Source organism: Ixodes scapularis, unplaced genomic scaffold (genome assembly GCF_016920785.2).
Source record: "Ixodes scapularis isolate PalLabHiFi unplaced genomic scaffold, ASM1692078v2 PGA_scaffold6__148_contigs__length_123643588, whole genome shotgun sequence".
Taxonomy (NCBI): Eukaryota; Metazoa; Arthropoda; class Arachnida; order Ixodida; family Ixodidae; genus Ixodes; species Ixodes scapularis.
The window spans coordinates 89,561,707-89,705,885 of NW_024609881.1; the positions used below are offsets into that span (position 1 = coordinate 89,561,707).

The 144,179-nt window shown below is 47.8% G+C and overlaps 5 protein-coding genes across 5 annotated transcripts in view; 1 reads left to right on the top strand and 4 right to left on the bottom strand.

The window, feature by feature from the left end:
- Positions 1 to 33,054: 33,054 nt before the first annotated feature.
- LOC120837327 lies at positions 33,055 to 33,633 on the bottom strand. The gene has a single exon (XM_040206580.1). It carries the CDS (start codon positions 33,631 to 33,633, stop codon positions 33,055 to 33,057), a length of 579 nt encoding a protein of 192 aa, XP_040062514.1.
- A 22,119-nt stretch (positions 33,634 to 55,752) lies between these two features.
- LOC8041146 (ubiquitin-conjugating enzyme E2 S) lies at positions 55,753 to 63,068 on the bottom strand. Its single transcript, XM_002414436.4, has 4 exons — positions 62,923 to 63,068; positions 59,697 to 59,885; positions 58,835 to 59,064; positions 55,753 to 57,105 (listed from the first exon to the last, which is right to left on the bottom strand). Exons 1-4 carry the CDS (start codon positions 62,929 to 62,931, stop codon positions 56,949 to 56,951), a joined length of 585 nt encoding a protein of 194 aa, XP_002414481.1. The 5' UTR covers positions 62,932 to 63,068; the 3' UTR covers positions 55,753 to 56,948.
- Positions 63,069 to 67,001: 3,933 nt separating this feature from the next.
- LOC8041145 (axin-1) lies at positions 67,002 to 100,936 on the bottom strand. Its single transcript, XM_040206578.2, has 13 exons — positions 100,683 to 100,936; positions 93,935 to 94,157; positions 88,502 to 88,738; positions 85,655 to 85,957; positions 83,647 to 83,924; positions 82,791 to 82,934; positions 81,795 to 81,909; positions 80,602 to 81,024; positions 77,778 to 78,025; positions 76,762 to 76,896; positions 75,214 to 75,411; positions 69,300 to 69,560; positions 67,002 to 69,040 (listed from the first exon to the last, which is right to left on the bottom strand). The coding sequence occupies exons 2-13, from the start codon at positions 94,037 to 94,039 to the stop codon at positions 68,914 to 68,916; spliced, it is 2,574 nt and encodes an 857-aa protein (XP_040062512.1). The 5' UTR covers positions 94,040 to 94,157; positions 100,683 to 100,936; the 3' UTR covers positions 67,002 to 68,913.
- Positions 100,937 to 128,271: 27,335 nt separating this feature from the next.
- Positions 128,272 to 130,314, top strand: LOC8032302 (membrane metallo-endopeptidase-like 1). The gene has a single exon (XM_029981096.2). It carries the CDS (start codon positions 128,272 to 128,274, stop codon positions 130,312 to 130,314), a length of 2,043 nt encoding a protein of 680 aa, XP_029836956.2.
- A 10,652-nt stretch (positions 130,315 to 140,966) lies between these two features.
- LOC121045988 overlaps positions 140,967 to 144,179 on the bottom strand; it is a 15,489-nt gene continuing 12,276 nt past the window's right edge. The window contains exons 5-6 of the mRNA XM_040499525.2: positions 143,772 to 143,885; positions 140,967 to 141,128 (exon numbers count right to left, since the gene is read on the bottom strand). Coding sequence (XP_040355459.1) covers positions 140,967 to 141,128; positions 143,772 to 143,885 — 276 coding nt within the window. The remainder of the gene's footprint in view (positions 141,129 to 143,771; positions 143,886 to 144,179) is intronic.

Here is a 144,179-nt window from a genome sequence, read left to right on the forward strand (position 1 = left end):
TATTCACACATGTCCGCAAGCCTCCGATAGTTTTGCCCGAGTGACTTGGAGCCTGTGCTCGACACAGGGGGGCTATGTTGCACGTTTTGGACTCCCAGAAGGCTAGGGAGAAGGAAGTGACGTAGGTCTGAATGAACGTGTCTTGGCAACTTCTGCAGATACTGTCATCAGCGACTACACCAATCAACATCCAGCGAGCGTTGTTGACGTCACTTCCTTCTCCCTAGTCTCCTGGGAGTCCAAAACGTGCAACATAGCCCCCCTGTGCGAGGGCTGGCTTTGCCTGCCTGACCTCCATCTTTCTTTGCGACTACAAAAAGCTGGCCAAACTGGCACCTCACTGGTGAATAGGTAGTCTAGACATAAAGGGAAACCGAGCTCGGCTAGCGTGAACTTTGCTTCAGCAACAGGGTTTCAAAATGCAGCCGCAAAAAGATGAACTACATGTTGGGCACATTGCCATTGACGTTTCTGTTTCCAGCAGCTACAAAAATAAGCACTCTCATCTCAGTTTGTCCTCTTTTCCAAACTTGGTGATGTTAACCACTTGCGAGGTTCCATCAACCCAAATTTCCACTACAGAATACTGACACTTCTGGCTGCATGACCTCCACTGGGCCATGTGCAGTCAAATCATGGAATGCCTAATTTTTCTGAGACCAGTAGGGAAAATATACGAGGCAAGACATTCTCAGATGATCAGCATGGTCGACTATATATGCAGCAGACCCGACAACAAAACTCCCTGCACACAACTTTAGAAATCCATCCATTTATTTCAGGCACATTGCACTTGCAAGCAGGCAAGCACGAAAGCAAGTATACATCACGAGCACTGGCAGTGCAACACAAGGCGCGCAAATACACCCAACAAAAAATATGAAGCATAACGAAGAACTGTGGGCTAGTACTGTAGAAAGTTGTTAAAGATTGGTACACAACCTGTCTGCGAGGGAAGCTTGAGAAGTAGTGAGCCTATTTTTGATGGGACTGTCACATGCAAATGGCCCTTTATTATTTCTCTGCAAAGTCTCCTTTGAGTGTTATGCGCTTCTAGTGGAGCCCACCCACTGAGAAAAAAGTCATTTCTCTTGGTCCTCACACCACTCACGTGCAGCGTCTATAAAGGCTTCCTTGCTGGAGCGGCTGTCTTTACAGATCTTGTTTGAGCGCAGGGAATAGATGAAAGTCTCATGGTGCCAGATCCAGTGAGTAGGGTGCCAAGGCATAAGAGTTCTAAGTCACATTCATGGAACTGCGGGGCAGGCAACGAGACAAGGTAAAATGTCTTGGAGGAAAGTCGCATCGTCCAAGTTTTCTGTGATGTTTCTCGACAATGGTGGCTCACAATTTGACAACATGCCAAGCTCGATGGATTGCTGTTAAAATGATGTGGGAAAAGTAAAACTACACACTGGCATGGTTCTTTTCTAATGTGCTTGCTTATTTTTAAGCAGGCTCACTACTTGTCAAACATTGCACATATGAATCCAATGAGAGGGGTAATCATTTTTAAGTAGCCATCAAAAAAAGTGTACACTGATAGTGGTCCCAGTAAACAGGAATAAAGAGGAAGGAGTAGTAAACCTTAGTTGATAGACAGCGGTCAGAGCCCCATTCCTTCCTTTGTGTGTTTGTGTATTTTGTACAAGCCAACGCATATAGCAGACACGTACCAACTAGTTTAACCCATACCTATTAGTGTAAAATAACATTGAAAGTTTAAACCATGTGTACTTGGGGTCAAGAATGATGATCGTGGTCGCTGTTCTAGTGCTTAGAGCGTCTGCCCACTCCAAGCGCCCAACCCCAAATTTTATAACATTTGAAAGAAAAAAAAAATGTGCACAGTACAGATATATACATGTTAATATGATGACGCTAACAAGCACCCATCCCCCAATGGTTTGTGATTATCTCCAAATTTTGAGTGGGCACTTGCTCGGTATTTTAAGGTAGTCTGCCACATGAAATCGAGTACTTCTAGCCTCTGAATTTGGGACGAAGACCATCTATATGCTATATAGAAGCTGCCCACCAGGAAAAAGATAGCCAGGGCTAGTCAGATATACTCGAAAACCTATTCTGGAGCACAAATACTGCAATACATGTACTGCGAGGATAAAATACAAAAACAGATACAATTGTCTTCACAAGTGCAGCAAGAAAGCATTCTACAGGGTGATACAAGGAGACGCAAGGCTCTTTAAATCGACCGGAAAATTAGCTTTCTTAACCTATCGCACTACGACTTTGTGCAGCGTTGCCCACGGATGGTGCATTTTTTTTTTTTTTTTTTTGTAAAATTTGCAAAAGAGTGAATTAAACTGAGGAAAAAGTAAAGAAAGGAAAAGGCTTAGCTCCTTTGGAAACGCAGCGACGCCACCGGTCTGCAAACAACAAGGCGCCGTTTCGCATGGAGGTAGGAAGCTTCTGGAGGAGACACGACGCCCCCAACAATGAGCAAAAACCAAGAGACGCTTGTGGACGAAAAGGAGAGCTGGCTCAACAGCTGTCCAATAGCATCTCTTGGTTTTTGGTTATCATTGGGGGCATGTCCCTTCACGCTTCTGGCTTCACCCCTGGTAACCTCATGTTGCCTCCAGAAGCTTCCTACTTCCATAGACAAAAAAGGACGCCTTTAGAGGCTGTTGTAAAATAAAAAGAAGAAAACTTGGAGATGCCCGAGCAGGGAAGAAAGAGCGGCAAACGACTTCGAGGACAAGCCGAGACCGAGGCACCGGCCCCTTTCTAGGAAACTGCGAAGAGGGACGGGGAGCCGCAAGGAGAGCGCGCCCCACCGTGGGGTCATAAATGACGAGCCCCCCTTTTGGACCTTGCTTTGTGCGGGCCACTTCTCCCTTCTTGTTTGACCGACGGTCGAAGGTGGACGTGCCTTCGCTCGCTTTACTTGAATCAGTTTTCACTAGAAATAAACCAAGTTCTCTTACACTAAAAAACAATGAGTCCTTTCCCTAATTCCACACTGTTAAAAAGTTGGTGCTGAAACCTGAGAATGAAGGAAATTAGGACGTGACTTCAGCGCAGAACATCCAACGACAGAAAAGGGAAGAAGACGAACGAGAAGAAGGCAGGAGCCATCTTGGATTCGCCAACGGCTGAGGCAACGAGCTCCGGACCATGGAACAACTCAAGGGGAAACGAACTGCCCTGCAAACACAGGTGACCAAACTCCTTTCTGAAATTGATTCATACATCAAAAGCAATGAGAAAAACGAAAAGAACCTCAGCATCTTTTCCGCAAGGCTTGGCGCCCTCCAAGCCCAACTGAACGAGGTGGACGCCGCCATCGAGCCACTGGTGCCGGAAGAAGTCGAGCAAAACTTTGTGCGAACAATTGAATACAATGATCAGGTCGTCACCTATATTGCAACACTTCAGGAAGAGTTGAAGGAAGTCCGAGCAAGGGCACCACAAAATTCGGATTCATCGGTGATGCACAACAACGAAAACGCGACAACGACTGCCTGTCGAGTGAAGCTCCTGAAGCTCGAGCTGCACAAGCATGACGGCAAAAGCTTCTCCTAGCAAGAGTTCTGGGAGCAGTTCGAGCAAGTAATACCTTCGACAAGTTCGGGTACCTCAGGGCTGCGGTGACCGGCGAGGCGTCAGGTGCCATCAGGGGTTTGCCTCCCACATCACGGTGCTACGAGGATGCGGTGCTTCTGCTGAAGAAACGCTTCAAAAATGAGGACATCCTCTGTCAGACACACATGCAGAAGCTCCTAGATCTACAGCCAGTGTGAAACGCCGACGAAGTCCAGGGTCTCCGTTGACTCTACGACACCATCATCTCCCATCTCCGAGGGCTGGAGGCACTCGGACAGAAGCGTCAGACCTTTGGTGCTCCTCTGTTTCCAATGGTTTACCGTGCACTGACTAAAGAAATCCTGCTGGATTTTAACAGAACGATCATGAACGAGCAGGCATCAGACGTGTCGACGCTGGACGCTTCAGCTGGTGGGATGTCCACGAGATTTGAGGACTCTCGGGAACGGCCAATGGAGACAAGCACCATTGAACGAGGTATCGTGCCACTAATCTCACGACTGCTTGCCTTTTTGAGAGTCGAAGTCCAGAACCGCGGGAACCTAGCTACACAACAAGCTATAGGCACGAGGCAACAGCCACGTGGATTAAGGACAGAGAAGAAAAACGAGAAGGGAAGTCCTGAAGAACGCTATCAATCCTCCGCAGCATTACTGCATCAATGAACGAAACCTGATAGCTGTTTCTTCTGCAAAGAAAAAACCGTGCAACAGCTGCCTGCCCTGCTGAACCCGGAGTTAACGGGCAGACGACTGACGACGCTGCCAAGCATAGGGAGGAAAGATGTCTAAGGTGTTCACACCAACCTTCGCAGGTTTTGGACCCACCGACAGATGACAACGGAAGCCTTCTGGCGCCGATGGCACCAAGAGTACATGGCGGAACTGAGGAATGTGCAAAGCCAGAAACAACGCGAAGAAAAACTGCTGGAATGGGGTGATCTGGTTCTTCTTTGCAACGGCCTGCGATCCCGACAGCAGTGGGGACTCACTAGGATCCAGCCGGTGTTTCCGGGAAGAGACGGCAAAGTATGATCATGCCTGCTCAAGATGTCCAGAGGGTCAACGCTCAAAAGACCTATACAGTTATTGCACCCTCTTGAGATCGCATAACGGGACAAAAAAAAATGACGCTGTCATTTTGGGGGGAACGTGTTGTAAAATAGAAAGAAGAGAACTTGGAGATGCCCGAGCAGGGAAGAAAGGGCGGCAAACGACTTCGAGGACGAGCCGAGACCGAGGCACCGGCCCCTTTCCAGGAAACTGCGAAGAGGGACGGGGAGCCGCAGGGAGAGCGCGCCCCACCGCGGGGTCATAAATGACGAGCCCCCCTCTTAGACCCACGCTTGGGGGCCACTTCTCCCTTCTTGTTCAAACGACGGTCGAAGGTGGACGTGCCTTCGCTTGCTTTACTCAAATCAGTTTTCACTAGAAATAAACCATGTTCTGTTACACTAAAAAACAATGAGTCCTTTCCCTAATTCCACAGGGGCGTTCCCACCGACCGCGAGCTCTACTTTTGGCTTCACTTGGGATTTTCTTTTTTGGCTGGCTTGAGTTGGTATGTCGCCTCCTATTTCTTGCTATTTTCATAGTTGTTACCATTACTGATATCGATGAGTATGCATTATTTAACCAGATTCTAGAGCAGATTCTGTTCCCGCAAGTGTGGGAAGCATTGTTTCATAATTTATGATAATGCACCAGTAAAGCATATCATACAACACCAAAGCAAGTCTGAAAATGTTGTTCAACTTGTATTTCTAAGTGATTGCGCAGCAAGGTCTTACATGCTACAGCCAGCACGCCCCGCCATTTATAAAAAGCAGACGCCCCTCAGTAGAACTTCTCAATTAAAGAAAACAGATTATACAATCAGAGTTCTAGCACAATTTGCAGTTCAGCCTTTACAACTAATAAGCTCACATGCATTTTTATTTTTGCAAATTTAAACATGCGCGCTACAAGCAGCGAACACACTCGTGCCGACCGACACGAGGGCGTGAAAATTGCAAGGTTTTGAATTGCAGCAGCTGGATTCCGTTATTCATTCTACCTGTGATGATGATGGACTTTGAGATTTTTTACGTGCGAGGTGGACAGATATGAGACACCGAGAACTGCATTGACAACATCGACGTGCTTCGCGTCACTCTCACTAGTGACCGAGATACTTACCAGTGGCTGGAAAGCTACCTCCAAGCTACGAATATGTCATGGATCATGGACTGGGAACTTCCTAACCCAACAAGGTAATGGAAAAACTTTGCCTACTTTCCCTGCTCATATGTCACAGACCACACTTTGTGTTAATATCGTACGAATGTTAATGGGTTACACGGCCACCATTAGGAACTTCTAATTGGTTCCGTTGACACATGCTGGTCGTGATGAGGCCCCTCCAGGCTCGTCTGCGGTTGCTGCACCCCCTCAAAACGGCCCTCGGATCATATGAAAGTGTGGCATAGTCATGGGATGATATTCTCTGTACATACTAAAACTTGCACAATGTTTTTGTTCTGCAGCACCTTGGCAACTGTCAATTATCTATCTACATATCTGTTACAGTCTCTTAAACAGGCAGTAGTTGAAAAAGAGGATGGAACTTTGCAAGGAGAGGAAAGTAGCGACACATGAGGAACAAAGAAAGGATGAATATTAGCTGGTCCTGAACGGGTTGTTAGTAAAAGATACACCATGATACTTTCTTTCAAAGGATGCTGCTGACGTACTGCAGCAGATTCAATAAGAACAGTGGCCTGGAGCCACTGTTCTTGCTCCTGCTCCTGCTCCATTGCCTGGAGCAGGTGCTGTTAGAAATGAAGCGCAAAAGGAGCTGCAGGCGATTCCTTTGCACCTGGCCACGAAGGCGGCCTACAGCAGTGCCAGGAAGCACGGGCGATGCATCAAGGTGCAGCCCACAGAGATTGCCAGGTGCCGACTGGACATCAATAGAGGTGCAGGTCCAGTGTCCGCTGGCCGCCCTTCCAAAGGCTCAGGCACCAAGAGGAGCAAGCAGGTACATGCCCTGCACCTCCGCACCAAGAGTGGGGTGCCTCACGTCAAGTACCACGGAACCGGACACTAAACAGGAGATTGGCAAGAACACTGTTGTCACCTCCGGCCATAGCTGCCTCAACTTCTCACAGACACTTTTTTTTGTCTCTTTACTTACCGTAAAATATTAAGAATCTGCCCATGCAACAATAACCCCCCACCCCCATTTTTTGCAACATTTGCAAAATAGGCTAAGGATATTTTTGTACAAAGTTAGAGGGGCCCTGCAAGGACTTTTTTACTGGTTTTTAATTTGCACCAAACCTGAGCACACTGAACGTAGTAACTTAGTTAAACTTTATTTTTATCAAAATTCACTTTATTTTAATAGTTATAGGAAAATTAAAATTACAAAAAACAAGCAAACAATAACGTTCCTCATGATGTCCTTGGTTGCTTGAGTGGCCATAAACTAGAGGAGAGGTCGTGAGCTCGGCGAGCGCTCACGGCTGCCGCACTCTGTGTCGACAGCGGGAGGGCACCACTAAAGCATGTTCTGATTAGGCTGTACGCAGCAGGCAGCCAGAGCGGCTGTCATTGCATTTGCTGCGTGATTAAACACTAATTCGGCATGACACTTTATTGGCTACAAACGACAGCAACATGGGGTAAGGATCAGTTCAGAATGGGAGCCACTTCGCGCTGCAATACCGCCGAACCGCAAGACAGAGCTTCTCACCGAAGGCCTTCGAAACGCTCAGAGCCGGTCGGATCCTCCTGTCCATACGACCGCAGCGCCGCCTCGTACATCCGGGACCTTTCCGTGTCGGTGCCACCGCTTGGTGGCGGGTATGTCAACAGGTCATTTCTTGTTTCCGTACTTTATAAACTGCATTCGTTTCTTTTCTGACCTAAAATACTGAACAAAAACTATTTTTATAAATAATTGAAACGGTTCACGCCACTTATGTTTTGTATTTCGACTAAAAAGAAGCTTTTAGCGGCTCTGACCAGTAGTAAGCCCAGGACCAAAGACGTCACATTTTGCGCGCTTTCGGTACTGTGGGTCGCCCCCGTCGGCGAAGGAGGTTTCCGCGTCGTCCGGTTAAAATATGGCACACTGATATTTAGTTGCTCTCCCCGTGCCCGCTGGCTTGCCCGAACCCCAAGAGACTTAGAAACCGCAAAAAAGGTAGACGCTTAAATATGACTGCAGGGCCCCTTTAAGTACAAAATAAGCGATTTGATAACAGTATCCAACATGAGGAAGGTAACACAGAGAAGGGGACAGACAACAACAATGACTTCTAACTTGCAACAACATTTATTGACCTGAAGTTACCATATATAGGAGAAGGAAAAAGAGGTGAGGGTGAAACATGACTTTTTTTTTCTCTTATCACTGTGGCAGCTTTCACTTTCCCCTTTTCCCTCCTTCACCTATATATGTGAACTTCGGGTCAGTAAATGCATTTGCCAATAGACAATATGCGAAATGCATAGTGACATCTAGTGAGGCGCCGAAGAGCATGCTCTGTCTCACTAGTTGGTTTCGGCGCTGGCAAAGGCCAGGGTGCAAAAGCGTAGTTCTGAAAAATCCTTTACTCGCACAAACATTCGTGCAGAGAAAGTGCTTTCAAAAACCAGAAGCCCAAGCCCGTGCCCGCGCCTTTGCCGGCACTCAAAGCCAAATTTCAAGCTGAAGTGTACGTCCGCCATGTTGGTTGCGGCGAGAAACCAGCGACCGGTGTGGCAACAAGCATGTACATGCGCAAGAAAGGCGTAAAACAATACTAACCCTTAGCTCGCAGGTGTGAATGAGGAGTGATGACAATGAGCAGTAGGCCTCGATTGCTACCGACAACGCTATGAAAGTGACAAACAGCAGAGAAATCTCGACGCAACAAAGATGGCAGCGCACAGAGTGTTCCCAGGCGTTTAAGCAATTTCGCATAGTGTCTATTGGAAGTCATTGTTGTCCATCCCCTTCTTTAAGTAACCTTCCATATGTTGGACACATATTTTTTGCATATTGATGACCTATGAAGCACCCATCCCTAAATTTTGAGCAAATGTCTAGAAATTTTGAGTGGGTGCTTGCTCAGGATTTTACGGTACACGGGTTTATGTTGGCAAGTCATGCCTATATGTGATTTTGTTTGCTGTAGTTTCTTATCAGTGTTTTACGGTAGTGTCGTAGCTGGTATTGGAAGACACTTCACTCTCTGCTTCTCTACAAGCCCCTGCCTCAAGTTACGCAGCAAAGTCATAACGCTATCTGCTTTCCTTCGCAGGGGTTTGTGTGGGGTGACAGAAGAGGTTGTCGCTCTTACCATCCAAAATGGTACGCCCCCTCCCCCCACCTCAGCCAATGTCATGAAACAGACAATGCACAGGGACATCTCTATGAAATAATTTTTGCACCAGCGACTTTAAGCCTGTGCATAACACTTGTGGCAGAGGCATCTAATGAATTCTTCACCTATTATAAGAGTTTGTGGTTTGTTAAAGAGGCCCTGCAATCATATTTAAGCATCTACCTTTTTTGCAGTTTCCACATCTTGGCTACTGTTTCAATCACTTATGAAAGTAGCTTTTGTTCAGTATTTTAGATCAGAAAAGAAACAAATGCAGTTTATAAAGTACGGAAACAAGAAATGACCCGTCGACATACCTGCCACCAAGCAGTTGAAAAGGCTGCACATACTAGAAAAGGGTAGTGGGATGAGGCACGAACGAGCAGTGAGTTAGAAAGGTCCCGGATGTATGTGGCGGCGCTGTGGTTGTATACCGGCTCGAGGATACAACCGGTTCCGAGCGTTCTGAAGGCCTTCGAAGCAGGTTTCACTTGCGGTTTGGCCGTTGCGCGGTATGGCAGCGCGAAGTAGCTCTTGTTCTGAACTGATCTTTATCGTGTGTTTGCTGTCGTTTGTGGCCAATGAAGTGTCATGCCGAATTAGTGTTTAATTGCGCAGAACATGTATTGCGAGCCACCCTGGCTGCCCGCTTCATATCCAGAACATGCTTTAGTGGCGTCCTCTTGAGCCGTCAAAACGGAGTGCGGCAGCCGTGAGCGCTCGCTGAGCTCACTACCCCTTCTCTAGTTCACGGCCACTCAAGAGACCAAGGACGTCATGAAGGAGGTTATTTTTTGCTTGTTTTTGTAATTTTAATTTGCCTATAACTTTTAAAATAAAGCGAAATTTGAGTTACTACGTTCAATGCGCTCAGGTTCAGTGCAAATTAAAAACCAGTAAAAAAAGTCCTTGCAGGGCCCCTTTAAAGGGACCATGAAGGCAATTTAATTATTTTTAAAAAAGAAGTTGTTTTCAGAAGCATTGGGGTCCTGGCATGCCACACAATTGTTTCTAGAACGTTGTGACTCTTATTTCTGTACCTGCAAATAAATTTGCGAAACCGAAACAAACTTTCAGATTTCTTCCCTTTTTCGCCTCTGGAAAGAGAAGTGACGTCAGGGAGCACTGTCGGCATCGGTAGGATTTAGTGCACACTAAGTGTGGTTCCCGTGGTTCGCTCTAGTGCACGGTGGTCTGTGAAGAAAACCTGAAAGAAATGGACGACAACGCCGCGCTCGCAAACGAGTTTGAGCTCCCGTTCAGCGACCTCACGCCGACTGAACGGGAGATGCTGCTAAGGACGCAGAACTCTGGAAAGGCAACCGATGCAGCAATGCGCAGCATTGCTGCATCGGTCGGCAGTTTATGCAAACTAACGTCGCCCGATCGACCGCACGTCTTAAGCCGACCTTTCGCGCAACCTACTACTGCACATAAACGCGGCATGATTGGTGAGACACCAGTTCGCAAAGCGAAGACGAGACGACGCACGAAACCAAAGCCAAAAGTCCACCGCCCCCCGGCGCTCGTACCTCTTTTTCTTTTTTTCTTTTTTTTTTGTCCATTATCCACGCGCCTAAGGTAACAGTGCGGGATGCGTTCAACCAGTGACAAACGGAGGGATCGCTTCAGATTATGCTTTTATACACGGTATGAAACCTATTAATTCCCAACTACAACTTCAAAATATTATCCAACGTTCAAATAAACTTTTTTCATCACATCTCACCACCGAAATCGAAACCAAGAGCGCGTCTATCGTTTGAACCAATCGCCAGACGAGGTGCCCGTTGTCGTCACGCTTCGGCGCACTTTAGTTCACCTTTCTGCCGCCGCCTCGGTGGGGTCTCAGGCATCGTTCCCGGCGCTATTATTACCGCGCCTGTTTGCTCGATTGGTGCGGCACCCAAACTTCTGTTCGGGCTAGAACTTGGTCAACAGTATCTGAGACGTGCCTGACATCCATTTCAATCGTCGAATAAATTTTCGAAACTGCCTTCATGGTCCCTTTAACGCTTAAAACTGCAGAGGTGCTCAGTATACTCAGTGTACTATCAACTCTTGCCTCCCAGTTTGAAGCCCTTAATGTCAACAAAATTATGTCGCACTCTTCTTTGCTGACTCATTTGTTCAACTGTTCAGATGTCTTCTCTCTCTTTTTTTCTTAGTAGGCAGAACGCTAAAATTTTAAATTAAATTCGTAGAAGCCTCAAAAAGGGATATACGGTTTCGCTAAGAGACTTCTTCCTTTTGCGTTGCTCACGCTAGCTACCATGATCCCCCACCCCTTGGCGCGAGTTCAAAGCTTTTTAGAAATTCAAACAAAATATTGTGTGCGTCCGTGCGCGCGAGCTTTATTGGGGAAGGTTTCATACGTACGTACTGTACATGAAGCTACGTCCACCGCTTTCGTTGCGCGAGCACTCGAGAAGCGGAGACACCTGCCTGGACAATGGGCACCCACTCTTACCTTCCCCAGAGCAAACTTTACGACTAGGCGATTAAACCGTTTATGTAGAAGACACACTCCAAACCTTAAAGTGCAGAAGAGGAGCGCAGCTATGGTGCCTGAAACGCGTCTCCGACTGGTGTGTTTACCGCGGCCAAAAAAGTGGTCCCTCGATTTCTGCCTGATGACGTCATAAAAGTGTCATGCTGTCGCCGGTCGCGACCCTGGCGGCGTTCCAACAGATGTGGTGTATGTAGCAGATGCCTGTTTTGCTGCAGGTCGCTTTCCACTGTGACAGTTCACGGAAGCTAGAGCAGCCGGAGTTGGGACGCCTAAAGGGACTCCGTGACGACAGCGACACTCGCGTTCGCTCGTGCTTTTCGCCAGCATTTCTACGGCCAACCACCAGGATCGCGACAGGCAACAGCATGACATTCGCGTCATTTGTTGCCACATCGGGACCACTTTTGATGTATGGGCGGGATAGGGCGGTAAACACACCAGTCGAAGACGCAATCGAGGCACCATAGCGCAGCTGCAGCTTAACAACCGTCGACGGCCGCCATTGATAATGTCGATGTGCGTGCAGTTTTCTGTGGATTGGAAGGCGCCTAAGGAGATTTCAAAATGAAATAAAAACTCGTAAACAGAGTTATTAATTAAATTTAAATGTTTTAGTTTTTTTCTAAATAATTAATTACGCTATGGTTACGAAACAACGAAACCAAGGCCGTGTTCCAAATGAATTCGAGTTACTCCGGCTACTCTGGAGGGTTGTGTCACGTGACATCACAAATTGACAAAAAAAAAAAACAATTAAAAACGTTGGACGCGGGTCTAGTAACGGTGGGACGTGGTCAGGTTTTAGAACGCCTAAGTAAAAAAAAAAACCCTCACACTAGAGTAAGATCGAGTGCATTTTGGAACACGCGAATACGACGCTAACGACACATACGACCACCACCACCACTATCATCATCATCATCATCACCATCACCATATGGACAAAATGGCGCCGTTATCTTCGGTCTTGGCTCGGAGAATCCTCCTTGGCTCGGAGTCGGTGCTCTTCGAAGTCTTCGGGTTCGTTCTCGCGTTGTCCGTCTCTTTTAACTTCTACATGCTCTACACACAAAAAAAGAGGTACTGGTCCTGTTTTTTGTCCTTCTGGAGTTTTGGTACAGTCTGATTGCTATTTCATTGTGGTGGATATCGCGGTGATGTTTTTATTAAGGTTATTCACTGTTATTCTCCTTGATAGTCTTACGTTCTGCTCAGGAATTATACATGTTAATTAGCTGCAAACCAAAAGTCAGTATGTTCTTGGTCGTTTCTAATTGTGTCGTACTACTGGAACGCCCAACAGCGATTTTTTCCCGGACACCTCAGACATTGATGTATCACCACAAACTCCGATCAACGGTTGACGACGAACAAGTCCTTGTTTGTCGTGTTGTATTAATTAAAACCTCATAGCGCCGTGCTGTCACAAGAGAGAGAGGCAACATAAAAAGGACGTCAATTGCCTGACAGGCACAAAATAGGCCCATCTGACTTTTATTGTCGCAATCGCAGAGCCGCAGTCCCACCAAAGAACGCCGACAGCGAGGTTCGGGCACAATATTTTCGCACTCAGAACTGTGGCTGGCTCATATATGACGATAAGTTTATCTTCCCTTAACTTGTACTGAGGACCACGATGAGACTATCTATACTCTATTAAACTTTTTTTTTGAATATTAAATATTTAAACAATGAAACGTGAGATGAATTACTTATTGTGCTGACAATGACTCCAGTCAGCTTCCATTTGTAGATACTCCAGTGTCCAGTTATGTCACAAGCCACACAAAATGACTAGCCTCTCAACCCTTCCACAACCAGGCCTGCAACGTTACTAAAACACTCAGTTGGGAAACTGCCATAGAGACTAATCTGAAAAAGTGGCCCCGATCTGTCCTCAAGAACCGAGCTAATGACGAACACAACGCCGCCATTTCTCCCGCAGCGGCCACTGGAGGAACTGCACGTTACTTCTATTTTGGCTTTAATCGGCCGTTGCTGAGCCAAAACAGATACAGCGGAAGAGGTTACAGGGGTGCCACCCCTGTCTCCCCAGCGGACGCACCGCGACTTACTACCGAAGTTAAAATGCACCTAGGTCGGGATGCGCTACCTGAAAGCACCGGTGAGGCATGGTTGTATAAAAACAATATTAATTGTGCCGCAAAACCCTGCAACCTAAAAATTTTAAAAACATCACGCGCCCATCATTTGGTACTAAACTCCAATAAATTTCATACAAAAAGAGTCTTTTCTGTTTGTTTTTACGCAAAAACATGCTTTCTAAAAGCTCAAGGTGACCACAGTACAGACAAATGATAAAGAGTGGCGCTGTTGTCGTATTTAGCTCGGTCTCGGTGGACGCCAGCGGCCAAAGTTTCGACGGCGAGTTTCCCAACTGAGTGTTCTAGTAACATTGCAGACCTGTAAGTGACAATGATCCCATTTGCAATGGTTTATCCTCTTCATCTTTCATACCATTATGTCTGCAAACACTGGCGGTAGAGATACCTTGGGGTGCAAGTAAAATGGCGTTGTGAATACACTGGTAACGCGAAGAGTCAACAACACATAAAGAAGTGGTTGATTTAAAATCCTTACTCAAGAAAACCAACTCCCTCTACAGATACTGCGTTTGTCAGTGTGCATTTCGCCCAGGGAGTTAAACACAAAAGCCGTGTCATCCGACACTGCTTGTTTGTCTATTTCATAGTCTTGTTGCCAGCTTAGGTCCCTCTAGAGAAACAAATATGCATTCAGTGTGCTCGACGTCGTGTGCGCCAGATGGGTCGGTGAGCTCCGACAAACAGGTAATCTATCCAGTGTACTCTTTTGCTTGTTTTCGTTGGTTGCTGTTTGTTGCACTAGTGGAACAATTGTTTATTGCCCTAGTGAAATGAGGCTATACTACTTTTGGTGCACAAACCCAGTGCAGATGATGATTAGATGCGCTCAGTAGCGGCTCCGGGAGTCAACGAGCTCGCGCTCTTTTCACTAGACAGCAAAAAGCGACTTTCTGTGCACGCTGCTCCAGAGTAAAAGAGTCACACTCTCATTTACAGAGTCCTGAGATGGTGCGCAAGGACTGAAAGGAGCGCAGCCTTACGTTTTTCCGGATCGCTGACGAGCAGTACAAGAAAGAAGGGACACACAAGAAGCAGAACGCAAAACGAGCGCTAACTTGCAACTAAAAGGTTTACTGAAAAATTCTACCGAGCAAACATATCTAGTGCACACACACGTGGCACAATGCCATAGCTATCTTGATGAATAACGACAACACAGCCCATTCGGGAAAAAAAACAAAAAAAAACAACAAAGTTATCTTCATGATTCAAGGTGGCAATAGAAACAATTGTCGTGATCCATGTATGTGCACTAAATACAGCGTCATGATGTAACAGGAAGGGCGCAAAATGAGCATTAAAAAGACCAGAATAAGGAAACTGCCTGTACTCTACGCAACCAAAACAGAAAAAAGCCTAATCCCTCTTGATAAAATCACACTCTTTTCATTAAATGAACAAATGCGGCGCTAATACACGAGACTTAGTCACAGTCGTGTATCAGAGCCGCTTCTAGCGTCTCCCTTTCCAACCTTCCGTTTCTACGCCTCACCACCTGCACGCCGTAAGATCCCTACAAGGTGAGGTATTTGGACCGCCTGGTAAAATTACTGGGAGTAGGCCTTCCCAGAGCCACCAATGCCTTCTCTGTTGACATAAAGGGACTTTTACTCGGTACCACATAACCAACTCTTGGTACCAGAACATGAGCTGATTGAAGCGACAAGCCCTATTTTCTTTCAGAACACCTGCGGAGTCAAAGTTGAGGCTTTTCTAGAGGTTTTATATTGCTGTTTGATTTCCATGCTACTTTGCTTTCATGACAAAGTTTATGTTTAGAAGCGTGGCATTTGTATTGAATCCTGTACTGTGTAAAATATTTCTTACAAAGTTTGAACACTTGATTTTAGTTGCCTTAGTGGACATTAAAATTGTAAAGGTATGTTGATGATTTTATCGTTTTCGTTCGTACTCAGTGAAAGCGACGCCTGGACTCGCTAGCCCAGTATATTTAAATGTTTTAGCAGCTGCTCCAACCATTTGAAGGTCACCCTGGAGCTTCCGGTGGAAAGTTTTCAGTTTTTAGACATCCAGTTGTCGGTCAACTTTGCTGAACATGTGTGCTGGATGTACAGTCGGGAGCAAAAGTTTGCGGGGCACGGGAGCGCGTGCCGAAATGCATCGCCGCGCCGTCCGACGGCGCGCCGCCGCATTAAGGAGACACGGTTTGGGCATGCGCACCTTTTGTGCTCGCAATCATGTTTCGTTCGCTCGTTTCTTTTCGACGCGCCCCTGATAGCAGGAGTCGGCGCCAGGGGCGTGAGTTATCGCTTTGCTGGCTGTGTGCTGCGCGTCTGGTTCAGCCGTCTCAGCCACCGCACTTTGTCACGGAGCTCGCGTGTGTGTGTATGGAAAGGAGGGGGGGGGGGGGGGGGGGGGGGGGGTAGCCAGGCACTTTGCTACCCAGCGCAGCTGCTGAGTCAGCTGAAGACAACGCGGGGCATGACAGCTAGCGAAACGGCAACTTGCGCCCCTAGCGCCGACTCCGGTTATCAGGAGTGAGTCGGACAGAAACGAGCGAAAGAGACATGACTGCCAACACGAAGGGCGCGCATGCGCAAAGCGCTACTTTTCAATGCGGTGGCGCGCCGTTGCACGGCGCGGCGATGCATTTCGGCACGCGCTCCCGCGCCCCGCAAACTTTTGCTCCCGACTGTACATGCCACGGAAAAAAAGTCCCTATAGCCTTATGACTCGGCCCACTCGAAGTTGATTAAGAGGAGCATCGTTTCATTATGCCTACAGTCGGCACTTATGAAATCCTGCCTGCATATCCTTCACAAGAGTTTCGACCTTCAGGTATTACACCTGAGACAGTCAGGGTTCCCACCATCTGTTTTGGAGGAAGAAGTGGAATCCCTTAAAGGGATACTTCAACGAAATTTGAAATATTCCCGTCGTGTTAAAAAATAGGTTGAATATGATCCACGATATCCGTAAATTACAAACGCACGTTTGTATTTTGAGCCTGGTGGCTGTATTTTTCGTTATAAACGGCCCACTTTGGCAAGCGCTCAGAGAAGGCCCAGCGGAGACCACGTGACATCCAACGCAGTCGTGACGTAGGTCGTCTCGGGACGAGCAAAAGTATGGCGAGGCTGACGTCGAGAGGATGGCCTAGTCGTTCCAGCCACCGATGCGGCTGCTTTTGTTCGAATTTTGAGTGACGGATTAATCTTCTGTAATCTTGTAGGGAGACAATAGCGACTTCTGCTACACACAAAAGGCATTCTCGGGAAGAGGGGAGTTCCTCCTGCCCCTCTTCTCTCGTCGTGGCCGCAGGCGAGACAACCTCCGTCACTAGCTGTCAAGGTTCCTAGACGGGCACTACAAGCAAGGCGTTAGCAACATCCACCAGGTGCTCTTTGGTAATCGTTTAATTCGCTTTAAAATTCCTTTTCGCGACTTTTTTAACATATTGGTATGTTCGATGTGATGCTGCTCCTTTGAACACAGACTATAAAATGAGCACCGAAATTTCGTTGTAGTATCCCTTTAAAGGAACACTGACAGGGTATTTACGCTTGCCAAGGTTTTTATTTGTATATGATACATGAGAGCCCAGCTACACAACACAATTTGCGGCTCGAATATCGTTTTCTTTCCGCTCGAAAACTGGACGGTTTGAGTCGCACTCACCCTCTTCTCCATGGTCGCGTGCCGATTTCTATGGTTGAGACACAACCACCAAAGATAATCAAAGTCGTGGGTAATCGAAGGCACACACCCGATGCTAAATATAGACAAAAAATATGATGCCCATTTTTCGTGGCTTGTAAAAAGCTGCAACTATGTTGAATGAAAAAAAAAAAAGTTGCGAAACCATGCGATTTTTGGTAACTTTCTCTATATTTCTTCTTCCCCAGTCCAGTTTCGGTTTCAAGCAGTTGCATTTTTTTACTTTATAAAAAATATATGTGACGCTGTAGCAAAATATTGATAGGGTAGTCTTCTGGCACCATAATGTATTGCCTGGCAAAAAATAAAAGCAATTTTTGGGGGGTGTCACTGTCCCTTTCAGCAGTTAAAAGCCATATTACTGTACTCAGGAAACATCACAAAAAAATTGAAGTCATGCCTTATGTACATAAAATATTGCACAGCTTGAAAAGAGTAGCAGCCAAATTCTGTGTGGTTGTCATCGTTACGACCCTTTGCAAGTTCTCCAATATCTGCAATGCTCAGGGGACCCAAGGTTAAGTTGCTGGTTTGTGGTAAGAGGCATGGTAATCAGTGCGGCCTCACTTATCAATGGTTATGGTTCACACCTGCCAATGCACTGCAAAGCTTATGGATGTTCATCTGCATTGAACGGTGTGCAAGTGGCAAAGCGTAGGAAAGGAAGTGGAAAGGGAGATGCTAGAAGCGGCTCCGACACATGACTGACCAAGACTCGTGTATTCGCATCGCATCTGTTCTTTCGTTAGAAAATAGTATTTTATTTTATTTTAAAATAGTATGATTCCATTGGTAGGGATTAGGCTTTCTTTTTTTTTTTTTTTGGTTGCATAGAGTGCAAGGTTTCCTTATTGCGATTTGTTTTTAATGCACTTTTTGTGCCCTTCCTGTTGTCACGACGCTGTCTATTGTGTAGTGCACATACATGAATCACGACAACTTTGTTTCTATTGCCCTCTTCAATAATGAGGTAACCATTATTTTTTCGTTATGCTTCATATTTTTTGTTGGGTGTATTTGCGCGCCTTGTGTTGCACTGCCAGTGCTCGTGATGTATACTTGCTTTCGTGCTTGCCTGCTTGCAAGTGCAATGTGCCTGAAATAAATGGATGGATTTCTAAAGTTGTGTGCAGGGAGTTTTGTTGTCGGGTCTGCTGCATATATAGTCGACCATGCTGATCATCTGAGAATGTCTTGCCTCGTATATTTTCCCTACTGGTCTCAGAAAAATTAGGCATTCCATGATTTGACTGCACATGGCCCAGTGGAGGTCATGCAGCCAGAAGTGTCAGTATTCTGTAGTGGAAATTTGGGTTGATGGAACCTCGCAAGTGGTTAACATCACCAAGTTTGGAAAAGAGGACAAACTGAGATGAGAGTGCTTATTTTTGTAGCTGCTGGAAACAGAAACGTCAATGGCAATGTGCCCAACATGTAGTTCATCTTTTTGCGGCTGCATTTTGAAACCCTGTTGCTGAAGCAAAGTTCACGCTAGCCGAGCTCGGTTTCCCTTTATGTCTAGACTACCTATTCACCAGTGAGGTGCCAGTTTGGCCAGCTTTTTGTAGTCGCAAAGAAAGATGGAGGTCAGGCAGGCAAAGCCAGCCCTCGCACAGGGGGGCTATGTTGCACGTTTTGGACTCCCAGGAGACTAGGGAGAAGGAAGTGACGTCAACAACGCTCGCTGGATGTTGATTGGTGTAGTCGCTGATGACAGTATCTGCAGAAGTTGCCCAGACACGTTCATTCAGACCTACGTCACTTCCTTCTCCCTAGTCTTCTGGGAGTCCAAAACGTGCAACATAGCCCCCCTGTGTCGAGCACAGGCTCCAAGTCACTCGGGCAAAACTATCGGAGGCTTGCGGACATGTGTGAATACAATCCTATGAAGATATTCTGAGGTAAGCATAGCTAGGTCAAATGTGACACCTGCTGTCTGCAGCATGCGTACACATAACAGTGGGCATATCACATTGCAGAGGCTAATTGGTAAGCACAGCGAGGACGACCCTTGACATCAACCAATTCATTCACACACGTGCCCAGTCGTCGCTGCAGGTGAGGACGATGACAGTAGATGGCCAGTCGGCTTGTGGAATATTTTCTTACTGCCCGCTTCCTTCGCTAAATTTGTAACAATCACTACGTCACTTCGCGTCACTCCACTGTGGGTGTACGAGTGCGTGCACGCTGCCCGCGGACATGCTTCAGTCCCTCGAGTGATCGCGCAAAAAAAAAAGCACTGGTCGAAGCAGCTGCGTTTACGCTTTAGTACCTTTTCCAGTGGAGCACAAAAAAGCTGACATCGGGTATAGATCAATTTCGCCGCAGGCTTACAGGCTTGACAATGCACTTCTCCATTTCGACTAGCTGCGGGGAGCGCGATTGATTCTTGCAGAGGCGTGACAGTGTATATGCAAAGCACAATTCAGACGTGCACTCGCGGGCCAGATCACCGCTTGTGCTCCGTTGGCGTCTCGTACGTACCTGGCGCGATTCCTGTTGAGGCCAGCAACGGGCGAATGATGTTAAACCCGTGAATAATGCTGCCAAGGGGCGAGTTGGGCATCGCTGTAGGGCAGACTACACAACACCACAGCGGCGCGTCGTTCGAATGAAATAAAACAATAGCTACACTGGACGTTTTAGCGAAAGCCAAACGAGCTGGGTTTATTTTCAGGCCGTAAATGACTTCGGAACGCTGGCAGCGGTCACGGGTCCTTAGGCCTAAACACACCCTTCCGCCCTGGCGTACGTGAACGTTACGGCAGAAAGCATAAAACGGCCGTAGCGTAGCTGCCCAGTCAGCATTGACACCTGTGCGCGTATGTTATCCAGTTTCACACCAACGATACCTTCCAATATCTAGGACTGCACCAATGCACTTTTTCGACTGGGGCGCGGAGTACTCCAAAACAAAACAGTACGGCGTCTGCTCAACGGCGGTGGCGGGGGGGAGGGGGGCTGCACGCAGCTTAGAACAGCCCGTAGCGCAGGCGTACCACGTGACTGCGCCAGCCAATCGCGGTATTCTTCCCTCCTCCCTTTCCTCCTCTCTCTCCTTCTTTTCTCTCTCGCGGGGCTCTGCCGGGGGGGGGTCTCATAATACGCAGCCGGGAACGGGCCCCTAAGAGCTGCGCTCTAAAAGTGAAAGCCGTTTACCACTACCTGTAACGCCGAATTCGAGCGCAGCTCTTGAGGAGGAGGAGGGAAGTGTACTGAGGGCCACGGTTTCTCGGGGGTCACGTGACATAGTGGGAAAGGGTCACACATGACCCCCCCCGAGGGCACGTGACCTTGTTGGGGTCACGTGACCTCAGGGGAGGGGGTCCACGTGGAGGGGGAGTCACGTGCCCCCCCCCCCCGAGGTCACGTGACCTCGGGGAGAAGTCACGTGACCCCCCCGGTCACGTGACCAATATTTCCCCGCTAGATTTAGCGGGGAAATTTTTCCACTAGGTTTAGCGGGGAAATTTTTCCGATAGATTTAGCGGGGAAATTTTTTCCGCTAGATTTAGCGGGGAAATTTTTCCGCTAGATCTAGCGGGGAAATTTTTCCGCTAGATTCAGCGGGGAAGTTTTTCCGCTAGATTTAGCGGGGAAATTTTTCCGCTAGATTTAGCGGGAAAGTTTTTCCGCTAGATTTAGCGGGGAAATTTTTCCGCTAGATTTAGCGGGGAAATTTTTCCGCTAGATTTAGCGGGTAAATTTTTCCGCTAAATTAAGCGGGGAAATTTTTCCGCTAGATTTAGCGGGGAAAATTTTCCGCTAGATTTAGCGGGGAAGTTTTTCCGCTAGATTTAGCGGGGAAATTTTTCCGCTAGATTTAGCGGGGAAATTTTTTCCGCTAGATTTCGAGGGGAAAATTTTCCGCTAGATCTAGCGGGGAAGTTTTTCCGCTAGATTTAGCGGGGAAATTTTTTCGCTAGATTTAGCGGGGAAATTTACCCATAATGCACCGCGCGGTTACGCCGACGCCGACGGCGACGCCGCTCAAGCCGGGAACGGGCGCCTAAGAGCTGCGCTCTAAAAGATCAAGTGGGTCAAGGCCGGATAACTACCTTCAAGAAGCGGGACCCTGAAATCTGCCCAAACGCAAGTATACCGGATGTAGGTCTCACAGCCAGTTGGTTTTAGTGGCTAAACCAGCAGCAACCATAGAAAAACCCCATTTTCAGGAGAGTCGTGTTCTAAAGTTTGCCTATGCCATATTTCGAATGGTGTGCGTGCCTACGCCGCCCATGTGCATTCGTCGCATTTTCATAGGATTCACTTCTGTCTCGTGTGAACAACGCTAGATTCGCTCATATCGAACACCTGTTCCAGTCCTTTACAGCTTTATAGATCCATCCTCCTAAAATTATTATAATAAAATAATCGGTAGATAAAGTACTGGATCTGTTTTATTATTGATGGGGCCCGAAATTCCCCCCACAAACACGCAGTAGATATTGGAGGTATTTTGCGTGTCTCTTCGGAGTAACGCAAAAGTAATTGAGTAAAGTAACGAAGTAATTAATCCGTTACTTTTTACGAGGAGTAATTTGTAACGGTAATCCACTACTTTTTAAGCCAAATAATTGTTATTGTAATTAATTACTTTTTTGGAGTAACCGGCACAAGTCTGCGGTCATGTAGGGTCATCCCAAGGTGTGTGTCAGAAATAAAAACGAATATTCGGTAGGTGGTGCCGCTGAGGCGCATGTCTCTTCTTCTCTGTAAGGACTATTGCACTTTTTAGGCTTACCAATCTTTGTCAGCATGACCAAGTTTGCATAAGTTTTTTGTCAAGTGCACTGTGTGGCATTTACGTATCATGCTCCATATTAACTATAGTCAGTTACAGGTTAAGAAAAGTTTTCGAGGGAAAGGAAAGCTGAGGAGGAGGAAGCAAACGAAACGCTGGGGAGAGAAGGATGCTTCCTTCTCTGCTCTCCAGCATCCCGTTTGCTTCCTCCCCCCCAGCCCTCCTTTCCCTCGAATACTTTTCTTAACCTGTAACCAGGGCCGGCGCTACATAACGCGGGGCCCAGGGCAAGAAAGTAAAAAAAAAAAAATGTCAACAAAAGTTTAAAAAGCAAAATATGAAATTTAAAAATAACTTCGCTTATACTAAACACGAAGAAAAACGAGACGGGCACATTATCACGCGGGATATCTCTGGTGTGCATTTGTTCAGTAGTGCTATGTGCAGATTGGCTTGGTTTTTTATATATGCAATAAATGAACAGAACAGAGAACTGAGCAATCACAAAGGTGTCCGGGTGGAACAGTCCGGGTGGCATTGTGGCAACACAGGCATTTTTCTGTCCGGGTGGAACAGTCTGCAAATTGGCGAAGGGCCCCGCGCCCGTCGGCCAGCTATTTTTTCCTTTGGAAAACTCCACGAGGAGAGCTTAGTTTTGCAACACAGGAATTTTTCTGTCCGGGTGGAGCAATCCGCAAATTGGCGAAGGGCCCCGCGCCCGTCGGTCAGCTAACAATTTTTTTTTCCTTTGGAAAATTCAGCAATGAAAGTTATCTGTAGTGGCGATGTTGAAATTTTACAAAAAGTTCAACCGGCGAGTGACCGCGGGGCCCCTCTGTCACTCGCGGGGCCCTTTCGTAAGCGCGGGGTCCGGAGCGCCCGCCCCGCTCGCCCATGCCTAACGCCGGCCCTGCCTGTAACTGACTATGCGACTATATACTCGAGACTATCGTGACACTAATACAGAGGCGCCTGGAGCACGTCTCTGACCGGTGTGTTTAGCGTCCTATACGCGCTGCCAACATCAAAAGGAGTCCCGAAGTGGCAACAAATGACGACACAGAAGCCGGAATGTCATGCTGTCGGATGTCGCGATCTCATGGAGGTCGATCGTAGGAATGCTGGCGAAAAGCACGAGCGAACGCGTTGTATTGCTCTCGTCACGGCGTCCCAACTTCTGGCTGCCGAAACTTACGTGGACTGCCACACTGGAGAGAAACGTGCAGCAGAACATGCGTCTGCCACATACACCACCGCTGCCTGGACACAGCCAGGATCGCCAAAGGCGACAGCGTGAACCCTTCCATCACGTCACAAGGCAGAAATCAAGGCACTACTTTTTTTCTGGACGCGGCGAACACACCTGCCGGAGGCGCGCGCTCCAGGCACGATACTATAGCATCGGCTATCATACGAGCAATGGCGCAATAATATCTAGAAGAAAAGGCCTGCTCAAGACACCATTGCCTAGTGGACACCCGACCCGGCTCTAGTGGAAACTACGTTGCGGCTCAGCGAAAGTACGCCTTAAAGCGGCAGACGCGTAAGTCTTGTCGCCGCACGCTAACATCGTACTCGGTGAAAGACGCTGCAAGGCGCGTTGGCAGCGACGCTGACGTGAGCTAGGCGGCGCTCAGTGAATCGATCCACTTGAGATTACGTTTGAGGGGGGGGAAGCGCTGGCCTTTTTTTCCGGGTGGCATGCGGAGCGCAAGCTTCTTGCACAGGGATTGCGACGATGTCAGAACGCCGAGCTCTTATTGGCTGATAGAAAGAAATAGTGAGTAGACTTCTAGGCATCTAGCATTGAGGTCTACCAGCTATCCCTTCAATTAAAGCCAATCGGAGCTCGGCGTCGTTCTGACGTCACCGTAACTCTTGCACAAAGAGCAGACGACTTGCTCTCCGCTTTGGATGGCCTCAGTGTCAAGATTATTAATCGTATTATATGTACTCACTGAGGGGAGACGTCCAATCCACACTTCGTCCAATGTAGCGTTTTACAGAAATCTCTGAAACGCTTGAGACTATCTGGACGGAGTAGCCACGACGACCCCCGAACGAGGAAGATATAGTCGCAGAGCCCGTCTTTGATGAAGGCCACCGGCGTCTCGGCGGAACAAAGAAGTTTCTTCGGTGCCGATGACCTGGCTGGAAGCGACGGAACGTGAATCAACCGGGGTCTACAGGGTTGTTACGCAGACTACAGCATTCGCCAGGAAGGAATACATTTAAATCTTCACGTTATGCGTTCTAGAAGGACGCTGCTGCATTTTTGTCTTACATTATGTAACACTAACAAAAAGGTGCAAATCTCCAAGTAATATATGCTACCGACATGTACCAGTACAGTATTACCGATATGTACTGGATGCGGCAATTCAAGCTGGTCCAACGGCATTTGGGCCTAGGCCGCATACCAAGCCGTGCGGGCAGCCGCGGGTACGTTAAGCCGTCAGAGAGGAGGTAGTAACCGACTGCCATATTTTCTATAGTCGCCATGTGGCAGTCTGTTTCATAGCTTGGCACGCCGCAGCAGGGGGGTCTCGGGGGATCTCAGACCCCCCACAGATTTCGAAGGGGGGTCCAGACCCCTTTGAGGAGTAGATCCAACACCGTCGCTGTCCTAGCGACGAAGTTGAGAACTGAACCCAAGGGTACAACATGCATTATTTAGGCGTGTTCCTGACGCAGCGCTCGTTTGACGAAGCCGAACGCTGTGTCAGCGTTTAGATGCATGTTCATGTCCTAAGTTTAAAGGCAAGCTGCTTGTCAAAGTATGCACCCCCCCCCTCACCCCCAGCAGGTTACCACAACAGAACCCCCTGCCACCGGTGGAAGACTTTAAAGAGGCCCTGGCGATCATATTCAAGCGTCTACCTTTCTTGCCGTTTCCACGTCTCTTGGGATTCGGGCAAGCCAGCGGGCACGGAGAGAGTAACTAAATAACAGTGCGTCATATTTTAACAGGACGACGCGAAAACCTCCTCCACCTCCGGGGACGACCCGCGGTGCCGAAAGCGCGCAATATGTGACGACATCTTGACGTTTTAGGTCCTGGCCTTTCTACAGGTCAGAGCCGCTAAAAGCTTCTTTTTAGTCAAAATACAAAATATAAGTGGCGCGAGCCGTTTCAGTTATTCATAAAAGTAGTTTGTGTTCACTATTTTAGATCAGAAAAGAAACAAATGCAGTTTATTAAGTATGGAAACAAAAAAATGACCCGTCGACATACCCGCCACCAAGCGGTGGAAAAGGAGGCGCATACTAGAAAGGTGTAGTGGGATCAGGCACCGACGAGCGGCGAGCGTAGAAAGGTCCCGGATGTACGCGGCGGCGCTCAGTCGAGGATCCGACCGGTTCCGAGCGTTCCGAAGACCTTCGGCGAGAAGCTTTGGCTGGCGGTTCGGCCCTATGCCGGTATGGCAGCGCGAAGTGGCTCCCGTTCTGAACTGATCTTTAACCCGTGTTTGCTGTCGTTTTTGACCAATGAAGTGTCATGCCGAATTAGTGTTTAATCGCGCAGCAAATTCAATGCGAGCCGCCCTGACTGCCCGCTTCATACAGCCTATCCAGAACATGCTTTATGGCGCCCTCTTGAGCCGTCGACACGGAGTGCGGCAGCCGTGAGCGCTCGCTGCGCCCACTACCCCTCTTCTAGTTCACGGCCACTCAAGCAACCAAGGACGTCATTAGAGAGGTGATTTTTTGCTTGTTTTTGTAATTTTAATTTGCCTATAACTTTTAAAATAAACCGAAGTTCGAGAAAACAAACGTTTCATTATGTTACTACGTTCAGTGCGCTCAGGTTCGGTGCAAATTTAAAACCACTAAAAAAGTCCTTGCAGGGCCCCTTTAAAGGGATACTTCGAAACGAAATTTCAAATATACCCGCCGTGTTCAATAAAAGGTTGAATATGATCCACAATATCCCTAAATGGCAATAGCACGTTTGTATTTTGAGCCTGGTGGCTGTATTTTTTGTTATAAATGGCACATTCTGGCAAGCGCTCGGAGAGCAGCCAGAAGAGCACGTGACCTCTGACGCAATCGTGACGTAGTTCGTCTCGAGGCGAGCAAAGCTGCGCCGAGGCTGACGTTGAGAAGATGGCCTAGTCGTTCCAGCCACCGAAGCGGCTGCCTCTGTACGAATTTTGAGTGACGGGTTATTCTTCTATAATCTTGTAGGGGGACAATAGCGACTTTTGCGACACACAAAAGGCATTCTCGGGAAGAGGGGAGTTCCTCCTGCCCCTTTTCTCTCGTCGTGGCCGGAGGCGAGACAACCTCCGTCACTAGCTGTCAAGGTTCCTAGACGGGCATTACAAGCAAGGCGTTAGCGACATCCACCAGGTGCCCTTTGCTAACCCCTTAATTCGTTTTAAAATTCCTTTTCGTGCCTTTTTCAACAAGATATTGGTGTGTATTGCAGGGCCCCTTTTAAGCTTTGGCATGCTGTACGCACCCCGTGCTTCATTTTACACCATTTATCTAGCACTAAACAGGGCCAGCTCATATTGCCGCTGATTGGATCAATACTTCACTGTTCCATTATTGACAAGCACACAGTCACGCGTACTTTCTTTCCAGTTGAGCACACATGTCTTCGTCGCTTTTGAATGTACTGCAACGCACAAAGCACCGAAAACGGCATTGGCTTGCACCCCTTTAACGGAACGGTCCTCGTACTTTACAGATCATATCACAAAACTTAACAGTTAAGCATGTCGATAAGAACAGTCTAAATGTTAAGAGGACTGGGGTGACCCGCTAGAAGACTGTTTTGTCAGAAAACAACATCGAAGCAGATCTTAAAATTTTCGTTTTCTCCGTGGTGACTTTTTCTTGTTCGTTACGATTTTTACGAAACTCTATTGTCCCTCAAAGATGTACTCACGTGGCAGAATATCGGTCGTGTTCACCGCGGCCATTCTCCTCTTCGTTTTGTTAGATTCTGCGCCGTCTGCGGAACAAAATTAGGCATGTATTCGGCACTCACTACAAGTAATGCCATTACTTTTAATCGATTGCTTTTGCAATAATTTTCAAACCATTTGATGACATTTATTAGGAAGTAATTATAAAAGTAATCTATTTACTTTTAGAGGCATCGAAATTACTTGAAAACTTTACTTTTTTTACCTCCCGTTTCTAACGGCGCCCTTTGTTCGATCGTACAAGTTTTTTTACCACGGAATCATCGAACAAAATCCCTGACAGGAGTATCCTTTATTAAAATTGGTGGATCAAGAAGATAAGTAGTTTATAATCCGGTGATTCTAATCCAATAATGAACAGTACAAAAAGCCCGTTTTCAAACTGGCAGAAAACTCAGTCGTTTTGAAAATCTGAAGTAATCGGAGAAGTAACGGTTATTTCTCAAGTAACGGGCCGATTACATTTTTGTCACGAGTAAGTAAGTAATTGAATTTAATTCTTTCTAAGCGAGAGTAATTGTAATTGTACTCGATTTCTTTCTTCGAGTAGCGTTTACTAGACTGAACAGAAGTAGAGTTCCGAGGTGGTGCTCAAACGGTCTACATACCAGCAAAGCGACATACGTTACTTAGATAGAATTCCGTGTTATCGTAGTTTATGGTTTACAAAATTCAAGAAATGTTTTCCAAAAAGATTTTCTTCTTAATTAGGGGTTCATCGGAGTTTATTATTTTCAGATTTCGTTCTCCGAAATTCGGAGTTTAATTTTACTCTGTTCTCATTTTGTTCAAAATAAAAATAAGTAATATCCGGATAAGCGCGTACCCCTATTTCATTAAAAAGAACCCCCATATCGAAAGAAATTTCTGGAGTTGCATTTGGCATTGACGCCCTTGCGATTATCAGTACTACCCGTCTCACGACAAATCTTGAAAACAAGTGTTACTTCAATAAACGTCGGTACTTTGGCATAGCCAATATTTTGGACGCATAAAACCTTCAGCTGATCTTCCCATCCTATGAAATCTACAGGTGCACATCTTTCTCTGTTACAAAAACACAACCCGACATCCCGCTAAGAAGCTTAGAGAGTATATGGTTCAGACTGGAAGCCACAACAGTGAATTTTGTCGCGGTACAGAAATGCATTGGCCCTTTGTTCTGAAAGAACCTTGACCAGATAGACGGGAAACTCCCTTTTGTCAATAATCCAAGATTTAAAAAAAAAACAGAAAACAAAGTTGTTGTTTTTTTATTTTGCTATGTGACCTTAAAATTCTATTCTTTTTTATTTTATTTCTTTTTTTTTTTTTTTTTTTTTTTTGTTACAGGTTTAGATTGTCGGAAAAAAATTTACTGGCGGGTGCTTTTCGTAGTTTATCAGATTTATCCGAAAACACGGAACTTTAGTTTTAGACCAACTCAACTGTCTGACGACACGGCACTGCGGTAGCGCGCATGCGCAGATGCTTCGCCTCGGGCGAATCTGGTTTCTGCGCAGTGTCACACCCGGTGTGGGTAAGCCCATGCTTTGTTGTAAACAGTGCGTTATTTGATAGTTATTTTAAGAAACGCAGGGCGCGTGGCCGATCCTGAGCATCTCATTGTCGCTCCGCGGCCAATGGTGTAGCGGCACTGGCCGATCGAAAAAATATATTCTAAAAATAAAAAAAGCCCGTGCGTCTATTTGCGCGCGCAACACTCGGAGAGCCAATCACCGCAACTTACGGAGGCAGCTCAGCGAATGACGATGCAAAACCATATGCTTGGGCCAAAAAACGCAGTCTGAGTTGTGACATTAACCAATGCAAAACGTCACGCTTGCATTGCTTAATGTCACAACTCAGACTGCGTTTTTTTTTTTTGGTCTAGACATATGTTTCGGATCGTCATTCTCTGAGCTGCAACCGTAAGTTGCGGTGATTGGCTCTCCGAGTGTTGCGCGCGCAAATAGACGCGCGGGCTTTTTTCTAGAGTGTAGGCAGGAACATAAGCGTGAATAAGCGTAAAAAGTGTTGACAAACGTTGGCGGGACGCGACGAGCTGGGTCTCTCGTGGAACCTGTCGTCAGAGGATACGAACTTGACCCACTTCGGCCTCTGTGCTGAGCAGGTGCCGGTCGCATGCACGGTGCATGCTGCATTGTTCAGGCAGGTCAGAGTGCCTACAAAAGAGCCCCTCCTCGGACTATGGAGAACACGAGCACCAGCCGAACGTTGACGAAGAGTTCGCGGCTACAGCAGCCGAGCGCTGCGTCATCGTTGTTGCTGTCCCCAGGAGTGTAGTTCTAAAGTTCGCCGCTTGGGGCGCTGCGGTTGAATCGCCTACCTAGTAGTACGACCAATCTCTCTCCCTTTTTTTTTTAATCCCGTTCAGAATGTTGTGATTCTAATGCAATTAATGCAAAGGTGCAATCGAGCTGGACAAGGATGACGATAATAATCTCTGGAGAAGGGGAACAAAGGGGACAAAGGACAAATACAACTCTAGGTGACTGGTGCGCGGCAGCTTGGCAAAAAAGAGGATGATGGTAACGATTCCGTCCTGTGCTTCATCGTATCCTTCTTGCATCGTTATTTGTGCCCCTGCGCCACACCTTTTGTGACAACAAAGCCGTGTATGTGGCGATTTTTTTTTTTTTTTGCGTCACGTAAGGAAGGTCGATTTCGGGTGCGGATTGGATACGAGCGCCACGTCAGCGTTCGGCTGACGCTCGCGTCCAATCAGCGAGGGCACGAGTACGAGCCGAAGGTTGGCGCACTGCTCGTGTCCAACCCGTTCCCGACATTGGCCTAGCTAGATGACGCTCAAAATTCGGAGCTGTGTCTTTGTTATCACGACACGCGTTGCTCTGTGTTTTCATCAGCTAATACTGCCATCCTATTGATTACGGAACAATGATAAGATAGCCAAAAAATGGCCCCACTCAAAAGAAAAAAAAATTTCAAACGAAATTTACCTTTTTTTATTGTATCCATAGTACTCGGTGTGGATGACGTGACGCTCGAGATGGCCCCCGCATTTGTAGTGCTGTCTTCGTCCGACAATGTAGTGCGTGCGCCCTTTACGTAGTGGACGTAGGCTGGAGCAGGGCAGATGTGGACGCGCGTCACAACCAATCAGAAGACTCGACTCCGTTCGCGCAACTGGTCGGCGTTTTTCTTTCCGACGCCATGTTTTATATCAAATGTGTTAGCATTCACTGCCCTGGTGCATGCAGTCGTCTTTCGTTTAGACGGTCGTGGTTTGGACTATAGGCTGGTTTGGTAATGCCGCCGCGGTGCGGTTCCCCCCGTGCTCTTTCGCACTGTTCGGTAGCTCGTCACGTACACTCAACTTCTCTCGTAACAAAGAAAGTGTCTTCTGGCACGCTTCCAATGACGCACCGAATGAACGGGAGAGAAGGGGATCGAGCGGCCGTGCAGGTGGTTCAACGTACGTGACAAGGTAAAACCAAGGCGCAGCGACGGCGCCGTTTGCGCGAAACCGCCCACGCCCGGGAGGAAAGATTGGCTCTTCGAAGACAACAGTAGGCGCACCGTGAGCGGCGATTAACGTTACTAAAACCACTCAGTTGGAAAACTGCCATAGAGCCTGCTCTGAAAAAGTGGCGCCGATCCTTATCCCAGGACCGAGCGAATGGCGCTCGCAACGCTGCCATATCTCCTGCAGCGGCCACTCCGTGAACTGCACGACTGCACTCACTGGTTCCGTCGAGTTACGGAAGGGCCGGTGGCGCCATCTCGCAGAGCCATCTTGCAGTAGCCATATAAAGCAACTTTCATGTTTCAACTCGTCGCTAAGGGGTGGCGCTGTTATCGTATTTAGCTCGGTCTCGGTGGACGCCAGAGGCCCAGGTTTCAAGGGCGAGTTTCCCAACTGAGGGTTTTAGTAACTTTGGCGGCATTCGGGGAAAGCCGTGGTGGTTGCATCCGAAACCGCCGACGACCGGGAGAACAGACTGGCTCTCTGAAGACAGCAGTATGCGTACCGTTGCGAGGGGGGGGGTTCCCATCCATGGCTGAGTCGCAGCTTCTGCGCTAAGTGCTAACGTATTCTGTCGAGAACAAGCCCAACAAAAACAAAGATTTCGGTTTTTTTTTTTTTTTTTTTTTTTGATGGGGTATCCTTTTAAAAGGATACTTCAACAAAATTTGAAATATTCCCGTCGTATTCAAAAATAGGTTGAATGTGATCCACAATATCCGTAAATGACAATCGCACGTTTGTATTCTGAGCCTGGTGGCTGTATTTTTCGTTATAAACGGCCCACTCTGGCAAGCGCTCGGAGAAGGCCCAGCGGAGACCACGTGACATCCAACGCATTCGTGACGTAGGTCGTCTCAAGACGAGCGAAGCTACGGCGAGGCTGACGTCGAGAGGATGGCCTAGTCGTTCCAGCCACCGAAGCGGCTGCTTTTGTACGAATATAGAGTGACGGGTTAAACTTCTGTAATCTTGTAGGCAGACAGTAGCGACTTCTGCGACACACAAAAGGCATTCTTGGGAAGAGGGGAGTTCCTCCTGCCCTTCTTCTCTCGTCATGACCGGAGACGAGACAGCCTCCGTCACAAGCTGTAAAGGTTCCTAGACGGGCATTACAAGTGAGGCGTTAGCGACATACACTATACTCGTTTTCACCTTAAGAACCGAAGTAAAACAAGTCCGGCTGGTGGCGGAGTGTTCTGGGTTTCCACCAATGAAATGCCGCGATATCGCGTAAACTTCACCATCCTCCGTCGGGAGGTGGTGGGATCTACAACTAGAGACCGAAACCAAAACGAATTTAGCACTGCAGCATCCTCTAGTGGCAAAAAGCTAGAACATACCTCGTTAAATAGCGTTTGTTTCAGATTAACATGCCTATGCTCTGCACAATTTTGCATCGCCTCTTTAAACTGTCTTTAATAAACATATCTTTGTATACCTAACATTGTTTATACCGTCGGCTTTCTAAAAACACCATGAGAAAAAAAATCAATGTGTGCCAGTTTTCGCGTATTTACAGTTTTTAACGGCAACCATGGAGCGCTAAAGCAAAAAGATCAGCTGACATCATCGACATCGCCGCAAACTTAATGAACTGGGATTGATCAGACCTGCTACCAGCCACAAACCTATGTTTGCATAGTTTATTCTGTCTAATATACCTCTGTTTACGTTATTGCGTTGACGTTCATGTGTATACATTGAGTGGGCAGTCGGTTTCCTTGTGTGTCGTGGTGATTTTCAATTTTTATTCTTTAATTCTGTTTTCTTATAGTTCCGTGGTGTGGGGATGGTGGTACAAATCCTGATTATAAGCAGAAACAGCGTGGTCGATGTGAGATACGTTCTTCCAGGATCCCATCAAAGCTTCTGCTTATTGCCCGAGTGGCCCTGTGTGAGGATGGCGATAAGAATCCCGATTATAATCTGAAACAGCATGGTGAATGAGAGATACGTTTATTGCCAGGGCGACCCCAAGGCATGTGGATGGCAGTTTGTGAATTTACTTTCCCACAAACCGCCTGGGGAACTCCTCACTGCAGTAACGGAGCTATCTCATTCTCAATGAAAGACTGGGCTGAACATGATGTTTAGACCTCAAAATGAGGTGTAAGCAACACTGAATTCGCATGAGGTGAGCAAGTGAAATGTTACGCTCAGGGTCACATTCCAGAACAATGGTGCCCTTTCGGCATGCCGCCCAACACTACGTCTTCTTTATTGAATGAAAACGACCCTTAAAGTGTTATTGTGTGCATATATGTTTAGCAAGCAAAAAGGCAAAATGGCGCCTGGCACCTCTGCTGTAGATGAGCAAATTAGCGAGTGCAGTACAACTGCAAACTTTTTTTTTTTTTTTATGGTGAGTCTTTGTAATGGTTATCCACGGTGCAGTGGGATACATACAACTGATTTCAAAGACCTCGAGAAGCCACGAACAAGGCTATTACGTAATGAAAGGTAGAATCACGACAACAACATGACACTGGAGGTTAGGCCTGTATGAAGTCAGGAATCCGATTTTGCAGTATGTGAATGGTCCTCAAAAGAACCGCTCTGTGTTCTGGGGTATGACAAACAAAGTCCAAAGTTCTAGCCACTTTCAGAAGAGAACATATCCTAGGAGAATATTAGTTCACGGTCAATTCCATTTTAAAGGCTGAACACCAAAGACCTCTTCATTCTCATCCTCGTCGTAAGCTTCGTCGTCGTCTGCACTCTCCTCCTCCGTGTCGCTTGCATCGAGGGGTATGATCACTGGCTCGAGGTTCGACTCTGGGACATCACATTCTCGAAACTTCGCCTCCATTCTTTTCCCATGCTCTACAAAGTCATGCCAATGGACAGCTGTTACGTTGTCTACTGCTTCCCTCAAGAGCCGCTCGGCGTCATTGGGCTTGAATGTGATGTTCTTGGAGGCGACCTCCTGCTTGACTCGTGCCCATATCAACTCTATGGGATTTAGTTCGCAATGGTATGGTGGGAGCCTCAACACTGTGTGTCCGGCGTCCGCAGCCATGACGTCAACTTTGTGCTTTGTGCAGCGATCCTTCACCGTTGCCACGATGCTCAGAAGGTCTTTTTTCTTCATTGTGGCAGTCCAGTCTAGATTCTTGGAAGAGAGCCACTGCTGGATCTCGCCCTTCTTTGTTGCACTTGTGGGAACTGCTTCAGCCTTTCTGCTGTGGTATGGTGCGTTGTCTATAAATGAAGAAACCATGCTTCAAACCTGTTCGAGTCCATTTCATCGTGGTAGTCCCCCTTTTTCTTCCAAAGGAACACGTCCAGGCAGCCGGACACGAAGCCAGTGTCACTACCTCCGTGGGTGACAATCACTCTTTCACCTTTTCCAGAAGGAAACTTTAACCCGGTCGTCAGTTCAGACATGAAGGCTTGCCTTGCTGACTTTATGGTGCTGTGGGTTCACAGCTTGTCAACTGTAAGGCCGGCGTTCACCCAAGTCTCATCTTGCGGTTCTCTGTGCTTTCCGATTGCCCTCAAATACCGCCGCCTCCACTCAACGATGTCCTCTCTCTCAATTAGGAAGGAGTTGCGATTCCGTTTCTGTTTCTCGAAACCCATGTCCTTCAGCAGGCGATACAGGGTAGACCCGGAACAGGACGGCAGCACGTCGTCTTCTTGGAGACGAGCGGCGATTTTCTTCAACGTTGGAATCTCCCCCCGACGGAACAAATTGTGCAGGCAGCTTCTCACGGCCGTCAAAGTGCACGCGTCGTGATTTGAAATCCTCTTCCTTTTCTCAGCGAATTTCGGGCGCTTCTTTGAAGGAGATTTCGCAGCTCCGTTGGCACGTTTAAAGCCACGCTTGATCTCGTAGATCGAGCTAACACTGATCCCCGTTGCGGCGGCAATCAGGTTGACGACTTCCACCTCATTTTTTTCTTGGTACTGCCGCCGCATTCAAGAATAAACGTTCAAAACACACTGCCTTGTCTGGCTCTACAGGACATTTCCACTTGCGTGACGTTTGTAGTACAGCCGAGGGAAAACGTCTTCAGGAAAGAGTGCTGACTTCACGGACCGATCAGCCAGAGTTGTTGGAGTCGCCATTTTGGAAGGCGAGCAACAGCGGCTGGCCGGCTGGCTACGAACATCGATCCTCAGATCTTGTGAGGCGTTGAATTACGTGAATACACGCGTACTAAGGAGGTGTTTTATTTATCCTACTGAGATTAACAAATTCATTTAAGCTTAAATGACGCTAGCTTCCAGAGAGCAAACGTTTATCGGAACTACTTCGCAGAACGGAATAACATGTGCGACGGCATGCGACCAATAAGCATGCGACGAGAGGGACACACCCACTTTTTTCTTAAGGTGAAAACGAGTATAGGTGCTCTTTGCTAATCGTCTAATTCGTTTTAAAATTCCTTTTCGTGACTTTTTAAACAATATATTGGTGTTTTCGATGTGATACCGCTCCTTTGAACACATATAGACCAAAAAATGAGCGCCGAAATTTCGTTGTAGTATCCCTTTAAAGTATAGCCACTGATTTTTAGAGCGCAGCTCTTAGGCGCCCGTTTCCAGCTTGAGTGGCGTCGCCGTCGGCTTCGGCGTAACCGCGCGTTGCATGCATTGCGCATGCAAAGCTTGCATGCAACGCGTCGCAAGCAAGCGGCGTAACCGCGCGTTGCATGCGATTAGAGCGCAGCTTTTAGGCGCCCGTTTCCAGCTTGAGCGGTGTCGGCGTAACCGAACGTTCCATGCAACGCGCATGCAACGCACGTTGACCTTTCCTGAGGTCAACGCGTTGCGTGCAAAGCTTGCATGCAACGCGTTGCATAGAAGCGGCGTAGCCGCGCGGTGCATTACGGGTAGTTTCCCATAATGACGTCACAAGGGTTACCCTCGTGAGGGTTGCGAGGGTTACTCTCACGAGGGTCACGAGCGTTACCCTCACGAGGGTTGCCAGGGTTAGTTACCCTCAAAAGGGTTACCCTCACGACGGTCACGAGGGTTATGAGTTAACCTCACGTAACCTCCTCTGAGGTCACGTGACCCCCCTGCGGTCACGTGACCCCATCTTGAGGTCACGTGACCTCAGGGAGTCACCTATCCCTCAGTACCCTTCCATCCTCCTCAAGAGCTGCGCTCTAATCCGGCGTTACATAAAGATGTAAACGGCTTTATTTTTTTTAATCAGCCAATAAGAGCTTGGCGTTCCGACAGAATCGCAACCCGTGTGCAAGAAGCAGACGAACTTGCGCTCCGCAGTAAACGGCGGACGCCTGCTGAATAAACGGGTCTCGAGTGCGCACGCGTGCGTTTCCGCGCGTGGAAACGTACGGAAACGCGTTTCTACGCGCTTTCCACGCGCGATAGCGGACGGAGAGGCTGAGCAAAGGTTCGAGACGGTCGACGCTATCCTTTCCTCCTGGCACCCCTTGTACTGCAAACGCCGTCTATAAACCACGAGATCCTGATCGAGCAGTTCGGAACAGTCTGAAATCTAGGCACACCACTATAACGCTCCCTCGGGTTGTCCACGTGACATATTTTGCTGCATTTTGTCGGATCCTCCATTCCGTGGGTGGATGTCAAACACATCAGTCGGGGGGGCACGCTTTATGCACCGTACAACTTCTACAACATCAATATGTCACGATGATGCGCTCACTCAGGAGTGCCATTCCAAAAGATGCCACTAGCACCACGGTCAGCACACAAAGCCCTGTGAAGTGCGTCTCTCCGATTCCTCCAACGGATCTGACGAAAGAAACACACAAAGAAAAAAGATATCAGTCCGGTGCTGATAATTTGATCTCCTGCTATTTCTCCTTTTTTTTAACGATTTTTATGCCTAAAGGGCCTTAGGGAAGGTATAGGCCCAAAACCAGTCAACAAAAACAACGATATATACATTACCGGAAATAAACAGTTGGCAGGACTGATGATGGAAAGAGGGCGACAAAACAGTATAGTTCTCAGGCAGAACATTTCATCTATCGTGTGTATCGCAGCCGACGGACAGTGAGCAATACGTTAGTCATAGTTTCTGATCCCTGTCAGCTTACCGGAACATCGCGCTATACAATATCGGCGGAGCCACCAATCGGCGCTAATATGTATATATATATATATATATATATATATATATATATATATATATATATATATATATATATATATATATATATATATATATATATATATGTTTTTTTTTAGACCTAACAGAATTGTTAAAACAAAGTCGTGAAAGTTACACTTATCCGGTTTGTGCAGGTAAATTACATGTCCAGGGGGACATAGTGTAGGGGGCTAATCGTAACGATCAGTCGGCTAATTAATTAAAATTCGTTAATTAACTTTTTAATTAATGAAGATAGATATATGGTTCAAATTAGAAACTTGCTGAGCGTCGTCGAAAACCACTAAATCAGTAATTTTCAGAAAGGCTTTAAGCGCGTGAGAAGCGTACTAGTGCACTAAAGTTACTTCTCGTGGAGCAGGTACAAGGCTAGCGGCTGCGGTAAGGCGCCCTTCCATCGAATATTTGGCGACAATGTACGGAAGTATGCAGACGACGTTTATAGGCGCCCGTGGTCTCTTGCACCTTAAGCCGGGGTCACGCTGCTTATGCCCGTGTCCCACTAGAGCGACAGACAGAAACAAAAGACAGCGACAAGCCTCAAACCCATGCAGCCTGCTCGCAATGGTACCTCTGGCAGGCGTTTAGTCATTCAGTGCTTGTCAAGTAAGCACGAGCGGTTACAAGCCTGCCGAAGACATCCTCGCGTGCATGATGCTCGTGTTTGAACATATAGCCTTCTTTATTCTACAAAGCCTCTCAAATCACGAAAGACTGGTTTGAGGCATGTCGCTGTCGTTTGTTTCTGTCTGTTGCTCAAGTGGGACACGGGCATTGGACATCATACAAAAGACAGCCTGCATATAGATTTGAAGGCAAGACACCGCGCGAGATTCGTGCTTCCAATGCCGCATGGTAACGAGTTCAAGGAGAGAGACTTGCGCACGCGGCACTCGAACCACGGATATCGCGGTGGCTCTTGTTTACACACCGTCTTTTGTATGATGTATCATCAATGAGACCCCGGCTTTAAGCGTCGATCAAAGCTATGCACGCTCAAGCTTCCCTTCAGGGTGGAGAATAAAAATCAAGATGATACAAATCATGATTGAAAGCGGGATTTATATTTTACTGAATAATTTAAATCGAAGCTGCGCAGAACAAATATATAATTATGTTCACCGCTTGACTAGGCAATTTTACGACATAATTACACATAAAGGCCAAAACGCGGACATAGCACGTCTTTGGCGGAAGATCTGCTGCCTGTGTTCTGTCCTTGATATGTAATTTTTTCGTAAAATTTCCTCCAATACCAAAGCACTCCCTAAAAAAACAATGCGTTTGCCATAATTTGAGCCTTTTCATGTGTATGGGATTGTTTTTGACAAAAACACAAGATCATCAAGCAAGCAAGATTAGAACTACACTGAAAATTAGCAGAAAGTGGCATTCATTTGAGTGAATCGGAGCGCTCGGCGGTAGTTCATCTTTGTCCCTCACTCCCTTGATGTCACATCGCAAGCAGTGCAGAACACGAAATGAAGAATGGAAAATTAGAAAATTATGCGTTCATGCCCTTACACAAAAATTCGACCGGCAGGGACAGACAGTCTGACAGAGACAACAGAGACATACGTCAGCTTGATCTTCATCGGTTAGTATATAGCCGTTGTGTCCTACATATTCATCTCACCTGTTATACGAAACCACTGTCTTGCGCACTTTAAAATAATATATATATATATATATTGCCTGGCGCACATATACACGCACAATGGCCACGCTGGCGCAATGTACGGGAAACTGGCAGAAAACATTTCGGTTCGTAGCTTTTAACAGAAGGGGAAAAACATTTTTGGAGGCTGTTTGGCTTAGGTTTCAATTTTTAGATATATTAAGGAGTTATTACGAAGTAAACACAAATCAATCTACTTCAACCCCTACATAACGTATGGCGGGGTTTACATTAAGAATAAAAAATCCTGAATTAAACTCACACTCTACCGGAGAATATTATTTGCAGAAAACTTATTTTTCCACGTGTTTTCAGTGATTCCAAACTTTAAACCATTCATCTTCTACGTTTAAAAAACACCAACAAGAAAATCCATTATTTTTTTTAGATCGAGTAATTAAAATCACATAAATCTGACTTGAAACAAGTAAAATATGTTTGTATTATTAGGTATTTGATTTTGATTATCTTACAGCTTGCACTCCTTGCAGCACCGTGCATCCCCAGCTTTATGGTCCATGAGCACCTTGCGCCCTCTCTCGTCCGTTCTCTGTAAAACGCTGTGAAAGATTAATTCCCGTCGAAAAACTGCGCATATTAATATTCCCCGGGATATTAATATAGTCAGAAATAATACAAAAAGAATCAATATAAACTCGAATCATAAGGAGATGTACTCCCTGTTCCCAGGCCAGGCATTGAGTTCGATGGACTTAGTCAAAATCTTGAATATATTTCCACCACAATGAAGAAACGTAATATTCCCGGGGATTATAATAGCACAAGACCCACAACCGCTCTAGATAATGCACATCGTATCGTGGGCGTACCAACCGGGGGGCAAAGGGGCCGCTTGCCCCCCCCCCCCTCCCAGTTCTCAGTGTGTGTGTGTGTGGGGGGGGGGGCAAGGAATGTGTTTTGCCCCTCCCCCCCCCCCCCCCCCGAAACAACCGACACTGGGCAGGGCAAATACTGGCCGGCGGCGCCCAAGGGATACCAAGGGCACCACCCTCCGGTCGTGGGGGGGGGGGGGGGGGCGCTGGTTTGCCCCCCCCCCTCCCCCACTTAAAAAGAAGTTGGTACACCACTGCATCATATAATATAACAGAACTGCAGCGCCGCACGCAGTGAATTCTTTGCGGCGGAGTAACACAGTACCTCACGAGCTCATTGATCACTGTCGCATGAAGTTTAGCGAGCACGGTCACGGGATGGCGCCACTACATAGAGCCGAAAAAATGTTGTTTCACAGACGAATTTTTTTAATTTACCGGATCGCAAAGTTTCTCATTTTATTTCATAACGACAATTCATCGAGGAATTCTACAATGCACTGCAATGTGGTGCGGTGAATTTTACACTGCAACGCGGTGCTACCCCCCAATTTGTATTTAACCTTTAACTTAATTTCTGGGACGCTTAAAAGTAAAAGCTAAAATATTTGGCTTTTTTTTTTCAAATTCAAAGCTCCGGAATACAATTATAAACGCGAAATCTAAAAATATAATTCGACGATGCTGTTAACGTTTTTTATTGTTATCTTTCGAATAAAATCACTCCTACTCCAATTGGGGCAGTATAGTTACTGAGAATAAGGACAAAAACGTTGCCTTATGAAATACACGGGCTCTTAACAGCAACGAACTTACACGTGAATGATCAAACATCTTTGCCTTTCTTATATCCTGTTTTTGTAACATGTACATTGTTAACGCTTTTTTTTTTTTTTTTGCATTCTTCCCTTTTACATTTTTTTGTTCTGCCTCTTTCACTCCTATTTTTTACTGAACTGGTCTGCTCAGCCCCATAACTACGGTCCGTTGCAACCTAAGAACGAAGGGCGAGGGTAAGACGGGCCGGGGAGGAGGATGCAGACGGAACGCTAAAGAGAGAAGGAGGTTTCCCCCTCTCTTCTCCAGCGTTTCGTCTGCTTCCTCCTCCCCGGCCCGTCTTACCCTCGCCCTTCGTTCTTATGTTGCAACGGACTATAGTGTGCAGGTATATAAATGTCAACTTTCGGGTTCGGTTCGTTCATTTTGTGTTTAAACTTTTTATGTATAAATTCTTGACACTTTCCGTGCCCACCGGGCAACATACATTTCAGTTAACCTGTTTTTCAGATTGCGATTTATTGATTTATCATTATTTACTGATTGCCTCTCTGCTCTCAAAGCACGACCAGCCCATGTAACTTTACACTCCCTCGTTTGGTGCGTTCCCATGCACCCAGTGATTAGAGTGCCTTCATGTGCCTGCCCAAGCTGCTTTGTCGAATTTCCAATCCTGGTTGAACCTCCAATCTCATTCACAGGTACCCCATTGCCAAAGACAGTCCTGGCACCAATACTTCCTTCCTTACGCCCTTGACCACTTCTTACCCATTATAATTTAATAATGCCTTGTGTTTCATAATACCTTATTTACTTCTCTTTCTTAATCATATATTCTTCCTGTTCTTCTAGGCATTTCCTTCCCTCATTGAGCCATACTCCTCGATATTTGTATTTGTCTACGTAGCGTATTTCACTGTCTTGTATATTCAGGGGTTCCCTGTCTTCGCCCTTTAAAACCAAGTCGTGCCCCCGGTGGCCAGACTGGTTACACGACAAAGCGTTTTCCACTTACAGCGTCTAGATTAGCTTTCGAAGCGTGGCTGGTAGCAAACGTATATAAATACATCGGCAATGATTGACGACTGGGAGATGTATGCCTCTTTAGTCTTCAAATCAAGCGGCGGCTTTCGCCACCTAGAGGGTGTTTCTCATTTCGACGAAAAAAGTATATCACAACTAATTGCTTGATCCCGCCTTTCAATGTCGTTATCTCGTGTCAGATGCAAACTATATTCTCTTTTTACAGCGGAGCTGTTAAGGGCTAGGTTTCCCAGGATCGTGTCCACCAGCAAACAAATGATGACACCGAACTCTGGACAGCTACCGCCATCAATGAGCGACGGTGGCAACCAGAAAATTGGTTACCACCGTCGCTCATTGATGGCGGCAACCTTTCTTCGGAGGAAGAAGAACGGGAGCGGAACGAGCGGTGATGTGCGCAGCACCGCGAATGGTTCCGCAACCGCCGCGAAGCCGCTATCGGCTTAAGTTCCACTGCGTCGACCGCTTCAGATTCTCTTGCGAAGGAAGAGCTTATCGCTTGCCTGGAAAGCCACCGTCGAGAACAGAAGCTACAGCTCCGCTGCTTTTCCTTCTTCACCAAAGTGGAGAGGCTGAAAGTTTTAATATTTCATGCTCTTCGCTAATTCGGACCCCAACAGGGTAAACCGCATACTAATGACGCGTTTCCCTTCGTCCTTTGCGCATCTCATCAATAATCCATCAGAAACTGAAAAGGATTACTGTCAGACCTTAATCCTTTTCTACTATTGAGGTTGACAGATCATAGGAGCCAATACTGAACAGCGTTACATTGTACACTTCATGTCTTCTTACTTACTATTCTGCGTGGTAAATAGAGAGGAATGTGATTTTGCTCTACAGGATGCCCACCCCCCCCCCCCCCCAAAAAAAAAAAAAAACAACATTTACAAGACCTAGAGGATTAAAAAGCGCACAAAACACAGACGAAGAGGAGACACATACAACACGGACTGGTACTAACTTTCAACTGATTTAATCGAGGCAAACCACCCAGCACGCATGCGTGAACACTCTTTTCCATCGCGCCAACCACATCTGATAAAAGCAACCCACATACACAAACAACACGTGACAATGTTTCAAACATTCGTATCAGTGCAACGTGACGACACAAAACCATCTAGAAAAGTAACTTCTTTCTCGTTTAGTAAAATCGAAGGCGTGCTGACGCAGTTCTCACCCGAGGACTTTATAAAATGAGCTTCAACTATTTCCCTCTCAGTCTTTTTGTTTGCTCTTTTAATAAATTTTGTTCATTCTAACAGAGTATCACACCCGCACCACATGCCATGTGTACATCAAGATGTCCCACCCCTTTGTTACGAACCGCTAGACGATGTTCACGCGGCCTTTCGTTCAAACACCGCCCTGCAGTCTGTCCAATATAGACGCGCTCGCACGTTAGCGGCATCTCGTAAACAACGTTAGAGGCACAAGCTGTGTACTGAGTGGCGTGCTTCTTTGAGCGTTCAACACGTTTCTGCCACGCCATCACGCTTTGACGATAGCTTTGAACTGCAGGTAGAACGCTTGCCTGATTACCCAGCGGGTGTGAAAACCTCCTACAAAAGATCAAAAGTAAAGGCAACACAGGGCTCGATAATCGAGAAACAGTTAAAAAATCAAGAGTTCAAGTGATACGTTATTTACACAAGGTGTCGCATAACCTTGAAAAAATAGGAATGAAGTACGATGTCAATGTTGTTTTCTCCGCTCCATGCAAGCTGGCAAAAATTTATCCTATGATGACAAGACAGAAACGTGTTCAATGCTCAAAGAAGCACGTCACTCACTACACAGCTTGTGCCTTTAATGTTGTTTACGAGATGCTGCTAAAGTGCGAGCGCGTGTATATTGGACAGATTGGGCGGTGTTTTAACGAAAGGGCGCGTGAACATCGTCTGGCGGTTCGTAACAAAGCGGGGTGGGGGGACACCTTTCAGTACACTGCATGCGATGCGGGTGTGATCCCCTGTTAAAATTAGCCAAATTTATTAAAAGAGCAAATAACAAGACTGAGAGGGAAATAGTTGAAGGTCATCTTACAAAGTCCTCGGGTGACAACTGGCACGCCTTCGATTTTACTAAACAACAAAGAAGTTTCTTTTCTAGATGGTTTTTGTGTAGTCACGTTGCACTATTACGAATGTTTAAAACATTGTCACGTGTTGTTTGTGTATATGTGTTGCTTTTATCAGTTGTGGTTGGCGTGATGGGAAAGTGTGTTCACGCATGTGTGCTCAGGGGTTTGCCTTGATTAAATCAGTTGAAAGTTAGCGTCGGTCCGTGTTGTATGTGTCTCCTCTTCGTCCTTGTTTTTCCGCTCTTTAATCCTCTAGATCACAACGAACCAACTAGCCCAATCTAAAGTATTAATTCAACACTTACATGTTTTTTTTTTGTTCCTCAAAAATTAACTACGCATCGCCGACCACTCTTTTGTTGAACTCAAAGGTAGCACTAGAGGTCCCAACCAGATGCCAAAGTTTCGGCTCTAACCATTATCTTATTCAAAAGGTATGAGTGATTTTTCTGAAACTTTCAATGGGGAAAATGGACGCCGACAGAGCTCTCGAATACATAAAGTTTTATGGCCCCAGAAACCGAAAACGGGCCGAAGTAGGGCTCATTTTTCCCATTGAAATTTTCAGAAAATCACTTCTAACCATTGAATAAGATACCGGTACGTGCTGAAACTTTGGCATCTGATTCGGAACTTCATAGTGCTAACCTTGGGGCGGAAAATGAGCGTTCGAAAATATACATTTCATTTTTACTGTTTAAAGACACCGTAACTTCCTTTTTGGGACACCCTATATATGTCCGTTGCGGTTCGTTTGAAGTCCGTGTTGCTATATGAGCGTAGAACATTAGAAAATGAAGCGCCCACAGAAGAACAAATCTAGTTTGTCATATGAATTCCCCTTGAACGGAAACAAACCTAGGGAGAAAGAAAGGCGTTTGCGGGTGTTTATCATACAACGAACGTGAGGGGTGATTACGCAAGTCAACAGTTTGAGCAATCGAAGCCCGTTTGATAATTTCATTCGCCAGTCAGGATATTTTTCTGCGATGTGCCAAATTGGCCAACTAAGGCCAAATCAATTAGCTCGTTCTTTAAATATAAATTTGTGCGCAAACCCTCCGACACAACGGGCGTAGCTCGTAGAACGTGCTGGGAAACATCACATTGTGTCGATTCAATCAAGGCAGCTTTCGTGCGTCTAATGTTTTTTGTTCGTTTTTTTTTTAGTTTTAGGAAAGAACTCAAAATAAGAGAAACATCACGTGACTACCTGCTACAGTAAGTTACAGGTCAAGAAGGTAGCGGCAAATGCCCCTCAAAGGGATTCATATATCCCTCCGCCACCTCCGCATCCAATAGCGTCCCATCGTTTGCATGGTGTCACGGCCAACGCGCGAGGAGGGTCTTGCCTTCGTGTACATATTTGCTTTATCTTTCGACTTTGACTTAGCATTGTGGAAGCCACGAGAAGGAGATCAGAGTTTTTCCCCCTCCGATGGAAACAAATACGACCTTCGGGGATCAGGTTCCCCCTCCGATGGATACAAAGGCTGCTTTCAGGGGCTCGGTTCCGCCTCCGATGAATACAAGGGTCGCTTTCTTAAAAAGTGGGATCGGAGACAAGTTGGCGTCACTCTGTAGCTAATATCTGTCCATTGAAGCGAAACAAGGAGCGTTTCCAGTGAACTCTTCTTTCGACTGCGAAGGGATTTGAAACGGGCGCATCATACTTGTGGAAGGAGCTTCTCCTCCATTCTTGACTTGTAACCGACAATAACCCCCCCCCCCCCCCCCCCCGAGAAAAAAAAAACACTTTTTTTTACGTCGCAAGTTTAATTTACATGTCGCCGACCATTCAGTTTCTATTGAAATCTAGCGCTAGTGGTTCGGACCTGATCTCAAAGTTTCAAAGCTCACCGTGATCTGATTCAAAGAAATCGTTCAGCCTTTCCACTCTCGTGAAGGAAGACCAGCGGAGCTGTATCGATACACTGTGTCCTTCTTCTTCGTCGTCGTCTGTTTTTCGCGCTGTTTCCTACGATGAATTCCCACCAACGGGCTGGCGCCATCTACGACCGACGGCGGAAACCATACTGGTTGTGTGCTTGCCGCCGTCGCTTATAGATGGTGGTATCTGTCCATTTAGGTTTGTGTCGACATACCGGACACGATCCTGGGGAGCCTAGCCCTTAACAGCTCCGCTGTAATAATATATATTGTACCCAGACGCCGTTCGTCTTCATATACATCCGACATTTTGCCAGTGAAAATTTCTAAGCACAGGGCTCTGAAACCTCGGCATCTGGGTCGGACCTCTAGTGCAACGTCGAGGCAGAAACTGAGCAACCGCGGACGATGCGCCAATTCTTTTTCCTTTTTTTTTCATCGCGGAGGGGGGGGGGGAGGGTTGACCCGCATAAATGAAACACATGCAGTATTGCAGAAAGCTGAAACTCCGCTAGGATGTGACGCTAGCGGTGGGGACAGGACGCGAATGTTTGAGAACAGGGAGTTACCTGGATGAAATGGTCGAAATCTCAACTTCCCCGGGTGGTCGAAATGAATCATCAGTCTTTCGCTGGGATGTGCCAGATGCTTTTTGTTGGTTTCGGCACGCAAACCCCCCCCCCCCCCCCCCCCCCCCCCCCCCCCCCCCAGATTTGGTTCGCAAGACCAAACGGCCGAATCCTCGTACGACGCGTTTGGACGAAATTACGAGGGACATAATTACGTGATAATTACGAACTGCGTTTTCGACGTGCGTGTGCCTTACCTTTAATTCGGGCGCTTGGTATTGTTTTCGGAAGTTCCTGAGGCTTATCGATCGCAGTGGTTCCTTCCGTCGTCCACCTCTTCTTTGTCCTCCAAACGGGGAAGCCGAGAAACATCGAAAGAACAAATTGCAGCTGCGTTTCGATCACGTGGTTTCGATGTATCGATCATTCCGTCATATGCAGAGTTACGTTTTACCAGGTACACAGGGGGCGCCGACGTCCAGTCCCGGGTAAAGCCCCTCGATGTGTTTGCGCTTGTCTTGCAAGTAGCGTCAAATGCGCAAGTGCACGAGGCCCATGTCTCGAGCGGCCTTTGGAAGCAAATGGCGGCGCAGCACTGAAATGAGCGGTCCTTGGAAGCGAATGGCGGCGAAGCACCCGCTCAAGGCTCGTGTCTCGCGCGCTTCCACAACAATGGTTGGCGGTACTTGTAAAAAACGCTTTTATCAAGGGGTTTTTAGTCCCGGGGGATTGCCGCGCGCCGCTGGCCGCCGCGGGCTGCCGGCCACAACCAGTTTTCGGCCTCAGTGGCTCCCCGTTCGGCGCCGTCCAGGCAACCGCCCCACACGCGGTTCAAGGGTCGCCGTTTCTTACCGCAGAAGAAAGAAGCCAATGGGAGGTGGCGCAGGTAGTGACGTTGCGATACCATGGCAAAGCGCAAGCCGCTTCTCCGTCCGTGCATCTTTCACGTTGCAAAGGAGCGTAGCGTTGTTTCTTGTCGTCTGCTATCCCCATGTCCCCCAATGCCTTTCCCAACGGAGCGGTTCCTCGAAACTAGCCGACTTTTATCATTTGTGCATGACTAAACGTAGCCAGACCACGACCAACTCTATAAGAGTTGGTCGTGGCCAGAATACATAGGTAAGGGCGCTACGAAAAACCGCTGAGAAACTATTAGAGATTAATTCGGAATAACAGGTGAGTTCCTCCGTGGCACTTGTTGCATGTCGCCTGCGTTGTGGCGGATGTCGTGTTGATTCGGTGACACTTTCGAAAGTAGCCTTCATCGCTGGCGCGCAGCTGGGGCAGCGAAGCACTGACCCGCCCCTCGGTGTTTCGGTAGCGCCGATTGGCGACGTGAGCGATCGAAAGTGTCGCTGTGGTCGGCCCACCACAATTGGCCGAATGCTGACTCTGACGTCAGCAAAGGATGTCTCATCGACGGAAATAAGAGGAATGTAAGAACTTCAATTTTGACGGTGTTGGCAATGTTGCTTTGAGACCGCTATGATTTCAGGCTTCCAGAATGCTCATTACAAACACCATCGATCTTGTTGTTCACAAGGCAATGACGAAAGGTAACCGAACGAGGGCGCCACCGAAACATCTCGCCGCTAATATGGGTAGCGCCAACTCGGCCGGACTCAAAACCTGCGCCTCCTTCCCTTCAGAGCGCGGAAACGTCGCAAGATCAACGAGCAGGCTAGGATGATCATGTTCACGCTGATCACCAGGTCATCATCGGCCCCTGCCGCGTAGGCAGCGATTGACAATGATGCACAGTGAAGCGAACGGAATAAGAGGGAACAAAAACTGAAGGTCAGTTATGGCGGCGCCCATGAACAGCTGCCTGAAAGCGTGTATAAACGCGTCTTTGAAAAACGGAGACCAATGTGGTCCCCTCGCGTTGGGACGCCTAAAGCACTGGGTGGATTTTACAAATTAGGGACGCCAAGCTGGTGCATGCTGGGACGCACTTAAACCAAAAATGGCGGAGTATCGCCGTCAATTTATCGGGTGTCTCAAATAGCGGCTGCAGGCTCCACTCTATTGCAGTGGATCGCGGATCGGGAGCCCGTCGGTGTCGCCACCGGCGGCCATTGCTTGACACCAGGCAATGCACGCAAGTCTATGAGAGAAACGCAGAAAAGTACGAATATTGAAGCACGTACGCTGTGCTCGGAGGCGAGTATTTTATGGTGTGTTGCGATCCTTATGTCGGGTGTTTGGAGATAGAATCGGTATTTGTCAAACGTTCGAACGCCGATTAAAAAAATCAAACGTGCCCGAGCACCTACGGTTGAGCTGGCAAACTTGCTCTCGTAATGGAGTAAACAAAGGAGCTTGCCGTCAATGCGACCGTCCTTGGGGAAGCCCAGAAGTTGATGAATGACAAAGAAGTTCCATCTCGAAAGCAGCTTTCCGGGAGTGAGCGAATTCCGCGTGGCAAAGCCTTCGAGCTTGTCGTCTGCTAAACCCACCTCAACGAAACCGCCACCGACTCCGCGGTAACTTTAGCGGTAACTCTCGCCTCTTTGAGCTGCACTACAGCGGAGTCACTCTCGACCACAAAATATTTATTTATAAGAACTGCGACGGCTGTCAGTTTTAATATTTGTACGCAAGCTATTTGACGGGCTTATCGAAAAGCATCCAAAAACGTTTCAGTGCCGACAAGAGCTTAGAAACGGGGGAAACGGCACTTTTTCTCGTTCTTCCCATAGAGTCCCATGCATTGGCTGGTGTCAATCAATGGCCGCCGGTGGCGACTCTCGGCCCCAGCTGCCGAGGCCGCGGTCCGCGATCCAGCCTCAATAGAGATCAAGGCAGTCGAGCCCTATGGGCTCGACTGCCTTTACCTTGTTTATACTAGAATATTAACAGTATAGCATTAGTATTAGGTAATAGTATTATTGTATATAAAATAAGTTATACTTTGTTCTAAGGCAGCTTGAGCCCATAGGGAGAAGTAAAGTAGTTGACTGTAAATAGTAAGTTTAGTACCTCTGCCACCCTGAAAAGTTAATATATCTTCATAAAATGATATGGGATTTAATCACCTCGCGGTCTTGAGTGATTATACAAGCGTCGTGGCCTGACTTATCGACCCCAGAATGCATTCGATCGAAATTACATTAATTTTGCCATCTGGCCGGAATATGATGCAAGAATTCATTGACTGCACGCGATAACATCGCTTACAAGATCGTAAGTGACACTTGTCTGGCCGTGTCTGCGTTGACTACATCTACCTAATGTTTAACTGTGATCAGTTTTGCTGTGTTCAATCACTGCGTGTCTGGCCATTTTGTCGAAGTATTTCTGAATAAAATATGCATTCCTACAGCAATAATTGCGTGACTCAATATTTTCGACTTAAAACAATCGCATTTTTCTATCGACGTCTTATACGCATATCTCGTGCCAGTTCGTACCGATTATTTAGCGGTGTAATATTTTGCTTGTGTAATAAAATGTTTTCTAGACCCGTTGCTATGTGCAATTTTCATTTTAGCTAATAAGACACGCGTATATGACTGAAAGCGCGTTACGACGCTTGACCCACGCGCGTTGCCTTCGCTTCGACGCGCGCCTCCGATGGCCTTCTGTTGCCAAGTCACGAGAACAGCACTACGGCCTTATCTTCTAGAAGGTGTTGCTGAGCCCCCGTGCGTTTGCCTCAAGGAGTCAAGGCCTACTGAACAATGCCTGCACCCCCGTCCCTCCGTGATCCCGTTGTTGCTCAGCTGCGCTAAGCCACGTGTTTGCTTTAGGGTAAGCACGTGGCTCTGTTTTTTTTACGGCTGGTTAACCACCAAATCACGGCACAACCTTCTCCTACGAAATTTTAGAAAACAGATTTACGAAGTATAGCAAAGTGCCAATAAACCGCGGACGACGCGACAGCTCCGAGAAAATGGGAAACAAAAGGCCGGCTCCTGCGGCCTGCATAGCAGTCAGGGAGATCTCATCGCTTCCCTGCTTGGTCGTTTTCCTGGGGCCCTTCCATGCTGCACTCGCGGGTTGGCCAGCGCACTGGGTTTGTTTAATGCCCCTGAATAAAAAAAGGTAGAAACATCCCCCTCCTCCTCTGACGCGCACACCTTTTATCTTTGTTTTGCTTTTTTACACCCTCGCCCTCGCGTCGACGGTAGCGCCACCTGGTTTGGTCCAAGATAGCAGGCCTTCCTATACTTGAGTCAGAGCGCACTCAAGGGGTGAAAGACACGCAAATGCATACGCACAGGCTAAAAGCGCACTGTCACGGTCCACCGGGCTCGAAGGATAAGGATGTGCTTAAAGAGAAACGATGAAAGTCGTGACGTTGCACAGTCGGCGTTATTTAATTGGCGACATGAGCTCCCAGCATGCACTGCACTCCGCCCAACATAGGCATTCCTTCTCCCTCCTCCTCTGACGCGCACACCTTTTATCTTTATGGTTTGCCTTTTTCTTACACCCTCGCGTCGACGGTAGCGCCGCCTGGTTTGGCCCAAGATAGCAGGCGGCATTCTTCAAAGGATGTCGCTACTTTTCCGTATAAAGCGGCTTGAGTTTTGTCCACCCAGCCAGCCGGCTTCTTCGTTTTGCTTCTAATTTGAGCAGTGACGTTTTCCAAAGCGAAAAAAAAAAAATTATAGTAGGTTACAAGTCAAGAAGGTAGCGGCAAATGCCCCTCAAAGGGAATCATATATCCCTCCGCCATCTCCGCATCCAATAGCGTCCCATCGTTTCCGTGACGTTGAGGCCAACGCGCGAGGGGGGTCTTGCCTTTCTGTACATATTTGCTTTATCTTTCGACTTTTACTTAGCGTTGTGGAAGCCACGTGAGGGAGATTAGAGTTTTCCCCCTCCGATGGAAACAAATACGACTTTCGGGGATTAGCTTCCCCCTTCGATGGATACAAAGGCTGCCTTTTCAGGGGCTCGGTTCCCCCTCCAATGAATACAAAGGTCGCTTTCTGAAAAAGTGGGATCGGAGACAAGTTGGCATCACTCTGTAGCCAATATCTATCCATTCAAGAGGACCAAGGAGCGTTTCCAGTGAACTCTTCTTTCTATTGCGGAGGGATTTGAAACGGGCACATCACGCTTGTGGGAGGAGCTTCTCCTACCTTCTTAAACTATAACTTTTCACTTTTTTTCTTTTTTTTTTTTTTTTGCTTCTTTTGCCGGTTTGAGCAAACACAAGGTGGGGTAATTGCTTCCTGGGAAAGAGCCCAAGCGCGATGGTCTGCGCGAGAAGAAACGGACTTTTCGGTGCATAGACAATCAAGCCAGCTTGTCTAACGAGGGAAACTCGAATTCGAACACGACAGGCGGGCGCAGCTGCCTGAAGAAGCACAAAACCTGCTTCGTTTAGTGTGTAGAAGAGGTCGTTTATTCCGTCCCATTGTCGTGTGGGCGTCACACTATGTGAATCGGACGGGCCGCTGCCTGAATGAACGTTTGAGGCAGCATCGATACAAGGGTGTTTTCAGATAAGATCGAGCAACCATGTCCGGCGATCATTTTTAATTTTGATGAAAGAGATATATTTTGTTTGTACCGTGCCCAGGAGAATGAAACCAATCCTTGTTTTGGAAAAAAAAAAAAGGGTGTTGCTTGTGCGAAAAAAAAAATGTGTGGCGGCTTCCTCAAAAAAAGAGTTCCGCCTACGGGTCTAGAAATATTTGTTGACAAATTAGGTATAGGAAGGATTAACAAAAAGTGTTAATCACCAAAAATTAATCTTGTTATTAAAAAAAAACGTTCAGCCTTTCCACTATGGGGAAGAACGTAGAGCAGCGGAGCTGTAGTTTGTTCTCGGCGGTGTCTTTGGAGGCGAGCAATCTGCTCTTCTTTCGCAAAGGAATCTGAAGCGCTCGACGCAGTGGAACTTGAGGCGATAGCGGCCTCGCGGCGGTTGCGGAACCATTCGCGCTGCTGCGCACATCGCCGCTCGTTCCGTTCCCGCTCTTCTTTCTCCGAAGAAATGTTGCCGCGATCTATGAGCGACGGCGGAAAGCAGACAACCTGCAAACACAACACTCTGGACAGCTACCGCCATCTATGTGCGATGGCGGCAACCAGAGTGTTGTGTCGACATTTGTTTGGTACCGGACACGATCCTGGGGAAACTAGTCTTTAACAGCTCCGCTGTAAGAAAATCGCATATACGTCACATTGCGCAACAACGCTCTGGGTTAAATATTTTTTTCTCCGTATTTATAAAAGCTAAGGTCTTCAAAATTTGCCAGTTCCCTGTACATAGTTCATCCTTGCATAAAATATTCTTGTCCTGTTTAGAGGGGAAAATTTACAAGAATTTCTCACACAGGGGCATAAATTTGACTAAATATCCATTATTTTGAAAATTAATTTTTTTAAAAAGGGCCATCTTTAATATTTTAAGCTCTCCGAAATTAACATTTATAATATTTACTGACAAAACCTACAAAAACATTGTGCAATATTTGTGCGGATTTGATGATATAAAGCCAGAAATCTAGACTAATTGACGCTAGCGCAATTGTCATAAATGGAGCGTGCACATACCCATTCATGACGATTTCATTATGTTTAAAAAGCGTAAAAATGCTACAGGGTGGTCAGGAAAAGACAAGCTGACAGCACAGAGGTGGACGATAGTTTTCAAAGGAAAATTTCTAATACATTTTTGTACAACCGACCCAAATATTCCCATGGGCCGGAACGATCGAGGTGCAGGGTCACCCTGCAACATGCTTCGCGGTGCCTGTTTCAACAGCCGGCGTGTAGCGTCTCCGTCTACGCGACGTAAAGGAAACAACCGGAGCGTCTTGGCAAACAGATAGCTTACAACCTTGGCGGCAACATGATATAAGAGCTAGGCCACGGGAGAACCTGCGCCGCCTGTGAGCGCCAGCGATTATGGCGATTGTACTGCGATTGATTGAGATTGTCTATAACTTTATTTATATGACAGCGGTTTGGAGAATCGAGAAATCTAATTTTTCGAGACTCGATTCTTCCGAATGTTTTCTTGTTTTCAAAGGCCGATGTGGGTTACCACATCCATGAACACCATACAAAGAGACGACCCCAGTCACACTTCGCTGCTTATCGCGCCGCGAGTCTGCGGCCTAAGTTCAACACGCGAGATGGCACGGGATTGCGATTTCTGGCTTTATAACATCTAATGCACACAAATATTAAACTATGTTTTTTTTTTTTTTTTTGTAATTTTGTTAGTACATATTATAAACGTTAATTTCGGAGTCTAAAGAATATTAAAGATGGTTTTTTCGTAAAAGATAATTTTCAAAATAATGCATAGTAGTCATATGCCCCTGTGTGAGCAGTTCTTGTAAATTTCTCCCGCTAACCAGAACAGCAATAATTTATGCAAAGATAAACTATATACTCTCTAAAAAAAAAAAGCCCGTGCGTCTGCTTTCCCGCACAACGCTCGGAGAGCCAATCACCGCAACTTACGGAGGCAGATCAGCGAATGCCGATGCCGGAGCATATGTTTTGACCAAAAAAACGCAGTCGGAGTTGTGACATTAAGCAATGCAAGCGTGACGTTTTGCATTGCTTAATGTCACAATTCAGACCGCGTTTTTTGGTCTAAACATATGTTTCGAAATCGTCATTCGCTGAGCTGCCTCCGTAAGTTGCGGTGATTGGCTCTCCGAGCGTTGTGCGGGAAAGCAGACGCACTGGGATTTTTTAGAGTGTACAGGGCAACAAACTGGCAAATTTTGAAGACCGTAACTTTTATAGATAGATGAAAAGAAAATTTAATCCAGAGCGTTATTGCGCTATGTGGCGTATTTGCGATTTTTTTTTTTTCTAAAAGATAAAGACCTTAATTCTTGGCGATTAATACTTTTTGTCAATCCTTCCTATGCCTAATTTGTCAGTATATTTCTACACCCGTAGCCAGAAGCCCGAAATGCCAACATCGCGCGATACGCAAAACGCGCACGTGACTACGGGGTGCTTATCATTTGTTTTCGCATTTTTTTTTCTTTTAATCAAGGATTGGTTTTGTTATTTTAGGCACGAAACCAGCAAAGTACTTTTTTCTTTTTTTTCGATCAAAATTAAAAATGATTGTTTGACATGGCGGTTCGATCTCAACTGAAAACGCCCACAACGTAGATTAGAGCCAGAGTTGCGCGTCCATTCCCGTAGCGCCGTCTTTCCTGCATGGAATGGCGATCCTGCTCCTCACGTGACTGAATTCGGCGAATAGCGGAGCCGCGCGGCGCGCTCAAAAGCAGGGGAAAAACCAACGCTTCTTTTTGCGCCTGTAGGTCGTGCGGCTGCGGATGTGACGCAAATCGTGGCGTTTTCGCTGTTTCCGGGCGCGCTTTCTGAGTGAGAACCGTGCGCTTTGGTTTGGACGGGCGAAACTTCGGGCGAGCGCGCACGCGCGCACGCAGGCACGCGCGCACAAGCAAAGTGCAACTGCGACAGACTGGACGGCTAGACGGCGAGAGAAAAAGAGAGAGAGAGAGATCGTGTTGTCATGTTGGAAGAGAATAAAAGGGGGGGGGGGGGGGGGAGGAGAGGGCAGCCAGACGGTGGGAAACGCGGAGCCGGAACTAGCTTGCCTTCCACCGATTGGCCGGGACACAGGAGCGCCCTACTACGTCACCGCGCGTTTTTGTGCGCGTTGAGAAGTTGAAATTATCCAACTTTCTTGTGCGCGTCCGGAAGGAGCGAAGAAGCGGCGCGACGTCACGAAAATGCGTCACATCCGCAGCCGCACGACCTACAGGCGCAAAAAGAAGCGTTGGTTTGGATCGCGCTTTACGTCTACTTTCCTGCACGGCACTTGATCCGGCTCCGCACGTGATCGGATCTCGGCGAATAGCGGCGCGGCAGCACGTGGAAAACAGAGGCGCAACTCTGGCTCCCGTAGAGAGTCTGTAGGAACGTAGATAGCGTCCTATCAGGGCATCTCGGTGTGCACTGCCGAGATTGTGGCTGCATTTTACCCTCGCTGACTGTGTTGCACTCACTGATCTCTACTGTAGTAGGCCTACTAAAATAGAGATCAGTGGTTGCACTGAACAAAAACAAAATCACGAGAAATACTAGAGGCCCGAGAAACTGGTAGATTGGGGCTGGAATGTGGTCAGCACACCCTCTGTATCTTCGTCGGACAAAGAATTACTGTTCCTCAACCAGGGATGACTAGACAGAGATGGTGTGACGAGTGGTGCCACAATTTTAGCCTTTTAACAATGTGTATTTGTATATCTTACCTTGTTCTTGTTGACGCCGATATGTACTTTGAGTGACAACGAAGATAAGGTACAGTTGTAAGTAGCGCAGTCTTCCCTTCTGTCCTTGTCCTGTGGCGCTTTGTAACCATCGATATTTTTTTTTTCTGGTTATTTACATTTTGGCAAGTTTCAATAGTTGTCTTTTGTGCTGCTTTGTAGTTCTTAAGTTATCTGGCCATAACCAGAAAAAAAAAGAACAGCGAGCTCGGAACGTTATTTTAAAATTGAGTTGCTCTCCTTGGATAGGTTGCAAGCTGTTAAAAAAGAAGGTAAAATACAGTTAGATACAAAAATTCAATTGCAACCCTAAAAATAATTCAAGGCCCACATTTACATTGAAATGTCTGTGCATTGAAACGTCCGTAACAACCGTCCTACACCGAATGTCCAGATCTCCTTGAGGGAATCAAGTATCCCACCCCTCAAGGCAAAAGGAGGCCTTAGCAGGCGACACAGGTTGTCAAGAGAAAGATCGCACTGCAGTCTGTGTTGAAGTGCCGCTATCACAGTGGTCATCATAGACCTGAAAGAATCGCAGCATTCTCACTTGTATTCCTGCGTCTGGTTTTCGAAACACCAATTGGTTTTTGACGAGCCAGCCCGCAATGTTCAGGCGGGCACCCTATTATGCACCCAGACTGTTTTATCCTTTCAAAGACAACCATAAAAACAGGAAACATGCTAAAATAAAAAAAGGCCATCGCCAGTGAAGGGTTACCACCGAAGGACGACAACGTTCACCAGTAGTAAACTTTTTTGAAATTTTCAAGAACGCATTGTTATAACTTTTTAAGGGAACAGAGCTGCGCAGAAAATTTTACAGGAATGCATCCACAATTAACATACACCTTCACTGAAAATGTGAGCTTTTTACGTACAGGCACCCGATTGTCCAGTGCATTTTACACCGACGCCGTAGATTGATGCCATCAGCCACCATATAGCTAAGGGCTACTATCGCATCAGATTGTGTCAACCTCACACTGCTTCGTGACAGGAATTTCGGATGTACCGACACACAGTATAGGTAGTGATAATAAGCCTTCTACAAACAGTAAAACCTTGGTAATGGTTATTTCTTCAGTGCAGTAGTTCCTTATGACAGACCACAGAGAAATAATTACATTTTATTCCCTCCAAGTTCATGTGAATGAGAAAAAAAAAAAGCTCGCAGCATGCATGCAATTAAGGCAGAAGTTAAAATCACTTTGCTTTCCTCAATCTATCCCAAGTTTGCTTTGCACAGTGCGTTTGTGCCACTTATTCTGTCGCAGTCTCCAATTGTATTCAGAAGCTGTGATTAATGTCAAAAATCGCTGAAGAAAATTTTGTTCTTGAGTGCAAGAAACACAAGACTAGGTACTCTGTGACAGTTCTTGAGCAAGACTGGTCAATATGTATAAAAAGCATCTCACCATTTCAACTCATTTAAATACAAACTGAAACCTCGTTGACACTCAGTTCAGAAAATAATTTCTCACTCTCCTTCATCTTAAATTCGACAGGTGAAAAAAGAAAAAGGAAAGTAATAACTTTTTTTGAGCCTCCATATCTGGAATAACTTAATCCAAACACCTAGCAGTCTCCGAAAAGCACCTTACGAAACTCTTCACTACAAAAAAATCCATTGCTAGAGACATAAAACCACCCAGCTCCAAAATGTGCCATTAATTTGAGCTAGACAGACAGGAACATACTCCAATGCAGTTGACCTTCCTACGAAAACGACAAAAGAACTTCCATACGCCTTCACTGCAACTGTGACTATGGCGCCGCCACATATACTTAGTTTAGCAATACCCCCAGGGAGACACTGCCCCTCGGGTAGTCCCACTCCGCTTCACCTTACACTGGACAGCAGGGAACGATACAAGCTACCAAAGCCAATCCAATGCCGTCCGACCATTGTGTGTCCTTCGGCAGGGGCGGAGCAACGTTACGTTGAAGGTGCTGGATTGGCTGGGACAACACGTAGCCTCCACCGCAGTCCATCTAACGTTGAAACGGGGCATAATCCCGAGTGTCATACCTCCCAAACAAGCCTAGGGACAAAAGTCCCTACAGACAGTCGAACCGGCAATTTATTTCAAACCACAACTCCTGGTCCCTTTCTATTCTTGCCCCTTTGGAAATGCCGAAGTTCTCACAAAATTAAAAAAGCCAAATACGAAAAAAAAATCTTGTAAAACATTGCAAACGATCGTAGGGATGTGCTCTATGTACAAAGTCGGCGGGGAAAGTGCGACGAAGGGTGACGCTTGTTGCTCAGAATGATCGGACGGCTCCCTATGTGCGCGTCGCCTGCCATCATAACCTCTTGAGGGTGCGGCGCTTGTCTTTGGCCGACTTGACGCTGCTACTGCTGCTGCTGCTGCTCTTGCCCTGAGGTGAGTTGCCCTTATGCTTGGCCGGCCGCGCGTGGATCTCTGTCATCATCCGCGCTCTGCAGCAGTAGTCGTCATACCTGCAATTCCAGGCGAAGTGGGATTGATCACAAACCTGTGAGAGTGCTCTAGGTCAACTCCAGAGAGTTCCCTAGGGCACTCCTTAGGGAACACTCTGGGAACTTGTTCCCACTTGAAATTAACTTTTTTTTACACTTCGGAATTATCAGCCTACAGCCAGTGTATCTTTCATGAGAGCTAACCTCTCTTTACATCTCCTTCTGTTGCACTCTGAATGCACTTGTCTGTGTCCTGATGCGTCGAGCGTCAGCTCAAACTTGGGATACCTAATTGCCAAACCTTGGCCCAGAACGCCGTCCCAGTGGAACCACCTGGCCGCATCATTAGTATCAACACCATCATTTAATTTGCTTAAAAACGCTGATAATAATTATTTTTGCACAAGCCCTTTGCCGTCTCGTGACCGTGTCATTACAAATATTTTTGTCTATTCTCACGTGTTTGGTTACCTCCTCCTTTCCAATGCCCTCTGAGGGTACAGTAACAAATAAATAAATAAAGAAACATGTTTGATGTTGCGAGCGAAGGGCACAGTCGATGCATCGAACTTGCCCATGTGCCGTAGGTATTGTCTCTCTCAGAACAAAGTTATTGCACTGCGACCGCAGACGGGATCAGACTCGGCACCGAGAAAGTTATCGTCATCATGGGGTTCCATTAAACGTATCACACCGCAGCAAAAAGCATTGCAAACGTCTCAACAAAAAAAAAAAAAAAAAAAAAAAAAAAGGGAAGGATTTAAGCGCTAAATTTGGTGCCAAAAGACCCCTCAAACCCCAGTCAAGAAACACTGGCAGTTGCCATTTCTTGGTCACAAAGGGTGCTATTCGATCAGGGTTATCGCCAAACGCCAACACGGCCATTGTGACCAATACATGCTCAGAGTGTGTGCCCAAAGAATAGCGGGCGCGGATATTTGCCGCTGCAGCGACCGGAAGGAGGACACTTTGGCAAAGAATCTCTTACAGAACACTACGCTGCACATGAGGAAGGGAGTTCCTTTGGCTCCTTCTTGCGCATGTCAGAGAGCAAATGAACACTTCCCGCCGATTCAGAACTGGACGGCAGGTTTAGCACTATTTGCAAGACCCATACGCCATCTTTGGGAAATGGTGCACTTCGCCAGATGTAACTCACTCTTACAATCAAATAATGATGCATAAAAAATCAGAAAATACGTGCAGATCGTAGGTGTTCCACGCCTACACAACAGGTGGAGCCACAGAGTCCGTTGCCAGAAAGGAAAAATGGCGACGACCATAAAATTACGAGCAAGACCCGTGCAAAAAAATAGCGAAAATCCTGATGGGCATTCGTTTTGTTCAAAAGCAGAAATGCAGAAGAGGCATGCGGCCTGGTTTGATCTGCCGAAACGACATAGGAGCAGTAGAGGGGTCTAGTGGAACCCGTCAATTTCTTAAAGCAGCCATGCTGCTTCGTCGAACCTAATTTGCGCCGGAGCCTTTGCATCAAACTCTGCCGCTTCGCACCGGCACGTGCGCACGAAGCTTCACCGTTCTGCAGTCGTGGAGAAGCAGCCGACGCATAGTTGCCCCCCCGTCACATCGAAAGTTCTCAGGGTGGGCGCCCGCGGTACGTCCTCCGCCTAAATTCGGATGTCCCAAAAAGGAGGAAGTATGCACGCCCATTGCGACGTGGGCGCGCATACCTAACGTTTTACTGTAACCGCCCGCAGTTCCGGAACCGAGCGAGTCGTGGCAGGCTTACCTCTCGAGCAGCATCCGCCCGGCCTCCTCGTTGAGTGCAGACTCGGGATTGGGAGCGATCAGCAGGCACTTGATGGTGAGCAGGATGCGTTGGAGGCCCAGGTCGGGGCGCCAGTCCTTCTTGAGTGTGTTGACACAAATCTCGCCGGAGGGCACAGCCACGTTCGGGTGGAAGATCTTGGTGACGAAAAAGCCTCGAGGCGGAGACGCCGGGAAGTCCTTCGGCAACACCTGGGGGAGACGCGTGCGGTAGCGGCGCCCTCGATTGTTTCCAAAACTTCCTCTTTCTTGCACTATTTAGACGTGCAGTTACGTGCCATAAATCTGTTTTTATGCCTTTACATGGCGTCGAGAATACCGACTCGTCTTTCTAAAATGGCTCTTCCCCCCCAAAAAAGATTGATTTCAAATCAGAACCAAGTCTTTAGCTGTCCTCATCACCGCCATGGGGGTGTCACGTGAAAGTATTACGTCCCCGATTGATTGCTGCCGCTTCAAACGTCCGAGTTGTTGCATTAAGGAAAGGTAGGGAACAACTCGCCAGCAACACCGAAATTGCCAAAAACGTTGCCCCATCTGAAGCGGGCCTAGGGCAGTCAGGGAAGAGGGAAAAAAGGACTTCCCCTCTTACATTGTATTCGCTTGACAGTTTCTCTCCGAGAAGGGGATTAAACATCACGGCCACGGGCGCCGCGTCACGAATGTCTACTAGTCTCTCCGAGCCAACGGGGAGCAGCGGGAGAACCTGCAACCGGCCTGCGGAGCGTCCGTCGTCGTCCTATCGGAGCGACCCCTCCCCCTACTTTTGGGAAAGGATTACCGGCGGCAGCATTGAGCCGGTACCATAGTATTGGGGTCCTCACCAGGCGCAGGCGGAAGACGCCCCCGGCATAGGGCGTGCCCTGTGGCCCTTCGATGGACGCCTCAATGTCGCTCACGTCCTGCTCGTTTACGAAGACCCGGATTCCTTCGGGGGGCTCCTTGACCAGCTGGCAGAGCTCGCGCGACACCTGGCGCAGCACTTGGGGCGCCACATTCTCCACGTTGGAGCTCTGCGAGGAGGGAACGAGAGTCCGGACTTTACTCCGCCGTCGAGTGTGATGTGGGTAGATGCCATGTTACAAGTAAAGTGACCTTTTTCTAAAGCCCCTCAATAAATTCACGCCTCTCGAGCAACACTGACCGTCGTTAAGGGAACGTGCGAGACTATAATCCGTTGCAACTCAGGAAGGTAGGGCGTGGGTAAGACGGGCCGGGGAGGAGGAAGCGGACGGAACGCTAAAGAGAGAAGGAGGTTTTTCCCTCTGTTCTCCAGCATTCCATCTGCTCCCTCCTCCCTGGCCTGTCTTACCCTCGCCCGACCTTCTTGGTTTGCAACGGACTATAGCGCCACGAGCAAGTGCTCCACCGCCAACTGCTTGCAAGGGCCGCGCGGGACGCGGGACCTGTGCTTTGGCACATTTGACGCTACTTGCGAGACAAGCACAAACATCAAGAGACTTTACAAGGATGAATGGATGGATACGGATGAACCCTTTTAACATTTTTCTAGTAACAAGCGCCCCCTGGTTTGGTAACTACAAACGAAGTGCAGCCCAACGTGGCTTTGCCCATTGGAACGCATTGGCATCATGCCGCAGTATCTGTTTTCATTGCTTTTAGAGCCCCGTTCCACCGATGCTATATGTGCAAAGCCAAATAAAACCAAATATGTGGAAAGGTAGGTGCTGACAAAGTTGGTGGTGCGGGACGGCGTCCGCCAAAAACTGCAACCGCGAAAAGCAAGGCCAGGGGAGAGGGTGTACAAGTGCGCGAAGGCTTACGGGAGAAAGGTCCGTTCGGTGTTTTCTGGGTTTAGTTTGCTTCGAACTTTGGTTCATTTCTCCCCAGAGATATGATGTTCTTCAATGCCAATATCTGGCGACTAACGAAAAACAATTGTAGAGCATTCTACTAAGAGCTGTCTGAGCAATGCTATTTCGTTCGACTGCAGAGCCACCTACGTGCAGAGGTGGTGGTGGTGGTGGCTCTGCACCTACGTGCAGAGCCACCACCACCAATGGGTTCGGAAAGGTAAACATAGTGAAGGGTATGCGTCTGATTCCCGACAGCAGACGACAAATGGGCCGCCCTCAACGTTTGGGCAGTTTCGGTGGGCTGTACTGCCGAAACTGCCCCAATAGTTGAGGTGTCATGCTCCTTTCAACCAAGTGGAATGGTCTAAGGGGCCTATAGTGAAGAAAATGGGACACGGGGTCCCCGAAATTCGGGTAGCAAGCGCGCAACTCGAATGCCAAGAAAACATCCTGGTACTAGTAAGAGAAAGGATCGGGACAAGAGGCATAGTTTCTGAAAGCAGTAGCAGCCTCGCAAAGCAGTCTTGCAGGGGCTGTGCTCCAGGCAAATGTAATGAGAAGGCTAAAGACTAAGCTTTTTTTCCCGTGAAACTTGGGGTTTCCTTACGCAAGGTCAGATCAAAAGTGGGGTCTTTCTGGATCCTCCTAATGTTGATAAAACCTACCCTTGCTCCTGTCAATCCACCATGTTCAGAGTAAATGAGTGAAGATTATCTTATAAAGTAGGCACGCTACAAGTACGGGGTCAGGGTCCAATTTGTCCTGTTGGCTTCACTGAACTGCAGCAACGTAGACTGTTCCCCACATGTCACTTCTGTACCCATGAGCAAAAATAGAAAGGAGAGAAGTGAATACTCCCAAACCATCATGTCAACAGGTAACAGCAATTATTTCAAAAATTTTACATGTTGGAACTTGGTAAGATTTTGTAACATTTTTTGCTTGCAGTAACGAAAAATCTGTGCTAAAGTGTGTGCAGAGATGATTCCCACAACTACAGATTGCTGCTGCCGTCTTAATTCTGACTGGCGTTCCTAAAGGAAATTTGGCAGCACATTCAAAAACTGTCTAGTACTTCTACTTCATCTTTTTTTTTTCTTACCCAGGAGCAGCTGGATAGATAGACTTTGTCATGCATGTAACATAGCTCCAGTGGCTTCAACTGATCTTTCATTTTGTTAATGCTCTACTCTATGTACGCTCAGCTTGCACATAATGTCATGCCACCGTACTGGTGGTCATTCATAGTTCTTGGAGGACAAATTGGGTAGTGCAAAATAAACGCTGCAGAAGGTATGCACTAAGCGTCAAATGCACTAGAATGATGGGATGGGACATCAAGGCAAGCAATGCACAGGCTGCAGCAATTCTTTGTTGTAGGTAAAAAGCAGGCTTTTTTTTAATTCGAATATTTTAGCAGCAACAGCGGGCTTTATTTACTAATTGGTTAAATAAACAGATCCCACATCCTCGGTCGAGAGGACCTATCTGGAATCATTTAGCTCTTCTTTTTATCTATGCAGAAATTTTAAATTTGCACAAACAATTTTTTATAGCAATTCGATATCTGCGATGCATGGCCCAATAAAAATTTGGATTACAGACCAACCAAGATCTAATTGGCAGTCATGCTTCAATACGATTGCAATACCATAATAAATTGGCGAATGCCAATTTATTATGCACTTTGGATGCCCTTTGCACTTTGGATTATTTTGCGGTAAAAGCGGCATCTCTAACGTCAGAATTTCAAGTCGGAAATGCAGCAAGCCTCAAACCTACCGCACGATTCAATGAACTCGGCATGCAATCTTATCATCAGGATGCCATGCAGGAAGGCACCGCTTAATTCTCGATGACGACTTCACATTTCACTGTTTAAATGTATTAAAACGTCACATTATCAAGCGTTTCAACTCGAAGCTACCGATGTGCCAAGGCGCGAGCCAGCAACATAACCGTGCGAGATCTTGACGCAGCTACGAAGAAACAATTATTTCTAGAAAACACTCGTTCCCCGTATGGCATGTATATAGTGATTTTCCTGGTAACAGATGAAGAACTGTAAATGGAATTACACGGCCCGTGATTCAAACTACGGTGCTCAAAACGCTGACAAGGTGTTTACATCCAACCGCTAAGCCTAGGTCCCTGCTACATCACCGCAGCTGAATATCGCGTATGTTCTAGGAAAGAAAACGATACAAGTTGTCAAAAACTAGATTGTACTTACCGTTGACATGATGACAGTAAAATAAATTTTGAAATTAAAGCTAAGCGTTCGAAGGAACCGACGTAAACGCCGCGAAAGCAACAACAACGTTGCAAACCTCCTACGAACCACGATACGATACCTCGAAAAACGGTTTTAGAAAACGTAAGCAGATGCCAGTTCAAATGTAACCAATCAGAACCTCGCGTTGCTTAATCTCAACTCCAGGCTTTCCTAAACCGGCAATCGACGGGCTCCGGCGATTTCGAAACCAAAAGTGCCAAAAGTGTATGCGAGCAAGCAGGAAAATGTGAGGGATTAATTTGATGGATCGTTGGTGCGACGGATTCGACACCATACTGCAACAAAACGGTGGGAGAAAAAAAATATAAAAAAAAAACGGTACGGTGAGGATTTTAACCCGAAACTGGAGGAGGAAAAATCCTTAACATTGCAAGAGAAAGTTTCTCCTTCTCTTCCACTGTAAAGAATTTTTACTCCTGCTCCACTCACGGGCTAAAATCATCATGGCAAACTTCTACCAGCTCGTCTGCACACTCACTGTAATTTCGTTAGACGTTACGGCCTTGAGAGAACGATCGCGAGTTTCCCGCGAAATAAAAACAGCGCGAGTCAGTGGGTCGACTGGGAAACGTAAAAAAAGCCGGGGTGGGGGTAGAGTATTAGAAACCCAATCACCGGCTTACACACAACCCTCATGTTTTCAAAAAATATCCATTTATTTACAAAACATGCGCCTACTCGTTTTCTGCTATATCAATGCTAAGCAAATGCTAAGAACTCGAGAAACTTCTGCAATCTCATTTCTTCCGGGAGCCGGCGTTACGCGTTACGTAATGCAACCCCATGTTTGTTTGTTGTTGTTGTTTTTTTTGTTTTTGTTTTTTTTGCTGTTTGAAGGTTTAGGAGAGCTTTTCCTTTTCTGTCGCATCCCATATGAGTGCTATATGCATTTATCATTTTGTACACCAGTTTCCCCTAGCCATCACAGGCACAAAACCGCGAGACCACTATTCGACGAGTACCAGCATAGAGCACATTATATTCTGTAGACCTACCACACTACCACCCCACGACGAGCAGGTAAAGTACAGAATGCCAAGAGCCATCAAACAAAGGGTCTAGGACTGCAAACGTGGCAGCTTGGCAACTTCATCAACCTAACCTCGCTGACGAGATTGAGACTGGCAGCGCGCGTCCCTGGTTTCGAGAGGGTCCGCCAGTGTTGCCCGACAGCGCTGAGCCGCTGAACTGCGAGTTTTCTCCTCAGTGGGCTGTGGCAGCCTGCGTAGGTGCACTTCTGGACGCTGGTGGAGGCTGAATTGCCGCGTTCTATTTTTTATTTTGTGTTCTATGGCGAATAGAATTTCTCGGGTTTGTTAAGAATGCATTCTACTATTTTTGGGAACAAAAACAAATAAATGAAAGCTGTTTTGGTGAGTCCGTGCGCGACAGAACAAATGCAACTAGAAAATTTTTCATTTTATGTTGATCTTTTTACGGCACCATACACTCTGCCGTGTCACTCTACACAGGTTTTAACCGTCGAAATTATTTCACCACACCACGGGATAGCCGAACTGCATGGATATTCCCCGCCCACAATATTAAATTCAACGAGTCTCATCAATCGAACATATATTGTAGGTACCCCACGGTGCCGCGTTATCCGAACAGGATTTGAAAAAGGTCCCAAATAACACAGCATATCCAATATACAGTGTTGATGATAGTCACTTCACGACGATCGGACGGAATCCGGCGTGTTTTGGGGCACATGTAAAAGAGAGCCGATTTTTTGCAGAGCTTCAAAGCAAATGAACGAGCGTGTCTATTCCGTCCTCACAGCCCGGACCCGACCCTATCAGCTTTTTTTCTCGAAGACTCGGAACATAACCGAGACGGCTTTTCGGAGATTATCTCAACGGAAATAATCCTCCAAGAACGTGTCGAACTGCCTGCGTCGCGGGCTGCTTGACGTTCGCTCTCTTGGTTCGTTTTCTGCGAAGGCCGAGCAGGCTACGAGCCCTGGGATTCCCTGTTTCTCACAGTGGAAAATAACACGCAAAGGGTAAGCATCCTAAACAGGCGAATAAAGTAAAAACTTCCAAGAAAAGCCGGTGAACTCTGAATGCACAATGCAGGTGGGGAGTCACGCTGACCGGGTTTCCACAGCTCAGGCGGGTACCAGATATTTCTGGCAGATAGGGGTCGCTCGTTTTGCAAAATGGCGGCGCCCAGAGAGCTCTTTTTGCAAAGGTCTATACACCTTTCCAAAAAACACTCGACCCCAGGAACAACAAACCGATTTCGAGCCCAGTCACCAAGGTTGAGGATAGACTCTCACCAGCGTCCCTCCTAACCCTAACCGAGTGGACTGCGATTTCAATAGGCGCAGCCTGCGTAGGCGCAGTTTTAAACGCTGCTGGCGGCTAAATTCTCGTCTTTTCCAGCTATATTTTGTGTTTCATGGTACATGTATTTTCCCGAAGACATTGAGAAAGCATTGTACTATATTAAAAAAAAACTGTAAACTATTTTTGTTGGGTACGCGCGCGACAGAACGAATACGACTGGAATGTATAGTTCTAGTTATTTGTTTTTTTTCTTACGATAAGCTTTGACGGCGCCGCGGGATTCGCCGCATGTGAAACGACAAAGCGCTTTGCTGTCAAAAATAAATTGCAACAGAAGAGGGCCGAAAAACATGCATTCTTCACGCTCACAAATAACGTGTTTACCGATGGACAGGACACGGACATACAATTGAGGAAGTGTTAACATTCGAAAAATATATCGTACGTATCACACGATGCAGCGTTATCCGAAAAGGATTTATCTGAGAAAGATCTCAAATAACACAGTCACAGTCGACGGCAGTCACATCTTGACGATCGGACGGAATCAGAGACGACTTCGTTTTGGGGAGAGCTTTTTTTTCACAACCACACCAAGGTAAGAAACGAACGCGACTGACCCGTTTCTCACGCCAACCCGGACAACTATTTTCGGAGATGACTGAGGATTCTACGCGGATTATCGGACAACTATTTTTGAAGATGACCGAGGATTCTACGCGGATTATCTCTGGGAGGGGGGAGAAAAATATTTGCAAAATTGCGTCGAGGGTCGTTCAACGTCCTTCACCTCCTTCGTTTCCCGTGAATGTCGAGCAGAAAAGCTTCAATGGCAGGCACTTACCAACCTTATTTCTCACAGTGGAAGATAACATAAAAAGGGTACGCAGCACGCATAAAAAAAATTAAGTGGAAACTTTCAAAAGGGGCGAGAGAACGTTAAATGCAAAATCGCAAAAATGTAGGTAAAGAACCGCGCTGAGCGGGTCTTCACAGTCCCAGAGAGTGGCAGAAAATTTCTAGCTGATAGGGGGCGCGAGAGTTGCACCAGCCGCATCAGCATCAGCAACATGGCGGCGGCCTGGGAGCGTTTTTTGGAAAGGTGTATACCATGACGCAAATGTTCTACAAGAGGGGTTCTGAAATCTTTCCATCTCAGAGAATGCCCATCATTCTTGACCGAGAGCCGAAGAACCCCTCTTGGTCTTCGGCTCTCGGTCAGGCAGTACAGAATGCTACACACCTTGTAAACAATAATGCCCATACTAGGAAGCATCTGCCATAGTTATGCATAAATTAATCTCACATTACTTAAATGGTGCATAAACTGAAAGAACACTTTGGGGTCGGGGACAGCCGAGGAAATTCAGGAGCTTGGGGAACCTCCAAGGGCACCCTGGGGAGTTCCCGAGGGTACTCGGAACCCCCGAGGCCACTCTGGGAATCCCCAAGGGTTCTCTGGGGAACCCCTGAGGGCACCCTGGGGAACCCAAGGGCACTCTGAGGAACCCCTGAGGGCACTCCTAGGAACCCCCCAGAGTACATGGGAAGCCCCCAAGGGTACTACTCTCCGAGGGCATTTCGGGGAACCCGAGGGCACTGCAAGGATTCTCTGGGGAACCCAAGGGCACTCCAAGGAACTCTGAGGGCACTCTGGGGAACCCCCAGAGCTCCTAGGAACCCACTTAGAAAGCATGTGTTCTACTACAAAACAACACAAGCTCATCATATTGTAACTTTTATTTACAAGGGAGAGGTGTTCTTTTGTCTTGTTTTTCAACACAGAATGAAAAATCCTGGAAGCACTGTTTTGTATTCGTCCACAGTCCACTTGGGCAAGTTTGCAAACTCCAGTCTCGCGCAGATGTGGCGTCTCAGACATTGTTAACGGCACTTGTACAAAGACCGACATACTCATGAGTGAACTAACACTTTTCCAGTGTAGAGACCTCAAAATTTCCACCCTCAATACATCCAAATCCACAACTACACCATAGTCTGATCTGTACAACCATCAGCACAAAGAAACAAAAAAAGTTGAATCCTAGTCTGAGCCAGCAGTAACAGTGCATAGAGATGCTTTGTCGACTTTCCAGACAGGCAATGTTGTAAAAGCATTGTACTCATCACCCCCATGACACGAAAACAATGGGACGGGTAAAAAAAACAAATAATAATAAAATTATCACCCTGCATAGATAGGTAATAAGGAACTCTTGTTTTGTGATCGAGCGGCAATTTCAACAACTGCACACTTGATCAACGAGAACATTCAACAAATCTCGTTGCATATTTGGCGTCGGGAACGAAAAATTCCGCAGACGAGGCTACGTCAAAGGCACACTCATGGTTCTGAAGCAATGCACCCAAAACTATTAATTAAAACCTCACAACGAAGCAGTACTACGGCGGCATGCCCTATATCACCTTGCATGGTTTCGTTCTCAATTTTCGGCCATCCGACAAGAAGCCATCGATTCCATTTCAATGTTTCAAGCCTCGACAGTGTTCCAGCTAGCTGTCTTGTGTAGCTGCTTTCGTTTTTGTTCTAAGGCACAATGTGCATGAAACCTTACATGTGTAGATACACATGCTCCAAACTGGTCACTAGACAGTAGAAAAAAAGGTTAAAAAAACAAACAGGCAAAAACACACACCCATTCAGTCTATGCACACACACATGCACGCACACACACAAAAGAATTGGAATAAACCAAGCTGCTAGTTTCTAAAACTGAAAATGCAATGCATACATGCACACGCACCACTGTGATGTTTTCCTATATATATGTATATATATATATATATAAACAAAAACTACAACGTCACAAGCATTCGCGGAAAACACAACCATTTTCTTCAAACACAAAACGAAAAGGTAAGGACGCAGTCAGTTTGCACAGTTCTCTGTAGAATGTTGTACAACAAAAATGAACCCAAACGAACACTACTAGCCAATATCCTGGTGCCAAAGAAAGCTCCCAAGAACAAAAAAAGAAATGTGACCACAAACAAAGGATGAGACGGTAACAAGGGACACATAAATAAGGGGGCTGAGGTGGTTTGAGGAGAAAACACAACATTTCTTTGCTGCACCCTCGCTGCCAGAACAGACGTCTCGCTCCATGACCGACCAATAGACTGATCACCAGTGGTTAGCCAATCGACCCGAATAAAGATTGATTTGCCACTCGACGTGATGAAATCGTGATTGGCCAATAGACAGACACTAACTAGTTGGTGATTGGTTGACCAATCATTCACCACATCAGTTGAGGGGAACCGCAGCGGCAGATCCTGCCCTCCCACGGCAGCAATGCCTCACTTTCGTCAAAGACCTCTGGGCTCAGTTATTGGCCAACAAGCTGCTGATTGGTCGACCAATCATTCACCGCATCAGTTGAGGGGGACCACGGTGGCAAAAACCTTGCCCTCCCCCATCAGCAACACCTCACTGTTGTCCGAGATCTGGCTCGGTGATCAGCCAACCGATCAACCACCGGATTAGTCGAGGGGGAACACAGCAGCAAAGATCTTGCCCAACCACAGCAGCAACGCCTCGCTGTCATTCAAGATCTCCTGGCTCGCTGATCAACCAACAAGTTGGTGATTGGTTGACCAATCATTCACAGCATCAGTCAAGGGGGACCACAGTGGCAAAGATCTTGCCCTCCCAGAGCGGTAGTACCTCGTTGTCGTCGGAGATCTCTTGGCTCACGACCTCTGTCCCAAATTCATGACACGAACAGCGGAAGAAATACCTGCGGCAGAGAAGATGCACTCGGCCTTAAAACACTAATAGAGTTAGAAAAAAAAACTGATGTCACCTAAATCGGCGAGACTACCTTATTATTGCTGTCGTATAGTCAAACACCTTTATAATAGCTGCCTCACTACAAAGATTTACATTGAATAAAATAAACTACTGCTCCATCAACATTGTGTTCAATACATTAGGAAGACTACTACGACAAATCGAGTCGAAGACGCGTGCCAGGGACTCTGGTGATAGCCCCTCACCTGTAGTTCCCCTTCTTGCTCAGCAGGGCCTTGAACTGCCTGAGGGTGATGTTGCGGCCGGCCAGCTTGGTGCGGTAGGGCACTGTCTCCCCGGAGTAGCAGTAGCCGATCACGGTCGCCTCCGAAGGGAGAGGAGGAGATGGGGCCCTGATCCCTGGGTTGGGGGCACTTAGGGTGCAGCCCCCACCAGCGGCCCCGACCAAGGGAAGGGGCTCTGGGACGGAGCCGCGCGAGGACGAGGACGACGTCTTCGGCCACTTCCTGCGAACAGGGAGAAGACGACGGTGCGGGTGAAAAGGCGTCTGAAACTCGGTCAGACGAAAAGGAGGGACAAGAAAACGGATAGAGACAGTGCTGTTATCCCGCCAGCGACAGACGCTATACCCTGTCTCATCCGACGATGGACTAAAGCCCAATGCTACAGGCCGCCGAGTCCAACCACGAGCCTGTTAGATACCACGTGGTATATTTGCTCTGTCGTACGTATCAGTGCACGAAGACGCGTCATGCGTACTCAGTAAAAATAGTCAGAGTGCAGGTGAGCTGGTGTAAGTTGAACATGATTGTAAACCTGAGACTGGGGCAGAAAAGAGAACACAACAGAAGGTAGTAAAAGAGGAGGCAACGTCTCAAACTCAGCTGCAAAGTTTATTTCGAACACACTTTATATACCCCATCTCAAACACCGTCTCTACAACAACAAAAAAAAATACACACATGAAAAGAGGACAATGACACTTGGGTAAACCTTCTCTTATCTCCCTTGACCTCGGCTGTGGGACACTCACACAAAGGGTCACCTTCCACATAAAACTCAGTAAGCAGGCAAATTAATCGTCTGCTTACTGAGCCCTCCCGGTCGCTCTGTCTGCTTGCTACTACTGAAGACTACTGAAGGGATTAAATACTGCTTGGAAGCAATGTGGCAAAGAGAACCCGGGATCAGAACCAATGACCATTAAAGGGGCCTTGCAATCTTTTTTTTTTTTTCGGTTTTCTCATTACTTGTGGTTTGGGCAACCTGGCCGGCACGGAGAGGGTCACTAGATATCAGTGCATCGTATTTTACCGGACGATGCCAAACGCGCACGGCCTGTGACGAATTCGCGACGTCATCGGTCCCGGTCAGCTCCTGCCTTACGACTGGTCAGAGCCCCTAAAAGCTTTTTTCTATCCGAAATACAAAATATAAGTGGCGCAAACCGTTTCGATTATATTAAAGTATTTTTTGTTCAGTATTTTAGATGACAAAAGAAACAAACTCAGTTTAGAAAGTACGGAAACAAGAAATGGCCTGTCGACATATACGACACCAAGCGGTGGAAGAGGCGGCGCAGCCGCCCCCACGCATGGCCTCGGAGGTCATGACCGCAGATCCTAGCAGACAATGCACGACGCCGGCAGCACACTTTGCAAGAAACGGAAGTATGAACTTCAGCGTTGTCAAGTTGAGACAGAGTTGGGGCTCGAAGGCTTCGCCAGCGTGCTCTGGACGCTTACGAGGAGTGTCCTCTTACGGTACTAAACCCAGCTCCGCAACCTTTATCGAGGATTCAGAGCTCTGACTCCGACAGACACGGTAAATTCATGTCGGCAAGCGTGGTGGAGGGCTGAAGCGAGCAACGAGCCGTTGATCTGTGTGCGGCTGCAGGGGAAGCGACCATCAACGTAAGCCGCAGCCGATTGGTCGGTCGCTTCCCTTCTGCCATTGGCCACCCAAGCCAGGACGAGGGACAACAAAAAGGAGGTTATTTTTTGTTTGTTTTTGTCATTTTAATTTGCCTATAACATTTAAAATAAAGAAAATTTCGAGTAAAGAAAAGTTTCACTAAGTAACTGGATTCAGTGTGCTCAGGTTTGGTGCAAATTAAGAACCAAAACGTTGCTGCACGGAACCTTTAAGAAATGAAGGCGAGTCGGATTGAGCGTTTGACGAGGGAGTGTATGTACGGAATACGTGCGGAAGCAAGATACGGGTCTGGGTACGTACACAAAAAATGGATTGGGTTGTTATGGCTAAGGCGAAACAACTTTACGTCAGGGTTGCCTGCGCGCTCTCCAACTTCTCGAGACAGTTGACATGTTTACAAAATATGGCATGAATGTTCATGAAACTAAATGCCATGCACCTTTACTTCACCAATATAAAATAATGCACTATCACAACAGAGGACCATATGCGGAAGATTAGTTCTCTTCGTACGCTGGGTATCGGAATTTATCTCGCGCACTCTATTGCAATGCGGATGCAAGGCTGAGGTAGTGCTCCGCACGCCAGCCTTCAGGCCCTAGTTCATCGTAGGATGAGGCGGAGTATTGGCTCCGTTCTGATAGGCTACAGTGGATGCTAAGAGCCATCCTACGGCCACCCACAAAATGGAGACGGCAAAGAGGAGATTCAATTGCTCCGGCTCAAGTTTTCCAACTTTGACAGCACGGCGGAAGGCATGAAGCACATGCTGGAAACCGTGCGTTCGGAAGAGACCTGAAAGTAAACATATTCGGCACAAATCTGACTGGTTGGGTGAAAGTTAAAGTCCGAAAATGTAGCTCCAACCAATATTTGAAAAGGCAACCCGAAAGAGATTGCTCGCCTTTCTCTTTCTGTTCATGACTACAGTCAATCAAGCGCTGCAAACACATTACGTGACTCAGTGTGTCGCTGCACCCCTCCAGAAGGGCGCACAACTCTCCTGTAACACTGGACTGGCTCTAACGGCTCGAAGGATTCACTGCAGTCCATTGTAAGGCGAAATGGGTATGACGGAAGGTGATGCCACTTCGTCCCAAACTTATCAATCTGCACAATGTCCTCGGCAAAACCCCCGACCAAATGGAGGTAGTTACCCTAGAAAACAGTGTCGACAATCGCGCTGTAAGAAAGACGACCCCTAGAAATGCATTGTCTAAAAGTAGTGTGGCATCGCCTTTTCGTCGAGGGACATCCCATTCCTTTCAAACACCTACGAAACCCCCCCCCACCCCTAAAAAAAAAATATTATAAATGTTAGGCTGGATAATCGTTTGAGTGTCACGCTTTTTCGGGTGGTTTTCCAGCATGCCAGGAACAAAATTTTTGTCCTAGCAACACTTTAGCGCGCTCTGCGAAGAACATTATTTTATAAAAGACACTACCGTATATTGCCGCGTATAAGACGATCCGAATATAAGTCGACCCCCCTAATGTTGGACAACCGCCAACCAAAAAGTTTTTTTTTGTTTTTTTTTGTTTAAGATGCAAGTTATGCCAAAGGAATATCACATTTATTCACATATAGGTAGATGAGGTCTCCCTATGAGCTCGTGCCTCACTCGTCGTCGCTCGTGACGATGACGCAGTCACTGCTGTCGCTGCCTTGTGGGTCACAGGGGCCGGACGGGGGAAGCGGCGTTGAAATCCCGCACTTCGAGAACGCTGCACGGACCATGTCCGCAGGCAGCCCGTACCAGGCGTCGTTCACCCACTGGGCCACAGTGCTGAACGAGGCACGCTTCACACGACCTGTCGGCGTCTTAGGGTTGTGCGCCTGGGCCATCCACTCGTTGTAGAAGGCCCCGACGCGGTCCTTGAAGGGCTTGTTAAGAACCACGTCAAGGGGTTGAACGACGGATGTCAACCCCCCCGGGATGATGACCAGGTCGCATCCTTCGTTGGCGATCGACTTCTTGACACGGTCCGTAATGTGTCCACGGAAAGAATCCAGAACGAGCATGCTCCGGGGCTTTAAGAGGGCACCCGGACGCCTACACCAGACGAGCCGAAACCACTCCAAGACGGTCTCCTCATTGAAAAAACCTTTCTCGTTGACGCGAACGATCACCTTCGGCGGAAACTGTTCGTTTTTCGGCATCGTTTTCCGCTTAAACACCAGGTACGGGGGCAGCTTGTGGCCATCGACCGTGCAGCACAACATCGCGGTAAAGCGATTGTGTTCGTTCCCCGTCGTCAGCAAATTCACCTGGCGACAACCCTTTTCGGCGACGGTTCTTCGGCTCGGTATGTCAAACCAAACCGGCGTCTGATCGGCGTTGCCGATCTGGCCGAGCATGAAGCTGTTCCGCGTTCAGAGGTCATCAACGTAGCGATGGAACTCCTGCAGCTTTTCCTCGTAGGCATCCGGCAGCTTCTGGCACACAGTCGTTCGCCTTCTCAGGCTTAGCCCGTTGCGCTTCATGAAGTTGGTCACCCACTTCTTCGAGATCTTGAACTCGGTGCGCGCAATGTTCAGTTCCGTAGCAACTGCATGTGCCTTGCACTCAATATCTTCATACGAAACACTGAGGCTTTTGCTTCGTTGGTCATCGACCCACTTTCGGACAGCCTCTTCGACGGCAGGATACTGTCCCAGCTTGGGACCACGAAAGGAGCGTCGCGTACCCGCGCATGCGAAGATTTGATCGCGTTGCCGTCGCCATCCCCTAACACATTTTTCAGAGAAGCCGAAGTGCCTCTAAGCTGCTACGTTGTTTTCCGCTTCGGCGAAGAGGATGTCTTTTCGTTTAAACAACGCGCTGTACTGGCAGCGAGCTTGCGGTGGCATTTTCGTCCGACGCAGTCTTCTGAACGAGCCAAGAAAGGAAAGATGGCGACGATGGTGCGCGCGTTTTCTTTTTGGCGTGCCTAGGAACAAAATCTGACATTTTCCCTACGAAGTTCCGACTGAGTTTCTCGGGCAGCGATGAGCGCTTTTTCTTGCCAGTATAATATTTCTCTGTTGTTTAAATATATAACTAGATTTAAAAATATGTTTTAAGTTCCGAAATAAAGTCATCCAGACGTTGTCTTTCACTACGAATACGAAACTATGTCCTTATGTAGGGAAAAGTCCCTAGAACCCTTCATTCGGCTCAGAATGCGTGTAAACTTGCATATAGGTCGATCGAATCCGCATATAGGTCGAACCCCCTAATTTGAGACACCCATTTCTGGAAAAAAAGGTTGTCTTATACGCGGCAATATACGGTATTTTATGAATAAAAAGTGAATTGATGTCTGCATGCTTCCAACCTGCGACATATTTCTCGTATTGTGCATTTCGAGACAAGGTAGTATGCAGTGAAGCCCCGACCTCGCACCGTCAAGTCACTCATTTGAGCAGCCCTGCTAGGCCTTTGTTTACTTGGAACTGTAGCTGCCTCGAATTTGCAGTCGTCGAATGTCGAATTCGTCGGAAGATCCTAGATCGCAATGTCTGCCACGAAGTTCGAGGTCAAAGTACACGGATTCGCCGTTCTGTAATGCCTGAGGCCTACTAGAGCGACAGACAAACAACAGACACCGACGAGCCTCGTGCATGTGCAGCGTACAGGCGAAGGTAGGTACCTTTGCCAGGCCTGCAGTCTTTTGGTGCTCGTGAAGTAAGCACGAACAAGTCCAAGCCTGCCAAAAGACACCTTTGCCTGCGTCCTGCACGTGCCGGGGCCCGTCGGTGTCGGTTGTTTCCATTTGTTGCTCTGGTGAGGCCCAGACATTACGATTGAGGAGCGCGCCAAAACAAAACTCGCCCAAAACAAAAAAATCGACACGCCCTCAAAAAGTAAGACTACAAGATGAAACATTGTTTTCATTGCTTGACATACGTACCGCTACATGTAAAAAAAAAAAAAGAAATTACAGCTCGGTTTGGAGGAACACAGATCAAACCGGAACTCAAAACATATTAGCCTCCACGAGAGTACCTGGGTGAGGCACTCAATAAAGCTCAAAGGATTAGTAAAGCAATAAAACAAACGTTCCCATTTTCATTCCCATCCTCGTCGCCAATATTATGTTGCAGCCCTGGTCGCTGGCATAACGACCACGAAGGGTGCGTACGCCGCAAGATTTGAACCCGAAAATCTGATCTTTATCGCGATGTGGATGCTCTATATACAAAATGACAATTTTGCCGACACAACAGAGACACACACTCACTTGGTCTTAGCTGCTTGCTGCACGGCCAGCGGGTAGTTGACTTCCAGCCGCCGCCGTGCTTCGACCAGCTGGGTCATGGTGTCCAGAGGCTGCTGCTGGGACGGCTGAAATCCGGATTCGGGCCCGGGGCCCCAGCCGGAACCAGAGACGGAGCCGCATCCAGACATCCCGCCGCCGAACGGCCGGCTGCGTGTCGGCCTGCGTGAACCACATCATGGTAAGTGGTGGCCCATCAACGACGCAGAATCTTAGCTCAATACATTGCAATCCACATATAAGGGTAATGAGAAAACTTAAAACTTCAATCGTTATAACCGATTATTGTTGTATCTGGACTAGAAACTGATCATTTTAAGCAGTACATTGTTATATGTGGTATCGTTATAAGTGGATTGAACTGTATTAGCATATCTACTCGATCCTAAGTGCCCCCCTCCTTTTTTAGATTCGAAGGATGCCAAATGTTCCAAAATTTCAGCAAAGAAATATTACTCTAAAAGACACATGCAAAGGAAAAAGAATTTTTTTTTTTTTAAACAGCCTGGATGGAAAAAGGAAGTCGTAATACAAATTTACAAGCAAAAAGAAAAAATTCTGAGAGCTATATTTACGGTGCAAAACGAATTTGTAGTTGGGGCCCGCGGGTGCCAACTAACTCCTGAAACCCACATTCGTGAAGTTTGAGTGTGGTATAAGTGCCGTCTTAAGACACCATTGTGAAAAGTTTCAATGCACTCTGTTCATTGGATTACTTACACTAATTTGTTTGCCCAAACAGCACTCAGCAACACCCTACAGACCAGCGATTCTAGACCACCGATATTTCGGGAACCCCTTCTGGATTGGCGAAAGCGATGGGTGGAATTGAACGATTACGACGACTAAAGTAGACTTTGAAGCAACTTTGAAACTCAAAAATGGAGAACAATCAACCCTGGACACTCTCCACACATGGTTTTGTCTATTTAGCTTTGTAGGACAGCCAGCAGCAATAAAAAAAAAAAAGAACAGTTTCACCGTTTGGCTTGACCGACAGCTGATCGCTTCGAGGACCCCAAAGAGGCCTTCAGGGACCCTCTTCTGAGAACCACCGCCGTAGATGCTACCGGCAGACCATTCAAGACTACCGTGATATCCCGAGAGATTGTCCGCCTAAAATCGGTAGCAAATCAAATGAAAATAAGGGGCAAGCAAACTTTCAATATGCCATAAAGAAAAGTTGAAAAAAATACTAGTTTTAGGTTTTGTGACCCTTGAAACTCGTGATTGCAGGAAGGGGGCGATGAACCCAAGACGACTGTCCTTCCTAGTCTCAGCAATGTTCGCTGATCTCTTACCTCGATCAGATAACACCGTTTTTGCCAAGGTCACAGGGCCCTGGAATTACTAGAAGTGGGCTATCTTTTGCTCTTTCAGAAACAAAATAGCAAATGGGGCCAAAAATGGGGGGCGGGCTATCTTTCGGCGGTGAGGCATCTCTCGGGACGTCACGGTAGCCCAATGTATGGTGGAAGGCAAGACCACGCTGGGCGTGCCGCCGTTCCTCACCCCAAGGAGTTCTGCTTCGAGCGCGACGAAGTGCCCGACGTAGCCAACTTCTTGTGGGAGCGGGAGTCCCTCTCGCCGTCCGGTGGACTGAGGGGGTACCCAGGGACCTTGTGGTTCAGGATCCAAGTGTTCACCCTGCACGCGGAGGCAGAGTGAGCTCCCCGATAGTACAACTTCGAAATTGGCAGGCGTCGCCTTCACACACGTGAAGGCCGACGTGTACAAAATCCGCTGGTGGATCGTGGAGCCTCCCAAGACTAAACGCATTCTCGGAACACCCAGTCTTTACCCTTCACGGCACGCCATTTGTTATTTCTGAATTCAAAACAGCTCTTGAGAAAAGGGCTAATGAAGACGATGCCAAAACAGACGTTTGAATTTTCCCGCGCTTTTCCTCGGGGCGACGCCGCAAGCTGTACGACTTGCGAGTCGAGCCAGCAGCCTAAAAAAACAGAATTTCACATTTCCTTTTTTCTTTGCTGGCGCGAGTTTTTTTTGGCATTTGTTTCACACCGTCCAGCTTCTTGTAAGCCATTGGGAACAAGCTGTACTGACCCCCCTCCCCCCTCTCTCCTTGTTTGATGTCACGTTTACGGTGTTGCTGGTAGAGTCTCTCGGACCGGATTTAGTTCAATAACTTTGCGATGACAAAAATATTTGTGACTTGTTATTCGGGTTTCTAGTTCAGGTGTTTCTATCTACATGCTGAGCCGATTCTGAGGCAAGTTGGCAACTATCGAGATTTTTTCGAAGTATGAGTTCTAACCACCCCTCCAAATCGTCCCTTTACCCATTGACGGACCGCTGCCATTCGTCGTTCGTCTGTCGTAACTCCCCCATTTGAAACAATGAATATGACGCGCTCGCTCAAACACAGCATGACCTCGAATCTCTTGCACGGCCCGTGAAGGGTAGGTCGTTACAGCTGGCTCTTCGAAATGTTCCCACTTGCCTTTTTAGGGCACAATGCAACGAACGAACGAATGATTAAACGAGCCAACGAGAGACAGGCGCACCGTTCGGCAGACCCTTGCACCGCAGGCAGGGGTTCGCAGGCGGCGCTTGTGCCGCTGTCCAGCCCCGAGTCGGAGGGTTGCGGCCCCCCACGGGGCGCCCGCGCGAGGGGCGCGTTGGGAACGCCACCTCCACCGCCACCCCCTCCACAGGGACCCTGGGCCCGCCTCCGCACCCCATGTGGCACCCCGTCCTCATCCGGGGAGAAGTCCCGCACGGCACCGCTGTCGCTCGAGCAGGCATCACGCTCCTGTGACAAGAACCGGAGGCACGGGATATAAAGACTTTTACGACGGTGATACCTTCATTAGTAGCATCAACCTCTGTGGCAGTGATTACACATTTGAAAGTGCCCAGCTTAAACTTGAAACTGTACGCACTGCGGGTGGTACATTTTTGAAGAACCATAAACATTATGTTCGCACAGTTTCACTTTGCTGGCATATTTAAACTTTTTAAAAATTAGACGCTCCGAACATGTGACGCCCCCTTTGCATATTGTTTGCTCTTGCGGATATGCCAAAGGAAGGGCTGGCTCTTTCAATTCAGACTTTACGCTTTTCAGAATAAAATTCAGAGGATTTAGATTTCATTTAAATTAAATCCTCTGAATTTAATTCAGGAGATTTAATCCTTAGAATTAAATTCAGAGGGTTAAAAAGTTTTTCCGTCGTCATCTGGCGGAGGAACTCTTTAAAGTACCTCAGGTAAGGAATCCGAAGACGGTGGTACGCTGCGGAAGAGGACGTGCTAAAATGGAACCGAACGGACAAAGAATTACGACTTCTCGCCTTCTACATTTTTATTCAATGCTTCTGAACCTAAACAGCTTGCAAGCACTGAACGTGCTTTCGCTATATAATTAAGAAAACACCCGTGCGCTGATCCCTGCTTTATAGCATTCCCTTGGAAACAAAACCCGACCACTGGAAAATATCTGTTGGGGAAAAAAAATTTAACAACACAGGGCTAAACTGGTGGACTTCGGCCAATTACCCAACAACCCGAAAAGGCGGTGCGACAATTTTCGGACTTCGGCCAAATTGACTTTGTGAATTTGTGCGCGTCGCCTATGGAAGGACGAACAGAAAGCCATTTCTTCTTACGCAAGCTAGTTTTAATTTAAAAAAAAAAAGAAAAAAAAGAAACAAATAGAAATTTGGAGGACCCTTATAAAAAGCCATATGCAAAGGGAAAAACCTTATTTTAAAGAGCCTGGACGGGAAAAGGATGTCATAAAATGAATTTACAACAAACAAAAATATTTTTAGTGCTATATTCACGGCGCAAAACGAATTTGTAGTTGTCACCCATGAGAGCCGCCGTGCTGCGCTGAAACCACCGTAAGTTACGCCGAGCCATTCAGCGCCGCCACTGAAATTCCCAACACCTGCCCGCCGTCGCCGCCGGTTGAATGCGTTTCTCTGAGTTGCCACCGGAAGGGAAGACTCCGTCGCGTCGCCGTTGCCAACTTCTGACTGACGCGCAGGTCCATCATATGTTTCTTGCGCTCTTTCGGGAGCTTCCTATGGGATCTAGAAGTTACTTAATAACTGTTGCTCTTTTCTTTGTTGCACTTAAAACAAAGATTAATAACTAGTTTTTAGAACCCACAGAAGCTTCCAAAAGAGCACAAGCACCATGTGACCACAGTGGCACACAAAGACGGTTTGCCACATGGCTGACAGTAAGCGTAGCGGCAAAGGGGACTGGTTTCGTTGACTTCTGTGTACTCTCGATGACGGCACATCATGGTTCCGGTGATTTCCCCACGCGGCTGCGGACCGGCTAATTATGTCTTTTCCTCTTCGATGACGCAGCGGAATCTCAGCATTTCGGGAGAAGGCGGTGCGTTTTCTCTCACTTGTGCCCAGGGAAACAATAAAAAGGAATTCAAGCTGCGACTTCTTTCAACATTAAAATAACTGCACTGCCCCTTTCAAAGGTTCCTTACTCTACCTCTAGTTTTACTTCCCGGGTGTCCTTATCACCACTGTAAGAAACCCCGAGGTAAATTTGCAAGGACTACGAGCCAATTAGGAGATGTCGTAGTTTCTGCATGCCACGACATGCTCGAACTATATTGCATTTCAAACATTATAAAATGGATGTTGTACATGAAAAGAGTTTTCAACGACATTCCGAGCTACCAAGCAGACTTCCATGTTGGGCTTTAACAATAGAAAAGAAATAAAAAGGAGTCAGCAATGTATGTTTCCCTAAATTGCTCCATTGTTTTCACTATTTATCCATTTTTGTCACGTTTCCCAACAATGTTCCAATGATTCGCCTACTTTTCTGTATTTGCACCAACAAACTTCCGAAAATTCTTTGACTCCACCATTTTTCTCGAGATTCAACGATTTCCAAACCTCCCCACAAAATTCCCCCAAAGTACCCTTCTTTCTCCCTATCTTTTCCAGGTACTTACCCGCAATTTCTCTTATGTTCCCCAACTTCCCCAAAATGTCTTTCTTATATTCCCCACAACTTTTCAAAAAATTTCACAACTTTCACGTCTCCCGATAATTACCTTTTCTTTCCACTCATCTCAACCAGGTTCTTCCCCACAATTTCCTCCAGATTCCCCAAAAAACCTATCTTCCCCCAAAACATCACAACCTCTCGGTCTCCCCGCAAAACTTCCCCCAATTCCATCCTTCCTCCCCAGCTTTTTCAGGCAGACTGCTACAATTTACCCTCAGATTCCCTAACTTTCCCCCCTCGGTCACCGTTAAAGCCAACTTTTGCGCAACCGCAACGAAACCAGCTCAGGTCAAAATGGAAAAAAGAAAGGAAAAAGGCAGCCAACCGCGACCTCCTTACCTTACGCAGCTTCAGCTGGTGCCCCAGCACCGCATAGGGCGACATGGACGCTGCCGCCGCAGCCCGCCTCCGCGGCGACGTCGACCTCGGCGGCGTCTGCGTCAGCGGCGAGTCGAAGACCCTCGACACGTGCTCGTCCAGGATGCTCTGCGAGTTCACCTCCTCCCCTGCCAGCCCCAAGAACTTCTCGGCGCAGAACGCGGGGTCGGCTTGCTGGCCGGGCACAGCCGAAGCCGTAGCCGCAGCCCCGCCGGAGGGAAGCCGGGCGTTGGGGAAGTCCTCAGCCTGGGCGCGGTGGAAGCGCTCCATCTTCTCCCCGCAGTCGGCCTGCTTCTTGACAGCCCGCAGCTTTTCAATGATGGAAGCCGCAAACTGGGCCGGGTCTTTCTCAGCCAGGCTGTACGGGTGGTCCATCTGCGTGCGCTGGGGGGGCCGGGGAAACGGACGAATGGGGTCACGTCTAGTTAATAAGGATGCCCCGCCATACGGACAATGTTTCTAGGGACGAACTGGGGGAACACGTGCAGTTCTGGCTTGGACCGCTTTACTGACGATTCTTGGGGGCAACGGAGGTGTCCGTATTAACGAGACATACTGCATGCTAAGCAGGGGCGGACTTACCAATAGGCAAAGTAGGCAGCTGCCTAGGGCGGCAGAATTCTGGGGGCAACCAATTTGTGGCCGACGCCAAATTAATTGGCTCTGGTTTTTGTTGTAAATCTAGCTTCAAATTTAGTTATTTTGGGAATTCTAGCTCAAAATCTATATACATTTGAAAATTTAAATTCTAAACTTAGCTAGTTCCCCCTCCAACCCCCTCTCCCCATGGTCACTGATCATGGGAAGCGGGGGTATGGCTAAAGCCTAGGTCAGCAAAATGTTGAAATCCACCTCTGATGCTAAGGCTATCCTTTTGTCTACTGTACCACATAAACTTCCATTACGCAAATTCGTTAGCGATAAGTATGTAGGATATGCATGTGATGCAACGCGGTACCAAGGTGCGACGCGACATTACCCCACGGCTTGGTGTACAAGGTTATCTGACCTATAAACGTCGCCGACGTCGTGCCGCAAAAGTCGCAGCGAGCATGTTCAAGAGAGACCACCATGCATTGTTTCTGCTATCCTTGAGACGGCGGCGCCGCACGGCGAGAAAGGGCAGCAGCTGCACGGAAGCGACGGGGCCTCACCGGGATGATGACGTGCTCCCCCAGCGAGTCCCGGTTGATGTTGGCGTTCTTGCGGATGGCGGCCCCCTGGCTCGCCCGCTGGCTCCGCGTCTCCTTCGTTGGTGGATTGGCATCCCTGCAAAAGTGCGACGCCATCTTTCACACCACATCTCGTACCCCGACGCAACCCCGTCGTCATGGTGCCCGGAAGCGGCCCCAAAGGGGTGATGAATTGCGTTGCGTTAGCTCGCTGCCCCGGCGATTGGTCGTAGAAGAATGCGAGCGTCGCCGTCGTCGCAACCTCCCACCTCCCAAAGCACCCCCGAACTATCGAGCCGGAAAACGACCCGTGGCAAAGCAATCGTCTGTCGCATCCGTCTCCCCCGCTGCACCGCCACCGCACATTATTTCGCCGCAACTTTGCAAAAAGCAAATGCTACGCCCCCCTTCGAGCCAATCAGGTCAACGAAGGAAGGCACGTGACGGCCCTCACCGAAAGTACGGAGGCAAGAGCGCGGCCCTCTTTTGTACGTTCCAGACGTCGCGTTTGTTTACCCAGAAGACCGGTCCATCCCTCAAAATTCGTACAAGAGCAGTCCTCCTTCTTGTCCTACCCGTGGCTAGGAAAGTAAGGCGTGCAACTATGGCGCAATACACTTATAACGATACCCTATGTAACAATGTACCGCTTATGAAATCAGTTTCTAGAGTTTCTAAATTAGTAACGATCAGTTACTAGTCCAGATACAACGAGTCGGTTGTAACTATAGAATTTTGGGCTTTTTTTCTCGCTATAGTTATAAGTGGATTATACAATAGCGAGATCATAGTCGTGTCTCCCTCCAAAGTGCCGATTGGCTTGCCAGGACAATAGCATTCATCGTTTGCTGAATTACGGTGAAGCAAAAGACGACATTGTGACGGACAAGAGCGCGACACTTCCACGACATCATCGGGCAGAAATTGAGGGACAGGAAACGAGGCCACGTCTTGCGGGGCCGAGGCCAAGGCACTCACACTTCCGTGCTGGTGTCATCGGTGTAGGCTCCTGACGAGAGGCTGTGCAACTCGCTGTCCTGGGCGGACGGTGGGACAAAGTAGGAGTTGCGCACATGGTACGGGTTTGGCACACCGCCGCCGCTGGTTCCAGACCGTGCGGACCTGTAACACGTTGGGCGAAAAACGGGTGAGCGCTGTTGCACACATGGTACGATCTCCTGTTCCGACCTCAACAGGACCTTCAAAAAGAGGAATGTCCTCTTAAGATTTAGTCACTAAGTCAGCACCCAGTACGTTCCAATTCTTCTGCTTGTCTCCCCACGTTTTTCTCTCACGCCGTTTTCATTTCCACGAGCGTCGCGACTCGCTCGTCCCCTAAGGCTTGAGAGGAAGCGTGGTTGGACGGGCAGAAGAAATGCTTCGGAGGTCGGTCGAGATGGATGGCAGTCCGTTCGCTCAAATGAAGTTGTCATAAGCAAACAAAACATTTATGCACAACGGCCGTTGCTCGACACCTTGACGGTTTTCCCATGTATCCACCAGTAGATCGTCATAACCGTAGTTGTCAAAAAAGCGGTCCATTGTAGCCAGACTAACTGGAACTGCAGTCACAAATGCAGAAATGAAGTGTCCAGCAGAATCCATGTATTGCCTAGGCCCAAAAGAATGCTAGCTTTAACAGAACACTAAAGTCGGCGTCTCCATTTCTGTGCTATGTTGACATAGACCACCATAGCTTTCATAGTGTCGTAAAACCTACCTGTGCGAGTGCACAACATAGCACACAAAAAGATGACGCCGAGCATAGGCTTAATGGAACACTCCATTCCACGGAGAGCTAAGTCTAATGCTAGAGAATGGAAATTCTACTTACACTGCCATGGCGACAGGGACATCCGACGCTGCCTTGGCCAGTCGCGGCACCAGATCGCTGTAGCGGTACATCTTTCGCACATTGCGACGCGTCAGAGCAGCCGCGGGCGGCGGCCATTCCGGTCCCAACTCCTCGTCTTCCCTGAGCGTTGGCAAGATGTCTAGTCCCTGCGGAAGTAGTACGGGCCCCGAGCCGTCTTCGCAGCCGGACGACGAGGCCGGCTCGCAAGTCAAGCCCGAAGACGGTCCGGGAACCGCCACGGAGCACTGGCTGTCCACCTGTTCCGACGGCAGACGACATAAGAAAGCGAGAAGGAACAAAGGAAGCAGAAACAACAGGGACAAAATGAAAAGTATGCAAGACAGGTAAATTTCTTCGGCCCATTAATGTCCCAGTGACCTTAGTAAGAGCTCGAGGTCAAGAGACCGCATTCAACTTATTTTTGTCCAAAGATGTTGTTCCTTTAGACCAGGGGTTCTCAAAGGGGGGTTCGCGGACCCTTCAGGGTCCGTGAAGGCATTCTAGGGGTCCGCGTTCATCAGTCCAGCCCGGCAATAAAATTGTTTTTTCCAGGTCGAGAAGAAATGTTTTAGTTTTTGGGCGAGTTTCCTCGTGTGCAAGTCAATAAGAAAGGTCTACTTTACACTAGCCCTTACTGAAATCTTTTAGAGCGCAGCTCTTAGGGGCCTGTTCCCGGCTTGAGCGGCGTCGGCGTCGCCGTAACCAAGGTCACCCCAAGGTCACGCGACCCGCAAGGTCACGTGACCCCCAAGGTGTGACCCGCAAGGTCACGTGACCCCCCCTGAAGTCACGGGACACGCCCCCCCCCCCCCCCCACCGAGGTCACGTGACCACCCCCAGGGTCACGTGACCTCCCCGATGACGTCATCGTCGCTGATGACGTCACCGGCATCCGCATCGTCATCGTCACTGATGACGTCATCAGTGACGTCACTGATTACGTCATCAGTGACGTCACTGATTACCTCACCGACATCCGCATCGTCATCATCGCTGATGACGTCATCAGTGACGTCACTAATTACCTCACCGGCATCCGCATCGTCATCAGTGACGTCACTAATTACCTCACCGGCATCCGCATCGTCATCATCGCTGATGACGTCATCAGTGACGTCACTGATGACATCACCGGCATCCGCATCGTCATCATCACTGATGACGTCACCGGCATCCGCATCGTCATCGTCACTGATGACGTCACCGGCATCCGCATCGTCATCATCACGAATGACGTCACTGATGACGTCACCGGCATCCGCATCGTCATAGTCGTTGATGACGTCATCGGAGTCCGCATCGTCATCGTCACTGATGATGTCATCAGTGACTTCACTGATGACATCATCGGCATCTTCACGTGACCCCCCCCCCCCCCAGGTCACTTTACCCCCCCAGTACCCTTCCCTCCCCCTCCTCCTCAAGAGCTGAGCTCTAATTCGGTGTTACAGGGAGTTGTAAACGGCTTTCACTTTTTTTATTCAATTATTATGATAGCTACCCTATACCTTCCCCCTCCCCTCACCCCGAACGGGGTCCTCCATCATCTCCGCCAATCCACAAGGGGTCCGCGAAACATCGATGGTTGAGAACCACTGCTTTAGACCTTAACATTGTACCCCACGTTTCAGGAAAAAAGAACCGTGCTTATCTCTCCGCAAAAACAAACTATGCATCGCCAGATGCTCGGCCCCACCCAAACGTAGCACTAAGCTGTCAAGCCCACAAGCCAAAGTTTCGGAACTCTTACCTGGTTCAAAAGTGTTATCAACAATTTTCAGAAGATTTCAATTAAGAAAAATGGGGCGCGTTCCCGGTGGCATTTGCCGTTCGTCTCCGCGCATTTGCGGGCTCCGTTGGTTGCCCTTTCCAACTTAATATTTCTGAAAATCACCGACAATGTTTGAACCGGGTAAGCATTCTGGACGGTTCCCACACGCAGCTATCGCTCAGAAATTCCATCCTCCTCCAAAAAGGCCATTCGCACCGCAGCGCAGACGTTGGACGCAGCAGCAGGACTCCTTCCGACGGCAACCCTGGGCGGAGCCGACGACGACGCCTGCGGCAGGCGGGCGTGCGTCTGCTCAACCCTCTCCACGTAGAGGTCCGACTGGAGGAACTTGGGGTAGGCGTCGCGCTCGAGGAACGACTCGAACTCCCGCTGGGCGCGGTCGAAGGTCGTCGAATTGGCCGAGCCCTCCTTGATCCGCTCCTCTATCTCAGCGCGCGTGGCGGGCGACAGCTCTACCACGTGCTTGCGGATGTAGTTCTTGTAGATGCTCCTCATGTACTGCGTGGAAACAGTAGCAGGCCCGTTCACGCACTCACTTCTGCATACAACCGAGCCCTTGCAACGTCGGACGATCAGGGCGCCACCCGTGAAGTGACCACAGAACTGCATTTCGTTACAGCAATGGATTTGCAGTATTTGCAAACCAAATGTATGTTCTGTCCACGAGATATGGTCGTCTAGAACATTCTCAGAAAGGCCAAGAAAGAATGACGTGCTAAAAAAGTAGTATCAGACTCCGACCGTTTTTGCGGACGCCAAACATTCGGACTTGCTTGTTTGTTATTTTGGACACCGACGAGGAACCACGACTTACCCAATCGAAATAGCAGATATTAACAACCAATTTTTCAAACAGTTTGCAGTCCGAAAGTTCAGTTTTTCGGACTAAAAGAGTTACGAGTGGCGATCGCCGAGAGGCTTGCCATTTTGGATTTTTCGCTGGCTTGACTGTCGGCTTGGCTCGATGTTTCAGGTGGATTGGACAGATTCGGCATCATTACTTTAGCGCTGCCAGGATAAGCTTGTGGCTCATCTAGCCCCAAGATGCAGCAACAAAAAGAGCCACCACTACCACCATCAAGATAGCAGCAGGAGAGGGGGAAATGGGAAGGGTGGCAAGGAGGATTTTTCTACCTTGAGGAAAAACTGTTTGTATGTCAAGCTTTTAAGGGGCCCGGAACAACGTTTTGACCGTTTTTTAGTTTGCACCGAACCTGAGCGCACTGAACGTAGTAACCTAAAGAAACTTTTCGTTTCTCAAATTTTGCTTTATTTTAAAAGTTATAGGCAAATTAGAATTACAAAAACAAGCAAAAAATAACCTCCTTCGTGACGTCGTAGGCCCTGGCTTGAGTGGCCATGAACTAGAGGAGGAGTAGCGAGCTCATCGAGTGCTCACGGCTGCCGCACTCCGTGTCGACGGCTCGAGAGGGCGCCACTAAAGCACGTGTTGGATAGGCTGTATGAAGCGGGCGGCCAGGGCGGCTCGCATTGCTTTTGCTGCGCGATTAGAGACTAATTCAGCATAACACTTCATTGGCCACAAACGACAGCAAACACGGGGTAAAGATCAGTTTAGAATAAGAGCCACTTTGCGCTGCCATACCGCCAAATGGCCAAATTGCCAGCAAAGCCCGTGCCGAAGGCCTTCGGAACGCTCGAAACTGGTCGGATCCTCGAGCCGGTAGAAGACCGCAGCGCCGCCGTGTACAACCGGGACCTTTCTATGTGCGCCGTTCGTTGGCACCTCACCCCACTGGCCCTTTCTAGTATGCGCCATTTTTTCCGCCGCTTGGTGGCAGGTTTATCAATGGGTCTTTTCTTGTTTCCGTACTTTATAAACTGTATTTGTTTCTTTTCTAATATAAAATACTCAACAAAAACTACATCCATAAATAATTGAAACGGTTCGCGACACTTATATTTTGTATCTCGAGTAAAAAAAAAGCTTTTAGCGGCTCTGACCAGTAGTAAGCCCAGGACCAAAGACATCACATATCGCACGCTTTCGGCAACGCGGGTCGCCCTCGTCGGTGGAGGAGGTTTCCGCGCTGTCCGGTAAAAATATGACGCACCGATATATAGTTACTCTCTCCGTGCCCGCTGGCTTGCCCGAACCCCAAGAGACGTGGAAACCGCAAAAAAAGGTAAGACGCTTAAATAGGATTGCAGGGCCCCTTTAAGGGGACACTGACAGGGCATTTATGCATGCCAAGGTTTTTATTTGTACATGACATTTGAGAGCCCAAATACCCAGAAAACAAATCGCTGCTTGCAACTCGTTTTCTTTCCACCCGAGAACTGGTCGATTTGGGTCACGCTCACTCTCCTATCTGTGGTCACATGCCGTTTTCTATGGTTTAGGCACAACCACCAAATATATTCAAAGTCGTGGGTCATCGAAGGCACACACACAATATTAAAAATGGAAAAGAAATATGATATCCATTTTTTGTGGCTTCTAAGAAGCTGCAAATACGTTGATTGGAAATAGAAAAGTTCCAGAGCCATGTGACTTCCGTCAACTCTCTCCACCTCTGTTTCTTCGTCCTTCCCAGTCCAGTTTCGGTTACAAGGAGGTGCGTTTTTTTACTTCATTAAAAATATATGTGATGTTGTAGCGAAATACTGATTGGGTAGTCTTACACCATAATAAACGTCTGGAAAAAAATTAAAAAAATAAATTTGGGGGGTGTCAGTGTCCCGTTTAGCCCAATTCCCTATCTGATGCTACAGCACAGGTAATGCTTCTCCCAGGTTATCCTAATCCTCGCAATGCTTTGACCAATTTTCCCAATCAAAACTTGCAGCCACAGGTAGTTTCCCCAAATACTTACAATGCTTCAGTCCAATTTCCCTATCAGATCTCGCAGCATATCTGAGGTCTTCCCAAAACCCGCGCTCAATTCCTCAATTCAGATGCGCAGTAGGCGTGAAGCAAGCTTCCCAAAATTTTTCCGATTCTCGCTGTAGCTCATCCCAACTCCCTATCGCAGTACAAAGCCCCCAACAACTCCGACGCCCCGTCCCTCCGCGCCTCACCTGCAGCTTGACCTCCGGGTCGTCGCAGGAGCGGAACCCGTTGCAGGCGTACCAGAAGGACAGGCAGCCCGTGTCCGCCCCCTCCTGCTCCAGGAAGGCCTCCAGGAGCTGGAGTCCCTCGTGGTCGCACAACAGGCTGCGCAGGTCGCACGCCCACCGCAGGCACCCCTGGGGGCCCCTCTCCTCCCCTCCCCCGCTGCATCCTGAAGGCAGGGAGCGGAGGTCCGTCTGCGAGACCTGCGTAAATGAGCTCCGTGAGGCCAGCGCGGATCATTGCATCGCCAGAGCCACACGCCGTCTTTATGAACCGTCATTTCTCGGCTCGTGCGAGGGTGTGCAATGGACTTCTTCCAAAACCGACGCGCCCCAATGCGGCGAAATACCACGCAATGCACGCTGGGAACTAGTTGGCCACTTAGTTTCGGTTTCGAGTGAGCAGGTTCATCTCATGTTATCACGCCGCGACCGAACGCGCTGATTGCGTTTTCGATTATCTGACTTTTTACGAATGCACAATACACTTATTCTCGAGCGATGGAAAACGAAGACCGGGGCACTTTCCTTGGTTCCCTAAACACCGGATATTGTGCGTGCGTATGCAAACGTAGTAAGACGTGGCTTAGTCACCTCACCCCACGAGTGCATCTTTGAGCTCAATGTCAGTAATCCTGTCTAGTACCAGTGAACTACAGCTGAAATTTGGTCACCTTGAGCCCTACACGTATTTTGCTTGCCAAACGTCCGCCTCTTGTTACTTCATTGAGCGAAAAGCAAGCCGCATCTTCACAGGATTATCACAGTTGAGCCCAGCGTTGGCGCATGAACTTTTAAGGAAACGCAGTAAATTCTACCTCACTGCTGCACAAAAGTTACTACGATGTCTTCCTTGTGTCATCACATATCTCACACTCAAATTTTATGCTGATAGAAGATTAAGTTTTCGCAAACACTGAGATCGGCTTGCTACGACGGAGGCCCTTAACAAGCATCCCCTACTCCTCGATAAGCCTTTTTGGACGAGCTTTCCCTGTCGCCCAAGATCTGTGCCTGAACGGTGTGTCTGAAATTATCTCGGCATACTCAGTCAGGAAGAAAGCAAACACATAACAAATATTATAGCCATTAGCAACCGTCAAATGCGCTTTGAATAATTTCGCTCGTTTGGCGCACCGCATAAAAGTTCATGCCCGTCCGGCGCACTTCCGGCGAACGGTGCGACATTCTTCACACAAGTGCTCGACTTTTGCTTTCTTAAAACGGTTTGTATGTGCTAATGGTGCCTATATGATTGCAGGATAACTTATGCGCATACGCGATGTTGAATATTAGTGGAATGCAAGCGGGTGGAAAATTCACTTCGTGCAGTGCTCCGGGGCAGTACAGATAAGAGATGAGAAGTGTGTTCAAATGGAGCTTTTCAATGACGCCTCAGAGTTTTACCTCGCATACTCAGGCGTATTAATTTAAGAAAAGCAGTAATTGTAAAAAGTTATATTTCGTCTATTGACGCACGAAACAAACTTCCTGATCTACATTACTAATGTGAAGGCTCGAGCTCGATGTATGCATACTTATTGGTTGCTACAGCTTGCTGATCTGCACACAAGCAAGATCCCCGAGCTCCGCAGCGCCGAAATTCCCAGCATTGGCTCGTCCACATACCTCGAAACGCTGACAGAAAGGCTCAAGTACAAAAATGCAACAAGCATTCATTAAAACATGCTATATGTCTCGGGCTTGTGCTAAAGCTTCGAGGTCTGGCCATTCAGGTTAGTTTAGAGACCACAAATGACGCTCTCAAGACCAGAAAGCATGAGATAACAGCCGTTAATCATCCACGCTCTGTGTGTGACCTCAGTCGACGTGTTGATCGAAACCGAAACCACACCACTCTCCTCCCTGGCCAACTAGTTCCCAGAGTGCAACGCGCGCCGTGTTGCATGCAGGGCTTTATGGAAGTAGTCTATTGCAAGCCTGGAAAAGCTACCTTCACGCCTAAAGTGCTTACACGCATGGGACACCGGCAGGAACTACAGTCGGTGGCAGGTTAAGAGTTGAGGGGACGCTTTTCCCACAATCTTTCCACTATGGCAGAACGAACGACAGAGAGGAGGTCGCCTCCTCTCCAGCTTTCGCTATGTTAAAGTGGAAAGAGATGAAAGGAGCTTCCCCTGAGCACTTAAACCCGTCACCGACTATTGGCCTCGAGATCGACCTAGAGGTGGCGCTACGGTCGCGCTATCATCATCATCAAAGCGGGGATAGGAGAACGGCCACCCCACAAGCTCTCCACGTTCGCACGCGAGACGGCGTAGATTCTTGCGTTTATTTTGTCGCATGCCATCGGTGGGAAAACAATTCTAGCGGAAAAAGATGCAGTACTGTTCGGTGCTTCAGTGAAGATTGAATCGTGTTGCCAGCGTGCGGCCTAAATTTATATAATCGCTTCTGTGGGTGCGTCGTCTGCTCTAGGCAGACGTTGGAAAGCATGGATCACCACGACTGATGCCTGTCTCCGGCTGAACTGGAATATTTATGTTAAATATTTGTTTCTTTTAAGATGGATGTATCGGTTCATCAACGTGGGGATTTAAAAAAATAACAAATTCCAACCCAGATAACATAATACTGGTACTGTAGGCTGTGAAATCGCAGCTTCTATGTTTTTTTTTTTTACTTCTAGATTTTGCAGCAATATAAATATTTAGAATGAAGATAAATTAGCGCTGTATTGTAAATTACCATGCTATTGAGTTCCTCTGCCCTTTTACCGTGCCATAGTGTGGGTAAGTTTCTTGGAGTCTGAACAAATCTACTGCATCACAATGAGGAAAGAGTGTCTCTTCTAGTTAAGATCTGCAAACTGCACGGTTGGCAGGACAACTGAAATAAGTGAAACAAACTGTTCCAATATATCTGGTGTGACTGTAATAAACAAGTGTAACCGAGCCCCGCAGCAATTTTCCTGTTATTAAATGCTTTTCTCGGTGTGGGTTCACCGCTTCAATTTTCTTGGTGAGGGCCGCGGATGTCAAGAGGCTAATATTATAAATTCCTGGCTAAATAATCTTCTATTCAAACACAGTTAGACTTTTGCAACCCAAACAAACGACGCACACCACAACAGAGACAGCATCGGCCACAGTGATACTCTTTTACTAATGAGGGCTAGCGACCTTCACAAGACTTTCTGATCACCCTCCACCCTCACCTAACGTATATTGGGACTGGGCAGTTCATCGATTAACTTTCAGATTATTCAAGTAATGCTTTATTGCAATTTTTTTTTTGCCGGTTAATTGGAGTCGTGCTGGAGAAAGTCAACAAGGAGTGAAAAATGTCTGCTTTAATATTTTTGACGTCTTTACGTCTTCTGACACAGGCTTGCACGGTAAACCACTTCAGCGTGCTTGTCATTTCGCCGACGGTGATTATACGGTTTAAATAATAACTTAAAAAATAATTCATTTAAAAATATTTCATATTTATGTAGTTCTCACAACGTGAAGTATAGAATGGGGATGCAATATGCCATTTATGACATAGTAAAACCAGTAAAAAAATGTGTAGCTTTAACGTCTTTCACGCAATATGACCGGCGAAAAATCAACATACAGATTTTTTTATTGATTAGTCTATTAAAGGATAGCGATCAGTCGGGTTAATTTTCTAATCAAACCACAGACCCACTCAACATTCAATGCTTTATGAAAGCCACGGTTTGTGCGAGATAACAAAAATATGTGGGACCAGCGATTGTATACAAACCAACACACTTAAGATTATGGAAGCTTCCGACTTAATAATGATCGCTTTGCTGAATTTCTACGCATGGGAAATGATAGAACATAACCTTTAGTAAGAAGAAACGGCAACAAAAACATAAAACATTTAATAAGGAATGTCAAGCTCAGCCTGAAACGGGCTTACGTCGTCGAGATCCATGCTTCTGAGCGTGTGCCCGTAGCAGACGACGCACGGCAATATCCCCGCTTTCGCGCGTTTCCAATTTCGGCCGCACGGTGGCAACACGGTTCGATCTCGAGGTGAATAGAGCCCCTTCATGCGTTTGCGTCTCCTCCAACAAGTAGCGTAAAATGCACCAGCGCATGAAGCCCATACCTTGTGCGGCCCTTGGAAGCGAATTTTTACTTATTTATTGATATTGCCAGCCGCTGGAGGACAGCCAAGGTAGGAAGGATACATTGATCAAGTTATACGAAAAAGCAAGCACAGAGTATGGTAGCGCAACAAAACAAAACAAAAAAACATGTCACATATATAATCAGGAACACACGCAGAGTAGAAAAATATAGCAAATGGCGACGCACCACTGGAATGAGCGGCCCTGAGAAGCGAATGGTGCCAGGGCACTCGCTCGTGGCATGTGACTAGCGCGTTCGTACATGACGGCTAAGAAGATGAGCAGACGCAAGGCACTGTTGTCGTGGCGTCCCCATCTCGTGTCAGCTTTAGCTGTCGTAGCCTGTAGTACTGCACAACGAGCCACGGCAGAACAGATGACTGCTGTACCACCTCCCGAATCGCAACAGGCAACGGCGCGACACAGGTGAAACGTCATCGGGCGGAAATCGAAAAAGAACGAACGAGGTCGCATTAAATGTACCAGTAAAAGACGCGTTTCAGGCACCATGCTATGCTTTGTTTTACCGTAAGTTGGTAAAGAGCAAACGCACAGTCCCCCAGAGCCAATAAGAGCGGCGGGGTAGAAGCATGTGACAGTCTTCGCCAAAGGTACGGGGGCGAGAGCACAGCTCAAGCAGTTGGAGAAGAGAGGAACGAGGAACTCCCCTTACCCGAACCCCATTTTGTACTTGTCGGACTTCACTTTTCTCGCACCACAAGATTAGCCCGCCACTTGAAACGAGTACAAGAACGGTTTTCCTGCCTCTCCCGCCCATGGCTTTGCCAGCAATGCATGCAACTAGTCAGACAGAGTGTAGTCCACGCGTGCCTCTCAAACGCGCCGACTGGTTCACGAACTATAGTCTTCGCAGTTTGCCAAGTTACGTTACGACGAAGTATAGACCCTCTTTCCGTTTACAAACACAAGCCGTGCACTCCGTTTCAGCAAGCCTTCCGAACCTATTGATGTTGAAATTCCTGGGACGGCCAAGTTCTACAGAAACCATAAAGTTGGTAGTCCACTGAGGTCCTTCCACTGTGCTACTCCCCAGATATGACAGGATCGGTCGTCTCACAGGCGTATCAAAAAATCTCCAACAAAGCACTCGCTAACCGGACCTTTAGCTAATCACCCGGAGAACTGGTCATAAAATATTAGACGAATGTCGCAAGAAGCGCGGTGCCTACTGTAGGGTTCGCGGGGATGTAAACGTGCAACCACGCCTCCTTTTGGTGCTTTTATAAACGAGTGCTTACAGAGACGAACGGAGGAGACGGCCATATTACCTTGCCGGGGTCCCACGGTGGCGGGGCACCCGGCGACCTGTCGCGGTGGTGGGGGCGCTCTGTGCCATCGGCGGGCTGTCGCACCTCGGAGCCGACATCCCCCATGCCGCGCCTCCCGCCTCCGCTGCCTCAGCGACGCCCCTCCGCACTCCGAGACGTCCTCCGAGCAGCATGCCTCCTCCACCGCCGCTCGTCACACATCCTCGGAGGACAGCGGATGCTTCTGAAATTGTGCGCAACCTTGTTAAGACGGGCACTCCGGTGTTCTTTTTGTGGTCTCCAATTTGACACAAAAATTTACTAATGCACCAGGGGCATAGCCAGGGGGAGGGGGGAGCGGGGGGCTTATGGGGCTTTAGCCCTCCTGAACTTCAGCAGACCCTATAATATACACATGCATTTTGACTCCCCCTCCCCCTCTCCGTAACCCAGTCATGGACATCCCAGCCCCAGCCCCCCCCCCCCCCCAAAAAAACTCCTGGCTACGCCACTGAAATGCACCAACATAGCTGGACTAATAACCCAAATATTAGGCCAAAATTTTGTTTTTGCAAAGTTAATAAATCATTTCTTTTTTTGGTCCTTGCTGCTTTACTTTTTTTTAAACTGAAAATCTCTACTGGCTACAAAGAAAAAGTGACGGCAGCAGCAGGCAGAGGGTTCACTCTTTGGAATGTAAAACTTTTGTTCCCAACTGATTTATACGCAGTTTCATGATGCCGAATTCATGCTTTGGAAGTTTGCACCAGCATGCTCTCCTTTTTATACTGCCTGCTCAACCTGCAAGCCCGCCTGCCACTGACGTCATGGCCCTGAAAAGCGCGGGTATATTCGAAAGTTGGCTTGGCATCACCTCCATTTGCCAATTTCGCATTAATTATTCTGAATTTTGCAATATACTAAATTAAATAGCATACCAGAAAGGGCAAAGGCTGGGGAGTTAAAAAAGATACTGTAACACCCCGAGAGAAAACCCACCTAAAATCGAGCGCAAATCGGTTGAAAGTAAGAAATAAACTAACATTCGAAACGCAAAAAAAAAAGTTGAAGAAATGCCATTTCTAGTGTATGTGTCCCTGCCAAACTTGTTATCGTGGCGAGGGTCAGTGTAGCAAAGATAACTGTACCTTCCAGTAAGCAATGTTCGCTTATGCCTGCGGTAGCTAACTAGCTGCATTTACGCCGAGGTCATCATTGATCCAAACACTACACTTACTAAAAGTGGGCTATCTAAAAGGGTAATCTGCCGATTTTTTTAGCTATGCAAACTATCTACATCTTTTGAATACTTGGGCTTCCCTCTTTTAGGCATGCTATTCAGTGCAGTTGTGTCTAGTTAATGTGGACACCTCTGTACCATCATGTCCATTATGTAAGGTTCTAAGTCATCCATAAGAACGAGTCCAGAGTGCCCATAGTTACCGATTTTGTCCCCAAAAGTTTTGGCTACGTAGCAAGGTATGTGTCTACGTAGCAGGGTATACAGACACCATATTATTGAGACACATCTGCACCTCTAAATTCTAAAAGTTATTGAGAAAACGGCAAATGAAGGCCATGCCAGAAACAAACATTCACATATTCTTATGCTTCCCAGCAGCACATCGCTGGCAGGCACAAGCAGGCAATTAAAAAAACAAAATATCTGTTGTTGTTGTTTTTTATTGTTTTTTTAGGCTGCTGAGTTTGGACAGCATTCATTTTTCATAATTAAACTACTTGTTAAAAAAAAAAAAAAAAAATTGGTGTGTTCTTTTGTTTATACGGCCTAGAACTTAGTCTGCCTCAACGGGCAAACACAGCTGTAGATGAGAAATTTAGCCAGTGCAGTACAACCGCTAGCCTGAGGTCTAACGTCCATCACGCAGTAGTGATCTACGGCCGCATGGCGGTACGATACTCATCCAGATCGAAACGGGTAGAGGTGGGGGACTGAACCCAGGATACCTGAGTTATGCACCACAAGCTTCCGCTCCACGTGCTCCGAGCTGTTGTGCGCTAGCCCACTCGGCCACCGATTCCCCTTGAACTTCTTGTAATCACATGGGAATAAGTTTCACTGCCCTAACGGTGAAGCAGTGCCTGCCGCTGACATCATTTATTCAGTGTTGTTAGCAGAGACCTTCAGTTAAAAAAAAGAAATGGTAAAGACCATTACGATTTCAGTAGACTCACTAAACTATCTGTTGACATAATATTTGAGAGTTTAGTTAAGTCTTATCTCAAGGCCTGTTGACACCTAAGCTGCAGCAATAACTAAGCGATGCAAACACAGTGCTGACATTGCACTATATCAACTCTCTATCAGTCAGTGACGGGGAAGTACTTTAAATACATTGTACTCAAAGCTTATTTCAAATAGGCTTAGAAAACTTGTACTTTACTGGAAGTACATTCTCTGAGTATGTACTTGTACTTTACTTAGTTTTTTTTTTTTTTTTTTTTTTTTTTTTGAGGGGGGGGGGGGGTATTTTACGAGGAGAGTACAATTCCCGACTTCAAAGTAGTAAGTTTCCCAAACTATACCTTGTTAATTTTCTATCGCAAAATGATGATTTGTCAACAAATAAGTGCCTTAAAGTTGATTGTGTTCAATAGTTTGTCAGCGAGAGTAAATCAACTACTCTGTGGCCACTTGATCCAATATTTGCCGCCATTTCCAAAGGTAGCTGATGCACCCCCAATTACCCCTAAAACAACGCATACAAGCTAAAAAAAAAAAAAAAGTTTATAGAAGAATGAAAGGGCATCACAAAAGACTCGGTTTAAAAAGTACTCATACTTCAAAAGTACATCGTAATTATAGAACTTTACTTCAAGTTCACGGTGCCCCCCCCCCAATGTACTTACTACTTTACTTGAAATACATAACCCCTCATTTACTTTGTATTTCCAAGTGCTCTTTTGATGTCCTTTACTCAACACTGTACCAGTGCTCAGATTTGTATGACCCCAGCTTTTCCTGCATGCACAAACAATACAACGCCAACTGAGCACCGAATCGGCGCCAACAGTGGCACCGACGCAGCTCTGGCCTCGTGTCGTAGCCTCGGCGCTTGGGTGCTCACGCGAACCGGCCTCAAGGGTCCACTAACGAGGCAATTCTACGTGCCCGCAGAATTCCAGACACGCGACGTACGAGAGTCCACCAATAGCAACAATACTTGCAACTCGAGGAACGACCTCCTACCATAAAACTGCCGCCCGAAGCGTTACCTCATTCTCTTAGTCAACTGCGCGCGACGTCAGCACAGAGCTAGAAATGTATGAGAAGCTGTGAGCTGTTTGATCCCCACCCCTGCCACCATAGATAGGAATCAAACTCGGAAACAATCCCTGGCTTCTGCAGCACTGGTTTCAGCTCCAGATGTCCGAGCTGACATGCATCGGCGCACGAATTGTAGCATGCGTTTTTTAAACAGCGGGAATTTAGGCAGCCCCAATGGGCGCCTGGCATCTCCACTGTAGATAACAAATGTGTCCACTGCAGAACCACCGTTGGTCAAGCGTCTTTAACGCGCATCTCGCAGACGTGATACACGGTCGTACGCCCGTACGACGCTCGTCCAGATGGAAACGGGAAGGGGTGGGGATTGAGCCCAGGATCCCTGGGTTCTGCAGCAAAGTGACCTTTCGCTCCACCTACTCAGGGCTACAGTGTGTTAAAGTGCTGCAGCTCTGACACTCTGTCAAGAATGTTACTCAAATAAGCTTGCTCAGCTAATTTATTTGGGTGCACAAGCTTATTTATGTGCCCAAGCGCAAACTTATTCATTTCGGTTAAGCGCAAAACATTTGTCTCGCCAAGATCAGACCACCGACGGAGATGCCGAAAAAAAAAATGAAATGACAGTAAAGTGGACAGGCAGTGGCCAAAAGAAACAATGCGGAGAGCAAGTCGCCTGCTCCTCGCGCAGGGGTTGCAGCGACATCAGAACGATGTCGAGTTCTGATTGGAAGGATAACTCAATGCTAGATGCCTCGAGGTCTACCCACTATTATTTTTTTTTTTTTTTCAGTCAGCCAATAAGAGCTTGGCATTCTGACATCATTGCAACCAAAGTGGAAGGAAGCAGACAAACTTGCACTCTGAAATACTTTATAAAAAGATACCCCCCCTCCCTTCCCTAAAGCTACATGGTAGAGTATCGCCCACAGCTCTATGTTATTCTTGATTGATCTAAAGCTATGCTCAATCCAAACAATATCTGAAAAAGAATTCAGCATTCCTTAAACCGGAGAAGGCAAGACTAGAAGAGTGAAGCACATTTAGCCCACCCAGACAGGGGCTAAAGAATCTCACACTCTGTGCTTGTGGTGTCAGTACTATCAGCCACCTATCTTACTTGTCAACATTGAACTGTTTGTCGAGACTGGACTGTTCTTGTCAACACTACATTGTTTATCAATGCTAAAGTGCTTGTCAACACTGTACTGCTGAAAACCGGTTTATGAACAGTCCACAGACCTAGTATCGCCGCCATACTACAGTGATAGTCACTTGGAGCAATCAGCAACCAGACCCAACGGCTTACCATTAACTTTTTACTATGGTGCATAAATGGCAGGCATTTCAAATGGTCCTACGTTCTCTATGCTCCATACCATTAAATAGAAACTGCTAAACATTGCATTTCCCTCATGATCAACCTCAGAAAACAAACATATGTTCGTTTGTTTCTTTATTTAACTCTGGAGAGTTGGGTCACTGTGAATCAGGCGTTACGCCCATACCGAAAGGTATGGGTGTAACATGAGTCAACATTTTGAGGAATAATCTACTAGGAACTCTTTTATTCAGTTGTAGCTATATTTCCTGTCAATAGCAAAATAATAAAAAATCATAATCGAGCATGATCGGAAGATGATTCAATAAGGACATATATTTAATAACAAGCTACATCGCTACCCTGAGGGAATTTCAACTCCACTTACGTCCCTCCTCGAAATGTTAGCGCTCGAGCGCGAGCGCCGTCCATTTTCGATCGGAAGGACCAATGACAGCTCGACAAAAAATTTTGAATAAAAAAGAAATAATAATAGCGGGTTTCCTTCCGACTCGATTGTAACGAACTGGAACCCTCACCGCAAGCACTCCGGATCGAAAACCCCTTCAGTAAAATACGCAAACACGCTCTTCAACCATTTCGCATCCGTATATAATACCATCCTGTCAGTCCGCGTATTAGAATACTTTTTAAAACTCAGTTTAGTGAACCAATAGACATATAAATCTATAGATGGATATTAAAAAAAAAAAATTTCGCTTGCAGACGACACATCCGCAAAAGCAGACAACAATCTAAGCGGCATCTTGGTTCGATGGAGAGGCGGATGGAAGCTGGATTTCAATGCGAGTTAAAAGATTCGATGTTCCAATATGCGACGGACGGAGTATCGACGGGCAGTCAACGAGTTTTCGTCGTCGACGACTCGCCCGGAGGCAAAAGTGAGTAAGGTTTTGGATCCCCCCCGCAAGATCTCATTATGAAGCTGCGGTTTCGAGCAGGCCCTCCAAAAACGCTCCGAGTGCTCTCCAGCGATCCTCCGCTCGACTGCACGCATTGTGAAACATCCCCATCAAGATCGCAGGGACGCAGGAATCCCGTTAAACCGAACTCGTTATTTAAAGGACCCGGGGAAAAGATATATATATGAAAAGAAAAACTGCCATTGTCGCAGAAAGTTACATGCTGGAAATAAATGCAACCATTGCAGTTCCAGCGATTTTTTTCAAGCACCTCTGGTGTAGCGTAGGGCTACACTTGCTCTTCCGAAAGACCAAGCTAATCCATCCAAATATGTGATCGTCGATAACTGAATTACGCTACCTGGAAGAAATTTGTTACAGTAATGACATCGTCTTTTTCTTCGGTTGTTTGAAACTGCAACTTCAATCGTGATGGTGTAACGCTTGTGAAAGCTCAAATGGAACTTAAAACAACCAGCTATTAATTAGGCGTTATTTCACTTCTGTGATTAACGAAGTCATCTAAACCTGTCTTGAACGTGAAGAGGTGCTAACAGTCTAGCAGTATCTCATAACGCAAACTTTAGCAGAACTACTCGCTGCGAAAGCCATTCGAAAAGGCAATTTCCTTAATTGTGCATAATCACGGCCAATTAAGCGCTACAAACAGGTAACTAACATGCACACAAAAATACAAAGTGGAAGCTGCCGCTAAGGACGCAAGTTCACTGTAAGTTCACGAATCACCTCCTCGCATTACCTCTAATTCCGACCTTGTTGTGACTCTTCAATTTTCGCAAGGATCATCAAACTGAAGTTCGACGACAGCAAAATCGCAACACACGATTGCACCTCGTAAAAAAAATCAAACACCCCCACTGAAAAAAAAAAAAAACATCTTAATTATTCTGACAACATTCACTTAAGCTTCGTCGAGTTTTCAAAAAACCAAGCCGCTTGGCGAAAAGCACTAATCGAGTCGTTTTCTACGTACTGAGTCAGTATTCCGGCGTAAACGGAATAGGCCTAACATCGTTACCGCGATTGTTTTCACAACAAACTGCACCGATTCTGCATTTCTTTTTCTTTTTACAAAAAAAATAAAAAAATACCGCCGTGCGGAGAAAGTTTGGTTAACAACCTTAAATACTAGTTGAGCTACGATCTTGAACCAGCGACCCGAAGGAATGTCTCGATCGGCTACCCGCGAAGTCGCGACAACAGTTTGAAGTGGAGTCGAAGACGGGGGTAACTGCCGAAGAACACAACCGAACTTACCGGTGCACTTCTCAGGCGAAGAGGCCCCCGATGAAACTTGTAGGCCTAACTTTTCCGAGCTTGCGAAGGCTCAGTCAGCTCATGACGCTTCCCGGCACATCGACGGACATAGTTTCAATCCGCGAATCTTCAATCCAGGCGCCGGAATCAATGGGTAGGGTTGAGAAAAACAGAAATTCGAGACCGTTCGAGCACCGCAGTGCTCGCCCCGCACATGTGTGAAGCCGCCATTCTCCACCGGGGCGCCCTACGTCACGGGGTGTTCCGCCAATCGGAGGTCGTCTCAGAGAAACGTCACTTCCCTCGGGGACCAATGGGTAGGAGCCTGGGCCAGACATGCCAGCGGTGCTCCGTTCAAAATTTCGGATGGCAAAAACCAATGGCAAAAACTCTTCAATGTTGGAAAGCGACTTTTTTTTTCCTCGACATTGCCGGGTTTATTTCGCGTTCAAACTGAGTAGTTGAAAAGAAAAAGGAGACCAATCTTTTGGTAACACTTTGCAGTCATAGGAAAAAAGATCCGACAAGCATTGTTACCAGTAGTCTGGCTGTGGTTACGATTTCTAACGATTATGCAAACAATGTTTTCTTTTTAAAGATAATCCCAAAAATGAAGTACCTGCGTTTTTCCGTTCTTTAATTACTCCTGTGTAGTGAATAATCTCCTCTTGTGGTAGTTTGGACGAATTGTCACTACTGCGTGCCTGCATACCGGCATCATTCATGGAACATTGCGTAAAATTTAGCGTAGCCACTATTAACCCAAATTAATTCGACCAATAATAGTTTTTTTCTTCTCGTTTATATGAGGCGTCGAAACGCACTCTTAAAAAACATTTCATGCCTAAAAAAAAAAAGAAGCCGACAGTAATTTTTTGTTATTTATTTATGCTTCGTGAAACGAGTCGCAGAAAGGTTCGGACGCACCAGCAACAAGTGTCTTTTATTCGCAAACTCCGACTGCTGCGCAGGATGCACCATTCTCTTCGCCACACCAGGGCTTACCCTGCCATTTACTCCGGGCATTTTTTTTAAATTCTTTTAGGTTTGCACAGACGCACAGTTTTCGGCCGCACAAAAGAAAAAAAAAAAAAAGATCCACCCTTAGAAAATGAAAATGAATCCCAGAACACGAAAAATGTGCACGTGTTTAACGCCATCCGCCGAAGGAAAGAGTACCCCCCTCCGAATCTGATTGCGATTAAACATGTTTCCCTTTCCCTTCGCTGGTGTTGGTTGCTTGTTGGTGGTAAGCGCTGGCTGCCACTGCAAACGCCTTTTTTTTTTTTTTTTTTATCGTTTTTGAAGGCGCGTAAAGTGAGGGAAGAGCAAGACGAGAGACTGCCGCCGGCGGAGGCTACCTCGTGTCGGCCGCTTTGAAGATCAAAGTCGAGACGCCGCTACCCCCCCCCCCCCCTTTCTCCCCTCTCCACTCTTTCACATCTCTCCCTCTTTTTCGCTCTCGCTGGAAAGTCGTTTCGGTTGGGATGTTGTTTCGCGTTGTGCGATGCCGCGTGCTGTCTGGTGGTCGTTGCGGGAGCGGAAACCACTTTCTTCCTTCCGAACCGCGGCACGCAATGCATTTCTCTATTTTTTTAAGGCATTTGTAATATAATAATAATAATATTAATAATTTCCGCTTACAAAAAAAAAAAAAAAAAAAGATTACGGTTCTGTGAACGTTCAGTTTCCGGTCAACTAGTGGTCCGGACCAGAGATTGCAAGCCAGAATTTTAGTAGACCGTTCAGGTACTCCCGATAACGATACCCGATAACGATACGATGCATATGCAAAGGCGGCGGCAGAGTATCGCTACCGGGGTCATCGGAGCGATCTACTAAAACTCTTCATTAGCTCGTTTAAAAGTTTCTATGCGGTTATTTATAAATAACAGTAAGAAGGTTGATTTACGCGTGTAGGGAGTTTTCACTGACGTAATTTTGTCCCCCATTTTGTTGTTTCGAGCTATTTAGCGTGTGCAGAAGGCAAGCATTCCAAGGATTTCCATGACCCCTTAAATGCGTAGAGCACAGAAGATTACAGGTCTTACCACGCTGACATCTCCTCGACAGGTTGTTATCTAATCCTTCATATTAGTGAATTTGTTTGAAAAAATAAACTAACAACAAAATGGCGGATTGACGTCATATGAAAACAACCTGTAGTTCACTTGATAGAGAGGCGGGTCTGTCAAAGCCAGACAAAAGGCTTGTTGCAAAAAGCGTCCCCAAACACGTAAAGTCAATCCAAGCTCAAACGTACAGTCATGCGGATACTAAATAGCTCCGAGCGAGCGAGCGTTCTCCCCTCTTCCATCAGACCAAGCTAAGAAGACGTGGATGACAGCACTTTCTTTGCGTTGATGGACTCCTGCTTCACATGGACGAGTCCGCGAGCCGCAGCTTGGCCACCCCTGGCATAGACAATGCTTCTAGATATTCCTTTCACGATTGAATACATTTTTTAACCCATCGTCCTTGGCTCTGCCCGAAAAGGCTTATTCCGTAGCGCAAAAACACTGTATGCTAAAGCGTGAGCTATTGTCTTTTTCGTTGAATTAGGTATGAGAGACCTGGGTATTGTACAGTAAGCAGGATACGTCTCTTAGTCGTTTACAAAGTTTTGAGAGATGGGAACTCCACGACAAATCACTGTCAAATTAAATTCATAAATATTTAACATGATCTACAAAAGATATAGACAACAGTTACAAGATATACGAAGAGCAGTATCGGACGTTAACATTTTAGGAGTATGAAAGCAGACAAGCTGAATTCTAGATGCATTTATCGTAAGACAATTTGTCTCAAACCTGTAATGAAATTGGCAAGTGTCCTCCTGGAGTAAAGCCATTGCTACAGGATAATCAAGATGTTTCGAAAGTAACAATGTGTCATCCGCGTATTGCAACAGTGTACATATTGAAAATGGGTTAGACATATCTTTTACAAGAATGTTCCAAAGAAAAGGTGATAATACAGAACCTTGAAGAACCCCAGCTTTTAAAGGGATGCTGAATCGAAATCTGGATTCCCCAAAACACGCGGCAAAGACGTGCAACGGGATGCTACAAATACCAAAACATCCCTCATACAGCGATATCTCGAACGGATGACCGTATTTTTCAAAAAAAAGAGGCGCATTTGGCAGGAATGTTGACGTCATGTTTCTCCGAGAAGGAGAGGGAACGGCCTCGCGTCTTCTCTGCCTCGCGGCCTTGAGGGAGCGAAGCGAAGAGTGGAGGAAACTAGGTATCTTGACGGTCACGCGCCTCGTCGGCCCGGTTCAATCTCGACTTCTTTTTCCAAAAATAGGGCCGTCCATTTTTGAGATATCGCCTTACTAGTAGTGCTGTAGGGATTGTAGCGTCCCGCCTACATCTCCAGCATTGTTATGTTAAATCCAAATTTCGGTTCACCATCCCTTTAAAGGCCGACATACAGCCTGTTTTCTGCAGGGAAGATAATCCTCTTAGCGTCCTCCTCTCCTAAACTGTGAGGGGGGACGTGTTAGGGCTGGGTAAAAAGTGGAGATGATATAAGAAAGGAGGTGACGGGCAAAACTGGAAAGCGGGAAGTGTACGTCGGCCTTTAAAGCTGTATCCTCCCAGTTAAAAAGTTCCGGAGAAGAGAAAAGAATGGGCCGCGGAATCCAACGTTTTGCAATTTCGTCAGTAAAATCGCGTAACTCACTGTATCAAATGCCTTTGCCATATAAACAAAAAGCGCGCAAGCAACTTGATGCCCCTCGAAGCCTAGACGCAATTTGTCTGCAAAATCTTCCAGAAAGTCTGGGTCCCACGCCCGTTGAGAAACCCGTATTGATTGGGCGACAGAGTATATTAAACGATCAAGAAAGGCTGTCACCACTTTAGAAAATATGTTTTTCTAAGATTTGGACAATGCAAGGGAAAACAGAGAAGTCGGTCGATAATTGTCAAGCTTTTAGAGCGCAATTCTTAGGGGCCCGTTTCCAGCCTGAGCGGCGTCGGCGTCGGCGTCGGCGTAACCGGGGGGGGGGGGGGGGTTCACGTGACCCCCCCCCCCGAGGTCACGTGACCCCCCAGGTCACGTGATCCCCCCGAAGTCACGTGATCCCCCCGAGGTCACGTGACCCCCCCCCCCCCCCCCCCCGGGGTCACGCGACTACCCGCAGGTGACGTGACCCCCCTCAGTACCCTTCCCTACTCCTCCTCAAGAACTGCGCTCCAATTCGGCGTTACAGGGATTTGTAAACGGCTTTCATTTTTATGCTCTCCCCACTTAAATAGGGGTTTCGCTAGTGCACTCTTCAAATGAACCTGGACCATCCCGGAGGAAATGAAACCATTTAACATGTGAAGGAGCACAAGTTTTACAGAATCTTAATTTCGGCGCAAATCATCCGCGCTGAAACTAAAACGCGAAGTTCGTATAGATCAAGTCATAGGCGTAAACTAAGGGGGAAGGGGGGGGGGGCAGAGCCCCTCCCCCCGGGTTCGTGCCATGATCCTTACCGAGACGCTGTTTACGTGCCATGTTGTAACGAGCTTCTAGTAGTGGCATGTAAACAAAATGACGCCCACGTTGCCTTTATTGACAAAATACATAGGAAATGGAATCCCAGCGTGCTTTCGTTATCTTCAATCTTCAGTTCTGGCGAGAAGGTAATACGCTCCCCTCCCCTTCCTCCCCCCCCCCCCCCCCGGGGAAATGGAAAGTCTACGCCGCTGGATCAAGTACGAATATTTGGGGAAGGAAAATCGGCCGTGAACATAATATCGCCACGGGCTATTCCGGAAAATGTAGCCAAGAACGTATTGAAATCCCCTACCATTTTAGTCGTATTGTTTCCAAAGACTTTCTCACAGAAGGCATCAATGCTGTGCAACGACATTGGGTAGGAATATTTCTTACTTTATACAAGCTTCCTGGCACATGGGACCCAAGAATACTCGAACGCAACACCACTGACCAAGAAGCTTCTTCGTCGCGGCGGAATTCAAAGGATGAAAGCGGAGCTTTTCTTTCAGTCTCTTTTTCCAAAGCCGCCTTTTGCTTCATCGCGAAATTTGATGACGGAGCTGTGGGGACAGTGGCAACAGTACGATCCCCGAGAATGCGTCATCGAGCTTTGCGGTGACGATATTCAAATGCTGCTCACACAAAAATTGGGTTGTGTGTGTGTTTATACAGCCTAGAACTTGGTCTGCCTCACAGGGGCGACGAGTCTCCCAGCTGTAGATGAGAAATTTAGCCAGTGCGGTACAGCCGCTAGCCTGGGGTCTTTAACGTGCATCACGCAGTAGTGGTACACGACCGCACGCCGGTACGATGCTCATCCAGATCGAAACGGGCAGGGGTGGGGCTCGAACCCAGGATCCCTGGGTTCTGCAGCGCGAGCTTTCGCTCCACGTGCTCCGAGCTGGGAGCTGGTGTGCGCTAGACCACTCGGCCACCGATCCCCCCCTGCTGCTCACACAGTGGACACGAAGTCTGCGTACGCCTTCGATCTGGGCTCGTGACAATCGATGCCTCGACATGCATTCGGGTAGTGTCCAATCGCTGCAGCGACGACAATAGCCGAGCCATAACGATGTCTGGAACTCAGCGCGTGTCCTGTGCTTTGCCAACCCCTGCGCGTAGCTATGATCAACATTGGTGGCATATAATCGGCTCCAGATCACGTGACCGCTTGTTCTGGCTGCGAGTTGAGGGGGTGAACGGTGCTCGTTTTTCTTTAATTTTTCTCTGGAACTTCGATTGCGTGGGGTGAAAAACGAACGCGTGTTTCATAGGTCATTAACGTCATGGATCCGTTTTAAGCGGTATTTGCGCAAAGAACAAAAATTGTTGCATCGCCCCTTTAAAGGCCGGTTCTCACATACAGCGAAGCGCTGATGTAGCGCCACTCACGTGTCGTCAGCTGCTTATGGTCTGCATGAACAACAGTTTCGACGGTACGATACAAAGCTGGTGAACGTTCCCGTCAGCACGCGCTTAGCGCGAGGTCAGCGCTCTGCTTGTAGCGCTCCGCTTCATGTGTGAACAGGCCTTAAACCGGATATAGCTAAAAAAATATCATCCGTTAACGATTCCTGTTCGTTTCGACGCCGCCTCTGAGTGATAACCTTTTTAGATTGGTCCTTGAAGTTGCCAAATTTATCTCTAAACGTACAGCAGACTTCATCCAAGTCTTCAATAGAGAGTAAACTGCTTCAATCATTGGTTTTAACCAACTTATAAAATCTTATTCCATCAGTTATCTCCATCGTTTTTGTTATCGGGGTTGTTGATTTCATCGTAACGTAGGGAGCAAGTTGACAAGCCACAAAGTAATGGTCGGCCAATTTTTGCTCTATTACGACCGATTTTCAACAACATTCGGAGCGCTTATTTATTTATGATTAAGACACGAGGACACAAGATGATCACACGAAAGTTCTTCCCGAGTTGGGGTCAAAGCCAGACATGTACAAATTACTCAAAAAAGGTAGTTAAGTTAAGTTACTGAGTATCGACGCCAAAAGTAATTGGAGTAGAGTAGAAATTACGCATTTGTAATAGTAATTGAGTAAACGACTAACTACCGTAAAAAGTAGCGAGTTACTTTGAAGTTACTTTCGAAGTTACTTCTTTATATTTTGTGGTAGCAAAATGAACAGCAGTTTTGATCAATGAAAAACCCTGCGAGCCTAAAATAAATGCAGTCTATCTATGGCTTGCGTTTTCGCCAAAATAGTTTATTCGCTCGCAGAAGCAATTGACTTTCAATGTTCTTGATAGGAGAGTTTTCCCCTGTTCCTTCTAAGGACGTCCCCAGCCAAGCTAAATAGACGTTCCACCGACGGGCTGGATGGAACGGCAGCGTTGAATTTGAGAAACAGGCTGTGCAGGGTCGGGTAAGCGATTGTCGGCATCTTAGGTGTCCATGACGAAACATGTGAGGGTAGGAGGATCTTTTATAACAAACTTTCCTACTTTTTTCTCTTTTCTTCGTCAAGTTGAGATTGTTATGACTGGCCCCTCTTTATTCCGACGTCGTTCTGAGAGTACGCTGAGCGAGTGCACCAGACCGTCAAGGATTCAAGTCTCGCGCCACGACGATGAGATCATCCGGATGACTGCGCGTCCCGTTCTAGCGCTAGTGCTACGCTACTGAAGAAAAAAATGTTTTGGTTTAGCAGATGATGAACCGAAGTATAGACCAACACGCGGCCCTGACGTCATAGAGCTGCGGTGGCGCTGTCGACGGCACTGCGCATGCGCAGACGCGTCACTTCACGCGAATTCGGTTTCTGCGCACGCGCAGTGCCCACAACTGGTGTGGCACACGCGGACTTGTGAGTGCGAGTTACCCAAAGGTAACTCGCAATCCTATCCGGCGACTACAATATTCTGATGCGGCTGACACGCCTGACAAGTAAATCGTTTTTAAAGGGGCACTGACACCCCAAAGGTCGTATTTATTTTTATTGTCTAAAAAGATGCAAGTTGCAGTCATAGACACGCAAAAAAAACCGCATCGCGAAAAAAAATTTTCCCGCGCGCGCGCGCGCCTTTTTATTTTTGGCGTTTGATTTTCCCGCCTCTCGCCTCCTCGCTTCTTTTGATCGGTGACGTCAAAAATCAGGAAATTTAGAAGCTTTGTAGGCGACATCTCTATAACATTTAATTACGGCAATCGTAAAACATGCTTTTTAACGCAATTGCGAACGCACTACGGCTCTTCTTTTTGAAATACCAAAAATCGGGAGTTCGTTGTGGTGCCGTCCATAGAGTTATGGTGCCGTCTCCTGGATTTGTATCCTCCAACGGAAAACAGGCGACACCGCTGAAAACCGGTCCGCCGTAACGCCGCCGCTCACTCCTTTCCTCCTCGCTTTGGGTCGCCATGGCAACAGCAGGGAGTGGTGAAAGGAAGTCGACTCTCAGGTCTCCGCGATTTTTGACGTCGAGACACCGGCGCCGATCGCGCGGGAACTTCGAATTCGGCATTTGGAAATTGTTTTTTTACTTCACAAATACTGAACTCCCAAATTTCAAATTTTGAGGGCAATGTCCCGGCATCGTTTTCAATCGTTTCAGATAATAAAAAAAAATATGATTTTGATGTGTCAGTGCCCCTTTAACAAAGAGGAGGTCTCCCAGGCATGGATGGTCGGAAGGACGCGAAGGATTACGTGAACAAGCATCGTCGCTCGTATACAGTTGCAGCTGGAAGCGGGAACGTGCTCCCATGAACGGATTATCCGTGCCAGGGTTTGTGCGCGGGGGAGTCCGGCCTTTGCAAAGGCGGCGCTGACGACAAGGCGACCATGAGAACAGAAGCCCAGCTGCGAGGTCATTCCAGTGGCGCCTCCCGTCGAACCTGCCGCTTGAGTCAGAACTCACTAAAGACAGACAACACGAAAACAATAACAACTCTCGGAGTGTCCCCGTATTTCATGGTTGCAGCTGGAAACGCGGCGCCTGCGTGCATTACCGGACTAGGTCAATACCCGACCAAGGCTTGTTAAGCATCTCTTCCTGCGTTCGTGCGTGCCGGTGTTATGTTTTGGCTGCTCGTCGCCACCTTGGCCCAAGGACGCTCCCCGAACAAGGGGGCCCCTTGTTCGGGAATGCCACTTTATCTGCTGGCGTCTTATTCATTTCTGCGCTCAAACTTTCGTGATGGGCAAAATTAGCACTATATAATTTCGAAAGTAGTTAGTAATTTGAGTAGAAGTTACCTGAAAAAAGTAGTTAAATTAAACTACTAATTACCCAAATCAGGTTGTAATTGAAAGTTACCAAGTTACTCGAAAAAGTAGCTAAACTACAGTAGTTTGAGTAGAGTAGTTGAACTACGTCCAAGTCTGGGTCAAACTCAGCACTTCCAGACCGAAGTGAGCTAAGATTGAGAAAGTCACAAACAGTAGACTTGGCAGGTTGAAGCGTATCAATGTTGAAATCACATACTAAAGAGATGTCGGCAGTCTGAAAATTAGCAAATGTATCCCTGAGTTCTTCTGAAATTCATAAATGATTAACCAAAAGTTCTTCTCGAGTTGGGGTCAAACTCAGCACTTCCAGACCGAAGTGAGCTAAGATTGAGAAAGTCACAAACAGTAGACTTGGCAGGTTGAAGCGTATCAATGTTGAAATCACATACTAAAGAGATGTCGGCAGTCTGAAAATTAGCAAATGTATCCCTGACTTCTTCTGAAATTCATAAATGATTAACCAAAAGTTCTTCTCGAGTTGGGGTCAAACTCAGCACTTCCAGACCGAAGTGAGCTAAGATTGAGAAAGTCACAAACAGTAGACTTGGCAGGTTGAAGAGTATCGATGTTGAAAATCACATGCTAAAAAGATGTCAACAGTCTGAAAATTAGCAAATTTATTCCTGAGTTCTTCTAAAAATCATAAATGATTAACTGAAGGAGGTCTGTAAAAAGCTATTAAAATCAAAGGCCATTCCAAATTACAAAGCCCCATAGACAAAGACTCGCAATGACAAAACTCTACATCAAGTTTTTCAGTACACCACAAGTCTTTAACAAATTTTGCAATTCATCCTCCTCGACCAATCGGTCGTGTAAGAAAAAATTACTTATATCCCGGTATTCGGAATTCACCACAAAAATTGTCTTTAACATTGATCTAGTTCAAAAACGTCAAATAGTAAAAATAGTGGTGATATGTTGTTTACCATTACTACTAAGAGGGTCCATTTATGAATACTTCTATTTCCATGTAAGAAGCCAATTAAGAGTACTATCACTGACTGGTTCTGAGAAATGTTGAAACGAAGAAAAATTTTAACATCGACGAAACTGTACTTCCATGATTCGACGCGGTTGAAGAGTTAGACAATCAATGCCAGGTCGGCCAACCGGTGGATCCGTGCCACAGTCGAGGTTCCTGTATTTTTTGCAAATGATTTCTCATTTTTCACCAAAGTGAATTGATATTGCTTGCTCCTTGCTTTCTCACGCCCCATCAGTGTTGTGCCCGTTACCGAAAATAAGTAACGAAATAGCGTTACTCGTTAGCTTGGAAAAAGCTCACGCGTTACAGATCTCCGTTACCATTTTGCAACTGTAACGAAATACCCGTGTCGTTAGTTGCCATGACTAACGGACGTTACTTTTGCGTTAGCTTGGCGTTACTTTGTTTTTCACTGTTAGTATATGACAGCTGTTTATATCTGGTGACGGTCGCCGTTCGATGCTGCGATAACCTTGCCACTTGTTAGCTGGCCCAGCTTGTCTGTCTGGCCTCGGCAGGATGTGTTATGCACATCCTCGAACAGGTGACGCTTCGCGAGCACGATTCGGAGAAGTTCCATGTCAAACGTCCCAGGCGTTGCGCTCGACCACCTTCGAGTTCTAAAAAAAAGCAAAAAAAAAACATGGTTTTTGCTGCATTGTTTGTAGCCATGCCCTAAAAAATGTTTGATGTAAAAAAAAATTTTTGATGGCGTGAGCGCGGTTTTAACTTTTAGAAATAGCGTGAAACTAGGTATCACTCTATAATTTATGAAAAATCAGCTTTTTTATGAAACACCCAACAATATTTTTTGCTCAAATCTGCGCGGCTTTCGACTTGCAATGTGGTTGGGCTTGTGCAGTTTTGTTTAATTTCAGTATTTAAAAAAAACACAGTATTTTTGAAAGTTTTAACATTTTTGTTATTTTATTAAAATATCTAATTACTCCGGGGACTTAATAAAACTTTTTACCGGCTGCCCTGCAGGCATATAATCTATAAAAAATGTTTAAACCGCTGAATGAAATAACTCGCAGAAAAAAAAATGCTGAATTTGCCAAAAAGTGCGTTTTGACCAGTCTTGTACACGTTACAAAAAAAAAGTAATCGATTACAATTACTATTACTTTTGGCTAGAAAGTATTCGATTAGATTACTTCCTTACTCGACAGCAAAAGTAATTGGACATTACTTTAAGAAGTAAGCGTTACTTTTCCGATTACTTTGTTGTGTGAAGACTTACATCTTTAGCGCTCATAACAATGAACTACTTCCAACCTAAATTTCACATTTTTACAAGTACTGAAGAAGAAAAAGCGGGTTCCCTCTTCATGGTCGTTGGACCTTTACAATGCGGAACACAGGCATAGAATTCGTTTGGAGAAGTTTAATGATTCGGGCGTTCGCCAGTTGGGGGGGGGGGGGGGGGGGGGGGGGTGAGTGGGAGCGGAGGGTGTTCTAGTTCTTGTTAAGCAAGGGTTGTAGCTCAAAGTTTGCGTCGTTCATTTTATTATTCACATGTGGATGAACTCGTATGTTATACAAAAGAGCAGCAGCTCCAGGATTTGAAACGGATCATGTGTAGTATCCATTAGCGGAAGATATCGCCCCGACCACTCCTCAACTCGAAACCTTGTTTGTCACAAAGACCACGTAGGGGAAATAGGGAAATATTTGAACTGCCTTTGTTATATTTTGAATCTGCTTTAGACATTCTTCGGTTCTGGTTCTCCTACGGGCTGCGAGTAGGTACCGTAAGCAGGATGTTTTTTTTTTTTTTTTATTTCTGTGTGTCTGCGCATGAGGGGGCTAGTTTGAACGAAGGACTTACAAAGCTACATTCTGCTCCCTCCAACTTCGCCCTGAATGGCCTTTGCCACGCACTGGGGCTCACCTGGGGCTTCCCCCCCCCCCCCCCCCCCCCCCCGAAAAAAAAAGGACGTTTCACAGAAACACGCAAAAGGGTTGACCTCGCTTCCTACTGCTCCGCAAAAAATTTTATTTTTTCCGTTCGAAAAAAGAAGCAAATTTTATTTTTGTCATTTAAAAAAAAAAGGTGTGTGCAAGGGGGAGGGGGGGGGGGGGTCCCGTGGAAAAATAGTAACGGTTAGAAGTAATTTTTATTACTTCAAAAAGTAATAAGAATACTCTTGTGATTACTGCCTAATAAAAGTAATCAACTGATTACAAGATTACTCCAAAAAGTAATCGATTACAAGTAATTTGATTACTTGTAATGCGTACGGTACAAGTCTGGTTTTGACGCATAAACAGCCGTTTATTTCACCCTAAGGTGGTACAAGTAAAAATACAAAATATGGTGGGTTTGGAAGAACAATCGATTGTCTTTTGATTTTGAACGTTTAATAAAATCAATTTTTGATTAAAGCGAGAAAACAATTTTTGAAGTTGAACTCTCGCACCACAACCCAGCGTCGCTTCTCAACGCCTCTTCGCCGCACAGCACGCCACTGGCGACGACAGCTGACGCGATTAGGTCCTTTAAGAGAACGGAGTTTACTGCCGCTTCCCGTTGTCCGTCTTTTCAGCTGCAAGGGAAGAAACGGCGGGAATCGTGTTGATAATCGGAGGCCGCCAGTGCGTAGCCATAGGAGGCCCGTTGTGCCCTTTGTATCTGAGGGCGGCTCCTCACACTCCGAAACGCGATGCCTAATCGACGGAAGGCATCAGCTGGCGTGGACTTCTTTTAAAAGGGAAACGCGACAATATCACCGCGAAATCTAGCCGTTACGCATACTGCGGTTAAAAGCGGAACTATTCAGCGACGCAAGAATTAGCCGGAGGTGTGAGCCTCCAACGGCGCGCATTCGTTAACCCCACATCGCCTCGTCTTTTGAGATTGCCCGTTCACTGGGCTTTTATGTTGCTGTTTAAATAGTGTCCTCACGTTGACAATAGAGAGTGGTTGCGATGTGCGTAAGAAACAGCAAGCTTACTAGTGGATGCTCTGACCCGGCAGCGCTAAGCATCTGCTGATATAAAGACAGTGGAAGACCACAGGAGGACACCGCCGTGCAAGACAGTCGAAATAAGAAAATCCATCAAGCAACAAGAGTGAAAAAAGCTTCTTGCCACAGAGATGTACCCGGAAACTCGAAGTCCTGCTGTCTACCTGCGTGCGCAAACCGTGACACCGTCGCACGCTTTGCCAGGTTCGACGGTGGCGTGCTGTGCAGAGAAGAGGCGGAAGAAACGACGCCATCATCATTATCATCATCGTAAACTTTATTAATTGATAAAGTGAAAGGACCTTGCGGTCTCTGGGGCCCTAAACTCGTGAAACACAAAGCTCGGGCCGAAAGTTCGCGGAGCGCGCCGATTGGATGTTGGCGACAAAAGTGCCAAGTCATCGTCGTGATTGTCCAATCGATGCGTTCCCTCAACTTCGGCCCCAACTTCGTGTTTCACGAGTTTAGGGCCCCTGGTCGGTGCCCTTAGTCCAGGGCCGCCCAGATTCGGCGGGCTCGCTCAGGTTACGGCGCGAGAGCTCAACTTCAAAATGTTTTTTTTTTTTTCCTCTTTAGAACAAAAGGCAATAAACTCTTCTGTAAAGGGCAGAAGACGGCTCTTGAAACGGCAAAACGCAATTTCGCACTAATCTAGTTGTTTTTCTGCATGATATTTAGTTGTACGGCCTAAAACCTTTTTTGTTTTTGTTTTGTACAGTATACCTACAGGGCTTATTGTTTTTCTGCATTATATTTAGTTGTACGGCCTGAAACTTTTTTTGTGTGCAGTACACCTACAGGGCTGTCAATAAGAGTTTTTACAGTCACCTGCAGCAACGAGGTAGTTGGTAACAAAACTATCAAAAATGCTAAAATTCTTACATATTCCTTATTTTTTTTAATTGCTTCAAGCCAATATTCATGATGCTTATTACATAGCAATTCAAATACCGCGTGGTTTTTAGGCAAACATATTCCACCCTTCCGTAAATATATCTTACTTCTCATGGAGAAGTAAGATATATTTATGGAGAAGTCCACGTCGCCTGACGTATTGAGAAGTCCACGCCAGCTGATGCGCCCGTCGATTAGGCATCGCGTTTCGGAGTGTGAGGAGCCGCCCTCGGACACAAAGGGCACAACGGGCCCGCTACGGCTACGCACTGGCGGCACCTTTCTTCCCTTGTCACTGAAAAGACGGACAAGGGGAAGGGGCAGCTAACTCCGTTCTTTCGTTGGACCTAATCGTGTCAGCTATCGTCGCCGGTGGCGTGCTGTGCGGCGAAGAGGCGTTAAGAAGCGACGCCGTATTCACGCTGCTCCACCGGAGTCCTAACTATGCGTGGCCTATTCATCGTCGCTCATGTTGCATTTAAGCGCACCGGATGTTACGAGCCATTGGAGCCCATCGGAGGCCGTGGGAGTGTCACGTGACCTTAGAGAGAGGGCACAGCGACGCGCGGAAAGCGTATCATAGGCCACGCCTACAGAACGGGATTGGCTCAGATAGCTCGTGGCATCCGCTGCGTCCGGGTTCTTCTTTTATATATGAAAGGCTAGTGACGTCACTCCCCACGTCGCAAGCTGACGACGCCGCGGCAGCTTAGGCAACAGGAATCTTCACCGGCAACGTATGCGGTGACCGCTGCGTGCTTCGCATTGTTTTCAGGAACTCCTCATCATTCATTATATGGTTAGGATGCATGTTTTGTGCTTATTCTTTATTGAAACGAATCTTGTACTGGTATGTTGTATGCGTGGTGTTCGGAAGTTTCGCTTCTATCTTCTGAAGTCTTTTTCTTTCGTGAGAACGCCGACACGAAAACACATGCGGGGAGAAGGAACATACTTCGCATTGTTCGCAGGCGCCGTTATCACCCATTATTCGGTTTGCACTTCACACGAGGGCTTCGAATGACGTACTTAAACCCCTTTCGAAGCAGCTGCAAACCTAATCTTTACCGGAACGCGTGGGAGGGTGTTCCTATTGCACACACGCGCCTTATCATCCATCGTGTGGTTTTGATGCTTGTTTTGTGGTTTTCTTTATTGAAACGGATACTGAGCTGTATGCTGTATACCCGATTTCAAAGGAGATAGGCTCTTTTGCCTTCAATTGTTCGCCGGGAGTTTTTTTGCTTACAACACCAACGACACGAAAATTTCCTTGGCTGGTAGAGGTATACAGCTTCCCTCTAAAAAGAAGTGGGGGGGGGGGGGGGGGGGGCTTGCGTGCTTTGAACCGCGCCCTGGTGATACCGTGACTGAGCATACTTCAAAAGCTCCGGTAGTGCAGTACGCGAAACACAGCAACGGTCTGCTAACCGTGGCCGTTTGTAGAAAAGACGTCCGTGCTCCACGGTGTTCTGGCTCGAACTGTTCGTTTTTATTCTCGCCCCTCAGGAAGCTCGCGCAGCGAGTTTTGAAAAAGAAGAAGAATTATTTCATATCTCGGAGCTGGCTTCTATAGACAATTGCAAGCATGGCACCACAAGTGGTGCCCCATGCGTGCAAGCGTGTGCAACGCGCCGGTGAACGTAGCTTTGGCAAGCTCGTAATCGCACGGGCGTGCCTGCTCGAGCAGAGACATGGCGGCGGCCAGTCGCCCAGCTTGCAATCGTCTATAGGGCTCCCCCCTGGCAGCATGGAGCACGAAAATACAAATAAAATTGAAGTTCATCCAATGGTGGCAATAAGAAGAAGGGTGTTGGGAGTTATGTGGCCCATGAAACAGTTCTTGGTTTCTTGGTTTCTTGATTCTGGGGTGTTACAAGTTGCTCCGAGTATGAAGGATGAAAATTTGAGTCCTGAAATGCGGGTTTGATTCGGTCCATGGCGACGACTTCTCGGTGTCCGTGAATGTCAAGAGTCATGGTCTTGTCGGTGCGCTCTAGTATCTTAAAGGGTCCCTCGTAAGGTGGCGTGAGACTTTTCTTCTTGACTTCCTTTCTGACGAATGCGTGGGTGGCAGTTTTCAATTCTTGACTTACGAAGATCTTCTCAGAATGGGGCATCCGAGGTTGTGTGGGCTTGAGTTCTTGCATGAAATGCCTCAAGTCGTCTAGGTACACTTGGTGTGGAATTGTTGGAGTGCACTTGGTAATATCGAAAAATTCTCCAGGGAGTCGGAGTGGCGATCCATAAACCAATTCAGCCGAGGTGCATTCCATGTCTTGTTTGAAGGCGGATCGAATGCCGAGAAGAACGAATGGGAGATGGTCGACCCAGTTGAGATGTCCATCTCGTGCTGTGATTGCGGCCTTGAGCTGTCGGTGTAACCTCTCCACCATGCCATTGGTTGACGGGTGGTATGAGGTAGTGTGCACGTGGTGCGTGCCGAGGAGCTGGGCTAAGGCAGCAAACAGCGAGCATTCGAATTGTCGTCCCCTGTCCGTAGTGACGGTGGATGGACATCCGAAGCGGGATACCCTGATGTCGATAAAGTTCTTGGCGACTGTCTCGGCAGTGATGTCGACCAGGGAAGTGGCTTCGGGCCACCTGCAGGGTGTAGCGGTCGACGCAAGTCAAGATGTACGTGAAGCCTCGGCATGATGGCAGGGGGCCCACAAGATCGAGGTGAACATGGTCGAACCGTGCCGAGGGGGCACGGAATGGTCTCAAAGGTGTGACAGTGTGTCGGTTCACCTTAGAGCGCTGACATTGAACGCAGCTTCTGGCCCAACCTCGTACATCCACGTTCATTGTAGGCCACTCATAGCGAGCTGTCACCAGTCGCTGCGTGGATCGGATGCCCGGGTGGCTCATGTTGTGGATATGGTCGAAGACCTGCCGACGAAGTTCCAATGGGACGGAAGGTCGAGGATGTCCCATGCTTATGTCGCAGAGAATGGTACCGGTGGAGTGAGGGAGGAGAATGCGCCTCAACACCAAAGACTTCAGCGTCTCAGGGTGGTTGTTCAATTCAGGGTCGTCTCGTTGCGCGGCAGCGATGCGTTCGAAGTCTACTCCTCCAGAGACTGCTGAAAGTGCTTCGACGCGGGAAAGAGCGTCCGCTGCTGAGTTGTCTTCTCCTTTGATGTGACGGAGATCTACCGTGAACTCTGAGATGTAGGCGAGTTGTCGGGTTTCTCGGGAGCAGTAGGCTGTGTGATTTCCATGAAAGGTGTAAGTCAAGGGCTTATGGTCCGTTAGGACGTGGAACTCGTGACCTTCCAGGATGTACCTGAAGTGCCGAAGGGCAAGGTAGATGGCAAAGAGTTCTCGTCCGAACGTACTATATCGCATTTCCGCAGGTTTCAGTTTCTGAGAAAAGAAACCTAGTGTCCTCTACTGGCCGTCAAGAAGCTGCTGTAGTACAGCACCTACAGCTGTACTGGACGCGTCGGTTATAAGACGGGTAGCAGCCTCAGTCTGTGGATGGACCAGCAGGGTTGCGTTGACCAAGGCTTCCTTCACGGCGGAAAAAGCTGATGCAAACTCATCGGTCCATTTAAGTGACGATGATGGCGCTTTCTTGGTCTTCAGCAGGTCCGTCATAGGCTGTAGAATTTCGGCACAGTGGGGAATAAATCTACGGTGGAAATTTACTAGCCCGAGAAATTCGCGAAGCTTTCGAAGCGAGGTAGGTTGAGGGAACTCGCGTATTGCCTGGACTTTTTCTTGGAGTGGTAGGATGCCGGACGACGTTATGCGGTGGCCGAGAAGTCCAGCGCGTCGGCACCGAAGACGCACTTCTTCGCGTTGATGACGAGGCCATACTCCTGCAGCCCGTCGAACAAAAGTCGCAGATGTTGCTCGTGTTCTTCCGGAGAGGAGCTGGCCACTAGAATATCATCAACATAAGCGAAGATGAAGTGAAGGCCTCTGGTGACTTCGTTTATAAGGCGTTGGGAATTCTGCGCGGAGTTTCGGAGGCCGAAGGGCATCCGAACGTACTCAAAAAGTCCGAACGGAGTTGTGATGGCGGTTTTGGGCACATCCGCTGGCTCGACTGGAATCTGGTGGTAGGCCTTAATAAGGTGTACCTTGCTGTAGATGTTGGTGCCAGCTAGGCCAGCGAAGAAATCGTGAATGTGTGGCAAGGGGTACCGGTCAGGTACCGCGTGCACGCATTCAAGGCGCGATAATCCCCTCATGGCCTCCAGTCGTTTGGACCCTTCTTAGGGACCATGTGAAGAGGCGACACCCAATTGCTGGAGGAGGGGCGGATGATGCCAAGCTCCAGCATATGTTCGAATTCTCTGCGTGCGATGTTAAGCCGCTCGCCGAAGAGTCGACGAGGTCTCGCAGAGACTGGAGGGCCGTTGGTAATGATGTGGTGGGTCACGGCGTGCTTGGCGGGTACCTCCGTGTTGCACGGTCGGGTTATGGCAGGGTATTTTGCGAGGATGGCTTCATATCTTGAAGACGCCGCCAAAGGGCGCATCGGTGAAGCTTGAAATGACGAAAGAATACCTTGAATGGTGCACGATGTCGTAGCATCCGTGAGGCTTCTGCCACGCATGTTAACGGCCAGGCCAAAGTTCGCCAAGAGGTCAGCTCCCAGTATGGCCTCGCGAAGGTCTGCAACAATGAAGACCCAGCGGAAGAGTCGTCGCAGTCCAATGTCGATGGTGAGGGATCTCTGGCAATAGGTGGCGATGGCAGAGCTGTTGACTGCTCGTAGGGGTCTGGTGTGCTGCGTCTGCTGCCGGTCTAGTCGTGACGCTGGCAGGACGCTAACCTCGGCCCCCGTGTCCACCAAAAAGCGTTGGCCAGAGATCTTATCCATGACGTAGAACAAGCGGCTCGGGTGTTGGCCGTAGTCACTGGCCGCTGTTAGTGACGGGCCGTGGGGTTTCCCGACCAGGAGGATGGTTGTTGGCATCGTGTGGCACGTTCTGCATACCGCCTGTGGTACCAGCAGAGCGATTTGTCGGCTGACCGTGAGGTGCGTCGCGAGGATGAACGGGTTTGAGACATATCTCGCTTCGTTCGTCGGGAAGGTGTCTCGTGCGACGGCCTCACAGCGGCAACAGCGCAGGATAGCTGTTCCATGCGCGCCTCGAGTCTTGTAAGGGTTGTTTGCCAGGCAGGCGGCTCGTGCGATGTGATTGTCGCGATGGACGGTGAAGCGTACTCAGCGGTGCGCTCCGCAAGCATCGCCAGGCGGTCAAGCGGCATGTCGTCCGCAACTGCCAGAACCATGCGTATTCCTTGTGGAAGTTTCTGAAGAAATAGCTCTCGCAGAATAGGGTCCTGAGAGCCGGAGGCTTGGGGACCGAGCAACTGCCGCATCTGGTGAAGACGTTGAGATGGGTGGCGGTCTCCCAGCTCCTGGGCTGTGAGCAGCTGCTGGATCCTCGTGCGCTCCGAAGCTGTCGTCTGCTCGAGGAGGACGCCCTTCAGGTGGTCGTAGGCGTCGTCAGGTGGAGGCCGGGACAGAATGTCGTCCAGCTCGTCGGCGACGGTCGGAGGGAGGGAGGCGACGACATAGTAGAACCGAGACAGCTGGGATGTTATGCGGTGGAGATGAAACTGAGCTTCGATCTGGGTTATCCAGACTCGTGGATTTTTCGGCCAAAATGGCGGAAGCCGGAGCTGGACGGCCGTGAGGGCAGTGTCGGGGGAACGAAGAGGCGCGCCGCCACCGGTAGTGTCACCGTCTTGCGGCAGGTTCTGCATGCTGGCTGCGGTCGTGGTACGAGGCGGCGGGGGCCTTCGGATTCCGGGTCACCAGTTTGTAGAAAAGATGTCCGAGCTCCACGGTGTTCTGGCTCGAACTGTTCGTTTTTATTCTCGCGCCTCAGGAAGCTCGCGCAGCGAGTTTTGAAAAAGAAGAAAAATTATTTCATATCTCGGAGCTGGCTCCTATACCGTTGCCTATAGCGTTACCGGTATCGTTGCCTGTAGACCGTTTTACTGAAAGAAAGAAGCCCACAACTCAGGACGAAGGCTAGCTAGAGCCAAAGCTCTGAACAAGCTGCACGAAGGAAAGGTGAACATCTTCAACGCCGATTCTGGACCCTATCCAGGCAAGCCAGGAAAATTTGTAATAGCAGTACACAATAGGGAGTTTTAGTAGATCGTTTTCAAAGGCCCACTACCGCTACGAGCGCGCGCTTCAAAGAATGCATCGAAGTGGCAGCGCGAGCTCCCGCTACGATTAGCGTGGCCTGAAAACACGCTCTACTAAAACTCTCTAATGCGAGACAAGATTCAATGGCCACAATCAGCGCCAAGTCGATAGAGGAAGCCGAGGAAGCAGCCATCGCCCTTGCGAGAGTACAAGCAGCAAGAAGAGGAGAAATGTACGCCATAGTCACAAGCGACTCCAAGAAAGCCATCACCAATACAAGTTTGGGAAGAGTTGGACTAGCAGCATACAAGCTCTATGCCAGAGCCCGGATCAGCAAAGAAGCAAACCGTATACGTTAACCTGGGGGCCCGGACACTCCGGGCACACAGGAAACGAAACGGCCCACATGCTGGTGGTACGCAGTCTTCATCTCCGTACCACTGGCAGAATGGACCTCCCCACGACACATGGGGACCATAACTACAGCGCCTCGACAAACACAATGGGGCCTGCAGATTATGGTGAAATCCTCGAGAGACTCCGGCTACGAAGACAGACGTTGGCAGCTCCACACAAGAAGCTCAGCCGACTCCAAGAAAGTGCCTGGAGAAGACTCCAACTACGAAACAACACCACTCCCCACCCACTAAAGAGGCCCTGGCCAGACCTCTTTAGTGGCAAGTGTGAAGACTGCGGCAACCAGGAAGAAGGAACCTGGCGGCACGTGTACTGGGAATGCCCTGCAAACCCGCTACCTGCCACCCTCCGGATAGAAGATGGCCTACCGGTATGGGAAACCTTACTGGCCGCCGATGACATCGGCACGCAACTGGAAGTCATCTCCAGGGCGCAGAAGATCGAAGACAAGTGGAAAAAACGCCTATGCATGAGACAGTCCCATACCCCCAATCCTTCAAACCCGTAAACTAGACTTCGGTCTATTGTTTGGTTCAATAAAGTTTTCAGCAACAACAACATTACGAATCGGAACCACTTCTCCAAAGCAGGCACTGTGGCAGTTTTCCAACTGAGTTGTTCTACAGGGTATCTCAAATAGTGACCGGGCTCTTTAAATCGACCGCGAAAATTGGTTTCTCAACTTATCGTACTACGATTTTGTGCATTTTGTATGGTACAGGTCGTACATTTTTTTCTATAAATTTTGCAAAGAGCGAACTTACGTGATGAAAAAGTAAAAAAAAAATATATATATATAAAATAAAAAAATGCCTAACTGCCATGGAAACGCAGCGAAGCCACCGGTCTTTGAACAATAGAGCGCCCGATTGTTTGAAAACCTGTGGCTTCGCTGCGCGTCCATAGGAGATAAAACCTTTTTATTTTTTTACCTTTTCCTCAGGTAGGTTCGCGCTTTGCAAATTTTATAGAAAAAATGCACCACCTGTGGGCAACGCTGCACAAAATCGTATCGCGATAGGTTGAGTGTTAGGTATGCATAAACTGTTTATTTACAAGGCCGACTTGGCCGCGTGCAAGAGTCGAAGGCAGAGAACGGACTGGTGAACAGTAAGTCCCTCCAAGTCCGCCTATTGGAGGATGGCGCTGCCGTCGCTCACAGTTGCCCGATCTGCTGCATACACAACATCCCTTCCCCCCTATGGAACGTAGTCCTGGTAACGCCGTGGGGGTCTTCTCTCACGTTGAGGGTACCTAGAAGCTCCTGTTGTTGCGGTTTGGCTAGGAGAGCTCTGCTCCTGTGAAAGGCTTCCAGGCAGGTTAGGACCGTCGGGTCTAGGCAAGGAGGTGGTGGGGCTGGCGGGTAGACTTGGACTTGGAGAATCTTCATTCATTCCCTGCAGGGGTTGGTCCTGGCCAACCACAGTGAAGTGATCACCATCGGTCGTGTCACCACAAGTGTCACTGGTGGCTCCACCGAGGTCTAGTGGACTGGCACGGTTGCGGAGTTGATCAACGTGCCTTCGCCAAACGCGACCGTCGGACAGACGAACTTGGTACGACAGGGGTCCTGTGACTGAAGCGATGAACCCGGGAACCCACTTGGTGCTACCCTGATAGTTCCGTGCATACACCGCATCGCCGGGGCAGAACTCCCGAACTCGTTGAGAGCCATATCGGAAGTAACGCTCCAGAAATGACCCATCCAGATGAAAATCGGGATGCAGACGGTCTATGGCAGATCGCAGTCGTCTCCCCATCAGAAGTTCAGCCGGACTCTTCCCCGTAGTTGTACTGGGTAAGATGTGCTGGGGGGGGGGGGGGGGGGGCAACAAGAAACGAGACAGCTTTGTTGCCCAATCTCCTTGAGACAACTTGCGTAGCACTTGTTTTGTTTCCCGTACCATCCTCTCAATCTGCCCATTGGAGGACGGATGATAGGGTGCGACTGTAATGTGCCGGATCTGATTCTTGGTTGCAAACTCAGCAAACTCTTCTGACGTGAACGCAGTTCCATTGTCCGACACTAAAACGTCGAGAATGCCAAAGCGAGCAAACATTGCTCGAAGTTCCTTGAGTACTGCTCTGGTCGACATTGATTCCATCAAGGAAACTTCCAACCCCTTGGAATGCGAATCGACGACCAGCATAAAAACCTTCCCTTTGAAGGGACCGGCAAAGTCAATGTGCAAACGAGACCAAGGGTTCTTCGTGAACTCCCATGGGGGCACCGGTGCCTTGCTGGGGGCTTGTCGAGTTTCTTAACACATTTGGCAGCTAGCTACCTTGCGTTCGACGTGACTGTTGATGCCCGGCCACCACACTGTGCTGCGTGCAAGACCTTTAATCCGCACTACTCCAGGGTGCGTGGTGTGTAGGGTGTCAAGGACTTCCTGTGCGGGACCCGGAATCACAACACGAGATCCCCAGAGCACACAGTTTCTGTAGCTGGACAGTGCGTTCTTCCTGGCCACAAAGGGGCGGAATTCTTCTGGCAGCTTCCCTGAAGGCCAGCCTTGCAAAATCCAGCGGTGCACACGCGACAGAGCCGGGTCAATCCGTGTTAATGCTGCGATCTTGGTAGAATCTAGAGGAACCTCCGGCGCTGCCTCCAGCAGCAAGATGTCTCCCAACGGTGGCTCAAGCTCATTCTTGACAGAAAGCGGAAGACTACTGAAATCGTCGGCATGTGGCAGCTTGTAGCCAGGTACGTACTATCGGGGAAAAATGAAATGCGAACAGAGGAGCGCGTGGCTCGTGGTACAGGCTGCGCCGCCTGGAAGTGAGCCTAGGAGCGAGGATGCGTGGCCTACTCCGACGTGTTTACGCCCCTCCCTCTCCGCTCCCCAAGCTTCAGCAGTGCGCCACTAAGTGCGCTGAAAGCTATCACCGCCATCTTTGCTGGCTCAGCGCGTGCGGTGCAAAGAAGCTCGCCGCACTCTCCGAGCAGGCAAAGATAGCGGTGACAGCTTTCAGCGCACTGAGAGGCGCACTGCCGAAGCTGGGGGAGCGCCAATCGAGGGGCGTGAACACATCGAAGTAGGCCCCGCACCCTCGCCCCTAGGTTCACTTCCAGGCGGCGCAGCCTGTACCGGGAGCCACGCGTTCCTCTGTTCGCATTTCATTTTTCCCCGATAGTACAACAGTTTGTAGTTGTATGCAGAAAGTTGCAGACTCCAGCGCAACATCCGAGGTGACAACACGGCAGGAACAGGCTTGGCCTCGTGCAAGAGGCCCAGCAACGGCTTATGGTCTGTCAAGAGTTGAAACTTCCGACCAAAAACGTACTGGTGGGATTTCCGAACACCAAATAACAAAGCCAGAGCCTCCCGGTCTATCTGCGCATAGTTACGTTCTGCTTTTGACAAAGTTCTCGAGGCAAAGGCCACTGGTCTTTCAACGCCGTCTTCTCCCACTTGGCTCAGTACAGCACCCAGCCCGCACGGAGACGCGTCACAGGCCAGCCTTATGGGACGTGACACATCATAGTGTGCTAAGACGGCTGATGATTCCAGCAGGCTCTTGGCACTCTGGTACACCTTTGCTTCAGTCTTTGTCCAAATCCATGCCTTGTCCTTGTCCACTGCAGGAGGCGGTAAAGTGGCTCCAACACATGTGAAGCTCCCTTCAGGAAACGGCCATAGAAATTTAAGGCTCCCAAGAACGACTGTAGCCCCTTCTTGTTCACTGGTTCCGGAGCTTGCTTGATCGCTTCAACTTTTTCAACCAAAGGGCTTACTCCGTCCTTGTTGATACGGTACCCCAGGTACGTCACTTCCTTGTCCCTGAATGCACACTTGTCGGCATTCAGATGAAGCCCATCGTCTTGGATACGCTGCAGCACCTTACGCAACCGTTCGTCGTGCTCGGCGACTGTTCTTCCACCAATGAGGATGTCATCCAAGAAACACTGAACTCCCTCGAGTCCGTTTAGTACTCCTTCCATGTAACGTTGGAAGATGGCTACTGCCACTGCCACACCAAACTGCAATCGCGTCACCTTGAACAGGCCCTTGTGTGTTGTCACGGTCTGCAGCATGGCGGTGTCCTCGTCGACACAGAGCTGTTGGTAGGCTTGATCCAAGTCAAGCCGGGAAAACACCGAGCAACCTCCCAGTCTTGCGAGCAGTTGCTCTGGAGTGGGCAGTGGGTAAGTCTCCCACTTGATGACTGGGTTGAGCGTTCCCTTGTAGTCTCTGCAAATCCTCATCTTTCCATTCTTCTTTAGAATCGGAACAATAGGCGTCGCCCAACGAGAGTGCTTGACCGGAACATAAATCCCTTGCTCCACTAACTTCTCGATGGTCTCGTCCACTTTCGGCAGAAGAGCGAAAGGTACTTGCCGCGACTTGTGGAACTTGGGTGTGGCTTGCTCCTCCACTTCAATCCGCACCAGAGGACCTGTGCTCTTCCCTAACCCAAGCTTGAACACATTTGGGTAGTCCTCCAGCAGAGTTTTGACACTCGTCACCACGTTGCGTACGGCTGGCTGGCCTTCTCCGCTGGAACTCTTGGAAACTGGAGCTCCGTTGAGCTGGTGCAGTCCTTCCAGGGATATGCATAACGGTCGAAACCAGTCTCTCCCCAGGATGCTGATTCCAGATCCTTTTGTGACGAGTAGAGGTAGCTTGCACTCTCTACCGTTGTACTTGACAAGTACTTCCACTTTGTGGGGATTGTGATCCCTCAACATTCTGTTGCATCAGCGTTTTGGCGCGCCGTGGCGGCCGCGCTGGCGTAGCGAGAGGTGGCGCTGCTTACCACTGTGAGTGGCTTCCTCCTCTCCCCCCTTGGGGAGGTTTCCGCAACGAACCCCCGCACAAAGGAGATCGACGTGTCGCTCCTTCATTGGCCACTTCGCCCCCGCTGTTATCTTAAAACCAGCGGACAGCAGTCTCGCTGGGGTCTTCTTTCTGGGATTCGGCGGCGGCAACAACGGGGAACCTTCCGGCGCACCGGTGAGCGTTTACCCCGTCCTTTGTACATTTGTGAACGACCGTTCGGCCGTGGGCGATCTCCACACCGACGGCGTTCACCAGCTTATAGCCGCTGTGTTGTTGTTATCTTGTTTCATTGTAAATAAACAGTTTATCACCGTTACCAACGTGACTGGTGTCTCATTGCGCTCGACGAGCAGCATGCCACGCGAGTGCGAACGCGCTTCGCGGTAGAGCGTCTCGCCGTGAACGTGGTACTCCCAAAGGCAGTGGCCCCAAGGAGAACCACAACTTCACCCACGATCCGGACAGGCTGCTGTGTGTAGGTTCGCACTCCTCTGGAACACGGTCGAAGTGCCTTCCTCGAGATTCCGAGCTTGCTCAGCATCTTCAGGTTGAAAATGGAACAGACGGATCCAGAGTTCACTTCCATCGATACCTCCTGTCCGTTCACAGTGACCGTTGCCACGAAAGCCGGCAGTCCACTGGCGATGTGGTAAAGTCCGTACACTCCTGAGCGTCCCAACTTGCCTGGGCGTTTATGGTCGCTCTTGGCCCTGCTCCTTGCCTGTTCCTTTTGACGGCAGGCTCGAACGATGTGCCCCTTCCGCTTGCAGAAATGACACTCTGCGTTGCGGAATCCACAGCTTGTAGCGTCGTGGTCGCCGTTGCAGCGGAAACACCGCCTTGTTCCTGTCGCTTTTGGCTCTCTTGAGGGTTATTGTTTTCCGCCCGGCTTGGCATCCTTGGGCACTTGGTTTATCCGATGTAAATCGGACGCCGCAGGCAACGCTCCTCTGATGTTTTCCGTTTGCCGCGTGGCATACTCGGCAGCGACAGCCTTATCGTACGCTTTCTTGAAGTCCAACGTACTCTCGGCCAGGAGACGCCGTTGCAGCCCTTCGTCCCTAACGCCGCAGACGAGACGATCGCGGAGCATGTCTTCCAGGAAGACACCGAACTCGCAGTGCTCGGAGAGTTGGCGCAAGTCCGCGACGAATTCCGCGATGTCCTCTCCAGGCTGCTGACTTCGTTTGTGGAATGAGAAACGTTGTACGATTACCGAAGGCCTTGGCGTGAAGTGGCTTGTGAGCTTTGAAACGATGTCCGCGTACGGCGTCTCTGCCGGCGTCGCCGGCGAACACAGCGAGCGAAGGATAGCGTACGTAGCCGGACCGCAGACGCTGCACAGCACTGCTCTCTGCTGCTGCTCTTCGACCACGCCGTTCGCCGCGAAGTAGAACCCCAGGCGTTCCTTGTACGCAGGCCAGGATTCCGGGTGGTCCGGCGAAAACTCTTCCATGTGGCCCAGTCGACCCATGAAGACGTTCGAAACGCTAGGCTTAGCTTCCGAAGCCATCTCGTTCTGCTCGCTGCCGCCGCCGTTACGCAGCCGCTCGCCCTCGTTGCCTCGTGTGGAGTCTCGTCGCTTGTTTTGCTTCTTCATACGGCCGCCGTCGCTTACCGTTGGTCTGTGACGTCGTCGCCAAATGTTAGGTATGCATAACACGGGTTTATTTACAAGGCCGACTTTGGCCGCGTACAAGAGTCCAAGAGGTAGAAAACGGAATGGCGAACAGTGAGTCCTTCCACGTCTGCCTACTGGAGGATGGCGCTGCTATCGCTCACAGTTGCCCCATCTGCTGCATACACAACACCTGGGAAGCCATTCGATGTTAAAATTTTGAGATTCTAGTTAATCAAGTGCGCGTATGTCACACGTTCAAATGCCTTATTCTCGCTATTTCATTCAGAACGGATATATTAAAACACAAAAAAGCATGCACCAAAATATTGACTGAATGCACTAGGAAGCCCAGCACACGCCCTACTTCAGGGTCACGCATCGAACTTTCAGTGGCTTCACTTGCGCCAGGCTCTGATAGCAGCTATGCGACATCCAGCCTCTTATATACTCTATTTCACCTAATGATGTACCACAGCAAAGGCTACAAGCGCGAGCTCCTTGCTCTGGGGCACGTCTCGGCGGCACAAGCTCTCGTGTGCCAACACTATGAGCTCGCGCTTCTAGCCTTCGCTGCGGTACAGCATAAGGTGAAACGAAGTATAGTAGAGATCAGTGAAATTACTCAAGCTCAAGGAGCGTTCACGAGTGTAGTTCCACGCACTGGGCGTACTGCCTTCTGCAGCAGTGACTTTTCTAAGGTGAAAATCCAAAACAATTGGTACTTCGCACGCGCGTTCATCAACGCCTGAATTTGGTTGTTTGCTTCGAATATTTAGTACTGATAAGGCAAACGCGTGCAGCGCATGTACCTACGTTTCAAGCATTCTTTTTGACGCTTCGGTAATATGGCAAGCAGTCTAGAAAACGTTTTAGGTAAGTCATTTTTTTTCTCGAAAGCTTGGTATGTCGTTATTGCACAGCGCGCTTCACAATGCAATCGATGGAATTTGGAAGTCACGTGATCAGTAGTCAGTTCTCACGAGACAGCGCCCAAGAACGTCAGATACGGCTACGGCGTTCTCTTGCAAGATCAGCGGTCGCACCGGCTATGATCGCATACCCGCTCAATCTCCTCTTGGCTGGCTTCGTGTTCTTCGGCGTGAGATTGGTCGCGAACGTTCTACTCGACGCGCTGTTCCCGTGGTGCGACCACCCAGCGGAGTGCTTCGACTACGCTTTCGAGCTTGGAAGCACCATGGATGTCAACCGGGAACCTTGCGACAGCCTGTACGACCACACGTGCGCCTTCTGGAAGCTGAACCATCCGGGATTCGAAAACCAGTTCGCACTCGTCGGCAAGAAGGTCAGGGTGCAGCTGTACAGATACCTCGAAGCCGCTTCTCTGGCCCACTCTCCGAGTTCCATAAGAGACAAGACGGTGGCGGCCTTCCGAAAGTGCCAGGAGGTCCTCGCCGGGAGGACAGAACATCTCCACGTCATCGGGGACGTCTTCAAGAGGTTGTCATTTGAGTGGCCCTCGCTGAAGCTGCCGCAAAATTTCGACGCCCTCGACGCCATCGTAGCCCTGTCGCTTGATTACGGTCTTGGGTACGTGTTCACGATCGAGCCGATGCCCTACCTGAAGACGGACAGCCGGTACGCACTCGTACTCGGCACGAGAGCGTCTCCTTTCGGAAATTCGGCGCTGAATCCCGCCATCATCAAAAGGTGCGTCGAAGTTGCAATGCCGAAAGACTCCGAGATCTCCGCCTCGATGGTAGCGCGCCGCATATTCTCGGGCATCACCCAAATCCTGGTTGTTAAGGTCCTCGCTGAACGCACTCGACGCCTCTTACACCACTACGTAAAATTCGAGCGCATCGGGAACCTAACGTCCCCGACCTTGAACGCCAGCCAATGGCTGACCGCCATCAACAACCACCTGGACGATGACAGGCAGGTGGATCTCGACGAGGACGTTCTGCTGGTGGACGCGTCACTACCCCTTATCCTTAAGGACGCCCTGCGCCAGGAGGCTACAACGGTGGACCTTATGCTGGCCGTCGGTTGGGCCATTGTTGAGAAGCTCTCTTTCGGCACGTCCTATTCCCAGATCGACTGTTCTTTCAGGTCAGACGTCCTGTCGGCGAGCGCGGGCTGTCTCGGCCTCGTCAACGAGCTTTTGCCCTTCCCACTGGCCCGGTTCGTGTTTGACGACATCCAGCCGGCAGGGGCGACCAACGCGACCTCAAAGATGATGTCCAAAATCCGCGAGGCCACTAAGAAGTCCTTCGAGGTAACGTCCTGGATGGACCTTTACACGGCGAAGGGCGCCAGAGAACGCGTCGAGTCCGTTGTAGACGTGGTCAACTTACCTGACCACCTCTCGACGTGGGAGAACCTCGACGTCGCGTACGAGTTTGTGTCACCCTTCAACGGGACGTCCTTCGTCGAGGGCTACCTGGAGACCAGGCGGAACGCCCTCCAGGCCCGCAAGCGGCTTCTGGTCAACGGCACCGGGGTCCCTGTCCGCCGCGAAGCGATCGCGATCTCAATGATCGACACCAACGCTTACTACCTTCCGATGCTGCACCTTATGATCATTCCAGGTGGCATCTTGTTCCCGCCGTTCGTTGTCGAGTCCGCACCGGCCGCCGTCGACTACGGCGGCATCGGTCGTGTCTTGGGACACGAGCTCACGCACGCTTTCGACAGACTCTACAGCCACGTGTCCAGGACGGGCGAGGTCCACGACTGGTACAGCAACAACTCCTGGCGGGCCTTCGAAAACAAGCTGCAGTGCGTCGAAGACAAGGTGTCCAAGGCGACGGGTAGCGAGAGCTGGGCAAAAAGCTCCCTGTCGGAAGCATTCGCCGACAGCGCTGGTGTAGAGAAGGCTTACCTCGTGTACGAGCGGCTTGCCTCCAAGGGTGCGGGCATGCTCGGCTACTCTCCGGAGCAGTTGTTTTTTATCAGCGGCTGCTTGATCTTCTGTGGGAAGGAGAGGGTAGGCGTGAGCGTCACAAGAATCTACACGCCGGTGTACCTGCGCTGCGACCTACCGGCCGCCAACTTGGATCACTTCGCGGAAGCGTTTCACTGTCGCCGGGAGGCTCCGCTGAACCCGAGGAACCGCTGCGATTTCCACTGATTCCACTGGAACGCCGCTTAGACGCTGCTCGTCATACACGAAGAGTGAACAATACTGTTGTTCAAGAGTGTACAAGTATTGCCGATGCTTGTGACATTTTATGCTATAGTTTTGCCGAGCTGCTTCGAAGTGTGGAAGTTCTTTAGGGCAATGCGACGCCATGTTGTATACTATATTTGAATTAAGGTTTGAAGAAGGGGAAAGGAAAAAAGGCTGATTACATGCCCCCCCCCCTTTTTTTTTAAAGTTTTAATTTTTTTTTATTACATGCAGAATTCATAAATCTTAAATATTATATACTTGAATACCAATTAAAGCCGTTATGCCACACTGATTAAGAAGCGCTTAACCTTACGTATCAGAAATATTGCGGTCACGACTGTATGTTCGTCGATCATAGGCGCGAAGTCGTAGCCTTGTTAAGTTCTTTGCTTATAGACGATTGCACACTGCAAACGTTTGCAAACGTTCATACTTGTGCCCCAAGCGTGCAAGCACGCTTCTGCATGCACGCGCGGATAGCTTTGGCAGGCCTGAAATTGCCCGTGCTTGCAACGCGAGGAGGAACATGGCGGCCGCCAGATACCCTGTTTGCAATCGCCTATCAGCGGCGAGGTGTTTTGGTGGCGCCTTCCTATGGTTCGCTCTAGTGACGTCATTGCCTTGCGAACAACAAGTTCGATGGTGTTTGCAATGAGCATGGTGGAAGCTTGAAATCATTGAGCTATGAATGAAACACTGCCAACACAGTGAAAACTGAAATTCTTCCATTAATTTTATTTCTGCCGATGAGAAATCCTTTGCTGACGTCATAGGCATCATTCGGCCAGTCGTGAAAGGCGGACCACAGCGACGCTTTCGACAACCGGGCACGGCAGAAGAAATACATTTAGATGATGACCCTGTCCGCCCTTCCCCCGGAGAGCGAGCGACCAGGGCCCGTTTTCTCGAACACGAACCGTGGTTTAAAGTTAACTATTGTCCCTAGAAGGGGGAATTCCAGGTCACGTGACTAGGAGAGCAGGGGCGCCGAGGGAGATTCAGTAACTAGAAGCGAAATGGCCGCGGCGTCGCTTAATGAGGGCTAATAGTTCTGCTTGGTTCTGCTGAACATTCATTTCGATCTGGCTGTTATATTAATGACTCACCATCAACCTATTAGCACGTCAAGCAAAGCGATTGTTCAGAGGTACTACTGAACTAACCGACGGCAGCCTTCCGCGAACGCATCACTCTTCAGCAGTCCGGGATCCAAGACATATGACGGTACATAAGCCTTGCAAGTGTTTTTATGGTGAGTAAAAAAATGTTTTGCGAACGAGTGTTGGTACATATTTATACTAAGACGTTTAATTTGTTACACTATGCACGCCAACTCGTGAGCAGCGATTACTTTGCGGAGAAAGGGGGTTATCCTCAATAAAGTCTTCGTTCCGGATGAACAGCGCTAGCGTGCGCTAAGATTGCGCACGTTATTCTAAAACTCCCTAATTGTACTGTTTTTTTGTTCACAGTGCGCCGACAGTATGCCGACAGCATTGAGGTTTCTACATATCCCCGGTGGCCAGCAATTCAACGGTGACGAGAAGCTTAGCTTCTCGTCTCCGGTGAATCGGTTGGGCAAACGGAAGAGAGGGCAAACAGTTGAGATCAGTCTGTCTATGCTGGAAAAAGCGGTGGAGAAACTGCATCGTGACGTCGCCGGTGGGAGGAGCCTAATCCCCATCACCAAGAAACTACATCGGAAGAGAACTGCACCGTGACGTGTCCGGTGACGTCGCCGAACAGTGGCGATTGAGTTGAAACTACATCGTTCTTTTTTTCCCTACAGGGAATTTCGGAGAATTGCCGAGTAGGCTAGCGCACACCAGCTCGGAGCACGTGGAGCGAAAGCTCGCGCTGCAGAACCCAGGGATCGTGGGTTCAATCCCCGCTCCTGCTCGTTTCGATCTGCTGGATGAGCATCGTCCCGGCGTGCGGTCGTGTACTGCGTGATGCACGTTAAAGACCCCGGGCTAGCAGTCGTACTGCACTGGCTAAATTGCTTATCTACAGGTGGTAACAATGTCGCCATGTTCAGGCAGACTAACCTCCTGCTGTATAAACAAGTAACGACAAATTTTACGTTTTGACTATGTTTGACTGCGTTAGTGCAACTTCTCTCGTGCTGCACGAGAAAGAACAAAATGTTCCTTCGGGGGTTAAATTTTCGGTGAAGTAGGAAGCAAAAAAGAAGAAAAGAGAATATTTCCCTCAAGTTGGGCTCGTAGTAGATGAGGGGGAAGAAGAAAATCAGTTGTTAGTCCCACGGTGTGTATGGTCTTTTCTTTATATGAATGTTTACTCTAGTTCAGCTGGCCTGACCTGAAGTAGTTGCTTTAAGATAAAGCATATATCTCTCTCTCTCTACCTGAAGTATGAATGAACTAGCTCAACTTAAGCCTGTTACCGTTGCTTGCTTGGCTTTTCGCTCAGCCAAATCGCTTATATGGGGTGCACTCAAATGAAAACACAATCGTATTAATTCGTGTAAGAGTATTTAGAATATTTATTGATGACGCCGCTGAACTTGCATCGCTCGAAGAACTTCCTTTTTGTGAGCGCCTTCTCTGCTTGAGTTTGTTGGAAACACAGCCACTTCGAGCCGAGGCAATCGATGATAGCGTTGGTGACATCACCAAGTACGTGACTCACAGAGTACTGGAGAACACCAATGTTTTCGTCGCTCCCGACGGTTCCCTGGAAGCCGCCAGCGGCGTAAGAGCGTAGAGCTGCGAGGACTTGTTGTTCGACCGTCAGCACATGGGGCCCTTCACAACAACGCTGGAGCTTTCCGCGAAGCTGTTGCACAGCCAGCGAGCCACCCCTTTGGTCAGCCGGTATTCGCCCACAAACCTCGCATCGCTCGTCTCGAAAGCATCCCGGTGATCTTTAAAAACTCGATCCGCTGGCGAACCCAACAGTAGAGATGCATATGTTAGGGTCGCCATCTTTTACGATGCAGATTGATCTCTGGCTTCGCCTCGACCACTCAGTTAACTGCATCGTCAAAATGCATCGTGACGACATTTTGACGTCACCGCTAACTGCATCATTTTACGAACATAGCTCGAACTGCATAGGGAAAAACTACATTTCAACGTCATGTCACGTGACCCGAGAGAAAAGCCAATCAGTGCCCGATGCAGTTTTCTACATCATGTAGTTGGCGTTCCAGCATAGACAGACAGCAGGAATCGCAGAAACGTGCGTCGCAAGGAACGAAAACGAGACTACAGCACCGGCGTTGCCAGACTGGAAGAAACACGGGAAAGTTATGCGTTGTTTATGGCGAAACATATTGAAGGAAATGTTTCTTACATTTTCGAATATTCGTCGACGAACTCTAGCATAGTAGCTAAAATTTCTTCGTACCATCGGAAGCAAATCAATTGGTCTTCAAGTACAACATTACTATATTTTGACTTAAAATACCATACTAGATCGATGACAACCAGCGGAAAGAGAGGATAAACAAAATGACTGGCTTGTTTCACCGATAGATGGCGCATCTTATTGCCCAATCAAAAATAATTATTGTTCTATATCCAGCCGTTTATTACAGTACCTAGGTACTTTTCCCTTCCTAGGCACCGTGGTTTACCAAAATGGGTTTACCCTCGCTTCGAGAAAACCGGCCCTGATCGTGTTCGGAGTTAGCCTCGAACCAGGAGTAGTTAGTTCCGCTCCACCGCCGCTGAGGGCGCTGAGGTATGAGCATCGTTACCCTTCCCGAAATTCAGTCTGGCCACTTTGATCACTATCATCATCTGTGGAACAGCATCAGTGCCATACCAATGGCGGCCTACTAGTCACTGATAAAGGAAGATTTTGAAGATGCTCCTAAGCGGATGATGCGAGGCCTGTACTTTCGGGGGGTCAGTACGACACAACGTAGGAATAGAACACAAGAGCTACGTAAGCGTTTATTTCTAATAACTCAGATTCAGTCGATCTGTGGGAGGCACACAATCAGCTTTGAAGAACTTCGGCGTATAGAATTTTCTCGAGGCATCCGAGTGGGTTCTAGCTTTGTTCTGATTGCTGGTTCTTGGTCACCATCGAACTGAAAGTGATCCAGAAAGAGCTCACACTGAACAATTCCTCGCGTGCCGTTGACTTGCGAAAGTGACAGTGCCGATACAAGTTCATTTCCGCCATTGATATGGCAAAACCTAAACTGGTTTACGAACCACCAGATGGCACTGAATTTCGGAAAGGGTCTATAGACGCTTTGCAGCAGCTGTGCATGGACGCCGCCATAACTGACCTTCAGTTTTTGTTTCCTCTTGCTCCGTTTATTTCACTTCATCATTACCATAGCAGGCCAAGTTATTGCCATCCTAGATTCAACTGTGTCCTTTTCTAAAGCATCGGCCTTTGTAGAGGATCGTCAACTACCGTGTCAGTTGCTCGGCATCTCGGTAAGACAAGAGAAGGTCAGCAATGGCGCCTGTAATTTGGAGCGTGTGTAAAGCGTCTATAGAGGGACTTTAAGCGTCGTGGGTATGAGTGGGTATATGAGGTCCCTCCTCATGCCCACGATGCGTCCTTCCTGTCTTTTTTGTCTTCTGTTTTCTTCACCAGTTTCCTAAGGTTGTTCGCTGATTTTATCATGTGGTCCCTCCTTGGCGGCCACGGTGTCGGCGGCGTAGCGTGCTCGCCTTTTTCGCGGTGTGGCGGTGGTGTGCGGCCAGTGGCTGGCCTCGTGTTTTGCTTTAGTGCTGTGTCGATCACAGGTGCCACCATCGTGCACGAAGGTGAGCCTTAACCCCAAGAAGAAGAAGGAGGAGGAGAACAAGGAAGAGAACACAGATTTACGGACTCTGGCGACTTGGTGGCTGCGTGGCGACGGTGAGGTACAACAAGAAGCGGTGAGCGAGCGAATGTGGGACCAACGCTGGGAACAACAACCGGAGCGGTCGGTTTGGGAGGGATTTCATACTTGGGCGCCATTTATCCCCATGCCAGTGAAGCGCTCGGTGCGCCGAACATAATGTGGTCGCCGAGTCGGACGGAGAGTCATCACCTAAATGTGTTTCTTCTACCGTGGGTACAACGAGAAGCGGTGAGCGAGGGAATGCGGGACCACCGCTGGGGGAAACACCCGAAGCGGTCGGTTTGGGAGGGACCCCATACTTGTGCGCCATCTATCCCCATGCGAGTGAAGCGCTCGGTGCGCCGAACATAATGTGGTCGCCGAGTCGGACAAAGAGTCATCACCTAAATGTGTTTCTTCCACTGTGCAAACAAGGCATCTGGCCACCGCCATGATCCTGCCCGTGTGAGCAAGCACGTGCAAAGAACAAGCCTGCCAAAACCTATTTTCGCGCGCTTGTGGCACGTGCTTGCACGCATGCGGCGCCAGTTGTGGCCGTGGCCCATCTCACAAATGTCTACAGTGCACGGAACAGGCGCATGTATACCTACCTCAATAAAATGGCGTTTGTTAACCTGAGCAGTCGACGCACTTCCCAAAGCCACGCCTCGCACCCGTGCCTTTGTTTGTACTGCATTAGTTCGTGTGGCTTCAGTGCTGGCGAAAAGATACGGACGAGAGATCGTGGTTTTTGAGGGCGCCTTCGACGCTACGCTTCAGAGTAACGACGCTTCAGCAATTTTGGTGCTTAAAATCGTGGTTTGCCAGTTATCTGGAGCTTTATCTGAAATCTCAGGAAACGTTTTTCCGTCCTTCAGAAATGTTAAAACAGTTCGCGGCAGAAAAAAAAAAAAATATCACCTCAGTTTTTTTAACACCGCATTTTTTTAAAAATTGTGACGATCGACACTTGCGTCTGCTCTCCACTAAGCACCAAAATGGCGGCGCCCACTCTAGCACATCGGGGAACAGAGTGCCGATACTTTAAGCGTAGCTTATTTAGTGGCCCTACCAGTGCCCTTTTTAGCATAGCCTCAGGGCAGTGAGCAGGGGGTTCCTCGGTCGACTGCTAGTCAGCGCGGCAGGTGGCCAAGAAGGGCAACTTTGGAAAGGCCATGTCTGAGTAATGGGCTTGAGTTGAGCTAATCGGTGCATGATACTAGAATAGTTTGAAATGACCCGCATTTCAACGAAACGTAAAACACGCAAATATTTTTTTTTGCGTGTATAGCTTGATGGAAGCCATGCTGACGCAAAATGGTGGATACTTGGGCTAGTTGGTGGTTGCTATACATAATTAAACAGCGCACAAGGAGAGGGACAGAAAAGGAAGACAGAACAGGCAAGCGCTGACTCGCAACTGACGATTTACTATGAAAAGGAGAAGGAAGAAAACTACACACATGAACATATATCGGAAAAGAGAAAGATGTGAAAAAGCTAATAAATTAAATAAAATTACACCTAAAATAATTATAGCTGAAAAGGAAAACAAAATAAAATGAAAATCAATCTCTCAAAGTCCTAGGCATGTCCAGTGCCGGCACTCCGAAACCTTGACCATACACCTATTTGTGCGCAGCTGCCCCCATAAACTCATACTCGCTGTCTTGTAGTGTTAATGATGGCTGGCTCACACATTTGGATTCGAGCTTTCTTATCCAAAAGGCTTCCACTATTTCTCTTGTTGTTTTTTCTTTATGGGAAGCTAGAACAGTTGTTGCACAAAAATCTGGATCACATCCACAGGTTCTGCAGTGGATGGCTAGGTGGCTTCCAGTGGTGGTTTGAAGAGACTGTTTATGTTCCCTCAAGCGGTCGTTGAGGCAACGCCCAGTCTGTCCGACATAGGTTTTCCCGCAGGACAGAGGAAGATGGTAAACCACTTGTAGAATGGAAGACACAAAGTGCACCTTGTGGTTTTTCATACAGCAAGCCCTGCTGTCATTGATCTTGTCCACAAGCGTGCAAATTCTACCCAGTTTGTTTGGGGCTGAAAACACCATGGGCACGTTGTATCTATTGGCAACATTTTTTAAGTTGTGCGACGTCTTGTGGATGTATGGTATAACTAGTGGTCGGATATTGGTAAGGTCTTTGCTCTTTTTTCTTTTGGTCGATCCTTTACAGGTTTGTATCAGAGTGCCCGCAACTTCACTTAACATGGCTGATGGAAAGCCGGATCTTGAGAGTTTGTTTACTTGAGTGCTGAAACTCTGTTCGATGGTGTGGTGACAGGATTTTTTCAAAGCTGAATACATGCATGAACTGGCTATCCCTCTTTTTATTAATTTTGAATGGGCAGATTGGTAATTAAGAATTTCTTTTTTGGAGCGTGGTAGGTAGGACCAACAAATGTGGTGATCTGAGATTTTTATAGATAGGTCCAGGAACTGCAGCACATTTAGAATAGGTTGTTCATACGTAAAACTCAGACCTTTACCGCTTCTGGAGAAAACACTCAGGATTGTATCCATTAGGTCTTCTGTTTGTTCTTCTTGGAGGATAATAAGAAAGTCATCAACGTACCTGAAGACTTTTATAATAGACATAGTGCTCAAAAGCGGTGCGAGGATCATGTCTACGCCTCCCAGAAAGATGTCGCTTAAGATGGGAGCAACACATGACCCAATGCACACTCCAGACCGCTGTAGGTATGAAGAATCTTGCCATTTTACAAACAAGTTTGTAAAATGGCAAGATTCTTCATACCTACAGCGGTCTGGAGTGTGCATTGGGTCATGTGTTGCTCCCATCTTAAGCGACATCTTTCTGGGAGGCGTAGACATGATCCTCGCACCGCTTTTGAGCACTATGTCTATTATAAAAGTCTTCAGGTACGTTGATGACTTTCTTATTATCCTCCAAGAAGAACAAACAGAAGACCTAATAGATACAATCCTGAGTGTTTTCTCCAGAAGCGGTAAAGGTCTGAGTTTTACGTATGAACAACCTATTCTAAATGTGCTGCAGTTCCTGGACCTATCTATAAAAATCTCAGATCACCACATTTGTTGGTCCTACCTACCACGCTCCAAAAAAGAAATTCTTAATTACCAATCTGCCCATTCAAAATTAATAAAAAGAGGGATAGCCAGTTCATGCATGTATTCAGCTTTGAAAAAATCCTGTCACCACACCATCGAACAGAGTTTCAGCACTCAAGTAAACAAACTCTCAAGATCCGGCTTTCCATCAGCCATGTTAAGTGAAGTTGCGGGCACTCTGATACAAACCTGTAAAGGATCGACCAAAAGAAAAAAGAGCAAAGACCTTACCAATATCCGACCACTAGTTATACCATACATCCACAAGACGTCGCACAACTTAAAAAATGTTGCCAATAGATACAACGTGCCCATGGTGTTTTCAGCCCCAAACAAACTGGGTAGAATTTGCACGCTTGTGGACAAGAACAATGACAGCAGGGCTTGCTGTATGAAAAACCACAAGGTGCACTTTGTGTCTTCCATTCTACAAGTGGTTTACCATCTTCCTCTGTCCTGCGGGAAAACCTATGTCGGACAGACTGGGCGTTGCCTCAACGACCGCTTGAGGGAACATAAACAGTCTCTTCAAACCACCACTGGAAGCCACCTAGCCATCCACTGCAGAACCTGTGGATGTGATCCAGATTTTTGTGCAACAACTGTTCTAGCTTCCCATAAAGAAAAAACAACAAGAGAAATAGTGGAAGCCTTTTGGATAAGAAAGCTCGAATCCAAATGTGTGAGCCAGCCATCATTAACACTACAAGACAGCGAGTATGAGTTTATGGGGGCAGCTGCGCACAAATAGGTGTATGGTCAAGGTTTCGGAGTGCCGGCACTGGACATGCCTAGGACTTTGAGAGATTGATTTTCATTTTATTTTGTTTTCCTTTTCAGCTATAATTATTTTAGGTGTAATTTTATTTAATTTATTAGCTTTTTCACATCTTTCTCTTTTCCGATATATGTTCATGTGTGTAGTTTTCTTCCTTCTCCTTTTCATAGTAAATCGTCAGTTGCGAGTCAGCGCTTGCCTGTTCTGTCTTCCTTTTCTGTCCCTCTCCTTGTGCGCTGTTTAATTATGCATGCTGACGCATGTTTCGTTTTCTTCGGCGGTCATGCAGTTTCAAGCATCTCTTGCGCATACTGACTTTTGTATTCATTCATGTTCTGCCCCATGTTCATGGCCTAACCCACAAATTAAAGAAGAGCCGCGAGACAGGACATTAGGGTCGTGTGCTCTACTCTAAACAAGGAGCATTTTACGTGCCGCAAAGTAAACTGCAACATCCACCAGAAAACACGTCCAACATTTCTCACAAGACAGAATATGTCCCGTGTGATATAGAAGTTGGTTGTTTGCCACATTCTCCTATCATGTGGCAGATGTTACATCGGTCAAACTGGCAGGTGCGTAAATGCTAGGACAAAAGAGCGTACATCATCTGTCAAGGAAACCACAGCAGGTCATCTGCCAGCTCATTGCCGCACCCGTAAATGCAGTGCAGCGTTCAGCAGCATCACCATCCTTGCGAGGAACAAAAGCCCGTATGCACGAAAGATGCTTGAACCTATGGCCGTCGAAGAAAACGAAGCAATGTGCGTCCGCGTGGCTTTCATCAAGCTAAACACACGTGAAAAACAATGTTTGCTGCGTTTTACGTCCGGCTACAATGGGAATCATTTCAAACCAAATTGTATTTATAACTTTTAGAATGAAGATAAAAAAGAGGCAGATGGTCAAGGTACACGAAGAGAAAAAAGTATTAAATAACAGTTTGTAGTCCAGCGGTCTCTTTTTTTCTATATCTGTAGTTCCATGTTTTCCTCTCTTAAGTTCAAGCTGGTCTTTAGGCTCTGTACGTCATGCGAATCTGGTCTCTGCACGCACCTGGTGTGTGCAAGCGCGGGCTTGGTTGTGAACAGCTGCCCGCTCGGAGAAGATAAAGCGAAAGCTCGCGCCGGTGACCTTGGCGTTTAAATCCCTGCCCCTTTTCATTTGAATGATCATATTTTACAGGCATGCGGCGGCGTAATCAACTGCGTGACGCACGTTCAATACTGAACAGATTGCTCCTCTACGAATCCCAACCAGTGCTACGTACAGGGGGCAGAAAGAGCAGATACAGGGCAGATACAGGGCTCGTAAGATTTACCTGTTTTAGCCTGCACTTGTGCAGAAAAGTGCAGATAGTGTACTTCTGTTGGGGTCTTTAATGGCCAATTCGTCTGGGCCTGCACCGCACCCGTCCAGTGCAGTAAACTCTTTACGTCATGCATTCAATAAAATGAACTAGCCTACCGTGGAAACTTTCACAATAGAGAGTTTTAGGGAAATGTTTTTGCACGTCTGATACGACAATGGGTCCTGAGGTACGTACTGCGTGTATGCGAGTCTCCTGTGCTAGCGGATGTGCAGTTCGTACCGGAGGCTCATCGTATACCCGTATCGGATGTGCAAAAACGGTTCCCTAGAACACTCTCGTGTCCAGTTTGCCAGGAAAACGTTAGTGTGGTTTAATTTGCCAGGCAAATGGGGCTGCGGTGATGTATGATGGATCATTTGGCGCGTTCAGAAGCACTGGTTGAATCCTCGATTACGAAATGCCCCACTTCAAAATAAAACTTGGCTCCACTAAAACCAAAGAAAAAGAAGAAGTAAAAACGCTTAAATTTGTGTAACGTTGACTTTTATACATTTTCTCTCTGTAAACTAAAGTGCTGCGGAGAAGCGCGTCCAATGATCAGATCAACATGAATCTCGAGTGCGTAATCGGTGTGACGAGTTTTCTGATGATTCTCAACAGCGGCGTGCTCTTGTTGGGGCAGAAGCCTTCGAAGTCGTCATTCTCCACGTCGTACACCGAAACGCAGTAGTTCGGGAACTCGTGGGACACCCGCCACAACTGCAAAAAAAAAAAAAAAAATCCGGACATGTTTGTTGTGCGCGTGATTCAATAAGTAACGCGAAAACAGAGACCGTGTAGGGGCGGGCCCACATGACATACTTCCGGTCCGAAATCTCGTTGCACTCCCAAGTGTATCTTTTTTTTTTTTTTTTTTCGCGGAGTGTGTGTTTTGTGCTTGGTCAATTTTTTGTTTGTGTCATGATGGACTGCCTCTGACGTACTCTGCGGAGCACAAGTTTGTTTGCTTCATTTGCACTGGTTGTGGTGACGACAGAACGCCGAGGTCTGGTTGGCTTTGATTAAAGGGTTGTGGGTAGACCTCAAAGCAAGATGCCTTGAGGTCTACCCACTACCCTTCAATCAGAGCCAATCAGAGCGCTCGGCGTTCTGACGTCACCACAACCAGTGCAAATGAAGCAGACAAATTTGCGCTCCGTGTAGTTGGCGACACAAAGAAGCGTCATCTGACACTCGATTCGAGATTTCAACCCGTCGTTGGTCATAAAGGCCCCAGTATAGACCATCACGCCGCCCTGACGTCACGCAGCTGCGGTGGCGCTGTCGACGACACTGCGCATGCGCAGACGCTTCACTTTTCTTCAATTCGGTTTCTGCGCACGCGCAGTGCCCACACCCGGTCTGGGCAAACGCGAGCTTGTTTGTAAACAGTGTGCCGGTTTATAGATGCCGCCGTGGGGCAACTCCGAAAAAAGAAAACAAATCGGACTAAGCTTGTATTTATGCTGTTTAAATACGGACCCGATCCTATATTACCGAATTCTGTCATCGACAGAGCCACTCGACATGTGCTTCGGCGTTTCACCGACACCAACCCCCAAAAAACGACGCCAGTAATTAAGCGTCCGCGTGTAAAGATATCTCGAACGCTAAAGACGCTGCTTATCAACATAACCAAAAACGGCTTGCCGAAAAAAAGAAAAAAAAAAAAAAAGGCGTTTCGTGGAACCATTTTATCAGCAACGTCTACAAGGGCGAGCTCCTTGCGTTTGATCGCGTCTCGTCTTCATTAGCGCTTGACTCGCCTAGAACCCTCAAAAGCTATAAATATTAAAGCATAAAATGCTTTTTAATGCTAAAAACCAATTCCAAAAATAGTTCGTCCGTCCGTCCGGCCGTGAATTTCCCGCTATATTTAACGGGGAAATCGATGTCACGTGACCTATATACAAATCAAGTTCCCCCGCTAAATTTAGAGGGAAATTTGATGTCACGTGACCTGACATCATGTCACCTACTGATCGATTTAGTTTTCCCGTAACATTTAGCGGAAAAATTAACGTCACACGATCAATACACCAATTCAGTTCCTCGCTACATCTGGCGGGGAAATTGATCTGCGCCATCTATCAACACGTGCGCAATGTCATGTGAAATACAAACCAATGTAGTTTTCCCGATAAATTTAGCGGGAAAACTGATGTCACGTGACCCAACGCCACCTGAGTCCTGACCCCTTTACTTTCGATATATATATATATATATATATATATTTATATATAGTGCACACGTATACTGATGCCACGTACGTAACATATAATGTACAACACCGTATATAGTCTTCTAATAAACAAATTAATGATAACTTCCTAAATACTGCATTTCATGCACTATAGTGTTTCGAAGGCAAAAGTCACTGCCTGGAACCCTCATCAAGATATATATACTACGCTTCTCACGTCCTCAAAGTCTTTCTGAAAATTACTGATTTAGTGGACCATCTGCGCCATCTATCAATACGTGCGCCAAGCGAGCGCTCCCACTCGACTCGGTCGTCTGCGTCACCGTCCGTCTCTGTCCCTGGAAAGTTTCTTGGCCCTATTTTTACCGAGAGGTAGCTACGCTTTGTAATTCTGCAAGATAAAACCGACCTGTAAAATACAGCTTTGACGAAAAGTCTAGATTGCTACGTGCAGGCGCCGATTTTTACGGCCCAATTTAGAACGAGCCTGGCTATTTCAGACACCATATATATATATATATATATATATATATATATATACGCCTACAGTATGCGCACTCCATTCCTCGAATGCCTTGTGGACGCCGCCATTTCGGTGCCAAGCGTATAGAGCGGGCGAAATCGGCGATAGTTATACGATATAAAAATGCGACTTCCTCGGCTTTAGGTATGTATTCGGCGGTGTCGGGAAGGGCGCAGGCGGGTTATCGCCCATTTTGCTCTGTCGGATATCAATACCACCTATAGAGGACAAAGCCTGCGAATGACGTCATCATTTGTGCACCCCCATGACATGACCACAAGTAGCAAAAAAACAAACAAAAAAAACTCTGAAACTCTACGCGTTTGTTGCTTTGCGAATATACTCTTGTCGAGCTTTATTTAGCCCATTTGCCGCTTGGGGGCGGGTCGGAAATCCACTAACAATTACGTCACTAGCAGGCCTAGTCCTCTATATGTACTGGTTGAACACGGTGTTAACATTTGTGGAGGACGGAAAAAATGCGCCACGTGAATTCCGCACAATTAAGAGAAGTACCGACAATAATTTTTAGGCACTATAAAAGGACTCTGTTATAGGGTATTCTGAAGAAACATAAAACGATATGCAAGCTTTGGTAGCTTATATTGTCCGCAGTGGTACACGATATGAGAGTTACCTTTTTGGTGATGGTTTTCTTATTGTCGTATCCGTAGAATACCGTTCGGTTCTGCTTGTAGCGAGACAGGGCCATCCACTCGACTCCCGTCTGAATCTTGTGCAATCGACAAGCCTTCGACGAAAAAGAAATCAGATTTGTAAATTAATACGAAGCTAGACGTCGCCATGTTAAAAAATCACTAGTTTGTTTCACTTGACACGAGGGCAAGGCCGAAGTTACAAACCCGAATCATGTTGCCCTGAAAGATACTTGCCTCAAAGCGCGCTGTGAGACTGGAACTCGCTTTTACAAATTATGCTGCGCTGGCACTTAAAGAAAAAAAAAATAGTGTGCAAGGTGTTTTAAAGAAAAACAACGCCCAAAAGAATCAACTTTTGAGCCTTCTGCTTAATATGAATGAAATCG

Bases quoted from the DNA above. Each gene is read 5' to 3' on its own strand.
- LOC120837327 (XM_040206580.1), bottom strand. From the start codon at position 33,633: ATGGTTTCTTCATTTATAGACAACGCACCATACCACAGCAGAAAGGCT.
- LOC8032302 (XM_029981096.2), top strand. From the start codon at position 128,272: ATGATCGCATACCCGCTCAATCTCCTCTTGGCTGGCTTCGTGTTCTTC.
- LOC8041146 (XM_002414436.4), bottom strand. The intron at 59,065-59,696 runs GTGAGGACCCCA...CGTCTCCCCCAG, and splicing joins GCGTCTTCCGCCTGCGCCTG to GTGTTGCCGAAGGACTTCCC. The intron at 57,106-58,834 runs GTAAGCCTGCCA...CTGGAATTGCAG, and splicing joins GGGCGGATGCTGCTCGAGAG to GTATGACGACTACTGCTGCA.
- LOC8041145 (XM_040206578.2), bottom strand. From the start codon at position 94,039: ATGGGGGATGTCGGCTCCGAGGTGCGACAGCCCGCCGATGGCACAGAG. The intron at 83,925-85,654 runs GTGCGAATGGCC...CCGTCGGAACAG, and splicing joins CGTCCAACGTCTGCGCTGCG to GTGGACAGCCAGTGCTCCGT. The intron at 69,561-75,213 runs GTGAGTGTGTGT...CCCTGTTCGCAG, and splicing joins CAGCAAGCAGCTAAGACCAA to GAAGTGGCCGAAGACGTCGT.